Source organism: Myotis nattereri, assembly GCF_964212035.1.
Source record: "Myotis nattereri genome assembly, chromosome: 2".
In the NCBI taxonomy this organism is placed as follows: Eukaryota; Metazoa; Chordata; class Mammalia; order Chiroptera; family Vespertilionidae; genus Myotis; species Myotis nattereri.
Window position 1 is genome coordinate 124,876,082 of NC_138076.1, and position 119,105 is coordinate 124,995,186.

General features: G+C 47.0%; 1 protein-coding gene across 3 annotated transcripts; it reads left to right on the forward strand.

Moving 5' to 3' along the window:
- The first annotated feature begins 17,783 nt into the window (after nt 1–17,783).
- Nucleotides 17,784–109,570, forward strand: PRMT8 (protein arginine methyltransferase 8). Of its 3 annotated transcripts, none has more exons than XM_081082364.1 (10): nt 17,784–18,645; nt 49,342–49,527; nt 66,836–66,991; nt 69,135–69,198; nt 81,860–82,002; nt 82,848–82,935; nt 89,589–89,704; nt 96,192–96,279; nt 106,809–106,930; nt 107,667–109,570. In XM_081082364.1, exons 1-10 carry the CDS (start codon nt 18,571–18,573, stop codon nt 107,748–107,750), a joined length of 1,122 nt encoding a protein of 373 aa, XP_080938490.1. In that variant the 5' UTR covers nt 17,784–18,570; the 3' UTR covers nt 107,751–109,570. The 3 variants fall into 3 exon arrangements, with proteins under 3 accessions (XP_080938490.1, XP_080938489.1, XP_080938491.1); XM_081082363.1 differs by having other exon boundaries at nt 18,303–18,645; nt 96,129–96,279; XM_081082365.1 differs by having other exon boundaries at nt 18,303–18,645; nt 89,589–89,673; nt 96,129–96,279.
- Nucleotides 109,571–119,105: the final 9,535 nt, after the last annotated feature.

A 119,105-nucleotide genomic window follows, 5' to 3' on the forward strand; every position in this document is an offset into this window, starting at 1 on the left:
GACCAGCAGCTGGGCTCTGGACTGCTGATTCCCAGGGAGGGCAAGGCACTGGCTGCTACTGTGCTCACCTTCCTGGAGCCTGGCACCCCAGAACACTCTTGTTTGTTATGCTCACTCTCTTCTGCACATGTGGCAATATAGTGAGGGGCTGAAGTGTGACTAATTTGGGGCCCCAAGTTCTCTTTTTCAACATCATTTTCCATGTCAGAGCTTTTAAAGTTGAATTTCTGATAATTTGCTAAGAAATGGGGTTAGGCTGGATGCTCAGCAGAGCTTTAGGAGTCATGTACTTTGTCTACTAAGAAGCCAGGCATCTTTATAGAGGGAAGAGCTCATTTGTGTAACTGGTCCTAAGATTGACTTTAATAAAAATTCCTTTGTCCTACCTCCCAACACTGAATTTCCAGTGCAGAGGCCACAACATTTTCTGCCCTATTGGGAGCCAAGCAATTTGAAGAGGGTTTCAGCTGTAAGCGGGGGTGGTTTAGGTTAAACATACATCAGCACTTCTTGCTAGGAGTCAGGGTGTTTGGGAATAAGGGAGGTTGAAGCTTTTCCTGTCTTCAAAGATCTTCCTGTCATCTATGTAGAGTGACAGAAAGATGAGCCTGTTGGGTGATGGGGGACTAAGCTGGCTGGTCTCAGGTAGACCATTTCTTTCAAGAGTGTGCTATTGGCAAGTATATGAACAGTGAACCAGAGAAGTGCCTGAGAGGTGGTTTGCATTTATATGGAAAGTCCACAAGGCTTGATGAGTGTAAACAAGAGCCTCATCCCTGTCTCCTCAGTACCTGCGTCCTCACTTTTCCTCTCCCATCTATCTTGGGGCATGAGTTTTGTGAATGTTATGCAAGGAAGCCATGAGATGGGGCACACTGGTTGAGTTCCTGCACAAAAGCCTTCTCAGGCAGAGTTCTTCCTGGCTGGGCTAATTGGAATAGTCAAGGCAGGACACCTTCCCTGGAGCTCTCCCCTTTCTGTCTCTTAAGTGGTCTGCAGCTGTTTGCCCATTCTGAACACGAGCCTCTAAGCATGCAGCCAGGATTGTGAGCTAAATAGGCACTGGGCTTCAAGTCTGTCCATTTGGTGAGTGGTGAAGGGAGGAGGGCCCCTCAGGAATTGGGCCCACCAGGCTCTGATCTTCAAGAAATCAGGCAGCACTTTTAAGAGAATCAGCATCCTGTATCATCCAACCCCCTCCCCTCCCCACCACCACAGGAACTTACATTTGTAAGATTAGCCTGGAGTGTGGCTGACTATAGGTGAGAACTAATTTTCTTATGGTAGTGCTGGAAATGATGAGGAGGCTAAAGAATGGGTGTTAATGAGAACTATGGGGCCGCAGTGCCTATTTGCAAGGCTTCCTAGCTGTTAAAAAAATCTGCTTTCTAATCTTTCTCCAGAACACAGTAAACATACAAACAAAAGTTAGAGAAAGGCATCAGAAGTAAGATGTGTTCCTTCACTCATTTGTTTATTTATTCATTCAACTTGTATGTGCTCAGCACTGGGCTAACTTTAATGAGAAAAGCAAGACAAAATAAGAAGACCTCTATGAGCTTACAATTGAGAATTGAGATGTCTGGCCAGAACATAGCTAAGCACCTGTGCAACAAAAAAGAAGGAGGTGGCTTGAGTTTTTTTTTTTTTTTATTAATCTTGGTTTGGACATGGGGTGCCCCATGTGCCTAGATTTCCCTTCAGTGGATATTCTTATGGACTTTTAAGTTCTAAAATATTTTATGTGAATACTTTTGATGGAGATCTTTGAAAGGATATCCTCCTCTGCCTTAGGAAACAGAATTCACAGAGCACAGTCTTTTGAATGGTTTGGTCCTAACTTGACCTTTCCTTGAATATCCCCCAACCTTTTCTAGTGATTGCTGCTTCTTTCTTCTAAACCACTTCTCATCATGCCAAGTTCTAGCTGTTCTTGCTGCCACTGTAGCCTATTTGGCTATAACCATAACAAATTGAAGGGCAACTGGAGGGAAAAGAGAATTACTTTTAATGAGCAAGCTTAACTTTGTATTCAACTTAAGGGTAATAAACCAGCTTGGTGGTTGGAGTGTTGTATGGACAATTGATGACTATTCTCCTTTTCTGAGAGTGTTTTACTTCCCTTAAGCTGTATTTTGCATAATCACAGTTGTTGGATGTAACTTTTGTCTAAAGTAGAACAAAACTCTCTAAGGTGTGGTGTCAAAGTGAGTGACACCATCTATAATGTAAGAGTTTATGAAACAATATTCCCAATGGCTGTAAGGCCCCAGGAAAGGTTTTATGCAGATGAAAGCAAGACCTTGAGGACAGTACCAGGGCTTGGTGAGCTGAGGGGAAGTGGCCACATTATTGATAAATTCTCCAGTGGTATCAATCTCTTCAAGATCTATTTACATAACTCTTCATGAGGTTATGTGTGATGTCCCATTATCCACCCTGCCAGCCCAGGCAGGGATTTGTTCTATAGAATCTTGGCTGGGGTCCCTCTACATTGTGTAGGAAGCCATAATGTGTTTGATGGCTGCAATTTCTTCCCAGATTATGAGTGTGAATTGCAGGGCAGAAACTTGTACTCTGATGACATAAAATGATACAGTGTCACTAAACTTTTATGTGTACTTCAAAGACAGAGGAGGAAAACACTGGTTTCATAGCCTTCTGTGCTATCAGAGAACTATCCCCTTCTCTTGAATCCAAATTTTCTAATACTTCATAAGGGTTACAAAGTTGCATTATGAAATCAGGAGAAACCATCAGGCATTAGCTCATGTGGATATCTGTTATTAATGAAAAACATTAGGATCTTTTTCAATTTACCAATCCTTGGAAATTAGGGGAAGGGAAGAAAGGCCATACAACTGGGGCCGAAGATCTTACCATCTGATCCCAAGTTCTGCATTCACTTAAAATGGGAGGGGGTGGGACAAGTTGAGATCAGTTACTATGTCAATGAATTAACAATTATTTTTCAAATGTTAAACTTTTTAAAATAAAATGTACACCAACAGCAGGCACCTTCCCTCACTTACATTGGGTAGGCCAAAGTAAAACCTGCCCCATAGTACATTCACTCTTTCCCTCTGTTGGCCAGATTAACATGAACTTTATGGTACAAAAATAAATATGTACCCAGAATTCACCAAAAATGTTTGAAAAACCAATACTGTGAAAAAACGTACTGATTGCAGTAAACAAAAGTTCACACCCAAGGAAATTTTAATAGTGTAAAAAGAACAGGATTTTTCTGGAGCTTTTGGAATAAGTACAGGCTTGAGATTTGTAAAAAATCAGCCAGAAATTTTAGAAACTTAAAATGTTCTCTTCTTCCTCCTTCCCCCCCAAAAATATTAGAACCAACAAATGGGCTGGACCTACAGAGTGGACATAATTGAAGAATAAATTAGTGAACTAGAAGATGAAACTGAGGAAATCTTTTAAGTATATGATCTAAAAGGATCATGCGATGAAAATATGGAAAGAAAAGTTGAGACATGGAGAACATATTCAGATATTCCAGCAGCTGTCTACAAGAAGAAAGTTTCAGAAGGATAGAATGGATGAAATGAAGAGAAGAAAATGAAAAAGAAAAAAAAACAAAAAAAACCACCACCAGAAAATTTTCAAGAAGATGGACAAGAAACAGCATAAAACAAAAATCCCAAGATTAAATAAGATAACCAAGTGGAAATAGAATGAAAGAGAAAAGACCTACAACTAGATACATCACAATCCTATATAATAAAGAGATAATATGCAAATTGACCATCACACTCTCGCACAAAGATGGCCATCCCCATGTGGTCACAAGATGGCTGGCAGGGGAAGGTAGTTAGGGGCGACCAGGCCTGCAAGGAAGGACAGTTGGGAGGGACCAGGCATACCGGGGAGGGCAGTTGTGGGGGAGGGGGCAGGCCTGCAGGGGAGGGCAGTTGGTGGCAACCAGGCTGGCAGGGGAGGGCAATTGGGGGCAACAGCCCAGCCGTGGAGGGAAGTTGGGGTGAACAGGACTGCAGGGGAGGGGAGTTAGGGTGACCAGCCCAGCAGGGGAGGCAGTTAGGGGTGACCAGGCCGGCAGGGGAGGGCAGTTGGGGGCGACCAAGCTGGCAGGGGAGGGCAGTTAGAGGTGACTGGGCTGGCAGGGGAGGGCAGTTGGGGGCAAACAGGACTACAGGGGAGGCAGTTAGGAGTGATCAAGCTGGCGGTTACAGGCAACCGGGCCAGCAGGGGAGGGCAGTTGGGGTTGATCGGGTCAGCAGGGGAGCAGTTAGGCATTGATCAGGCTGGCAGGGGAGTGGTTGGGGGCAATCAGGCAGGCAGGCAGGTGAGCGGTTGGGAGCCAGCAGTTCCGGATTGTGGGAGGGATGTCCAACTGCCGGTTTAGGCCTGATTCAGGGATTGGGCCTAAACTAGCAGTTGGACATCCCCCGAGGGGTCCCAGATTGGAGAGGGTGCAGGCTGGGCTGAGGGACACCCCCCCCCCCATGCACAAATTTCGTGCACCAGACCTCTTCTAGTAATAAAACAAAACTGTTTAAGAGAAAATTAAAAAATGGAAAGAAAAAAATTCTAGAGAGAAGGGAAAAAGATAGTCTAAAAAAGAAGAGAGTGACAACATATCTTTCACAGCAATATTAGATACGAAAAGGCAGTGGAACTGTATTCACAAAACTGTGGGATTGGGGAAGATATTGAACTTGGAATTGTATGCCCAGTTAAACTGTCACTCAAGTGTGAAAGTGAAAAAGTCATTTTGGACATTTTGGATTCCAAGAGTTTACTATCCACTGCTTCACTTTAAAAAATTACTAGAGGTCATAAAAAAGCAAAATGAAAAAAATGGGAGTGAAGAACCTACTTTTTGCTAACTGAGCATACTTCTGTCAAAAGTGGGACAAGGCAGTCTCAATCAGTTTGCTCTTGGTTGAAAAAGAGTGAACTTATCAGTCATCTCCCCAAGATGATTGGCTGAGCTGAAGCAATTGCCCATATAGAAGATGTTTTCATCTTGTGCTGCCCTGTGGGTTCGCTGTATTAAAATGTGGAATGGGCATGGCGTGTTGACAATCTTCTCTCAACCCTCATCCAACACCTTTGTCTCTGGAGTCTGAAGAGTTTTGGTTATCTGGCTGGGGTTTCTACCACCTAGTAAATGTTTGCTATCTCTTAATTCTCAAATCCATCTCATGAGTACTCAGAGGGGATGAGGCTGGGAAAATTGTCTGACTCTTGAGACTGATGCTCTGGATTACAGTAATCATACCTCTTGGCTTCTTCAGATTGGAAGCAGTACAATGGCAGGCCTAGATGGACCAGAGCATCAGTAATATGCCCAGCTGAGCAGGAGGAGACAGGGCCTGGCCTTTGGGGCAGGGGAAAGACTGGTTAGGAAGAGGCCCTGACAGCTTGGGAAGGAAAGAAACAAAAATTGTCATAGGAGGCTATAGGTACCAAAAGTCTGGGGAATCCACAAAGTGCTGCTTTAGGAAACCTCCTGGTGTGGGTCAGAGTCCGAATGAGGTACAACAGGTTCTGGCTGGGAAGTGGTATGGATCATTTGTCAGGGTAGGATTTGGAAGCTCTTTAAAAATTCATATGTTATTAAAGTACTAGTAATCCCCCCCCCCCCCTCAATTTCTATTCTTTGCATAATCATGTTTGAGAAAACCATGAGGGGGCTAATATTCCCAGCCCAAGTTTGTGTTTCCCTGGTAGCTTTTCCTGTGGAGGTCAGGCCTAGCACTGTGTGGAGCAGAACCCTTCTTGATCTTCCCTTCACCTAGATGGACCTTCATCACATGGTTCTCCCCAGCTCTAGATCGGAGAGAGGCTGGAAACCAACCAAGCAGAATGGACTGTCTTCAGAAAACCCCCAGCAACTTGGCTAATATTTTTTAGTCCTTTTATTGTAATTTCATAGACTGTGCAATCTAGTAAGGGTCCCTTTTTAAAAGTATATATTTTTACTTCAGAAAGCAAAGGAGAGGGAGGGAGAGATAGAAACATCAGTGATAAGAGACAATCATTGATCTGCTGCCTCTTGCCCATCCCCTAGTGAGGATTGAGCCCACAACCGGGGCATGTGCCCTGACTGGGAATTAAACCATGACCTCCTGGTTCCTGGATCAATGCTCAACCACTGATCCACACTGACCAGGCAAGTAGAGGACCCTTGAAGCTATGTGTCCTGCCCCCTGATTCTATTTCCTCATATTAGTGTTCTCTCCACTTAAAAAAATTACCCACAAGAGGCAGTCACTGTAGCATCTCTTGGGAAGGCTTTCCTGAATTTTATTTGCTCTTGACCAAGGAAGGTGAAGTTGTTGCTCCCCTGCAGATCCTCTGACCTTGGGGACAGAATAGTCTGAGAATTCTCCCCACCCTCCAAAGCGCATTGAATGCACATAGCCTCATGCCCTTTTTACCCGGAATAAAAAAGGTCTCTTGGTTCTTGAACCTGCTGTACAGAGTTTTTATATTGTACACATTGGTGTCAGGTTCAACCTTAGATTTTCTAAGTCATACTTCAGGCACTTTATATCCATTTAAAAGCACCTGAGAAGAACTAGCGGAAACTACGGCAGAGAGAGGGTAGGAAGTATGAAGGGGAAAGTGGTAGAGGAACAACAGTTGTCTATGGCTGCCTTGCAAATCATTACTGGGAAGTACTAGTTCACAGATGCACCAGCACGTTCCTTCCATATGCAAGAATAATGGAAGAACGCTGGCCAGGATATTTCTCCATACGTACCCAGCTAGAGAGACTTCTTTGCAAGTCTGGCTTGAGTGCAATATTTTAAGACAGATTTCTACCAGCAGATCATGAACATGTGAGCTTCTCAAGAGGAGGAGGAGGTAGTATTTAAAGCTTTATTTTTTTTTTAGAGAAAAACAAATTTTGATGATAAGTAGGGTTGGGTATTCTTGAAGATAGGTAGGGTTGGGTACCTAAGCCGTCAGAGCACAAGCTTCCCCAATACATTTTGCTGCTCCTCCTAGTTTGTTCTGAGAGTTGGAGGTAATAGCTCTGGATACCAACCACAGAGTTCACAATAATAGAATGAAAGAGTTGAAAGTAATCCATGCATTCAGCTTTTTCAATCTCCTCACATTGCAGAGGAAATGAAATACAAAGGACTGTAGGACAAGGGCTGACCATAGTCACCCACCATTTCTCAGGGGTCTCTGTCTTGACACCGCCCCCCCCCCTTCCCCCGGTCTTTAGCAACTCATGGCAGAGCTGGAACTAGAATTTGCATCTCCTGATTCCACTTCAGTGTTTCCTGCCCTTAGAACTCCATGCTTTCTCTGCAGCCTGTAGGTCAGGGCACAACTTAGCAGTAAGCGGAATGAAATACCAGTGTAACATGATTTTAAAGAGTGCAGGGTGAACTTCCACCTCCAAATCTTGCTCCCACCAGCCTGGCACTGATGCTTGACCTTCCACCATTAGAGATTCATTCTTTTGTAATTTGGAGGTGAAGCAGGCTTCCAATGTGTCCTTTTGAGATGCAAGTACTTCTGGGAAGGCTAACAACAGCTGATAGCTGATAAACTGCAAGAACTATTTCTCCAAGAAAGTTGATAGCTGGTGGTGGTGGTGGGGGGGGGTATGCAGGGGAAGCCAAGGCAGAGAGATTTTGGAACTCGTTGAAAAAGGAAGTTAGAGTTGAGAATGGGTTCAACCTAATGTGGACAACCTGTAAATGCTACTACTACCTGCCTTGTTAAATAAGACAGAACATGACCCAGACATATTGGCAAAAAATTCCCTTTATAAGGCATGAGCAAATGTCTCAGACTCCAAAGGGAAAGACGGGTCTGCCCACACCCGCCACCAGAGGACATCCCCGCAATGCTTCCTATGTATGGACATTGAGACTTGGTGGAGTCAGGTCCCCTCAACTCCCCAAGGCTTCATTTGCATGAATTGACCTGCATGGGGCACTTTTGTCTATGGATGAAGAAGGGAGGAGCTTGTCATAGTTTCTGAGTGGAAGACAGGGGAGGAAACAACAGAGGGGGTGGCGAGTTATCGACATTCTACACTGACACTGGGCTTTGCGCCCTTACAGAGGACTGGAAGGATTAGGACCAGAAATGGAAAGGAGTGTTTCTCCAAGAGGCTTGATGAAACTCAGAGCACTAGGAGTGGGTTTATTTGTTCAATATCTGGCAGTTGCTGGGTGTGCCTGGAGACAGCAGCCCTGGCATAACCATCATCATCCTTATGAAGGACATTGTCAGCATGGGCAATGTAAGTTCCTGAAAGCAACCTCAAGGTTACTGGACATTGACTAAGGGGGGTCAAAGATGAAAAAGAAGACTCAATGTGAGTACATATGATGTGGTCCTACAAGGTCTCCTAGACATCCTTGGGAAGGCCTTTATAGGGGGAGAGGTGATAAAGGATTCTCTGTCACAAGAGGGGCTGAGAAGAGAAGCTTTGGGCAATTGTTATTTAGCATGACACAGGCTGGAGTGGCCTGAGTGGAGCCCTCGGCCCTGCTTAGAGAAAGTCCAGTAGCTCACAGATGCAGTCTACCTTCTTACCCACCCAAACTTCAGCTGTGGTTCTACAGGACTGGAACGTTTGCTCCAAACTCAGTCTGGGAAGGTCAGAAGCAAGAACAGTTTCAGGGATCCCATTTTCTAATCAGTAAAAAGAGGAGAGAAACCAAATCATCGTCTTAACTAACCTGAGATAAAGTGATGCACAAGGAAGAGGAAAAGATTTGTTCAGAGCCTCCCGGTTGGAAGCCATGCCTTGAACCTTCCAGTGCCTGGTTTACGGGTCAAGAGGAAAAGACACAGGTAAAGATCTGCTTGAAAAAGAAAAGCCAACTCTGCAGGCTGGGAAAGTCAGGGCATATATGCAAAGTTGTTCTGATATCATTGTCCCTTTCTTCCTCCACCACCTGCTGCCAAATTGCTGCATCTTTCCTTCCTTCCTGTGATTAATCCCACACTTGGATATATTAGATTCTGATGTTCTGTGGCAGCTTTGGCCACTGCATAAACTGAGTTTTCCGGAAGTTAAAAAAATATCAATGTCTTCCATACCTGCATATATAGTATGCAACCCAGAGTGACACTACTTAGAACAGTAACTAAAAGGATGGACAGAAAGAGCTTCAGCAATAATACAGGGTGACAGGTGCCATTTAGATGGTTAGCCTGTCTAGAGTCATTGCCAGGCTGACAGTTACTTTGGCCTCTGGAGGGGGTGCACTTCCTACACCTGTAGTTGTGCCTGACAGTCTAACAGCAGATGCGGTTTTGCTGAGCTAAGTGGGTCACATCCAGCCATATGCCGCATGCTATTGTGCCCATTTATTGAGGTCTATGATGAGCCTCGTTCTGGGGTAAGCACTTTACAGCAACCCTGAACAATAGTTTTACCAGACCGAACTCTTTCCACAGATAAGAAAATTTGAACTCAGAGAAATTAAGCCTTAAGTCACAGAGTTAAAATATCAGACTGTGGATTTTAAACCAGGTCAGTATATTCTGAGGTCTGTGCTACTTCCACTGGTGGAGTGGGGAGGCATGGGCTTTGGTAGGGCTCAATCTCTTACTAGGGTGTGACTTGAATGAGTTCTTTAATCTCCCTGAGCCACCCTTTCATCACCTGTACAGCAGGGAGAGCAATGCAGCTAACCCCTGGGATTGGTGTGTGAGGATTCAGTGGGGCAATGTGTATAGTGCAGTTAGCACATTGCCTGGCCTGGAATGGGCACATGGCCTGCAGTCGCCATTTGAGGTCACCATGCTCGCTCGCCCTCTGAGACTCTAGGAGAGAAGAACTACACCCACAGGAGACAGCTCTTCACTTTGCCAGCAGCATTTCCATCCCAGGAGAGGAAAGCCCTTTCTTCTGGAAGCCACAGCTGCATTTTAATTAAATGGATACCTGGATGGTCCAAGAAATCAAAGCCACTCTTCTCTTGCTGTGTGGTTTTAAAACATCACCTAACATTCAAGTAGTTTTTTTCTGTGGAATAACTTGAATAATCCTAGAGCGTGAGAGGTGTGCTGGGATGATAGTGGACTTCCACTTCCCCAAGGTGAATAAGCCACAGAGTGGACTGCCCTTGGTAAGAGGGGGCTCTGGCTGGCTACTCCAGCCACCCAGACCATCATCCATGGCTACCATAGTGTCTGCAGGACAGTACATTAATCTGAATATGCTTGAAACCAAGAATCATTAGACAGGTAGAAATTCTATGAGTATCTGAGAATGAGTACACATAATCTGAGTCAAAGAGAAGTGATTTTTGGATAACCTGCTGATCTGCACTATTCATGTGTTGACATGGATCCTTGAGAGCAGATGGGGTTATGTTGACTACAGCACGGTAATCTGTGTGATCCAGAAATTCAGTGGTTCCCCCATTGGAGCTCTGCCCCTGACAAGCAATGGGGGAATCAAATGATGACTCTTTCTAATGGCTGCTGCCTTATTGCCTTTGAGGCTGCAGAAGTCAAACAGCACTCTTAAAAAAAGTCCCCTGGAAAGTCTTAACCACAGCCCAGTGCAGAAGTGGATGTTATAATCAACATTATGTGCAGGCCTGCTTAGTGAATCTCTGACCTGGAACTTTCCATTCCATCACTCCTACAAGTGGGAGGGACATTCTACTCTCCTGCCTTTGTTTTGGCCATCATTGTTGAATTTTGGTGTGAGATGCATGTGACTGGGTGTTTGTTGTGATTGGGTGTGGTTAGAATCAGAATTCACACCATGCATAGAATGACAAAGCAGAGAGGGCGGGCATGTAGGGCTTGTCTTACCCAAACCCATTCTTTTAAAAAAAGAGGTAATGGGCCCAAAGATGTTGCGTAACTTTCTCAAGGCCACCCTGCTGTTTAATGGCAGAGCTGGGACAGGGGGTGGGGGGGTGGGGGTGGGGGACGGGGACAGGCCTGCTGACCCCTGCAGTGACACTCTTTTCCCACACCACACTACATGTCTATCTCATGCGCATAGACATGGTCTTCAATGAAGAGATGTTGGGAAGAAAACTCACTTTTTTTAAAAAAAAATATTTTTTATTGATTTTTTACAGAGAGGAAGGGAGAGGGATAGAGTTAGAAACATCAATGAGAGAGAACCATTGATCAGCTGCCTCCTGCACACCCCCCACTGGGGATGTGCCACAACCAAGGTACACGCCCTTGACCCGAATCAAACCTGGGACTCTTTAGTCTGCCGGCTGATGCTCTATCCACTGAGTCAAACCGCATAGGTCGAAAACTCCCTTTTATTAAAACACTGTTGCCCCCAAATTGTGCTAGATGTGTCATCTTCATTGGCTTGTTTGATTCTCACAGCCCCTCTGCAAAAGACAAAGGCTCATTAAGCCATTTTAAACAGCAAAGCAGTGAACTTACTGGTCTGTAGGCCACAAAGCCCCTGCTCCTTCTCCCAGGCTCTGCCCATGGCTGTTTCCTTTCGCCTCTTTCCCCCTTGGACCTCTCTCACACTTTGAAGCGCCCTCTGATAGACTCAAATGGGAGGTGTTAAATGGTAAGGTTTCCTTGCGTTAAGTGGGCAAGTCTGAATACAACAGATATTGTTTTAAAAGGGAGCCAAGCAAGACTGTTCTCGGAAGGGGAGAGAGTGTTTTTCCAGGTGGTGGTGTTTCTATGAGGCGCTATGTGCAAGCAGCAGTGGCATTCTGCCATCACTGAGGCACAGCCTTCTCAGAGATAAAGGACTGAGGGTGACCCCGCAGGTCTGAGTGTCCTTTGTGGTCATTACACCTGAGTGACAGGTGATTGATGTCAATTTTTATCCTTGTTTTTCAGACCGAACATCTTGGTAACACCAAATTCATGCCATGCTGCCCAGCACTTGGAAGCAATCTGCTGTCACTCCAGAGAACTATCTCATGCCTCAGCTTCTCTCATGAACCCTGTCCCAGCCATTGTAAAGCTCTTGGTGTAAAAAACAACTTTAAAACAAGGATTGTATCTCTTATCTCATGGACCTGCCTTCTCAAGTGCCTGATCCAGGGCTTAAATTTTTTTTTTCTAGTAGATATTTTTGCACTTGACATTACAAGAGAGGAAAAAGGTTGGATTTGTGCCAAGGGTTCAAACTACAGTCTGATAAATCAAATTTTGGTAAGGATATGGCAATATATATTAAAATGCCACTTTGGAAAAACTATCATGTGGAAATAAAAGCTCCTGTTCATAAGGGTATATGTGGAAGAACATTTATTACAATATTGCTTAGAATGAGAGGAAACTAGGCACAATATGAAAGTCCATCAGTAGGGACCAGGTTTTAAAAAGTCTGGTTTATCCACACAGTGAGACATTATACAGTTTCTAAAAAATAGTAACTTGGATTTGCATATAATGACCTGAAAAGAAATCTATTATACACCGTTTAATGAATAAAGCAAGTTGCTGGATAATGTGTACAATATGATTCCACTTTTACACAACATATGCCAAGAGCACATGCTCATAGGTATATGCACACATTTGCATGAGCAAAAAAAAAAAAATAAATAAAAAGGAGGATACACAGCAAAATGTTAGTGTTACCCTGGAGGGGTACAGTTTTAAATTGGAGAAAATCTAACAAAGCTTAAAATAACAAACCCTCTGGGAAGAGAAGAGATCAGGATGGTTAAATGGTCCAGAAAGGAAGCAGATGGAACCAAGCGCAGCTTTGTTTAGCCGTCTCGGCTCATTGTGCATTTTCAGGCTGGGCCACCCCTGAATCACCAGAAACCAGCCCTGCACTAGGGCAGATCATAATGTGTTATGCCCCATGTGACATCAGTACGTAATCGGGAGGCAAGGCCGCAAAACTATTTATGAAAGTTTTGGAAGTGCACAAGAACTTTAGTATCTTGATAAAGAATATGTCCCCAGCCTTACTTGATTGGAGGCTACTTTGCTTCTTGTCCAGGCACCACAGCCTCCAGGGTCTCCCTGTCCATACCAATAAGTTCTTTTCACAGAGCCTACCTGACTAGAGGCCATTGAGTATAGCTACATTTAACCTATAAGAATCAATCCATATATGTCTTTTCAGTTTTTACTCTAGAACACCCAGCACAATGCTTGTTTCATAGTAGTTGCTATGTAAGGGCTAATTGAAGAAAATGTATATTGAGTTATTGCACCAAACAGACGGAATTGATTTTTTAGCTGGCTTTGAGGGGTTCAGGTGAGATTTTCTAGAAAAAGTGATCCTTTAATGAAAGATTTGAAAAGGAGGAAATGAGTCAAGTATGCAGCCAAGAGGGAAAAACTAATTCCTGTTGTGACAGCATTTAACAAATATTTTAGTGTCTTTAGGGCTCTGTTACTGCATTCCTCTTCCCCCTTCTCCAAAGAAGTTTGGGGTTCCATCACAGGTCATTGAGAAAATGTCTTTTAGGTTCTTCTCAGAAGCTGTGAGAGAAAGGTAGGTAACAATAGTCTAATATTTAGCTTTTTAGGGGCATAAAACACCAAGGACAAAGCTGTTAATACAGAATCACTAAGAAAATGCCTCCCAAGTCATGTTAGAATAAATACTCAAACAATATCATATCCAGCACAACTCACCAGAGTGAGTTGATTCAACATTATCAGAGCAAGGAAGAAATAACATTCTGGTTTTAATGGCCAAAAAAACAAAACAAAACAAAAATTACTTTGCAGACACTGGTGGCTCTTGCAAGTTGTTCTTTAGAATGTAGTTTAAGAAATAACTGGGTCTTGGGTTAGAAAACATTAAGACTGTGGAGGCTTTTGTGCAGCTTCGGCTTGACTCCTATCTGACCCAGAAGACACTAAGAACACCACCAGGTTAGCTGCCAGGAGGTGTGATGGATAACAGTATCATTCTTGAGCTGTGGACCCACTGCAGTGTGTTTTAGCCACACATGAGCCCTGGCCTAGCAGGAGGAGGGAAAGGCCACATGGCATGTCTTACACACAACTTGTATTACAGCAACCACCTTTGAACAAGCCAGATCCTGGCTTCCCCAGACTGTGCCGTCTACAGGTTAGAGAAACTGCACCCTGATTCCCCAGTCACTGGATTTGGGGAGGCAGCAAAGGAAGTGTTGGTTGGCTTCTGAAGTTGAGCCTACAACACGTAGTCTTCACCTTCTGGAGGGCTCAGAGATGAAAAAGACAATTATGCAGTCAGAGCATGGGGCAGGTGCACGCCCAGGGGCTTTGCTAACCTTCTGGGGTTTGCAGCAATAGCTATGCCAAATAGTCTAACTGACCCTTCTAGTGACCAGAAACTCACTTTTTCTGTGGCATCTCATAAATCTGGGTAACTTTTCCAATTATAGCGCTCTCCAAGAGTCTCATTCCAACCTTTGCATGCTGGCTCAACCATCAGCACAACTTCACTCAAGGATTTTGTGGCTTTCAAAAACCTTTGTATTTGTGATGGACCTTTCTATAATGTGGGTATGCTTGTAGTTTTGGGCCCTTTCTATAACTTAGGGACCTTCTTCCTCTGTCGGTCTTTATATCTTCTCCAAATATCTTTATCTGATTATCATCAACCATAAATGCCCATAAGATCACTCAGGGACCTAAAAAAATCCTGGTGCCCAGGCCTCTTTAAATCATACTCCTTGGATATGGAACCAAAGCACTGGTGTTTTGAAAGCTCCCCAGATGAGCTGGCCATGTAGCCAAGGTTGAGAACCATTGTCTCGCTCCCAGAAACTGGTTAACCTCTTGAAAGTCATATTTTGGAATAAGGCATCTTAGATTCAAACCTGGACTCTACCACTTGGGCAATTCTCTGATTTCTGTGTCCTCATCTGTTACGCAGTGATAATAACAGTACCTACTGCAATGACTATTGAAAGACTGCATGAGAGCACATTAAGACTAGAAGAGTTCCTGCTGTGTAATAAAAGCTCTAGTTTAAGTCAGAACCTAGGACAGGGCCTAGCAAATGTTAACAAAGTATCTGTGCTATTACCAAAAGCCACACATTGTTTTAGCACTTCACAGGTACTATTCAATGTGTTTTGTTGTGTTGATCTAGTGTAAGAAAAGTGACATAGCAAAATATGCTTTGGGACCTGTTAGTAGAACCTATTGTCTCAGACTGCCCATTTAACTCATGTCCTGGCGAATTCCCTGTATACCTTGTCATCTCATATTTCTTCTTGCATCCCATCAAAATCCCTTCCAAAGTTCTTCTACAAAAGTCCTGTACATTTCAAGGCATTCAAGGTGACTAAATTAAGCCCTACTCAATGGTCAGTTCCATATCTTTTGTTGCCTCTTGCCAAGCTCAGTGCCTACTGATAAGCTAGGCATGTAAGTGATGCCTAGTAAATTCTTTGTAGAATGACTAAATTAATTAATCTAATATACTTATGCAAGAGAGACAAAGAAGACTGAATTCCTATGAATGGTGGGGATGGTAAGAAAATACAAAATACCTACTATGTGCTAGGCACATCTCATCCATCACACAATTTTCAAAGCCCTAGAAAGATGGGTTTTCAGGTAACCTTTTGTTGTGTAACACACCACCCCAAAACATAGTGTCATAAAGTAACAATTATTTTGCTTGTGAATTTGTAATTAAATGGGAGCATAGCAGAGACAACTCCTCTCTGCTCTAAAATGGCTCAACAGAGGACTGGAGGATCCTCTTCCAAGACAGTTCACTTGGCCTTGGATGGCATGGTTCAGTGGTAGAGCCTTGGTTCATGCACTAAAGGGTTTGATTCCTGGTCAGGGGCATGTACCTGGGTTGCAGGTTGGATCCCTGGCATGGTCCGGTTGGGGTGTGTGCAGGAGATAATCAATCGATGTGTTCTCTCACATTGGTGGGTGTTTCTCTCCCTCTGCTCTTCCCTTCCTCCCATATTTCCTCCCTCCCTCCCTCCCTCCCTCCCTCCCTCCCTCCCTCCCTCCCTCATTCCTTCTATTCTTTCTAAAAAAAAAATCAATGAAAAAGTAATGGAAATAATATCCTTGGGTGAGGATTAACAACAACAAAAAAGACAAATCACTTGTCCTCCAGCCATGATGGAACCACTCCATGGCCTAGGCTCCTCACTGACTGACCCTGGGTTGAATGGGTTGGAATAGAAAATTCATGCCATGAGGATACCGCTCTCCATCTCAGCCTCTCCATTCCCTATTCCAAGGGGAGAAGTGTCTGTGCTTGGGGAGAAGCCAAGCAAAGCAAAAGATTTCAACAGAGAACAGAGGAAACACACCCACAGGGGTTCTCATAGCAACATAATCATGCACAGGCAGCAGCCTATTTTGGTGGGAGCTTGTCTCAGCTCCCCTCCTTCCCAGTTAGTCACAGAATGGCAGGCAGAGGCAGTGTGGGGTGGGGTCAGAGGAGAGTGTTGGACTAAACGTCAGGAGGCCGGAGCGCTGCTCTGGGAAGTTCCCACAGCTGGTTGAAGGACCAGAGACAAACGACCTCATTTGTAAAATGAGAGGATTGGACTGAAGAGCTGTGAGGATACTTCCCTTTCTGGTTTCCTTTGATTGGACAAGTATTGAGACTCTTGGTAGGAGATCAGATGTCTTTGAGAAAGATACTTAGAGAAAATGGTGTTCATTTTTTAGATTGAAAGTCATTAGATTCACCTTATTTATCCCCCTACCACTTTCTGCAAGTTGGCAGGATGTGAAAGGGAAGGAGAATGAGCAAGTGTGGCCAAAAGACTCTGCTCACTCCCACTCCCAGCACTAATACAGGTCTGTGGTGTGAGAAAGAAAAAGGTTAAGGAGGTTAAGTTCTTTTCTTTTTTTTTTTTTTTGGTTCCTTAACACACACACACACACACACACACACACACACACACACACACATTAATTCCAGCCTCTTTTCCATTTTCTTTTCATCTTTCTTACTCACCCTCCCTTCCTCTCCTCTCCCTCCTTCACTTATTCCAATGTGTTCTCTCTTTTCCTTAGGACCAGGTGATGAAGGCATCCTTAGATTCCAGCCCATTTCAGTGGATTCTGGGGTTAGTTGAGGACAATCAGGCTCACATTCACTGGCTGTCAAAGGTGATGCTCAAAAACAAACAGGACATGCACGCAGCACTGATCTTCCCATGTAAGTACAGGATGAAGTGGGAAGAGTCAGGATGCTCAGAGAGCATCTTTGAGGTCCCTGTTCCTGACTTGTGGGCTGAAAGCTGGAAAGTGCAGCTGTCTTTGAAAGAGCCCACTTGAGTGGCCTGTTGTAATGGGAGAGACAGAGTGGGGTTCTCCGTCCCCTCCTCCCCCCTTATTCTGTCTCCCACCAGTCGACAGATGGCCAGCAAGATGGGAGGGGGAAAAAAGCTCTCAAAGCGAAGACAGGAATGCATTGTATAAAAATTCACACCCCCTGCTGCCGCCCAAACTCCCTTTAAAAAGGATCAAGAGAATCCTAATGGGTATGACACCTTCCTTCCCTCTCTCCATAAAAGGGACTTCAAAATCTGGTGACAATGGGGAAGGGGGGAGGAGGGAGAAGAGAAATGGGTTTGTGGGGGTGGGAGTCAGGGAAAATTAGGTTAGGGGGAACAGGACCTCAGGCTCTTCCATTTGACTTTCTCCCGCCCTCATTCCCCAGCCACCTCTGGCTGAACCTTCGCCCCACCCTCTCAGCCTGAGGGAGGCTTGGAACCCCAAGTGCCCTGGGTAGGGAGAGTGGGAGAAAAGGCGAGATCGTGATACCGTACTTAGTCTTAGAGTTGAAAGAGTTAAGGACCCTCCTTCATCCAGACACCTTCCCCATTCGCTTCCCAAGCCCTTCCACAAGGAAGGATCCAGGGATTGGCAGAGGAGAGGGAGAGTTGGGGTGGGGGCAAGGTAACTGTGGCCCAATTTTGCCCAGAGCTTGTCCTCGGTGGGAGGATGCACACGCGGGTCTAAGAACCTGCAAGAGTCCTGCTCCGGCGCCTGCTTTCTCCGAGCTTCCCGCGTGGCCCTGCAGCGTTCGCGCAGCCCTTGCCCCCCGTGCAAGCTGTCCGCAACGCCGGGGAGCGGAAGCGGTCAAGAGACCCTCGCAGCCGGTGGAGGGGGCGGCCGGGGGCTCTCAGTCTGCTCCCAGCCTGCTCCGCCGAACCTCCTACCCCGCCCCCACTCACCCAGCTCAGCCCCTAGGAGAGACGCGCAGGAAGCGTGTTGCTTCGCCCAGCGGATCCACAGAAGTTGAGAGGAGTTGGTGGCTGCCTCGGGCCGGCGGACTTTGCGAGCAGCCAGGGAGAGGGACGCCGCCGCCACCGCGGAGCCTTCGGGGCTGCCTCCCTCCTGCTCAGCCGCAGCGCGCGGGCGGAGAGGGGCGGGGAGGGGGTCGGGTGCGCACGAAGAACTTGAAACTGTGTGAAGGAATCCGAAGCAGATGAGAAGGGAGGAAATAAAACAAAGTGGAGACTGCAGGAAAGACTCCACCGTGCTTGATTGTATCGGCTGACGCTCCGGCAGAGGGGCTGGGTTGGGCTTTTTAAAAATTTTTTTTTATTCCACCCATTCTCTCGCTTTCTCTCTCTCGTTTAAAGCTATACCAGCTCTCTCTTTCTCTACTATCTGTGTGTCACCAAACCCTTGCTGGCTCTTATGGGCATGAAACACTCCTCCCGCTGCCTGCTCCTAAGGAGGAAAATGGCGGAGAACGCTGCCGAGAACGCCGAGGTAAGGAGGCGAGCGGCCGGGCGCCCCGCGACCCCGGCTGCCCACCCGACCGCCAAGCCGCCGCGGTCGCTGCTGCCGCGGCCGCGGCCGCTCAACACCTAGAGCCAAACTTTCCCCAGTTCCATCTGCCGGCTGTGTGTGTGTGTGTGTGTGTGTGTGTGCGTGTGTGGGGTGGGGGAGAGCCAGTGCATGTCTCAGGTCCCTCCTTTTGAAAATGCAAAAGAGTCGCTCTCACCCCATCTTTCTCTCCTACCACCCGCTGCTTGCTTCTCTTTTCCCCAATTCCCAATCCTGGGCAGCTGCGCTCCCCTGCCCTCTCCTCTGCTCCGTTAGGGCTTCCAAGTCCTGTCTTTGTGCAGAGCTGAGAGGGATAATCCTGGGGCCGGGTCTGCTCCCTGCAGTGCCTTGACCATCTCCAGCGCTGCTTCAGATTTACCCTTCAAGCTCGAGTCCCTGAGCTACCGGTCCCCGCAGCACCGCGGAGAGCTCCCAGCCGTAGGGGGCAAAGCTGGGCTGGCAGTGGGACTTGGGCACCGCCAGCAGACCGTCCGGCCCAGTTTGGGGACCTGGAGATGTCTGAAATCCTCTTATCTTAGAGCCATCTCTGGGGCGCTAAACCCGGGAGGGAGCGAGGGCGCGACCACCTTCAGGACCAGGGACAGCGCCCGCTCCTGCCGCAGCAGAGCCCGCGCCGCGGTGGTGGTGGTGGTTGCGCGCCCCCCGGGCTGCAGCGTCAAATGGGTCTGCAGTCACTCATCCCGCATCAGCTTTTGAATGTCGCTCTAGCTCCTCAAATTGCGCTTGTGGCCCCCCCACCCCCCGCCTTTGGCAGCCCAATAGCTGACCTTTCTCTACTCTCGAGTTGGCCCTGAGCCGCAAAGAGCCCTGCTGGGTTTTGCGCCCCAATAGCGGCCGCTGTGTTCTCTGCCCTCGCACTGACCCTGCTGTCCGTACAACTGGACTAGTCCGTAGGTTCTGGGCACCTGTAGTCACGAAGGGGATCAGCGTGGGCAGTCCCCTTACCTTCCTGGAGAGCGGTGAGCCGAGGTGGGGGCGGAGTGGGGTAAGTGTGTGATCATTCCTTACTCGGTGGCAGGAGAAAGGCAGGGAGCGAACTCTCCAGGCTCTATTAATAGCCGGCTGTCTGGTGGGGCTGCCGTACAGTTCACATATGGTTACCCATATGCAGCGTGGGGCAGGGATGGAGGTGTGGCGCGAGGATTGTCTCTCTGTCGTTCTGGGATGCAAAAAGGTGCAGAGACCCTTCCCCAGTCTTCTTCCGGAGAGGTCTGAACTGCAGCTAACCCCTGCCCCCACCGCGTAGGCAGCAAAGCTTTTAACAATTCCATTCTCTGAGAGACTAGAAGCAGCATGCATCTGGCAACTGTCGATTTGGAAACAAACACGCTCTGGGGCTTGAAAACAGTGGGGTATTCAGTAGCTAATGCCCTCTCCCTGAGTTAGGGCAAAGCCAATAGAGTTCGATCTCCGGACACTTGCTCTCCCTCTCCCGCACCCTTCCCCACCAGAGAGCAGACATTTAGAATGATGTGGAGTGCAAGGCTCTTAGCCTCACAGTGGAGAGTTAGCCTTACCAATACCCTCGCTGTCCTCTCTCGGATCGCCCACCCGCGGAAGAGCTTTCTAAAAATAGCTCGGAGTCAAGGCTGCACGCCTGTAAAGTGTTGGACTAGCAGCACGTAGCAGTCCGTGCTGCCAGGTGGCTGGAGCGCTGGAAGCTGGAAACAACCCCCCTCGCTCCCCCACCCCCCTACCCCCACCCCGTCCCTCTCAGTTCCTGAAAAAAAAAAAAAAGTTCTTTAGGGCCTGTAGCTCCCTCACCCGGCTGTTTGCTGGGGTCTGGGCGCAGACCCCTGCTGGGTTCCTCAGTGTGCAGCAGCCTCTGTTGAGCTCCCCACCTCGGCCAGGGTTAAAGGCGTCCATAGCAGGCATAGCAACACGCGCCAGGCTATTTTTACTGCTTCCTCCACGGTTCTGTGCTCCCCCTTCTCAGCAGTTGCACATGCCAGCTCTGCTCAAAGCATCAATGAAAATAGCAGTAGAGGCTCTGAGCTCCTGTTTGGGCAGGCGGGGGGGGGGGGGGGGATGGGGGGAAGGGGGGGAGGAAACAAACCAAAAAACAAAACCGTTGCACACAGTGGCAGTGGGAGGGACAGACCAAAGGGGGCTCCTTAAAGGGGAGTGAGTCTGGGGTTCAGTTCTTAGCAACTTTCCTGAGGAGGGGAGGAATTCAGACCTACTTAATGTTCAAACATGCCCAATGAAGCCATCCAGGCAACGTGACAATCACTTGGTTTTTTTCCAGGAAATGGCTGTTTGTGGAATAAGCCAGGACTAGAGCAATACTTCCAGAAGTGGGAAATTGTAGGTTTGCCTGCATGTATGGTGGGAGAGAGAGGCAAGGATGCCTCTGTGGTGTTTCTGTGTCTGTGCTGCTCTGATGGTGGTAGTGGTCTTTGTTCTTAACTGGACATGACTTTGTGAGCACTGACTGTATTAGGAGCAATTAGGCACCCCAGAACTAAAGATGGAGACCACCAGGCCCCTGCTCTCCAGGGAATCACAGTCTGGTGGATAGTGGTGCCAGATCATCAGATGATCCTGTATCACCTTTTCCTGCCCTTTGTTGGTGTTGTTGGCAAGCACCGTATCTCCCTTCATCCTCACAATAATCCTGTGAGATAAGCAAAGGTTAGTATTCATCCCCCCCCCCCCCCCATTCTGCAGTTGAGGAAACTGAGGCTGAGAGGTCCAGCAATTTCTGAAAGTCACCTGGCAGGCTAAGCCAGTCTTGGAATACAGTTTGATCCCACTTCTGATTCTTTGCCCTTTGCCCTACATTTGTGCTCCAAAAAAGATGCCACGTATGTATGAATGGGAGTGGGGAAGTGAGGATTACTTTGGAAGGCAGAGATGAAATATTGGAGGTAGACAAAGATGATGGGAGGTGTTCTTTTTTAAAACTTTTGTTGTGGTTAATCCTCACCTGAGGATATTTTTTCCCATTTATTTTTGGAGAGAGTAGAAAGGAGGGAGGGAGGGAGGGAGAGAGAGAGAGAGAGAGAGAGAGAGAGAGAGAGAGAGAGAGAAAGAGAGAGATGAGAAAAACATTGACTTGAGAGAGACACATCAATTGGTTGCCTCTTGAATGCACCTCCACCAGAGCTGGGGATCAAACCTACAACCCAGGTATGTGCCATTGACTGGGAATCAGTGCGCGGACAATGCTCCAACCACGGAGAAACACCAGCCAGGCCAGTAGGTATTCTTTCACAAGGTAAAGATAGGGAAAGATATTCTAATTATTAGGCAAGGAGAAAGTGAAGAATAAGACTACTTATATTGTGAGCTGATCCTCTCTTAACAAAGTCTGGAGCTGTGGCAGTGGGGACTTGAAAAGCACAGTTTTGGAGGGCATGGTTGGCACTGGGTGGCCCTGAGTACACTCTCGAATCACTTTGGCCTCTGTTTCTTTAACTTGAGCTGATTCCCCTTGTGGACATAAGGAAATGCGGGGCCCCTGGCACATGTTAGTTCCATTTCTGCTTCTTCTGGCTCCCTCCAATGTGCTTCTCCTCCTCAGCTGGGATCACACACCGTGCCCACTCTCATCAGCCTCTTCTCCTCCCCTGTTCCCCACACATCACCAGAAACCTTCTGATGTGGTCTTCTGAAATGTCTGCAAAGCCTCCCATCTGACTCTCCTTTCCAGTCCACTCTCAGTGCCCATGACAGGTCATCCTCACCTCTGCCCTGACTTAGGCAGTAGCCTCTCAACTATTGCTCCTTTTTCCTAATCCAGCCGCATTCTGATGCTCAATGGGCTTCCCGAAGCACAAATGTGCTCGTGATCAGACATCTCTTTTAAAGCTCACCATGTAGCAGCCCCATTGCATATAGGATACAGGATGGAGCCCAGTTTTCTTAGCATAGGCCCTTTAATACCTGCCCCATGCAATTCTCTATATAGGCCACTGACATCATGCCTGAATACTTTTGTGCATACTGGTCCTTCTGCCTGGGTTGCTCTCCACCACTTCTCTCTGGGGAAAAAAGTCTTCCTCAACCTGCGAGACCCAAGTCAAAGGTCACTTCCTCTGGGCAGCCTTCTCAGATCTGCCACTTACCCTCCACTCCCACGGAGAGCGAGTGCTCCTTCTCCTTGTTCTTTACACCTGCCTCTCACTTTTCCTATTAAAGACCACTGGCTTCTTATATGTCTGTTTCCCCAATTAGATAATGAACTTTTAAAAATTACCTTGTTCTTAACACTGTGCCTGACACACAGTAAATGATAAATGTTGATCAATGCCTTCTGAATTGATTCATGGGATTATGAATGAGTTCACGAGCCCCCTGGGTTTTTGGCACTCTGGGTTTCTGAAAACTGGGCTTCCTAGCTCCCACCCCTCTGCTGTACTTACATTCCTGTGGATCTTTAACACTCAAAGTGAGTAAATATCCTGGAGATCAAGGTGCTGCAGCAACGGAAAGCATGGGCACATTTTGGTTATTCATGTTTCTATTCAATACTGACGCTTACTGTGGTGTTCTTCTGAATGGCAGATAAATGGACTGGTCACAATGCCCAGTTATGAACCAGGGGGACAATGGAGCCTTGTGAGCAGCTGTCTTGGAGAAAGTCTGATGCATTGTTGATGGTGATGACTCCTTGATTGGGGTTTTAGCACCTAAAGGAGGGCCGTAAAGGGTGAAAGAACAGTTTTTAGCAGAGGAGTCATTTTGGGGATTGTTATTTGAATGTTCTATGCCTTACTGACCAGGGAGAGAGAATAGTTATGGGTGGGGAAAGTCCTACATTAGGACAGAGGGATTAAGGGTCCCAGTAAGTGCTGCTGTGTGAGTTATGGGGAGACCTGAGCTGACCTCTGACATGGCATATGCTGGTGGTTTTAGCTACTGTTTGGCTCTCCCCAGGGAGTTCCTTTCAGCTAAAGGGTCAGGGAGTGAGGAGGAAGAGGGCCGGAGGAGGCAGGACTCAGGGCTACTTCTCTGAGGATGGTCTGCATCCATGTCTCTTTCTTGAAAGGGGGTGGGGGGAGGGTGGCGGGAAGGGAGATAACTAACCGTGTGTCCTCCAGCACCAGCTGCTTGGTTTAATCCAGCTCTGGGCTTAGATGTTATGTGTTATGTTGAACATAATAACTTAACCTCTTGAGGCCTCATAAGGTTGTTGTGATGATTAAATGAGTTAATTCATGCAAAGTGTTTAGAATATGGTGAGTGCTCAGTAACTGCTTATGATTATTATCCTGCTAGCTTTTGGAAATTTTGCCAAAAGAGTGAAAACTAGATGAACTCTCCCACTTTCTTGTTTCTCCACTGAATGACCCACATCAATTTTTTTCCTCCCCCAGCAAACACATATTTCAGTCCATAAATGTGCTCAAGAGAATTAAGAAGATACCCTTATTTTTTTCCTTGGGAAATTTGGCTTTTCATAGAGTCCTAAATTGGTTTTCTGCTGAAACACAGTACTCCTGTCTCCAATTCAGGAGTGGGTTTCATTTCCTCCTCATTGCTAACTGCACTGTGAAGTGATTATCACACGCATACCAGTTGTGGAACATGCAAAAATATGTAAAAACAGTACTTGCACCTTGGAGTCTACTGTGCCAACAGGAAAAAAGTGGGCAACATGACGATATGTGAATTGCCGAGGTAACTGGAAGCGGAATGTTGCTGTGTAAAAATCAGACATTGTGTTGTGAATGGACTCAGTGGGAGAACAGAGAGAGCGCAGGCAAGAAGGGACCTCCAAAAGGGCACCGGCCATGCTTCCGTTGCACACTTACGTAATTAACCCAGATGCACAGTTGGGAACTTGATAAAAAGCTTCAGAAGAGGCGATTTCCCCAAACTCCTTGTCAGGAAGTTCAATAGTTAGGAAGTTCTTCCTTAGGTCTCAGATGTCTCTTCTATTGCAACCAGAGTCACCTCTGTTCATCTTATTCTAAAATGAGACAAAACCTGGCCAGTAACCTTTGCATTTTGGGCTGTGTTAAGACTGTGCCACCTTTTTTTACTAGTTTTTGTTCCAAGTGAGGCCAACCCCTTTCTCTGGGATTTTGGTAGTAGCCCTCTAATCGGAATAGCTGGGAGAGGAGTCTTTGATATTTGCCTCTGCAGTGTTATCCAGCCTATGGGGTATTTCACACATCAACTGGCTTTTCTACTTCACTTGTTATTAGAATTCCCTCAAGCATCACAGCTTTCCCAGACCTGTAATGGGTGACCCATGAGTAAAGATCTTTTTTTAAAATGTAATTTTATAAGAGGAAACAGCTTGATGTGCACATTTTCATAAAGTCATAGAATCTTAGAGCCAGATGAAAAGTCAAATCATTTTTAAACTAAGAGATGGAAAAACTTGCCCAATATCACAAAGCTCTTCAGTTTTGAGTAAACAAGTCAATACCATGCCTACCTCCTTTAAATGTAGCATCTGATTTATTTTTTCATTTTTTGTGTGCTAATTTTCTAACATATCCAGATATGTAATATCTAAAAACAGTGTTTCTCTGTATAAGGTCTAGAAATCGTGCATAATCAGAGCTCTCTCCTTTTCGTATGACACTTAAAATGCTTTGGCATATATCATAATGTTAATGCATGCCACCATAGTTGCACACAGACACATGTTACATAATGTACACCATGCATCGATACATAATACTATGAGTTACATAGTATCCCCATTGTACAGATGAAGAAACCCAAAACATAGAAAGTTAGTGTGACTTGCCTAAGATCCCATAGCTAGTAATGATGGAGCTGGAACTTAAACTCTGGTTTTCTAGCCACCAAGACTCATGTGTTTTTTTTTCCAGTCTACTAGGCTGTGTAGACATTAGAGGGGCCAGCGTAGAAACTTAAAATATGAAGAGAAAGAATGGAGAAATCACTGGAGAAATAAGGAATGGTGGATTTGGAAGAAACAAAGAATAGGCCTCCATCCCCACCTTTCCTTTCCCAACCTTCTTTTCCTGCCTCCACTACTACCTTGCCATACTCACTTTCACTGTCCTCAATGCTAGTCCCTGAGGGTGGCAAGGACCTGCTATAATTTGTGGCTGGGATCATCATTCCACACCATCTACTCATCTAAGCTGTGCCCATGGTTGGGTTCCTAGCTGGTGGGCCAGGGGAAACTCTTGTGTAACAAAGTGCACCTCTTAGGAAACTAGACCCAAGGGCATCCATATTAAGCCTGGACTTTCATCCAGCTTCTTTCTTTGGATGAAATGAATCGCAGAAGCTTCAGAATAGGAACTTTTAAAAAAATTATCTCTGTAGTTTTATCACCTATATTCTTTATCTAGGACTTCTATAACAAAGTACCATAAACTGGGTGGCTTAAAACAACAGAAATGTACTCTCTCACTGTTCTGGAAGCTAGAAGTCTGAAATAGAGGTGTCAGCAGGGTTGGTTCCTTTTGGAGATTCTTAGGAAGAATTTGTTGCTTGCCTCTTTCCTAGCTTCTAGTGGTTGTCAGCTACACTCAGCATTCTTTCGCCTGTACACACATCGCTCCAATCCCTGTCTGCCTTCATAGGACCTTCTCCCCTGTGTGTGTCTGTACCTCTTAACCAGTCGTACTAGAGTAGAGGCCACCCTATCCAGTGTGACCTCATCTTCACTTGATTACATCTGTAAAGACCTTATTTCTAAATGAGGTCATATCTATGGGTAACAGGGGTTAGGACTTCAGTACATCTTTATGGGGAAGTTGATTCAATCCCCAACATCATCCAGCACAGTGCCCACATGTAGTAGGTCTGAGTAGACAATGGCTGAAAGGCTGAATGAATACATAGCAGGCTTTGGAATAGTTGCAAAGCCAGTGAAGGTAGTCACTCTCTTTTAAGTTCCTTTCCTGCTGCTCCCTCAGCTGTCCACCGTGCCCACTGGCTTCCCTTTATGAGACCTTCTTTCCTTGAGCAGTAGCAGTGATTATATAAGAGCTGCCATTTTACTGTCCACATTATGTGTGGGGCACAGTGTGCAGTCACTTTCTAAGCACTGTCTGATTTAATTTACACCACAAGATTGCAAAGCAATTCTTTTTTTTTTTTAATATATTTTATTGATTTTTTACAGAGAGGAAGGGAGAGGGATAGAGAGTTAGAAACATCGATGAGAGAGAAACATCAATCAGCTGCCTCCTGCACATCCCCCACAAGGGATGTGCCCGCAACCAAGGTACATGCCCTTGACCGGAATTGAACTTGGGACCCCTCAGTCCGCAGGCCGACGCTCTATCCACCGAGCCAAACCGGTTTCGGCAGCAATTCTTAATATTCCCGTTTTGCAGTTGAAGAAATGGAAATTTGCAGTGGTTGATTAACTTGACCAATATTATAGCACTAATAAGTAGTGGGTTTGGGGTGCTCTCAGAGTTGGAATGTGTTCTGCTATTGATTTGGGCTTCTTTCCCACTTTTCCCACATCCCCAGCCTCAAGCTGGACCTCACCTTTGCCCCACACCAGCTCCCACTTGCTGGAAGATTTGGGAAGGAATCGATTAGCTTCCATGCATGGGAAGGGGCTCATGGCTGATTGGAGCTGTCAGTCTGTGACAGGCTCCGTGTGCTCCATCTCCTGAGCCTCCCAGGGGATTTGCTTTGTTGCTGCCAGAGGAATTATTTTAGTGGCAGAATTGTGAGCACATTACTAGCTTATTTGAAGGGCTATTTTGGAGGGCAGGAAGCGTAAGGACTTTCTTGGCACCTTCCAAACAATTAATCCACGTAGACTTCTCAGTCTGAGGTAGTTTTGTGTGGAGGTTAAGGGTGCAGCCTCTGGAATGAGTATGCCTGGATTCAGATCTCAGCCTGCTGCTTGCTAGCTTGCACAAGTTACTGCAGTCATCAGTGCCTTGGTTTCCTCATCTGGGATATGGTAACAGCACTTTATCCCCTTGAGTGACTGTCAGGATTACACGAGCTATTTCATGTAAAGCACACATCTGGCACACAGTAAATGCTCAAGAAAGATTAGCTATTATTTGTAATCTGGGCCTGACAAGTGGTGTTTCTATGTGGGAGCCGATGAATAAAGGGCCTTTACTGATGACATTATCAAGTTAGTGGCAGAGGCTGGAGCAGAACAGCCAAGGGAGACATCTTTGATGCAGGTCATTGAATCACTGAATCATTGGTTCAATCACTCTCAGGTCAGCCAACCAGAGCCACACAGACTGAAGATGGCTCTTTATCACCCCCTGCCCAGGGGCCACTAGTCCCTATGTGAAGTTGCCCCAGTTACAGGAAGAATCGGGTTCTCTGTGAGCTGGCCTATCTGCCTCCCAGCTCACATTCGGCTCTGAGATCTAGAACTTAACATCCAGAGAATGAAACTGAAACCTCATTGAGTCCCTACCAATGTGAGGGAAACGGGGGGTGGAGAGTAGCTGGATTGCAGACCTCCTGAGGGAAAGCCGGGGTCTCAGTCTCCTCTGTGCCGCTCACAAGCCTGGCCGCTGGAAAGGGCACAGTTCCCATTTGTTGGTTACTGGATGGATTGGTGACCATTTCCCATGTTCCCACTGAGGGAAAGGGAGAGAGAGGCTCACATGGCCAAATAGATATTTAATTACCCAGCTACACACCCTGTCCACTTGGCTTTAAATCCAGTAGAATATATTCACTGTGTATGAGGCCTGACCCGGGGAGGGGGCGGGGGGTTACAGCTAAGACCAAATTGGGCTAGTGTCACTATAAAGAGAATGGCTATTCACAAGTTCATCAATTAGGGTCCCACTTGTAGCCCTGTTGTGAAAGATACTCTCTTGTTAGCTAAAGTAAAGAGAAGTGGTGGGCTCTCGAGGCTGGGCCTGCCAGGAAATGAAAGACTGCCGTTCCCACAGACAGTTACACTCAAGGCCTTCGATACTTCCTGACGAGCAGTTATGGCAGCAGGTCTCTAAGGAGCCCCTCAGAGAATCCCACACAAGCGATCACAGCCCATCACAGGTGTAGATAGGATGCCAATTAAGGAATGTTCTCTGTGAATGTGCATTAGTTCAACTGCTGATGAATATTTATTGAATGAATAAAAGGAAGTAAGCCTGTACATCAGACATATACTATGCCAACCTCCTGTTAGAATCTCTTTCTAATCCCTAGACCTCTCTTCTGAGCCTGGACCCACATGTCTGACTGCCTTCGGGACATGGCCACTCAGATGTCTCACAAGCACCTCAAACTCCTCTGCAATGTCATTCTTTCTCCTAATCCGCCCTTCTCTTGCATCCCGCCTTGCTTAGTGCCAAGTCTCCAAACCACAAGCCCTTCCTCTCCTTTCTCCACAGTGAGACCTGATGATTCTACCTCTTTTTTGCCCCTTTGTTCTGAATGGATCTTTTCTTTGCAGTCTGACTTTTTTTCCAATCCTCAACCAAGGATATTTTTCCTATTGATTTCTAGAGAGAGTGGAAGGGAGGGAGGAGGTGGGGGAGAGAGAGGCACATCAATTGGTTGCCTCCCATATGCGCCTTTCCTGGGGCTGGAGAACCTGCAGCCGAGGTATGTGCTCTTGACTGGGAATCAAACCCCGCAACCCTTCGGTCTGCAGGCCGACGCTCTAACCACTGAGTAAGCCGGCCAGGGCTACCGTCCGACTTTTGTTGTCCTAGTTCACATCCTCCCATCTCTTGCTTGGATCTCTGCAGCACCCTCCAGGATGCTCTCCACAATCCTCCCTTGCCTTGCTTTGGCTGATTCCCATGGCAGCTTGAAGGTGCATCTGAGGTGGAAATCTGGTTATACTAAGCCTTTCCTTAAAACCCTTCAGTGGCTTTTCCATTATCACTAGGAGAAAGAGCCCCCTCCTTAGCATGGCGTAAAAGGCTCTGCCCAATCATACCCCCCGATCTGTTCCGCCCTCATTTCTTGTAAGTCCTTCCCATTTGCTCCAGCTATACTCAACTACTTACCTCCCCTCACCACCTGGTATTTTCCACCCTTCCTTCAGGTCTCAGCTTAGATGTCACCTCTTCCAGGAAGCTTTCCCTGATACCACCCCCTTATCCCAGTCTGGCTTAGTTCTTCTTCCTATGTGATCCTATAGTACCTGTGCATCCTCTGCCACAGCATGTATCGCGCTGCACTTTATTTGCTGATTTCCTTGTCTGTAAGTCTACCAGAAACTTTGTGAGAGCAGGGACTCTGTCTATGTGCTTCATGTTGACTCCCAGAACCGACCACAGGGCCAGGTACTTATTAGAGAATTAAAACCACTTGTTCAATGAGTGACACTGCATGTATCTTTCCTGTATGAAAATGCCCTGTAAATGCTAGTGTTTAAATGAATATCTATTTATTGCTTCCTTCCTAATCCACTGCTTCAGACTGTATCAGTCACATAGGATCCACTGTGAGAGGAAATCCCTGTGGTCATAATCATCATCCCCCTAACCCAGAGGTTGGCAAACCTTGGCTCGCGAGCCACATGCAGCTGTTTGGTCCCTTGAGTGTGGCTCTTCCACAAAATACCACGTGCGGGCGCGCACACACAGTGCGATTGAAACTTCGTGGCCCATGCGCAGAAGTCGATTTTCGGCCTGGGCAAGTCTATTTTGAAGAAGTGGCGTTAGAAGAAGTGGGGGTACGTTCGCTGAGGTTGACCCCTCAGATTGAGGACGTTTGTAGCAAAGGCCAGCTTAGGAGTACCCTAATTAAGTTAATAACAATGTACCTACCTATATAGTTTAAGTTTAAAAAATTTGGCTCTCAAAAGAAACTTCAATCGTTGTACTGTTGATATCTGGCTCTGTTGACTAATGAGTTTGTCGACCACTGCCCTAACCCAAAGCAAATAGTTAGGCTGTTCCAGTTAGAGGTTTGCTGCTAAGGGACAAAACCAAAACTGCAGAGAGAATGGTTATAGTCCGTGCACACTGGGTAAGAGCAGACTTTTGGATAAACAACAGTATAAGTTTAATGCCCTCTTGAGCAGGCACAGCATAAGTCTTAGAAAGGGCTGGGAGTCAGGGCTCTGCCTGGGGCAGCGGAGTTCCCTGCACTTGGCAGTAGCAGGAGGTGGCCATGAGACTGTAGAGTCTCCTGTGAAAACCCTCGCTTGAGGCAGGGGAGTTTTGGGGTTTGGATCAGCTGACATATTTTCTCCCACTGGGCCTGACGCCTCATCATGGACTGATCTGAGCAGGAGACATGGTGGGTGGTGCCCTCAGACAGGCAGCTGAGCAGCCCTGAGGCTCTGGCTCCGAACCACAGGCACTTCGGGCCCCAGGCTCCTGTTGTGGGCCAGGCGCTCTGCCCCCAGCTTCGCCCAGGCCTCCTTTATTCACAGTTGTCTTGGTTCAGCACTGCCATCCACTCTCCTGTTTATAAGGTTAAAAATAAAATGCTCCGTATTTCAGGACGTGAAGAAAACCAAATCAAGGGTTTGGGCTGCCAGTGCTGCAGGGCGCTAGGACTTTGTCTGCAGGCCAGGGCTGGTGGCTTTTCTTGGAGGTTTAACTGAAGCTCTGCCAAGCCTGCGCCCACCTCTCTTCCTTCTTCCAGTTCCGCTTCAGCGTTAGCAACCAGAGTCTCAGAGCTCCTTGGGTGCGTTCTCCCACCACTGCAGGGGGCCCCACACAATCTGGTGAGGACAGTTGGCCTCTATCCTGAGCCCCAAGGAGGAACTGCTTCAAGTTGCCGTGATTATTCACTCCAGTTCCTCAGTGTAGAAAGTGCACAGAACCGAGAGGCAGAACCCAAGGCCCTGACTCTGCTGCCAGCTGCGCTCTATGACTCTCAGTTACCGTATGAAACGGATGATGTGATCCTAATCTACCCCAGGTGATGGTGGTGCCCTGAAATAACTGGAGTCAACGGGCATGGGGACGATTGAAAAAGGGGGAGGTACGTGCACGTCTTACATTTTGCTGTCACTCCCTCGCTGTCTCAAGTGCCTCACAGAGCGACTCTGTGCCCGTTTCCTCTCAATGAGTTGTCAGTGGAGTTGGAAAGGAGCTCATCGCCATCCTCCACATGGCCTCCCATCCAGACACGCCCACATGTGCCGAATCTGTGCTGTTGAAGATGGGAGATGTTTCCCCCTTGGTGGTGAATGGCACAGAGAATGATGTTTGGGGTGAGCAGGAAGGTGGCACCAGTCTGGACTTCGGCTTCATGGGGAGCTGACCTTTTCTAGGGCCCGGACTTGAACAAAGGATGTAGGGTAGGCAGGTTACAGGCAAGTATTTATCTGGGAAAGACTCTTCCTCAGAAGCCACTGCCCCCGCCCCCCTTTGTTTTTCTCTCTCCCTGCTGGCTCAGGCTCTTCCTTTCATTCCCATTTTCCCAGGCATGGGCTTCTGTGCTCCTAAGAGTCGTGGTTCTTTCTTTCTCAGGCAGGAAAGACTGTGAAGAGCTTACTATTCAGCTGCCAGGGGAGGCAGCCCCAGATTCATGGCTCTGGGCTCTGTGGGCCTGGATGTTGCATGTTGGAGAGAATTCAATCCCTGGCAGCCACTCCTTCAATGCCTGCTTGACCAGGCGCTGATGCATAACCTCACTCAGGTGCTACGGGTCCAGCCTGTTCCAAACGTAGGCAGGGATAACGGAAAAAGAAAGGGAAGATTTGAGTTTCAGATCTCTTAAAGCCACACTTTTTTGTCTTCCCCAGTGAGCATGCTGGGCCATTCTTTCTCAAGTGCTGGGACCTGAGGAATCTCCCAGGATACAGAACCATGCCAGGATGCTGTATTCCATTGGGTGCTATGCCAGGTGCAGCAGCCTAGCTCCACACTGGTGCCGGGGTGGGGGAGGGGGGCTGGAGGAAGGGTGATTCTATGACTATCCCTGCAATGACCCTCTTCTGACATGCTCTGGCCATCAGCCTTGGAGACCCCTTATTCCCCATTGTGGTGGATTATCATCTCACCTGAGCAGCCGAAGGCATAGGGCACTGCTGGGCATTGCGTTTTTCTTGAAGCTCTCTCCTCTTTGGGATCCTAAGTCCTACTTTCTCCTGTTTCTCCCACATCTCTGATAACTGTTTCCTCTCAAGCTTTCATGTGGATCCTTCTTCCTGGACCACCTCTGAATGATGCTGCCTCCAGCTTACTCTTCCTGGATGATCTCATCCTCTTCACGACTTCTGACACCCAGGCTTGCACTTCTGGCTTGATTTCTCTTCCTCAGTGTTCTGCAGGCCCTTCAAATTCCACAGGACCCACACTTGCTCATCTGTCCCTCTCCTTGTATGCCTGCCTACAATAAGGACACTGCCATTCTCTCCTTCACTCTAGACAGAAATCAGAAATCATACTAGAAGCCTCCCTTACTCTCACCTCTCCTATTCCAATCCCAGATAATTTATATCAAAATTCTGTGAATTCTACTTTCATAGCATCATTTGCTTTCCTTGCCTTCTCCTTATCCCCACAGCCTTAGGTCAGACCCTCATCATCTCTTGTCTGGGCCATGGAAGCTGGCTTCCCAGCTGCTGCTTTTGTGCACTGTCAGTCCATTCTCTACTGCAGCATGATGCCTGGGTTCCAGGAGGATTCAGTAGATGCTGGTTGAATGAATGAATGAATGAATGAGTCATGGGTAGCAATTACTTGCTCAGAGGAGAAATGCAGGGAGATTGTCTGCAGCTGGTTGTCATTGTGAGTTAACATCGGGATCACTATTCTCCACCTCATCTAGCCTTAGTGGAGATGTTTCAGTAATAAATGCATTTAGAATACAGTTCATGGGATTTAGGAGACCTGTGTGATAGTCCAGGCTCTGCAACTTGCTTACTATGAGACAAGTCTTTTCTGAGGCTGTATTTGACCTTGAGAGCACTGCAAAAGCAAGAATGAAGGAGTTTGAGGTACTCAGTTGCTCTGCACTTACCAAGCTGCATTACCCTTCATGAGAAAAAGGACAAAGATTATGATAGAGAGTCAACCAGGAGAAGTGTCTGAATCCACAAGGAGATGTCCTGGTAGTTCCTTATGGGACATTATTCAATCCCCCAGCATCACCCAGTCCTCCCAGAAATTCTAATGTGGGCTTCCATGCCCTGTTTCTTTGTCTGTCTCTAATGACACAATGGGCTTGGTCTTGGGGGTTCTGGAAGCCTCTTTGCAGATCTCTGACTCCTAAACCAAATATGGTATGTGCTATTGAACAGCTAACTCTTGTTTAATTTCTTTTATATCTTAGCTTTAGCAGGGGTTTTATATTTAAGTTGAGTAGCTGGCTGGGGTCCCCCAGTAAGTCCCGTAGACCTTCTGGGCCTGGTTAATAGCAGCTTACCTGAAGCCAGGGGACAGGACCATGTGACTCATTGAGGTCCCTTTTGGGTTTTCAGGTGTTAATTATACTGTTCCCATTGCAGGATTTAGTGAATATGATTGTACTCTGTGATAGAGCACATGTTATCTTCTTTTTTAATGATAAACTTGCCTCTCCCATGTTACTTTCCCCATCAGTGTCAGGGAAATGCAGCATATTGGTCACTTTAAGGGCTCTGGAAACAAGAGCCACTATCTGAGTAAAGAGGGCATCAAAAGTTAGTAGTCTTGGGAAAATGTTTACTAGTAACAATTTTAGTTCCATTTGTTATCTCAGCAGATCCATTCCTTACAGTATATTATTTTGCAGTACTTCATTCTGTCTAATTTTAGATAATAAATAATCAATTAAGTCAGGTATTGCTACATTGATTTTCTTCAAGTAGCCCTGTGTGACCTAGCACATCTTGGAATCTGTTTCCAGGCCCTAAATCCTTAATGATAAGGAGGTGCTGGATGGAGGAAGGAGGCAGGAATGATCACAACTGCCTTTTGGAGAGGGGAGCTCGGTGGAGAGATACTTTGTCAACATCAAAGAGTTGGCTTCAGGACCAAAGCCAGGCTCTCAGCCCTTATGGTCCTCTGAGTCAGGTTGCTGTGTTTATTTTCCAGTCTCTGCTAAAGTCAGCCTGTTTTTTCTGCTCCCTGCAATATTGTCTTTGTCCCCTACAGAAACCCTACAGTTCACTTTCCTCCAAGCTTGGTGCCTGGTTGGCTCAATGTCAGAATTCTGGCCAGGTCTGAAATCCGTGACCAGATTGGTGTTGGGATTTGACTGGTACATCAGGCTGTAAGATGTGGTTGGGAGAGGAGTTGCTCACCCAGACTCTTGGAGCCTTTCCGAATCCATCAGCTCTTTTATTGGAGATCACCAGTATAAGTTAGATTAGGGAACTCGGACCTCTCATGGTGGGGTGTAGATCAAATGATGTCTGAAGGCCCTCTTCGTAGGGTGCTGGTATTCTACATATGATCTTCGAATCAGAGATAACAGCGTGAGACATTGGCCACTGCTTAGAGCAGGTGCCTGTTCTCCACCTGCCATAGTCCCCCTGCTGCCCATGGTGGCTGTCATCACCTATGGTCATTCACTCTACCAGTTCACTTCACCAGCTTGGTCCCTTTAGATATGACTGTTCAATCCATGGTATTGAATCCAGTCCATTCTCTTTCTGAGATGGGACTCAAAAGCCAAAGAAGGCCTAGGTGACTCAAGGATACACAGTGAGGTCGTAGCAAAGTTGGGACCAGAATAAGAGCTCTGGGATCCAAGTATGGGTCTTTCCTCATCACGTGGTCCCGGCTCTGAGGCCGAGGATCTGTATAGCCCTGAGCCTTTTCAAACTGCCCAATTAGAAACTTTCCTCTTCAAGGTCTTTTTTTTTTTTTTTTTTTTTTTTCAAGCCAAATAAAGGAAAGTTCTCGCCAGTTTGTTCTGGGTGATTCAGGAGAGAGACAAATATTTGTGCCTAATTGTGAAAATGGTGACGTACTTAAGAGATAGTCCAGAATGCTACACCTTGGGGACTTTGATTGGGAACCATTTAGGGGGTGGTGTCTATCATTATTGGCTACCTACACCTCAGGATCTTGACCTTGGAGCAACATGAATCTGTGTTAAAATATAGTAGGCAGCTTCCCGTAGGCTTGATTTCATGTTCTTCCAATTTTTAATGCTATGACCTTGGACCAGTTACTTACTTTTTTTCTGAGGCTCAATATATATATATATATATATATATATATATATATATATATATATATATATATATATATATAATATATATATATATATATATATATATATATATATATATAATGGGAATCATGTATTTTTTCTTCGAAAGATTGGTATGAAGAGCAAATGAAATAATAATGAAAATGCACTTACCGTAGGGCCTGGCCAACAAATGGTGCTGTTGTTTGGTTTGTGGTTGTGATGCTGACTAGGATTGCTAGATGCTCACCTGTCCTGGATGCATTCAGAAAAGTAGACCTTGTTTGCATATCAAAGTTAAGCCCTAAGGAAGCCGAGATGACACATGGACCCCCATCTTCTGGAAGATGCTTGGGGAATGGAAGGAAAACTGGATTCTGAAGAGACATCCCAAGTTCTCTGCAATCCTGCCAAGGCCAACTCTGGCAGCGTGGAAACCCCGAGTTCTGTCATTTGCTGACATCAGGGACCTGTGGGGAAGCCGCTTAAACTCTTTGAGCCTCAGTCTCCTCTGCAGAGCTGTTGTCCATGCACCCATCTGTGCATTCACCCAGCCGTTCCTTCAGGAAGCATGAGAATGTACGACGTGTCACCCCCATGCCACGTATTAGGATAAGCCCTGGGAATGTGTCTGAGTAAGAAACAGTCCTTACTTTTGAGGAACTTATGCTTTGTTAGGGAGTGGAGAGTACACCGGCAGTTACAGGGGCATTGTGAAGACAATAGGAGGGCGCCAGGGAAGCACCTACAGAAGGCAGTTGTTGGGGAAAAAGACAAGACTAATAATTTAAAATAAGATTTCAGCATTTACTAAGAACTGCAATGCAGGAAGACGAGAGGCAAAGGCCTTCTGAAGGTTGCATGCTTCAATTTCCTCCATTTCTTAGCACATACAGGCTTTATTTTATACTGAGATGAAATGTAAGCCCTCTTCTGAGAATTGCCTGGTGTGATGTATAGGAGGGGGAATCTCATGACACTTGGGTGGAAGGGACTGTGACACTCATCATGGAAAGGAAATCCCACGGCACCTACTAAGAGACTTGGGACCCTCTGATTAGCAACTTCAAAAGGCTGCCCTTAGAGAAGGACCTGGCAAATCACTGAGGTCCTGTCATTCTGGTGACATCTATCTTTCTGTAATGGACAGATGACATGTTCTATGACTGATTTCTTCACCAGGGCATTTAACTTGGTGCAGGAAGGTGATCAAAGTGGACTTGCTGTAGGGAATGACATCTGAGCCTCGCTGCAGACTTACTGGAGTTATCCTCGTGTAGGCTTAGGCAGGTAGGTGGCAGGAGAGAGGGAGGAGCTGGTGATTCTAGGCCAGCCTGTGGGCAAACTACAGCCCGCGGGCCGGATCTGGCCTGTTTGAAATGAATAAAACTAAAAAAAAAAAGACCGTACCCTTTTATGTAATGATGTTTACTTTGAATTTATATTAGTTCACACAAACACTCCATCCATGCTTTTGTTCCGGCCCTCCGGTCCAGTTTAAGAACCCATTGTGGCCCTCGGGTCAAAAAGTTTGCCCACCCCTGTTAGGCAGAAGAACAGCAGGTACCAGTCCTGGGAGGAACAGGCACAGTGCAATAAGGGGACCCAGAGAAGGGCAGCAGGACTGGAGCAGCCTTTGAGGAGGGAACCTGAGGAGGGAGCAGGAGTCAGATCATAGTGGGGAGCAGACCATAGTAAGCCTTGCAACTGACTTTGAACCTTATCTGTAAGGAATCTGGTAGCACCAGCTTACACTTTGGCCAAATGGACAAAGTTAGCCCAGCTTTCCTGGACTCTGGAGTGCTCAGCCTCCCCAGAGAGACAGCAGGGTGGGGCAGGCCACTTGTTGTGCGGGGGTGGGAGGGGGGAAGGGTGGGTAGGGGTGGGCGGGGTGGGCAGGGGCAGGGTGAGCATCTTAGAGCCAGCACAGAGGGGGACCATCAAGTGTGGATAGCTGGGGAAACGCCCTGGGACGGAGCTGTCTGGTGTGGGACTGAGAGTGGGCCTCCAGGACTGACTTCCTTTGCTTCTCAGTCCCATTCTTTGCATGGTTGCCCCAGGCACCATGTTAAGGAAGTCATTCATTTATTCATGTGCTCATTTATTCATGCCCTCCACAGATTTTTATTGAACTCCCACTCAGTGTCAGGTAGGTTCTAGAAGCTGGGATTATAGTAGAGCCTGATGCTGCCTACATTTATAGAGCTTTCATTTTAAGGGGAAGACAGATATGTAGAAATAAATGAATTAGTGTCAGGTACCGATAAGAGTTCTAAAGAAAATTAAAGCAGGTAAGGGAATAGAAGAGGTACAGGTGGTGGTATTTGCAGATAGAGTAATCTTGTGAGGCCACTCTGCAAAGGTGACATTTGAATAAAGAACTGAATGAGGTGAAAGAGTGAACCAGTCAAATACATGGGGAAACAGCTGTGCACAGTCCCTAGGTGGGAACAAATTTTGGGGGTGTACAAGGAACAGAATGAAGGCCAGAGACTGATTAGCAGGCGGGGGTTGGAGAGGTTGCAGCGCCTCGCAGGCATGTAGAAGATGCAGGAGTCAGGAACAACAGTTTAGAACCCCAGATCACTGAGGGGATGGCAGCTGGACTCTGGCCTTCCTACTTTTCTCTTTGGCACACGGCCTTCCTGGGCTTCCAGATATGACCTTTCTCAGGCTCCAGGACTCATAGGTATTCCCTGGGAATACAGCCTCTGGGTCTTGTCTTCTCCCTCTTTCCCATTATTATTGAAATTTAATTATTAAAATGAGAGGAGTACTTTCTTCCTCCTTTCTGGAGTGAAAGTGAGTGAAGGGCCCGGAGAATGAGTTCACACTAAGGGATTAATTTGACAAACAAATGCTTAGTGTGTTGTATTTACCAACCTTGCCCCAGTCTTTGATTTGGGAGTTCATTCGTGGCATAGATCCAGATTTCCATCTGGTGTCATTTTCTTCTGCCCCAAGGATGACCTTTAACATCCCTTATAGTGAGGGCCTGTGGATAAGGAAAACTCTCAGCTTTGTTATCTCAAAAGAATCTTTCCTTTGCCTTATTTCTTGAAGATATTTATGCTGTATATAGATTTCTAAGTTGACAGTTTCATTTTTTTCCTTTCAGTACTTTAAAGGTGTTGCTGCCCTGTCTTCTGACCTGTGTTGTTTCTTAAAAGGATTCAGAGAAGGGATAAATACAGGCTATTATATGCAGAGGAACTAATATAAGAATGACAGTATTTTTCAGTGACTACTTACATCAGAATCTCTGATTAAAAGAGTCAGTCACTTCTGCTAAGAATCTGGGGTGGAAATCTATTTATCGGACTAAATAGACTTGCTAGAACTGGAAGGAAAGTGTCTGGAGGAGTCCATGGGAACCAGATGAGAACCTAGATTAAGCTGGTGCGGCTCTGGTCTTAGCCGACAACTTGTGATGTTCTTTCTTACTTGTAACATGACATTATAGCATGTTTTTCTCCAGCCATTGGCTTAATGGACCGATGATAGGGTCAGAGACTAGGTCAGAGGGGTCAGCTCTTGGGTCCTGACCCGCTTTGCTGTATGGGTTAAGTCAGTATGGGTTATTCTCAGAGCCATGGAATCGTGAGCTGCAATTCTGGCCTTGCTTTATTTGGATGTGAAGAAATTGTTGGGAAAAATGTCTAACAAATATCTTGAATCTGTACTTAAAGCCACCAGAAGTCTATATGGATGGAATTACGGGTGCATAGTAAATATATTTGATATTTGCAAGATAGTTTCTGCTTGTAGACATTCCAGAAATTTTACTTCTCAGTAAAACCATTTGAAGTGCCATTGAACGCTTCATAGTGTTAAGTATTATTAGGATTCTGGTGGTGATTCTTCTCAGTTTTGTCTTTCTGATTGCCACCTCCCCACCCTCTCAGGGGATTGAAAGGTCTCTTGAGTGCATGGCCTTCACTTCACTTTCATAGTGTATTTATAATGGGCAACATTGATTCAGCTGAAGAGTAAGGAAACTAATCAACATGTCTTTACGAGCCCCAGCTCTGGGACAAGTGTTGAGGGGGAAACAATGACACCTAAGGTCTAGTTACTGGTCTGAAGAATTTATTACTTCATTGTAGAAGTAACACCTACAATTGTGAGTCAATTAGAATGAAAGCGTTTGCCAACAAAACAACACAAATTATAACCGATTGCAGAGGCCATAGGAGCAGGAAAGACCAGGTGTCAGAGAAAATGACTGACTTCCCATGACGGCCACATTCCTGAGATATTAATTGCATGACACTTAGAAGGCTCTGAGGAAGCGGGCGGCGGCGGGGGGGGGGGGGGGGGGGCGGGGGGAGGGAGGGGACAGGGCCTAGAGAGTGGATGATGTGGAGGGTGAGGACCAGAGTCAAACAGTGAACAGAATAGAATGCTAAGGGCAGCCAAGGTCACTGTGTCTAGTGCCAGTAAAGGGCCCAGAAAGCATCCAAAAATAGCATCAGGGCCTAGAGTCCCATTTCCAGAAATGAAAGTCTCATACTCCTGTACCACACTTCAAAGTTTCCTCCAAATAGTTACACACTCAGTGTCTTTCAGTCATCACAGGAGGCCCTTGAAAGAGGCGGGGCACACATTTGTCATTTGACAGAAGAGGAAACTGGGGGTAGGAAAGGTTGGTTGGCTTTTGCATAGTGACCTGAATAGGGAAAGAAGGAACCCAGATCAGAATCCACAGGTGCTCTATCTGCCTGGCACCCTCCACTCTACCAATGGCCCAGCCTTGGTGGAGAGTCTTGAGCACAGCTCAGGTCCTCAGATTTAACTCAAATCTGGGACTAAAGCTTGTCCGGCTCCAGGAGAAGTGCAGGTGGGTGGGGATTGGCCAGGTCTTTCTGCACACCTGCTGGAAAGGAAGGTAGAGAGGAAGTCAAGTGCTCTGTGACATCCTCCAAGTCAAAGGAGAGAAAGAGGCTCCTGTTGACTTGGGAGGGAAGTGGGAGGACAAGAGAGGAAGTCTGCTTTTAAGCCTATTAAGGAGGAAGAACCATGGGCCAAGTATCCAATTAACCTGACATCTCTTGAAGCCAAAATATCTGAGGATATAAGAGAATGTAATATGTAGAGTCTTGGGAGAAAAGTGACGAATAGCTGGGAAATAGCCCCAGTTTATTTAAAAAAATAGGTCAGGCCCAACAAATCCGGTAGATTCCTTCCTAGCAATTCCTGATCCAGGAGCCAGAGGGAGGGCTGGGAGGATGTAATGCCATTTTGATTTGAGGCAGGCACTGCTGTTGTACCACAAAGAGACAGTCGGGGCTGATGGGAAGCACGGGGCACAATGCCCTTTGTGTTGAGCTGCACGGTGCCCTGGCAGTGACAGCGTATTTGGGATTGGCCCAAGGTCACCCAGCCCGAAGGTGGCAGAGACTAAACCCAATCCCAGCTCATTGGTTGTGAGAACTAAGGTGCTTTCTGCAATGGGTGGCTGCCACTCTTCTAGGTGTCCTGGGCCCTGCCTCTCCCTCCAGGTGTCCTGGGCCCTGCCTCTCCCTCCTGGTGAGCTGGGCTCTGCCTCTTCCTCCTGGTGTTCTGGGCCCTGCCTCTCCCTCCAGGTGTCCTGGGCCCTGCCTCTCCCTCCTGGTGAGCTGGGCCCTGCCTCTCCCTCCAGGTGTCCTGGCCCTGCCACTCCCTCCAGGTGTCCTGGGCCCTGCCTCTCCCTCCAGGTGTCCTGGGCCCTGCCTCTCCCTCCAGGTGTCCTGGGCCCTGCCTCTCCCTCCAGGTGTCCTGGGCCCTGCCTCTCCCTCCAGGTGTCCTGGGCTCTGCCTCTCCCTCCAGGTGTCCTGGGCTCTGCCTCTCCCTCCAGGTGTCCTGGGCTCTGCCTCTCCCTCCTGGTGTCCTGGGCCCTGCCTCTCCCTCCTGGTGTCCTGGGCCCTGCCTCTCTCTCCTGGTGTCCTGGGCCCTGCCTCTCCCTCCTCGTGTCCTGGGCCCTGCCTCTCCCTCTTGGTGTCCTGGGCCCTGCCTCTCCCTCCAGGTGTCCTGGGCCCTGCCTCTCCCTCCAGGTGTCCTGGGCCCTGCTGGGACATTGTCTGGGATTCACAGTAGCACTGAGGCAGTGCCAGGCTTGCCTCTGAGGGCTGCAGCAGGGGTCAGAGAGGAACTGAGAAGGCATGTAGCTGTCCCCGGCTCTGTCTGGACCAGGGTTTCATAGGCAGCCCTAGGGGAGCTGGTTCAACATGCAGCCTGAGGGGTCTCACCCACACAGATTCTGATTTTGTTGGTCTGGTGTGGGGCCTGAGACCCACTTTAGGGAGATTGACACAGATTGTCATAGAGAAACACTGTCCTAAATTACTGTCCTAAATCCCCAGATGGTTCCCTCAGAACATTAATTTCTAGAGATGTTTATAGATCTCTCAGGAGAAAAGGGTGTCATAGCCATAAATTTGGTAAAACTATATACCCTAATTCCCTCTTGGAGATTCACAATTCATTTTAGCAAATTAAAGGCTTAAAATGATTACAATTAAGAAATCTCTTCTCTTTATATTTTGCAATATATACATATATCAAATTTTTACCTTGTACAACTTAAGCTTACACAATATTATATGTCAATTATATCTCAATAAAGCTAAAAAAAGAAAAGATATCTGTTTAGCCATTTGCCCAAACTCACTTCACCATAGAATCCACCACTGAGTACCCACAATGTAGAAAAATGCAGCTCTAGCTCGGAGTTTCTCAAACTTTGTGATGCATCAGAATCATATGGAGAGCTTGCTGGAATGCACTGCTGGGCCCCACCCAGAGATGGTGATGTGGGTGGTTTCTGTAAGGCCTGAAAATTTTCATTGTTTTTTTTTAAAAAAAATTTTTATTGATTTTTACAGAGCGAGGAAGAGAGAGGGAGAGAGAGAGAGAGAAACATCAATGAATGTGCCCTGACTCAGAATTGAACTGGTGACTTCTTGGTGTATGGGATAATGCTCAACCAACTGAGCTACAACAGCCAGGGAAAATTTGCATTTCTTACAAATTCCCAAGTGATGCTGATGCTGGTGGTCTGGGGTTTACACTTTGCGAACCATTGACCTAGACCCCTCTGTGAGCCCTGGCTCAGCCACGGTCCTGGCAGGTCTCCTGGCAGCGTTCCCCAGTGGGAGGATGGGGACTGAGAATGGTGAGTGACAGGACCCAAGGGAAGTTGGTCCCAGGAGCACAGCCTTGTTGGGGCTTGAGACTTATGGTAATAAAAATGCATATTGAGATGGGCTCTGCCAAGTAGCCAGTTACAGTCAGGGACACTGTAAAACAGGAAGGTCTCAGTGGGTGACAGTAGCTGACACTCTGTAACATGCATCGTGTCTGACCTTGCCCGAGGGGAATCTGGAGTGTCTGTGCCTTTAAAAAGCCAATGCTAGTGAAACATGTGAGGATATCTATTGACAAGTGAACAAGCCAGGGACCCTGGAGGGTATGTGTGTACAGACCACACCACCTTGCAGGACCAACAGCATCTAGACCCTTCTCCCCACATCCAAACTTGCAGACTTCCGACCCCTGATGAGCAGCAGGGAGTTAGGGCCATCTGCTCTAGCATAGCACTTCTTTCTGGGCAGGCTGACTTCAGTATTGCTTTGCTGGGTCCCATCTTTTAGTCCAGATGCTAGGACATGAAAGCAGGAGAGTAGATATGAGGATGGAACTAGAACTGTCTTTGGTCAAAGCAGACAGGAAAGCTATCTATACTAATAAAAAGGTAATATGCTAATTAGACCGGACATCTTCTGGACATCCTTCCAGACAAAGCCACAATGGTGGGGATCAAGGCGGAGGCGGTTAGGGGCATCAGGCTGGCAGGCAGCGGTGGTTAGGGGTGATCAGTCAGGTAGGCAGGCGAGCGGTTAGGAACCAGCGGTCCTGGATTGTGAGAGGGATGTCTGACTGCCAGTCAGACAGACATCCCCTGAGGGGTCCAGGATTGGAGAGGGTTCAGGCCAGGCTGAGGAGCCCCCTCCCATGCACGAATTTCGTGCATCGGGCCTCTAGTATATTTATAGGCAATAGGAGAGGTCCCAATGCCCAGCAGAGCCCTTGCTTGTCTCTCTGCTGCCTGACTTTCTGCCCTTGGAATGTCCCCCTTTCGGGTGAAGCTGAGGTCCATATCTAAAGGCAGACAGACAGTGCTTGAAGAGCTAACTCTATGTGATTATCAACTACATGGACCACAGTTTAGATCATATCTGGTAAGCACACGTGGGGAGGAAGAGAGCGATGCATATCTGGCTTCCTCCCCTGTGTGATTCCCAATATTTTGCTGATTTCTCAGCCAACATGTATGAGATTGGTTGATGTTTGAAGGTTGCCTTCACCCAGAGCCTCTGTTGCCCACTGAGGCTTATACAGGAGTCAGGACTTCAGACTTTACAGATGCGCCCACCATCATTCTTCAAGACCCAGCCCTTACATGAGTCTTGAGTCTTTCCAGGGCCATAGGAGGCCAGGCAGATGGGCCAAGACTGAGTTTTCAGAGCCCCTCCCAAGGGTCTTCCACTGTGGCTGAACCATCTTAAATGGCTTCCTGAGACATGTCTGGATTCCTATGGGTTCCTGTATGCCTACATGAGGACCTAGCGGGCCTGTACATCTGCTTCTCCCATAGGACCCACACGGCGCCTCACCACAACAGGTGCTCACTAGGTATTTGTGAGATGAAAAGCGCCACCCACGTAGCTGAATGCCCAGGCATCCTGGGCCACTGCTCTTTCCCACCCCACTCCCAGCCTCCTGGGACAGCACAGCTTTGAGCTCATGGGCAGAGCGCAAGACCCCTCTGCAGGAGGCTGACAGCCTGTGACATCAGGGCCAGGGCCACAGTTACCATTTTGTTCCCATGACCTGTAGTTATTGAGCTGAATCTCCCTCCATATCTATTCATTTCCCCCCTCATGAATATGCACATGGTCGACACTTTATAAATTGGCTGCTGGGGAAAGAGTGTCAGGGGGTCCCATGGAAAAGGGGACCTTGGAATCAGAGTTGAATGGCAGATAAGGGGTGACCTGGAACCACACCTGCTGCCTGGACCAGCTGGAACTTTTTCTCTTCTTAATATATTTAAATAGAGTCAAGATTGGGGTCAGCTTCGTGCACAGAACCTTTTTCAGGTTTAGCGATGATTGCACAGCTTCCGGAGCATAGCATCCATGCGGATGTGCAACGCTGGGTGGCAGTTGTCAATGTTTGGTGCCAGTGCCTGGTCACTGGAGTTCATTGTGCGGGTCGCATGTCACAGAACTGGAGCAGAACTGGGTCCCTTGATGCTGCCAAGGTCCTCAAAGGATAATGTTTCAGCTTCTCTCCCTGGACCTTCCTCATCCCCCTATGCCTTCTTTTTTGGGGTATCTCCCCCGACATGAACCCCTCATCCCTTCCCTCCCCCGCCATCTAGTGCAGATGGTTTCCAAATCCAGAGTGCCAGCCTCAGCTTCCCTCCAGAGCTCTGGGATCGCACTGCCTTTCCTTTTCCACTATTACCGTTTGCTATTTACAAAAGCAGTAGGTGTTAATGGCATAAATTTTAGGAAGTATAAACAAGCACAAGAAGGGAAAGACTGAGCTGTTGACAGTCCAACAAGAGGGAGACAGTCCCCGAATCCCTCTTCATCACACATAAGCATGAATAGGTTTTAATTTTCAAAATGCAATCGCTCTATCTGTTCTACTCCCACGTGCTCTTCTCAACCCACAGCTTATCATGGTAATATTCCTGTGTTGTTAAACACTCTTCCACAACATTTAAAAGGCTGTGTAGCCTGCACTCTGTCACTGTTCATGTAGTCACTTGTGCTTTGTGGAACCTCTAAGTCGACTCCTATTTTTTGCCATTGAATACTGCTTTCACAAAATTCTTATAGCTACACGCTTGTGATTATCCATGATTCTTTCCTTAGGATATACTTTAAAAAAAGGAATTATTGGGCTAACAGATTTCTGCTTTTTTTCACTTTTACTGAATTTTATCAAACTACCCTCCAAAAAGTTCTCACTAGAATTGTACGAAAGTACTTATTTTTTTTCTGCAGCCATTAAAAATAGAGTTTTTAGCAGTTTTGGAGGGAGCTGAGCTTATTTGGTATTTAAGAATTACAACTTTTTTGCTTTATTTTAAAGTTACCTGATTTCTAAACAGGTTAAATATTTTTGCCAGATGTCAACTTGCCATTTGTGCTTATTCTCACGTGAATTCGCTGTAAGCTCCTTGTCCAGTGTTAAATCGGGGATGTTCTTCTTTCTCTCATTGGTTTGTAAGAGCGCTCTCCATATTAAGGATATTAACCTTGCCTGTCGGGGATGGTAGAAATGTACTCTCAGTTTACCACTTGCCTTTTAATTTGGTTTGTAATATTTATTGACTGGGACTGCACTGCTGTCTGCTTGCTAGACATCTTCTCTTACATGATGCAATGGCATTGCACACTTCACATATTGAAATTGAAACTCATCATTTCCCTGGCCACCCTGTCCTTCCTGCCGGCTGGCTTGTTTCTGTTGATGCACCACCGTTTTCCTGGTCCCCCAGGCTGGAACTGTTGGAGGCACCTCTGGTTCCTGATATGCCATCAGTGGCCAGCTCCCAGAGCTTTTCTTTCTGTGGCTTCTCCGGCAGGCAGCCCTACTTACACAACAGTGCTTCAGATCCCCATGATTTTTTGACTGAACTTTGCAAATAGTCTCCTAAGTTCATGCCTTGCTTCCCCGATGCCAGGGCTGCCACTCCTCCTTTCTCCTCCTTGCCCCTGTGGGACGCTGCCTCACATTCATCTTCCTAAAGTAGAGCTCGAACATAGAACTCCCTGCTTAAAAGTGGCCAACAGCTCCCCACTGTCCTGTTTGTTTAATTACATCACAGCCTGGCCGTGATTTCCCTTCAGCCGAATCTCCCACTATCTCCACCAAGTTGCTCCCCAAACAAACTCACTGCTTTTCTTCCCCTTTACCTCTTTGCTCAAGCCATCCCCTCCTCCCAGAGTCCTCCCCACCACCTCCATCTACCAAAATTCATTCAGAAAGTTCCCCACCCACCTCACTGCTGCCATCCCAGGCTTTTCTGACTCTTTAAACGGAAACGAATCTCTCTTCTTTGAGCCCCCAGAACAATTTACTTGAGCTTCTCTTGTAAAACAAACCTTATTCCACCATCCAGTGGAGCCTCAAAGGTCTTAGACTCCTGCTAGAAAGCAGAGTGTTTGAGGGCACTGTCCTATACATCTGCTCCTCCCACAGGACCCGCATGGCGCCACGCCGCAACAGGTGCTCACTAGGTATTTGTGGGATGAAAAGCGCCACCCACGTAGCTGAATGCTTTGAGCTCATGGGCAGAGCACAGGACCCCTCTGCAGCAGGCTGACAGCCTGTAACACCAGTGACAGGGCCACAGTTACCATTTTGTTCCCATGACCTGTAGTTATTGAGCTGAATGACCCTCCATATTTACTCATTTCTTTCCCTCATGAATGTGATGGGCACACGTGGTTGATGCTTTGCAAATTGGCTGCTGGGGAGTCTCAGGGACCCCACGGAAAAGGAGACCTTGGCATGAGTTGAATGGCAATTAATGGGTGCAAGAGGCAGGCCCCTTTGACCTTGACCACACGTGCTGCTTGGACCAACTAGGACTTTTTCTCTTAATATATTTAAATAGAGTCAAGATTGGGGTCAGCTTCGTGCACAGAGCATTTTTCAGCTTTAGAGGTGACTCTGCAGCCAGCACGGGAGTGTGCAATTGACAGTCTATTTTTAGCCTCCCTGAGACCGTGACCAACATCCCAAGCTGAGGGTGGGCACACCTGCTGCATTCTAATGAGGCAGCCCGACTGCCTGTGCCAGCCCGGGATCTCGCCGACCTGAAATCCGATGTTGCTAAACTGGGAAGCCTGCTTATTTCCCAGAGGCTGTAGCCTAGATACACCATGAAAATGGGACCATCACATCCCCCTGCTGACTCCCCTCCAGCCCCTGGCGGTCTTGGGGTTGTGCCCACAGCATGATAAAGGGAAGAAGCCACTAGTTTTTTCTTTATCTTGCTCTGTCCTAGGAAAGGAGGTAGGAAGTCTGAGCTGACCCAGCTCACAGATGAGCAAAATGAGGCAGAGAATGGGGACATGTTTATGTAATCTGAATATTAATAATAATAATAATAACAATTAAACACTTATTATATGCTAGGCGGTGTTTTAATATCTTTACTTATATCAACTCATCCAAATTTCTGGACAGCTCCATCGGGTAGTTTTTATTTTGATCTCTGCCTACAGAGAAGGAAACTGAGGCACAGTGATGACAAAATGGCCCCCCAAGGTCATTTGTCAGCCAAGGAGCAGGGCAGGGCTTGAAAGCCAGGCAGTGTGGCCCCAGGGTTTGCATTCTTGCACTGTGCTGTCTGCCTCTCAATGCCTTCTTTCATTTTACTAGAGTCCGGGTAGGATCTAGGAGCCCTGATTCTCAGCCCCGGACAACCAACCACTGCACACGACTCGCTCTGTTTTTAAAGATGCTTCCGCTCTGAGGCCTGTGCTGTGCTGTGCACACCTGCATTTCCTCCCCTCCAGGGAGAGGAGGCTCTTCCCCTGGCAGACTGTGCCTCTGTAGTGAGGCTTAAACTTCTGGGCCCAGAATTTCTCCAAGCTTCTATCTCCTTCTCCCTCCTCCCCGTGGCCTGTGGGAGTGGCGGCGGTCAGTGTTGGGCAGCAGCAGTGGGTGTGCAGCTGGGCCAGGTGTCAGGACTGGGAACCCAGAAAGAGCGGTGCCGGTGGTGCCCGGGCAGGTCACCGAGGTGTGGTCTTCACAGCTCAGACCAATTGCTGAAGTCCAGAGCAACCACGAATCAGAAGCCAGAGTGGGAGGCAGCAGGTGTGAGGCCCAGAACCCAGAAGACCTGAATTTTGGGGGCCAAGTGCTGCCTGTCGAGTGGAGAATGGCCCGTGGGTGTGATCTTCCTGCGGGGGCAGGTGGGACTCATTTTAACTTAAACACTCAGTGCGCCGGCCTTTTCTAGGCACTTTACAGACACCAACGTGTCGAATCCTCAGGACAACTCTAGGTGATGAGACCATTTTATTCCTGCTTTAGATGTGGGGAAACTGAGGCACCAAGAGGCTAATCACTTTGCTCAAGGTAATACGGCTAGTACGTGGCAGAGCAGGATTCACGTTCGGGGAGACTGGCCCTGGAATCTCCTCTCCAGCCACCATGCTGGACATCTTTCCCTTTAATGAATGTTTACTATTTGCCTCTGAAGAAAGGTATTGTCCTCATTTAGTGGAGATGGGAACTGGGGCTTGGATGGGCTCAAGTCACCTGACTAGCAAGAGATGGAGCTGGGTTAAACCAGATCTGTTTGGCTCCTGAGTAGCATGGCACCTCAGCCATCAGCGTGACTGCCAGAAAGCTGGACGGCACCACATGCCTCAGGAGTGGCCGTGTGAATGACTGGCACCCACCCCTCAGGAGTGGCCATGTGGATCGCTGGCACCCACCTCTCAAGAGTGGCCATGTGGATCACTGGAGCGGGCCTCAGGGACCAGGAAGGGAGTAGGGGAGTAATCTCAGAGGGCAGGAACTCGCTGCCACTGTTCTCACCAGGCTCCCTTTTTTCGCCCTCAGGTGAGCAGTACCCCCTCTCAGCCCCCTCAGCCTGTGGTCCCATCCAAGCCTGTGCAATGTGTCCATCATGTGTCCACTCAACCCAGCTGTCCAGGACGGGGCAAGATGTCCAAGTTGCTGAACCCAGAGGAGATGACCTCAAGAGATTATTACTTCGACTCCTATGCCCACTTTGGGATCCACGAGGTAAACCATCCTGAGCTGGTGGCCGAATGGGGCAAGCTTGGCCCTGCTGTTCCATCACTGTTCTCTGAGGCAGCATGTGCTCAACTCTCCACTGTCATGAAGTGAGTTCTCCCAGTGGTCCGAGGCCCCTGATTCTCTCTCCATCCACGAGTCTCTCTGGGAGGGGGTCAGGGCCAGGCCTGGAGCAGGTGAGTAGGTGAAAGTGTGTGTCTGTGTTGCTTGGCTGGTGAGCAAGGAGAACTCAGGGCCTCCGTTTTACAGCCCGACACCTGTGTCTCTTCCCGGTCCTCAGTTCAGGTGGTCTAGGTGGACTGAACATCCTTGGTCCTCACTCCAGGAGCTCAGATGCTTTGCAGCTAGGGTCCTATAGCCAAAGGCCTTCTGGAGGTCATGGTGTTGGTCTTCAGGAAGGATGGACATGAATCCTTAGGTTTGTCCTGGTCCAATGGGTGCCTCCAGGGAAGAAATGCAGCAAGTGTCCATGGAAACCTGGCCCAGGTCTGGCACCCTGATTGATTCTCAGGAAATTCCTTTGTGTAAATGCTTGTCTTCATCCATAGCAGGGAAGACTTCTGTGAGCTGCAGCATAGAACAGAGCTTCCTGACAAGGGGCTTTCTGATACCTGTACCCCTGGCCCTGCCTTCATCGCCTTTTAACACTTTCAAGCCACTCCAAATAAACGACTATATTAACTGCGTGCTTACTCTCCTAAGCACAGTATATGTATCATTTCATTTATCCTTCCTCAGAACCTTAGGAAGAAAATATTTCTATTATCTCCTCATGGTCTGTATGTCTCAAAGCTCCACCTTCCAATTAGATGCTTCTGTAAACCCTTCCTGTATCGAAAAGGCTGCACTGCCATTGCCAGGCACGTATTTAGTAATAATAACCGGCATTTTTCTTGAGTGCTTACAACAACCTGGCTGTTGTTCTGGGCATTTTATATTATTAGCTCATTTATTCCTCAGGTCAGTCTTATAAGGTTGGTATTATTATCTGTCTCCATTTTATAGATGAGGATAAAAGACCTTAAGCATCAGATCGACCTTCGTTCATCCTTGCTGGTTCCTTCGCACACAAGGTTATAGGCTAATAAATGGCAGAGCTAGAAATTAAACCTTCACATTTTGGGCTCAGGGATTTCATTCCTAACTACGTAGCCATACAGCTTCTAAAACAGTTCACTCTTACCAGAAATGTTGACGTTGTTCCTGCTGGCTCCTTTGCAATTCCACGTGGTGGTAGAGAGTGGATGTGGAGTCCCTCAGTTACTATTAGACTTGCGCTCAGCCTGGGGAGGCACAAGGCTTGGCCCCCTGAGAACTCCTTTCCACATAAAAGCTCCTGCCTGGGGTGCGGGCCTGGCCCAGGGAGGCCTGGGCAGTCAAGCTTGCCTCTCTTGGTGGATCGAATGCCCTCTCAGGGCAGATGGGTGAGTTGTGCCTACTGTGATCCTCTTTCCGTGGGACCCAGAATTGGGATGGTGCATGTGTGGAGCCCTGTCCTGGGCCTGTGAGAGGCTCTGAGAGGCAGAAAGGACTCCTTCAAGAGCTCCGCTCCTCAAGGTCCCTTGGCGCTAATTAAAGGATGTGCCCTCCATGTGGTCAATTCTGACAGGCCCACGGCTCTGAGCACCTATATCAGGGCAGAAACTGCAGTCCCAGGGGCCCTGATGTGCTCCCCTTGGGGCTTTCCGAAATCCCTCCTGACGGAAACCAACCCTCCTCGATGGGCATTCAACTCCCCACCCATCTTTAGGCTGCGCTCCCCCACGGAGCCTCCTCTGATTGACTTCTCCGACACCTCCCTCTGAATTGCTAAGTTCTTGCTGGGCAACACTTAGGCACCCAGGATGTACTCTTCTGGGCTACTGTTAATCTCTGTAATTCTTCAGGTCTTGGTTCCTCAGCCTCTAACCAGTGTTTGGCACATCATCTGATTGGCAAAGGTTTATTGACGTGCCTGCTAGCTTCATCACTCAGGTGATGCCTGGCCAGCACCACGGCCAGGCATCCAGCAGGGTACGATTTCTATTGAGAGGGGACACCAAAGGTCATCAAATAAATATTATAGTATGTCTCCTCAATTTCATGTATTGATAGAAAAATCAAATTTGTAAATGAACATATATAAACAATGTAGGCTGAGCTAATTAAGTTGAAGTAAGGGATCTGCAGGTCGTAGATAACATGTCTTTCCTTAGTAACCTACCCTAGAATAGTTAGCAATTCTTCACATGAGAAAGTACTTCTGATCATCTAGCTTAAGTCCCTCATGCTGCTGCTGCTGTCCATCTCTAGATCCTGGCCTCAGGGAAACACAAAGGTCTATAATGCAGGGGTGACTAGTTGGCCTTTCTTCCTAGTTGAAGCTTTCCCTCCACCCTGTTTTTGGTCTCTGGTAGGAAATGAGTGGATGGACTCTTTACATTGTTCTTCGCGGAGAGAGGGCCTGCTCATTTTTTGTTATCAAACGCCAGGGATCTCAGTTCTGTGGCAGACGGCTCACAGCGATGCCTTTGCCGCCTCAGTCTGGGCAAGACCCATATCTCACCATCCGGAGCCGAGCTGGCCGTTTGGCAGTCTTCTCCCATCATTAACAAGATGCTCACAGGGCAGGCAGCAGCACCGCCAGCTTGCTGATTAATAGTGATCAGTGAGTGTTTAGGAAACATGGTGCTTGGGTTTGATGAGTTGGCAAATACAAAGGAGAAGCGCTGGGTTTGGGGAAGGACACTGTTGGGGTCTAGAGAGCACAGCAGGAGGTGGTCTGGACACTTCTGTTCTTCCATCTCATGACTCCATCCAGAAAGGACTCTGTACTCAACCTTCAGAGGGTGGGATGAGGGAGAGGGCCCTGTGGCCTTCCACTACAGGGCCTCTCTGAGAAGAATGGAATCTTGAACAGGAACAGAAGTGACAGATGTCTGCCTACTGAGGCCTCTGCTCAGAGTGGAGAGGGCCAGCTCTGTGACCTCCCGCAGCCCTGCTCTGAATTCTCAGCATCTTTGACAGGTGCTGGGCGTGGTGCCTCAGCTGCCTGCCAGTAGGGCTGTGCTGCCAGCCCCTGCACCCTGGGCGCCCGTCCCACTCCTGGCCAGCTCAGTTCTTTTGACAAGCTTGCTGCAGTTTCTTTTGAAACATTCTTCAAGACCTCATTTCTCAGCAATTAGTCAATGTGCTGTCACGTGTTTAACAGGCAAGAAAGCTGGGAGACAAAGTCATCCACAGCTGGAGCTGGGAATTGTTCTCACCAGAGTGGCATTCTCTGTCTGAAATGTTTGAGGCCTCTTTGGGTCATTCTCTCCCAGGGATGACTAAAGCAGGGGTGGAGGAGAAAAAGCCCTTACTTTGGGCAGGCCCAGTGGAGGAAGATTTGCTAAGTCACAACTTTCCTTTTCTAAGAACTTGTATCTTCGAACCTAACTCCTATAGTCTGGAGCCTAAAGAAGGGAAGAAGGGACCAAAGAAGTGACAAAAGGCAATGAATTAAAGGGGAGGAGGCACTTGGGAAGCTCTGCTTCAGCAAAAATAGGATCTGCAAAGGTATTGGGCCAATCTAATTCCATCAGGAAAGGCTGTGAGGATTTTTAATCATAACTGTGAGTGAGAGATTTCTGAAATATTTGTCTTTATTTTTGCTCCATTCTCTGCTCACCTCTAACAATTTCTTTGCATGGATGAAAGGGGTTATCACACAAGGCCAGAGCTAACACTTATATAATACTTGCTATATTTATTTAACTATCACAACAACCCTATGAAGTAGGCGCTCTTATCTAATCTAATAAAAAACAAACATGCAAATTGGCCATACCTTCACTACACCTTAAGCCACGCCCACCAGCCAATCAGAGCAACTATACGCAAATTAACCCAACCAAGATGGCAGCCGGCAGCCACGGAGCTGGAGCAAGCAGGAGGCTTGCATGCCCCAGTTATGGAGGAAGCCAAGCTTTACGCCTGCCGCAGCCTGCTCTGAGCTCCACTGAAGGCAACAAAGTTTCAATTATAGAATTAAATAAATCTAAGAATAAAAAAGAAAAAAGAAAAAAAGGAGAGGCTGGGAGCTTCCGTCGCCGGGGGCTTGGCCAGCCTGAAAATGGGCCTCAGCCCCTCACCCAGACCGGCCAGGCAACCCAGCAGGGACCTCCACCCTGATCCAGGACACCCTTCAGGGCAAACAAGCCAGCCCCCACCCATGCACCAGGCCTCTATCCTATCTAATAATAGACAAACATGGTAATTGACCATACCTTCGCTAGGCCTCCCATTGGCTAATCAGCACAATATGTAAATTAACCTCCAACAAAGATGGCGGCTAATTGCATACTGCAGGCAGGGTGGGACAGTGTGAGTGCGAGCTGCCGTCCAGGCCCCCATGTGCGACCCCAGAAGCCGCCTGCCTGCTGCCCGTGATGGATCTGATCCCGGGTTGCAGGCCGGCCCCAGAAGCCCCAGAAGCCACCTGATATGACAGTAACTCTATCAGTAAGTCAGTGGCATAAATGCACCAATTAAAAGACAGATTATGAGCATGAATCAAAAACAAAACCCACTTTAGATATAAAGATGCATATAGATTAAAAGTAAATGAATTAAGCTGCAGCTTGTTTTCTCAGTGGATAGAGCATTAGCCCATGGACTGAAGGGTCCCAGGTTCAGTTCCAGTCAAGGGCATGTACCTCAGTTGCTGGCTTGATCCCCTCCCCAGTCCCTATCAGAGCATGTGCAGGAGGCAACCAATCAATGTTCTCTCCCTTTCCCTTCACTCTTTCTAAAATTCAATGGAAAAATATCCTTGGGTGAAGATTAACAAAAACAAAGTAAATGGATTAGGTAACATTAAAGAGATTATAAGAAAAATATATTCCAAATTTTGTTAGTTGTATAACGGTTATGTTTAAATTATTAACACCTAAGAAATTGCGTGAAGGGTACATATAATATGCTGTAGTATTTTATAGGTTTTTTTTACATGTATGAGATTATTTCAAATTAAAAAATTAAAAATTAATAAAATATTAATTAAAATGTATCTGCATTACATGAAAAATCTCCTAATTGCTTCTAGCATAATTTATTAAATTGTGCTAAAATTTACAAGGGTTCAATTAAAAGATATCTTAATTCTAAATTGGGGTCCTCAAACTATGGCCCACGGGCCACATGCGGCCCACCGAAAACATTTATCCGGCCCCCCGGGTGTTTTTGCCGCTGCTGCCTGTCCTGTTTAGCAGCTGACTCGTCCCAGGCCCACAGTGCACATGTGTGGAATGTCTGAGGGACAGTGAACTGACCCCCTGTTTAAAAAGTTTGAGGACCTCTGTTCTAAATGATATAATAGAAAATATATAATAGTGCAATTATAAGCACTTATCTGAAAATAAAAATTTAAAGAAGTGAATTTAAAGAAGGAATTAGCCAAAGAAAATATATGCACAACCCATGGACACAGACAACAGTATGGTGATGGCCAGAGAGAAGTGGGGAACAAGAGCTGGGTAGAGGGGGCAAAAGGGTGGAAATAGGGACATCCTGTATAATAATAATAAAAAGCTAATATGCAAATTGACTGAACGGCAGAATGACCAGTTGCTATGATGCGCATTGGCCATCAAGGGGCAGACGCTCAATGCAGGAGCTGCCCCCGGGTGGTCAGTGCACTTCTATATGGGAAGTGCCACTCAGCCAGAAGCTGGCTCATGGCTGGCCAGCTCAGAGATGGTGGCAGGAGTCTCTTCCACCTCCGTGGCAGCACTAAGAATGTCCAACTAACGGTTTAGACCCGATCCTTTAGGGGCCTAAGCCTTTAGTTGGAAATCCCCTGAGGGCTCCCTGGCTGCCAGAAGGATGTCTGACTGCAAGCTTAGGCCTGATCCCCCGGGGAGTGGGCCTAAGTCAACAGGTGGACATCCCCCAAGGGGTTCTGGACTGCAAATGGGCACAGGCCAGGCTGAGGGACCACCCCCCACTCCCGAGTGCGCAAATTTTTGTGCACTGGGCCTCTAGTCCTATATAATAAAAGGATAATATGCAAACTGACCCTAACAGCAGAACGACTGGGAATGACTTGTCACTATGACACACACTGACCACCAAGGGGCAGACGCTCAATGCAGGAGCTGCTCCCTGGTGGTCAGTGTGCTCCCACAGGGGGAGCTCTGCTCAGCCACAAGCCAGGCTGATGGCTGCCAGTACAGCGGTGGTGGTGGGAGCCTCTCCTGCCTCCTCAGCAGCACTAAGGATGTTAGACTGCAGCTTAGGCCTGCTCCCCACTGGCAAGTGGACATCCCCCAAGGGCTCCCGGGCTGCCAGAGGGATGTCTGATTGCCAGCTTAGACCCAATCCCCCAGGGAGCGGGCCTAAGCCAGCAGGTGGTCATGCCCCAAGGGGTCCCAGACTGCGAGAGGGCACAGGTTGGGCTGAGGGATCCCCCATCCCTCCGAGTGCACAAATTTTTGTGCACCAGGCCTCTAGTTACCCCATATTCCAGATGGGGAAATTGAGATACAGAGGCTGAATGATGATCTGGATCAGAGAGCTCAAAAGCTTTAGAGCTATGATTTGATTGTAGGAATTCTGGCTCCATTATACTCTACTGTATTCCTATTTATAGAGCATGGGTTATGCACCATGCCCTGTGCCTGGTTCTGGGGAAACCATCTGCAGTCTGTAGTCTCATTGCGAGGTCTTGCAGTTTTGATATCTAGAAGTCTTGGAGTGTTTGGTCCCAGACATCTCTGGGAGGGAAGGGCTTGAGCTCACTTTCAAATAAGTTAAAGCCAAAAGTAAACTCAATCTAAGTAAACCCTTCCATCCTCAAATTCTAGTATGATCAAATATATGAGTTCTGAGGCAACACAGGAAGTAGTGGCTCTGCTGGAAAGCAAATAGTACAAGATCTTTTAGTCCCTGTGATTAAATTCCCTAACAGAAGGATTAAAGCCACAAACCCATCCCAAACTTGCTCAACTCCTGATTGGATTGAACTGAGTAGCCCATCACTCTAGCTGCCTAACAAAGGAAAAAACAGTACTTTTTGGAAAAGACAACAATAATAAAAACTAACAGCTGGTAGTGTTTCTTACACATTATCTACAGTATAAAATAATTATTATAAGATGTGCAGAAACAGGAGAATTTGGTTCATAGTCAAGAGGAAAATTAATCAATAGAAACAGACCTATAGACAGCCAAGGCCTTGGAATTATCAGAAAAACACTTTAAAATAACTATAATAGATATGATTTTAAAAAAATCTCCAAGAGAAGATGTATATAATAGATGAAATTCTACAATAAAAATACAAGATCTAAACCAGATATTTATTGGATAAGATTAATAGCAAATAGGATACATAGAAAGAAAAGATCTATGAACTTGAGGACAGATCAGTAGAAATCATCCATAAAGAGGAAAAAATATTGACAACAAGCTCAGTGATTTGTGGGACAGAAACAAGTGGTAAAACATGTGAGTTCCAGAAGAGAAGAAAAAGAATAGGAAAGAAAAATATTAGAAAAAGTATAGGCGGATAAATTTCAAAAAGTGATAAAAAACTTAGTTTGCTCAAGCAATGAAGCCACATCTGAAACAACTGGAATTACCACCTGATTATGTTTATGATAATCCCTGGTCATTCTCTAAGATCCATCTCTGTCTTCTGCATCGACCACATAGGCACACTGAATGGGGATGTGGGTCTCCGGGAATTCATCTCCTGGACTGATGGGCCTCATGGAACTAGTGTCAGTTCAGAGCCAGTGTCCAGTAATCCTCAAAAATCTGTCTTTTTTTTCTCCAATGTTATCACCCTAATAAATAGCTGCAAGCCTTCTTAGGGAAGACTGGAGAATGATTAACAGCATCAGTTCTTGGCAGTACAACAGGATTCCCCCCCCCCCCCCCCCGCAGGGGACATGGATTTTCCTTCATTCAAGGGGTTCTGTAAACTAACTCAAGTTTGGGAATCATGGAGGGACTCTGACTCTGGTGATTCAAACCAGACTTCTGCTCACCAGATCTACTAGTATAACTTTTCTGCTTAAACATATTAAGCAAGAATTTAGTATAATTCCCTTCTGAAATACTATAATCAAGCAGCGAACATCAGAGATCTTTGCAATTCAAACTATTCTGAAAATCTTTGGCTCCCATGTCCTTCATGGTAACCATGCCCACCCCATCTTTGGTGATTACGTGCTGCAATTTAACCCCCACTACCTCAGGATCTCAGTTTGATGTTATCCCCATAGTATTCAGGGATCTCAGTTCAGTGGTAGAATTCCTCCTGTAATTTCTGACTTATAGAGAAGAGCTACCACAGAGCTCTTCAAGGATGCTGGCCTCCTCTCACAAGTTTATTTCACACAGCTGTGGTGAAAGGTGTGCTCTCTGGTGTTGGTGAGTAGGTCTCACATGATAATTGCACACTAACCTTCTGATTTCCCTGAACCTCTGGGTACCCCCCTCTTTGGCATACTGAGAAAGTTCTGACAATTCAATTTCATTTAATGTAGGCTAATGTTGGGTCCATATTTCAGTCAACCAACCAAACCAATAGTTAGGAGCATTTCGAGCCCCTGAAGCTAAAATGGTGAACCCAGAATCTCTGGTTAGTGGTCCTATATCAATAAACTTGGCCCGTCCAGCTTTATTTTCCATTCATGTTTATCCCACACTCTTAATATACATTTCCAGCCCTGACCAGTTTGTTCAGTGGTTAGAGTCTTGGCCCATGCACCGAAGGGTCACAGGTTCAATTCCAGGTCAAGGGCACAAACCTGGGTTGCAGGTTTGATCCCTGATCCCGGTCAGGCACGTGCAGGAGGTCACCAATCAATTTTTTTCTTGCATCACTGTTTCTCTCTCTCTCCGTCTCCCTCCTGGGCTTCCACTCTCTCTAAAAATCAATGGAAAAAATATCCTTGGTTGAAGATTAACAAAAAATAAAATACATTTCCATATATATTCCCTAGTTTTCAGTCTATATAAATAAAAATTATCATGCATTTCTTTTTGTGTGTATCACATCTCCCAGTGAGTCACTCTTTATACCCTTTGGGGACTGCTTGGAGTTTAATCTAATTGTAGGGGTAGCAGCCAATAAGGTTGGTGGGGGTAGGTCCTGGAAATCAGCAGTACCTTGCTAGCAAGTTCCTCAAGGGAGGCCAATGTGATTCTTCAGAAAAACAAAAAACAAACAAACAAAAAAACCTCCCTCAGGCAGGGATAGAAGATGCTTCTACTGGCAAAGAAAACTCTGTCATTTAGGGACTTGAGGTTCAGCTTCATTAGAATTTGACCATATGTTCCAATTCCAATATTCAAGATCCCATTTCTTCCCAATAGAGGCCTCAACTTTAACAAAAGAGACCCTGCAGGGATGGGAATTCAATTTGTGTTGTAATTCAGGCACTTGCAGGATTAGACTTCAGATTTGCTTTGCAGAAATCTTAGCCCTGCACCTACAGGAAATGCCACCGCCTCCCACCCCTCACCCCAGCCCCCCCCCCCCCAGCCCCCTGCCCTGAGAACTTATAGAAGCTTTTAGGTGCTATATTCAGACCCTGAACTGGAAATTTTAAATCCTGTGCTCATGATTTGTTTTATCCAAGATTTCTAGCAAAGTTAGTAGTAATCATCCAACTAACCCACTCCATTATATTATTCCTCTTTTTGACCAAAATGTGCTAAGGTAGCAAATGCTTGGCCTCCCAGTCTTGTCTTCTATAGATACTTTATTACAGGTATCTCAAGCTAAACTTGAGTAACTTCTTTGCCATTTCATGCCAGTGACTACCAGTGCCCCCTTTACCAATGGCAATAGAGCTATTAGTGCCTTTAAAACTCAGAACTGATTCAGAGAACACAACTTCAGGTTCTTTTCCTTAGGAACTATTCTTGGTAGCAATCTCTGTATCAGTCAGGGTTCAACAATGGAAGCATATCCAGTAGGATTTTGTATATATATCCATGTCTGATGTTGGAGCTTTAAGTCTACAGAACAGGTAGCTAGGAAAGAAATTTGGATATAAAATAAGGGAAGATCAGGAGCAGCTAGAACCCATAAGCACAAGATTGAACCCTACAACAGGTTGAAACAAGTATTCATTCTATTGCCTTTGACCTTGGTGACAAGCATATCCTATAGAGCCTGGGGTGTTTCACCACGGAAATGCGCACCTGGCCCAGGAGTTAGAGAAGCTGATTTTGAAGGCAGAACAATTGTACATCTGCCAATGACATATGTGCATTATAAAATGGTTCCTGCCTCCTTTTTGCCTTCTAAATCACACAAGAGTATTTCTTGTAACCTCTCCTAACTAGAAATATAATGGAAAGAGAATTCTGTAAAATGTAGTTCAGGTGGCCAAGGTGACATGTTACAAAGCCACTGAACATGTGTGCACAGAGCTTAAAACATAAAGCAAAATCTACAGAACTAGATGGAGAAAAATACAAATCCTCAACCATAAGTAAAGATTTGTTTTAATGCTAGTTTATTGGTAATTGATAGAACAAATGTACCAAAAAAAAAAAATCAGTAAGGCTGGAGAAAATTTGAACAATCTTCTGACATTATCAAATAATCTGACCTAATTGGCATTTTTAGAACATTGCACCACCAATCTATAGAATACACATTTTTTTAAAGGGCAGATTGAAATATTCAGTAAGATAAATATGCTGGGCTACAAACAAATCTCAATGAATTTCAAAAGGTTGAAATTATGCACAGTATATATCTCTCTATATAAAACCCTAATATGCAAATAGACCGAACTGTGGAACAACTGAACAACTGGTTGCTATGATGTGCACTGACCACCAGGGGGCATGCATGGAACATGGCGGGATGGTGGAGCAGGTGAGCAGGGGTGCCAGATCAAGGTGGGGTGCTGGTCGCTGTCATCGGGGTGAGCCTCTAGTGGTTACTGAAATTTCTTTGCTCCAATGTGCCACGGTCCTGCCCAGTGTTCATACCTGCTGCCAGCGCCAGCCCCACTCCCACCTGCAGCTGGCGCTGGAGCCACTGCTTGCACCTGCTGCCGGTGGCTGGTGCTGACCCTGATGGCTCGGTGCCATCAGTGGGTGCGAGTGGTGGCTGCCAGCCCCAATTGCCCCTGAAGGCTTCTTCACCTTCCCCTGCTCCTGAGGGGTGATCGGGGCAGCAGCTGCCACTTGCACCTGCTGATGCCACCGGCTCTGCTCGCACCCACTGCTGGCGCCGGCCCCAATTTCTCTGCGCTGTCAGTGGGTGTGAGTGGGGCCAGTGGTATCAGCATATGGGAGTGGTGGCAGCAGGAACAGGGCTGCAGGCAGACAGGGGACCAGGGCCACAGTGGGAGGGGCCAGGCACAGACACAGAGGATGGGCTGAGACCTGCCCCTGTGCCTACTACAACCTCACGGCCCACAGTTCCTTTCAAGGTGCACGAATTTGTGCACTGGGCCCCTAGTTTTTTCATAATAGAATTAAATTAGAAACCAGAAGCAATAAATTTTCTAGAAAATCTCCAAATATTTGGAAATTAAGCAGCACTGAGAACAGGGTCAGGAAGAAATCACAGGAAGTTAGAAAATATTCCAAATGCAATGATAATGAAAACAATGCTGTGAAATGAATGTCCCCTCAGATTTCATATGTTAAAATCCTAACCCCCAGTATGATGATATTAGGAGGTGTGGCCTCTGGGAGGTAACTAGGGCATGAGAGCCAGCCCTCATGAATGGGATTAGTACCCTTCTTAGAAGACACATGAAGGTTTGCTGTCTTGCTCTTCTGTCTGCCATGTGAGGACACAAGGAGCAGGCAACCACCTGCAAACCAGGTACTGGATCTGCAGCACCTTAATCTTGGGATTTCCAAACATCCAGAATGTGAGAAGTAAATGTTTGTTTTTTTAAGCCTCCCAGTCTAGGACATTCTGTTATAGCAGCCTGATCTAAGACACACAACATATGAAAACTTGTAGGATGCAGTTAAAGAAATCTTTAGAGGAAAATGTATAGCTTAAATGCTTTTATTAGAAAGCAAAAGTATAAAATCCATAATCAAAGCTTCCACCTTATGAGGTAGAGAAAGAAGAGCAAATAAAATCCACATAAGTCAAAGGAAAGACATAATAAAGATGAGAACAGAAATCAATGAAGTAGAAATAAAACATTAAAGAAAATCAACAGAGCCAAAAGTTGGTTTTTGAAAATACTAATTAAATCAATAACACCTAACTAGACTGATCAAGAAAAAAATCTTAGAAAACACAGATTATAAATAAATGAAGGCAAGGACATTACTACAGATCATAAAGACACCCAACAGTCGTTAGAGACTATTATAACAATACTAGTGGCCTGGTGCACGGATTTTTACACATTGAAAGGAAAAGGAAAATAATTAGAAGAAATATTTTAATATTGCTATTTGCCCCTTCTCTGTAATGAAAGTGGTAGAGCTGCTGCTGGTTGCCACCTGTGGGTGATCGGCAGGGCAATCAGGCCCTGCTCCCACCCACCTTGGCCTGGTGCTGCCCACTCACCTGCTCCACCATCCCGCCAGGCTCTCGTCGGGGCCCATTGGGGCAAGCAGTGCCTCCACTGTTGCCCGATGCCAGCACCATGTCACCAACACCCGTCATGTTCCGTGCTGCCCTCTGGTGGTCAGCACACATCATAATGAACAGTCGAAGGGGACAATTTGCATATTAGGCTTTTATTACATAGGATTATACCCATAAATTTGACATCTTAGCAGAAATGGATAAATTCTTTGGAAAAAAAACACCCTGCCAAAACTGATGTAAGAATGCATAGAAAATGAAAATAGCCTTCTATCTATTAAATAAACTGAATTCATAATTTAAAATCTCTCCACAAAAAAGACTCCAGGCCCAGATGTTTGTACTGGTGAATTATACAGACATTTAAAAAAGGAAAACATTGATCTCACTCAAACCTTTTCAGAAAATGTATAAAGAGATAACATTTCCTGACTTGAATGATTAGCTCAGCATACTAATCAGAGAAGATAAGAGAAAGTTATAATTCTATATCTCTCATAAATACAGATACAAAAATCTGCAACCAAATATTAGTAAATAAAGCCCAGAAATATTTAAGAAGGTAATACATCATGACAAAGAGTTGATGCAACATTTGAAAGCAATCTTTGGAGTTCAATACATTAACACAATAAAGGAGAGAAGTGGTAATCATATCAAAAAATGTAGAAAAAGTATGTGACAAAATTCAACACCAATTTATGATAACAATTCTCAGAAAATTAGAAATAGAAGATAACTTGTCATTGCTTCTTGGTCTTTTGGCTAAGATCAAGTGTAGAAGATAATCTTTCAGTCTGGTAGAAGAGTCTGGGAGAAGACATTTATGGAGAGGCCACAGCTAAAATTATACTTAATGGTGACATTTGTATGTCACTAGAATAAAGGAGGGATGCCTAGCATATTACTGAATGGCCATCCTTGCCAGTGCAATATAGCAAGGGGAAAGAACAAGAAATAAAAGGCAAGATGGAACGGGGATGCAGGGACACACGCCAGGTCCAGGGCATAGCTGCTGTGGTCTCCGCTGTTCCTGCGGCTGCCAATGAGGGATGTGCATGTGGCAGGATTCCTTTTATTTGAAGTTCTTCAGTATCTATTAAAAGTGATTTACTTTGCTTTCTGGCCTCTCATCACACCCCCTTCTGTTCAAGGCCGGACCCCCACACGCGGGCATTTGAGACCTTGTGTGGTTGGAGGACAGAGACAGGCTCTCTGGTCAGGGTGTTTGAATGTCTTCAGGAAAAAAACTCGCATTGGGGGGTCTTGTTCATTTGGGAAATGGTATGATATTTATTGATTGTGTCTATTGCCAATGTTTATATCCAATTCTAAGGTTTCTGAAAACAATTCTTATCTTTGCTGCTCAGAAAATGTTTTCTGAAGACACCAATTCACTAAAAGCACTGAAATGTGCAACGTCTGTGCTGCGTGACAGTGCAGGGCCACTTTCCCTACTGAGGACTGCTAGGCCAGCTGGGAGCTGGAGTTGGCCTGGTTGAAGGTGGGCAAGGGGAGCAGATTCAGCATCGCTCACTAAGTTTGGGTAGGACTCTGATGATTTGTTCACTTTAATAAAGACAGATTTTGATTAAAAAAAAAAGGAAGGAAGAAATAAAAGGCATACTGATAGGATAAAAGAAGTGAAATTGTCTTTGTTCACAAGTGACAAGATTTTTTTTTTTTACATAAAAAAACTAATGAATCTACCAAAATATCCTATTGGAATTAATATGTAAAGGAGCAAAGCTGCAAAGTACAAGGCCAATATATAAACTAACAATTGGAAAGTAAAAATTATAATATGTTGTATACAGTGCCATAAAATAGTTAAGAATAAATTTATTAGTAGTTTAAAAATACAAGATCTTTATACTGAAATCTATAAAATATTGCCAAGAGAAATTAAACAAGACCTAAATAAATGGAGAGCTGTATTTGTGTTCTTGGATTTTAAGACTCAATATTCCTAAGATATCAATTCTCCCCAAATTGCTCTATAGGAGTCAGTGCAGTCCCAACCAACTCCAGCAAGCTATTCTGTATAAATTAACAAACTGCTTCTAAAATGTATATGAAAATGCTGAGTCTAGAAAAAACAAAATAATCATGTTAAACAATACCTAAGTTGGAGAACTGACATTACTTTATTTCAAAGTTAATATAAATCTATGGTGATCAAGTGAGTGTTGAACTGGTATATTAATGGAACAAATCAGAGAAGACACGCATATATAGTCAATTGACTTTTACAAAGGTGGCAACATAATTGAAACAAAGAAAGGATTGTTCCAAAGGATCTCCTCCATGAAACTCAGTGGGGAAAATGAAGCATGGTGCTCGAGCCATCTACTTGTATGAAGCAAATGAACTCACATCCCTAACTTACACTATGTGTAAAAATTAGTTTGACATGAATTGTAGCCTAAAAGTAAAAGCCATAACTATGAAACTTCTGGAAGAAAGCATAAGAGAATATCTTTGTGACCTTGGGGTAGACAAAGAATAGGCAGGGCACAGAAAATTCTAATCATAAAAGAAAAAACCAATGCTCTCCAGTTCCATACATGCTGAAGTAAAATACCACATGATCTCACTCATTTATGGGTAATAAAGACCTTTATAAACTGATGAACAAAAGTAGATACAGAGGCAGAGCAGCATGGAACAGGCTGTCAAACTACCGAGGGAAGGCCAGGGAGGGTTGGGGGTGGGGGGGTCGGGTAAGAGATCAACTGAAGGACTTGTATGCATGCATATAAGCATAACCAATGGACATAAGACACTGGGGGGTAGGGGAAGCCGGAGGAAGGTCAAGGGGATAAAAAAACAAAAGGAGACATATGTAATACTTTAAGCAATAAAACAAAATTAAAAAAGAAAAAAACTAAAAATATTGGTCTTTATCAAAATTAAATACTGCTTTTCAAATGACAACATTAAGATAATGAAAAGGCAAATCACAGATTTGGAGAAGACATTCACAATATGTACATCTGATAAAGGATTCATTTCCAGAATATATAAACTCCTATAATTCAATAAGGAAAAGCAAATAGCTCAAGAAAAAAAAATGAAGACACTTCACAAAAGAAGGTATATATGAAGAGTTCATAAACACATGAAAAAAATTATCTACATCAATAGCCATCATGGAAATGCAATTGAAACTACAATGAGATACTAGTTTATATCCACTATGACAGCAATTTTCAACTGGTGTGCTGCCACAAGAATTTTTAAACATGCAGTATCTGACCTCTATTCCCTTAGATTGTCAAATAAAAAAAATGACAAGAGCCAACACAACAATAGCTGTCCAGTGTGAATGAATCAAAATTACCTATTTTTTGTAAAATCAACAAAAAATATATTTTTGGGTGTCCCACGGAATTTTAGTAATTACTCTATTTGCACCATGAGATGAAAAAGGTTAAAAGTCACTGCACTATAATAACTAACATTAAAAAGACTGATAAGTCTAATTGGTCAGCATGTAAAGCAACTTGAGTTCTCATGTATTGCTGGTGGGATCATGAAATGGCACCACTATTTTGAAAAACTGTTAGGCAATTTTAAGTATAATTAAACACCTACCCTAAGACCCAAAACCCCACTTCTAGGTATTTACTCAAAGGAAATAGAAACATGCATCTTCAAAAATGCTTATGTGAAAATGTAACACCTTTATTCATAACAATCCAAATACCCATCAACAAGTGAATGGATATGGTCATACAATGGAATACTAGTCAACAACAAGAACAAGAATAAGAATGACAACAGTAGCAACAAGAAAAAAGGAACAAACCTTGGATACATGCAAGAAAATGAATGAATCTCAAAATCTTTGAGCAAAAGAAACATACAAAAATGTACATATTGTATGATTCAATTTATATGAAGTTCTAAATCTGGCAGAAGGAAGCTTTGGTGATCGAAATTAGATCATTGGTTGTCTGGAGTGGGAGTGAGGATTATTTGCAAACAGCCACAAAAGACTTTTTGGGGTGATGGATACGTTCTGTATCTTAATTATGGTGTGCATTTGTAAAAACTCTTGCACTTAGTTATACTTTTGAAATCTGGGCTTTTTATTGTACTCAGGTTATACTAAAAGCTATACTAAAATTATACCAAAAAATTACAGTTCTATTGGTGATGACTTAGAGTGTTTGCTGGTATCTTGAATAGATGAAGACCTCTACCTCATCACCATACACAAATTAACCATGTTCTCCTTGGGCTGGAGGCAGCTGTAATGGGTAATCTAGTTTCTTTCTTACCACAAAGCAGTTAAATAATGGTAGAAAAAGGAATATGTTTTCTTTTCCTAAAAGCAAACAAAAATAATATACACACCAAAAGCCTCCTTTAACAACTTGTTCAATGACACAATTCTCACCATGGCAGGAAGTTCTACTTCAGGCATAACTTGAGTCTCTTATGCTGCATCCTACTAGTACTTTCTTTTGTTTCTTGGTAAATTGGAGTTTTCCCAGGTCTGGACATGAGTTTCTCCTTTGATAGTACAAAGCTATCTTGAGCAGAGTTTTAGGGCTGGAGTTGTTTGTAACGATGCAGGTAGCCATTAGTCTAGCTGTGCCACAGTACTCTTCTGTGGCTTGCCTAGTGAAGATCCTTGAAGAATCTGGCGAGACAGTCCTGGGGCCCGTGACCCTGGCGTACTCCCAAGTACCTTGAAAACATTGACACTGACTTTCCTTTCCTTCCACACAGGAAATGCTGAAGGATGAGGTGCGGACGCTCACTTACCGGAACTCCATGTACCACAACAAGCACGTGTTCAAGGACAAAGTGGTGCTGGACGTCGGGAGTGGTACCGGGATCCTTTCCATGTTTGCTGCCAAAGCAGGGGCCAAGAAGGTGTTTGGGGTGAGTATGCCACCCCCAACCCCCTCACGGTGGCCTCGGCCCTTCCTAGTACTACAAACCCTACTCTACCTCTCTGCTGAGGTCACACACTCAAGGGAAAAATCAAGTGTGCCCCTCAGGAGGCAGGACAGTCTTCATGGCTCCCTGTCACCTGGCATCGCTCCTTGCCCTGGCGACTGCTGACATTTACAGAGGATTTTTGATTTTACAGAAACCATTTCAGTGTCATCAGTGCCTCACAATGCTTGAGAGGCAGTGCAGCATGATTACACGTGTGAGCTCTGGCCTGAATCTCTGCTCTTCTACTCATGAGATGTGTGACCGTGGGCAATTCACTTCTCTGTACCTCAGTTTCCCAAATGTATAAAATGGACATGAAAATAGTGTCTTGCCCATGGGGTCATTGTGAGGCGTGAAAAGTTTAATACATATGTGAGGAGCTTAGAACAGAACCGGCATAGGACAGCCGCTCAGTGTTTATCAGGATAGTCGGGACAGGGCCCTAGGAGATAACAACAAGAAAACCTCCTGCTTTGTCCTTTAAAGGGCAATTTGGTAGATCTAAATTCTGCTGCTCTGGCTGCTGCAGCCTCTCTGGCTAGAGATAGACGCCGACCCTCCGGGAATCTCCTAGCATTCCTCTGTGAAAAAAAGGGATCCATGCTGCTGGCTGACATTGAAAAAATGCAGTGGGTGTAGAAGTGGAAAATTGGAATTAATCTTAATCAAAATTCAAGTTATAATAAAAAACTCACAGCCTTTTCACAGGCGGCCCCTTTGCAGAGGATCCCAGGCAGCTGGGCAGGTTTCAGTGGGGCCTGATTCTCTGTGCATTTCGCTGGGTCATGAGAGCCTGTCTGGAGAACCCCAGGCTCCTGGGTTGAGTAGGACCCTCCAAATCCCCTTGGCCAACCCCCTTCAGCAGGAACAGAATTCCTCCTTCACGCTTGGCCTGGAACGCACTTGGTCCTTAGCTGTAGAGGGTCTTTTGGAAACCTGGACCAGAAAAGCTATAATGCACTCAGCTGAGGCATGTGGTTAGGGTACAGGGCCAATCTGATGCCCAAGGTCAAGTCCTGTCATCATCACAGGTACTGCCCTCCCCACCTTTCGGCTTCCCTTGACAAGGCCCTGCTCACCAGGGTGGAGGCCTCCTGTCCGTGGCAGACTCCACTGCCAAGGAGCTCACACCACCGCAGAGCGGTGAGACTGCATGCTGACCCCGGAGCGCCTTCCTCGCAGTGCTGAGTTAGGCCCTGATTCAGCCCCAGTCTCTGCTAGACACGGGGGGAGCGGAGGGCTGCACAGGGAGAGGCAGGGCCACCTGTCACCGCCTTCCAAGTCGGCTGGGGCTTCCAAGTTGGCAGGGGCTCCGGCCAAGGAGCTGTCAGGAAGGTCCCACCAGGCGCCTTCCAGCTGTGGTGACTGGTCCCAACCTGGCTGCCTCCCGCTCTTCTACTATAACAGCTCTTTTATAAACAGCTCCGCCGCAGTTAGCCAGGCTTCTTTCAGGCTGGCTCATTTCACAGTTCAGTTTCTCCTGTGCCAGGCTCCCCCTTCCACCCACAGCTCTTCTCCAGTAGGGAAGCTGGGATGGCAGGAGAGAGGGAAGAGAGAGAGGGAGAGAGAGAGGGAGGGAGAGAGGAAATTGACAGAGACAGCAGATGGAGACAGTGAAACTGGGAGACAGATGTGAGAGAAATGGAGAGAGAGAGACTGGCCCCAAGGCCCTGACTTGGCATTTTCCAGATATTCCCTATCCTGGAATGTTCCAAGTTTAACCAGTGAGGGCTGGGAGCTGGTGGTGGTGGGAAGATAACATCAAGGAGGCTCACAGCACCTCTGGTTGGTCCTACATGCTCTCCCAGGAGGACAGTGGCTGTGCCACCTCATCCAATGCCTTCCTGGTCAGGAGAGTGAGGTCTGCCAGCACCTCCCGAATCTCCCAACTTAGACACGGGCCTCCATTGTGAAGGCACCCCACAAGTTGGGAGGGCTGCATTGTAGTTTTTAATCTGCCACAGGTTAGCAGTGACAGCTGTGGGCACGTTACTGCACCCCTGTAGGTCTCAGCTTCTCCGTTCCTTAACTTGGTGCTGGTTGTATTTTTGATGCATTGCTCCTTTGTTCTGTGCCTTTCTAGATTGAATGCTCCAGTATTTCTGACTACTCAGAGAAGATCATTAAGGCCAACCACTTGGACAACAGTAAGACATACCTCCATGTGTTTTCCCATGGATAGAGGGGGCTTTTATTTCCTCACTTGGGTGGCATAAGAGAAGAGTACAGAGCACTTGGTTTTGGGGAGAAGGAGCCCAGCTGTGGTCTTGGGGTTCTGAGGTTCCCAATCTCTGCCATGTCAGCCAAGACACGTTTGTCCCAGCTCAACTTCTTTTGAGCCCAGCCTGTGGCTAAATTCTTGGTTGCCATGCTCTCTGCTTGGCCCCAGCTATAGGCAGTTTATTGAATTTTGAAAAATGGCAGCTATTCCTCCTTCTCCTCTTCTCTCTCTACAACACCCAGCCCCCATCTCTCTCCATCACCCATCCAGTAGAGTGGATGTGGTCTTCTACTGCCACAGACCCTGCTGCTCATGGGGCTGCCTTAGCAATTGGTTGTCCATGGAAGCAGGACCTTCTCCAAGCTGGAGTCTGATTATAGAAGTGTATTCCTTTCCTTCCTTTCCCTACTCCTTTCCCATGCATCACAGCATTCTCCAGTCCCTTCCCTCTGGAGCACATCTTCTACACACTCATGCCCCGAAATGCCCCTGATTAGAAGGTGTCCTGTATCCTTTATCAGTTATCTGTCAACAGACGGAGATCTAGTTGCCAGGCCCCATGTTGAGTGGGGCAGATCATGCAGGGTTCACAAACTAGGAAAACAAGTTTCTAAGGATGATGGAGGCCTTTTGAGAATTTTAAACAAAGGAAAAGCATTCTCTATAGAAAATGGATTGGGAGTCCTCAGCATACGGATTTTATTTAAAGCTACACAATGAGGTCACTTAGGGATAGAGGAGGAAAGAAATGGGCCAAAGATAAGGCTCTTGGGCATTTCAACATTTGGAGATCAAGCAGAGAAGAGAAGATACATTAGGTGAGGTTGGTGGACATTAAGGAGAGAGGAGTACCATGAAACCAAGGGAAAGAGGAAGTGGTCAACTGTCTCTTAGGGGATGCTAAGAGATCCAGTAAGATAAGAACAGAGAAGTGGTCACTGACTTAGGCTACATGGAGGTTACTAGTGCTCTTGCAAGAGCAGACTAAGTGTAGGGATAAGGACCGAAGTCCACTTAGAGCAGGTTAGGGAGAGACTGTGAAGTGAGGACTACAGATAAGTCTTCTTGCTGTCATGGGGAACAGACAAATGGAACAGGAGCTACAGGAAATGTGAGATCAAGGAAGTGAGCTGTTTTTTTTAAGGACAGGAGATATGAAAACATGTGTATGTTTCAATGGTCCAGTAGAAAGGGAGAACAAAATTGCAGACACAGGAAAAAGTAAATTCAGGAGCAAGGTCCTTGAGAAGGTAAGAGGGCCTGGGATGCAAAGCACAGATGGAGGGTTGACCTTTCTCTTGGAGTAGAGACAGTTTAACCACAGTAACAGAGGGAAAGGGGGGAGTGTGGGTCCAAATGGAAGTGGGCCAATGGTGGGAAACCTTTGCTTTGTTGCTTCTATTTTCTCAATGAAGAATGAGACAGTCATTGGTGGAAAAGAACAGAAGGGGAGAGGTGTTAAGTGTTTTGGGGAGATGAGAAGGAATAGAATGGTCTTTTGGAAGGAGGGAGGGAAAAGCAAACACCATGGGTAGTGGGGATGGCTGGGGGCCGGCAGCCTTGTTAGAGGTGTGTGGACATAGCTATGCAGTGAACTCAGTGTTCCTGCTGTGCTCAGCAGCCTGGGTGCAGTGGAGGGGACAGCTGCTTGAGTGGGGCCCTGCTGGGAGGACACAGCAGAGGGAGGGAGGAGCCAGAGTTACAACAATAATGAGCCTTGAAATCTGCGCTGGGTGAACAAGGAGGTGAGAAAGTGAATGGGGTACAGGTGGGTGACTGCTAGTGAAAAGGCTAGGGGTGGTGTGTGAGCAACACTTATGGGGCCATGAGCAGAGCCAACATCCAGAGGCCTCTTTCCAGCCTGAGTAGAGGAAGTGTTGCTCAGATAAACCAACCTAGGGCTTGCCATTCAATACCCCTGTCCTAGGGCTGGTCATTCAACCTGTCTTGGTTCAGTTAGGGGCCACATCTTTTCTGTACACGCCTCAGGGAAGTACTTGAGCTGGGTAGCAGGGACAGAGGTGACCTCCCTACTGGCCTACTAAAGATGGCAAAAGGAAATGGTGAATTTTCTCTGCAAAGGTGACGCAACCTGGCATCTGCGTGTTTTCACCTGACCTCCCTTTCCCCAGCTCTGTGAAGTAGGACAGGTGGTTTCCCATTTGACAGATGTGGAGACTGAGGACAGGAGACATGGGGCAGAGCCTTTGGTTTCAGCTCTCATTCTTGCACTCTTTCCTAAAGTTGATGTGGAAGCTCAGTGAGTGCCTGCCAATTCTGAAAATTAAAATTAAAATAGATGTAGAGGCGGATTTCCTGTCAGGGTTATTGAGTCTCAGCCCTGGGCTCTGAGGGGCCTTTAAAGAACATTTAACAATTTCCCTACTCTGCCCAGGTTTCACTTTCACAGGGATCCTGCCCTCTGAGGGTCTGCCCAGCCTCTTACTCTTCGCCTGTGTCTATTGCCACCACCTCTTGGAGTCTGAACTGCAGCCTCTGGGCTCACCTCCTTGCACTGGCTGGCAGAGGGCCACTGCCCTGCACCGTTGGTAGCAGAATGTGGGGTGGGAGCGACTAGCAGAAGCGGAGAGATCTCTCAACTTTGGGAGGAGAGCGGTCTGGCTCTGAAACTTGCCAGGAAAGGAACTGCTCATCTCCTAACCACCCCTTCTGATTCACACTTCATGGTCCCCACCTCCCTTCCCTGCCTCAGACTCCTATAACTTTTAAAATTCCCCTCCCCTTCCTTTTTCTCTTCTTTCTTGTAGCCTGCAAAACATTCCAATTGACAAAAGAGGTGCAAATACAACTGTGGGTTTTTTAGCCATTTGAGAGTAAGTTGTGACATGGTGCCCCATCACCCCTGAGCACATGAATGCACATGGCTACAAACAAGGACATTTTCTTATATAAACACAGGGCAACCACTGAAATCAGAAGGGTAACGTGAATACCTTGTCATTATCCAGTGTTCAGATCCCCATCACATCCTGCCGGTTGTTACCATCACACCCACAGCAAAAGGACTCAGTTCTGGGCACGCGCTGCATTTGTCAGCGAGTCTCTCTTTATTCCAGGCTGGGACAGACTACTCCATGTGGTGGCCTTTGACCACAGGCCATGTTCTGTGGATGCCCCTCGGTTGGGCTGTGTGTGTGACTCTTCCTCAGCGACGCACCTGCGGGAGCAGCAGCCCACGCTGGTTCTCCTTGTGCACTGGCAGGAGCATACGGTTTGGGTTTCCTGGTTCCTGACAGCATTGACTTTGACCATGTGGTTCAGGTGATGTCTGCCAGGCTTCTTCATGGTCAAGTTGCTCTTTTCCCCTTTGTAGTCAGTAAGATTTTCTGGGACAGGTACTTCGAAACCATGTAAATATTTCATTCCTCATCATTCATTTCCCATTTTATTCAATAGGCTGTATCTATTATTGTCAGTACTTACTTTGATTCTCAAATTGTCCCTGATTTGGTCACTGGAGCATCTTCAAGCTGGTTTCTAAATCCCTTTGACATGCCTCCTTCACTTCCTGTGAGCGTTCTCGTTTTCTGGCACCGATGTTTCAGGCTCACCTCGTACTTTCCTCGCCTCTGTTCCAGAACCAGCCTTCTCTCCAAGCCTTCATTCCACTTAGTGGACAGTGGCATTTAGAAATGAGGACTCGGGGCGAGGTGTGCTTCCTGACTTCAGGGTGCGGATGCTCCCAGGGCTGTCTCAGAAGAAAGAACGTGTGTGTGTGTGTGTGTGTGTGTGTGTGTGTGTACATACACACTTACCGAACATGCATTTCTACATCTATCTGCACATATTGTCAAGTATGAGTCCATCTATCACTTCCACTTCTAATCCAGCACCACAGTGTCCAGTATTTATTGCCCTTCCCGTTCCCATGCTTGTGCCTCATTTCTCTGAGGGTGAAAACTCTGGCTCCTGTTATTCTGCATGTGTTTATGTCCTGGATCAATCCCTTGTGTGTAAACAACCTCCCATTGTCAGCACCTCCTGCCCCTGCAGATGCTTCTGTCACCCAGTGCTGGACTCTGACACCCTGTGCCAGGCAGCCGCCCCCGGGGCACCCTCCCTTCCCTGCTCAGGCTCCAGTTGGGGCCCTGCAGCCCCCCTCCCACACCAGAGTGCCCTGCTCACCCCACTCTGGTTCTGATGTACTGTGCTGGCTGCCCTTTCTGCTCAAGCTTCAACACCTCACGCTGGACTGTTGTGGCATCTACACCCTACCCCTCCCGGGGCAGCATAGAGGTCTGGTTCGCTCAGCCCCACGTGATGGCTTTAGGATGGACTTGTTCCATGCTTCCTTTGTTGATGGCTCACACTTGATTCTGTCATTGCAGCAAAGCCTAAGAAGGACAAACCATTGTCCTCAAGTGACTAGCTAGCCCTGTGCCAGGTGCCCCGTCCGTGTTCCTGCCCCTCACACACAGGGTCCTGTCAGCTGCACAGCTCGTCCAGCCGTGGCATGTGAACTAGAGAGAGGACAGCTTAACTGCACAAATGCTTCCATGGAAATGCTTTTGAAATGCTGTGTCAGCCAGCATTTGTGTGTGTCTCTGGAGTGTAGGTGTAAAGACATAAATAACAACACAGGACATAAAATACCTGCCACCCAGCATCAATCAATCTCGCTCCCTCTCCACCTCCGCACAGCTCCTCAGGATGGATTCTAAGCATGCAGCCGCGCACCTCCACGAAGCTGTGCAGCGGCCATGCAGCCCTCACACGGCTGCTTCCACATGCGTGGCCCCCATACAAGCCCACAGCCTCCTCTCTGACTTGGGCTCTGACAACTATTATTTCCTCTCTTTCTCTGCCCAGGAAACCAGTGGGCTGCTGCGATGCTTAAAAAGGTAGAATCATTTGTGAATGTTGACTTGGGAGCTCAGGGATTGATACAATTTTTACAGTTCTAGAAACAAAATAAATAGACCCTTTTTATTTCTCAGAAAACTAAGGAAAGAAAGCGTATCTCTTCTTCCTCTTCTTCTACTGGTGCACGTCCTAAAACACACCTGTCATGGGTGGAAGGGGCCTGAGTGTAGCATGACCAGAATGGCAATGGACAGAGAGGCCCCTGCTACATAATGTCAGGGGGGCGTCGGCACATCGCTTCACCTTTCTCCGCTTGCTCCATGTAGAGGAGATATGTCCATGAACAGCTTGCAGGGGTGTTGAGGGATTAGAGATTTGGGGCTTTATGAGGAGTAGGTGCCTAACAAAAATGAACTATAGGTGCTTTCAGGCTTAATGTTCTACACTTTGGTCTTGGTTGACCACATAGCTCCACGGCTTTTGTAGATGCTGCCTGAATTCTCTGCTCTGCAGTGGGCTTCTGTGCTCTGCAGTCATCCAGTCGGGGATGATCCCTCGGACGGGGTCCTCACCCCGTCTTCTGAGAGCCGTGATTGTTAGAAAGCACTGCCTTCCACGGAGAGGCACTCTGCTCCCCGGGGGCTTCCCGGTGCTCCTTTGGAGCCAGATGGAGTGAGGAGGCTCCTTCACATGGTTGCCTTCCTCCCATATCTCTGGGTAACCCCCCGCCCCCAGTTCCTTTGCCCTTGGTGCTGGTTTGAGTCACCTTTTCTTCTGCCCATGCCTCCGTATCTCTCTCACACTTGGACCGTCAGGCTAAGAAGCACAGCCAGGCGCCTGGCCCAGATGCTGCACTTGGAACAATGTGGCTCCAGTTCCATTAGCAGTTACGGGAGAGGCCATGTCACACTGGTACAGTGTCGGAATCAACTACACTTGCCTACTGGCGTGCTGTAGCTCCCAACCTGTGTCTGCTCCGTGGATGTTTTGAATCCAGACTGAGTCCCACTCTTATTTCTATTAAACATCACGTTGTTAGATCTGGTCCTTCCTTACAGAGCATCACTCTCCTAAGGTCATTGTTCCCTGCTTGGTGTTACTTGTATATTGGATAGGTGCCCAGGGGTGATGTGGATGCTTCCTCAGGCTGGTTCTCATTCAGCTCTTAATCTGAACCTTGGAATTCAGTCAGGAAGCCAGTTATGAATGCACACAATAGTTTGTCACCTTTCCCATAAAGATATCATGGAGGTGGGATCTGGTCAAACTCACTCTCTGTGTCTCTGTTTCTTCATCTGTGAAATGGGAATTATAGTGGCACATACCTGATAGGGTCATTGTGAGGGGCACAAAGTTCCTGCATGTAAAACCATGGTGTACTGGAGTGGGCTCTACAGGCTCCTAAGGGCTGGTTGTTAAATTGTCAGTATTGTTAAATTTGTGGGATGAATGAAGTCACTTTGGTGTTTTGAAGTTGGCCACAGTGGGAGTATTTACACTAAGAAATCAGCAAATGCGAAAATCAGGGCTTCTTTCCTGGAGAGCCAGTTGTTAATTGTCTATGAGCATACCACTGTGTACAGTACAGCAGTATCTGGAGGGCAGTAAGCAGCCAATAAATGTGAAGTATTGTTATTATTACTTCATTTATTAACTTGACCGGTAACCCTGTCAACAGAAGATGAGATGAGTCAGCTGTGAAGGTTTTTAATGAACTTGTACTAGTGCTCTTGGCATTTGTGACTTCCTTTCCAAACTGCTCCAGAGGCCAGTTCACAGTCTTAGGACTGGGTTTCCTGCACCCATTCCTTCAGGCATTAGTGTGCAACTCTCCAGGTCCTGTGCCAGGCGAGGGGTGGGGGTAGGAGGGGTCAACACAAACAGGAGACACAAGATCTTTGCCCTCATGAAACTTAGCATCTCACAGAGAAGGCAAACATCAAAGCAAGGGAACAAATAATATCACAATAGAATTAAAATAGTGAAAGCACTTAGAAAGAAGCATGTTAGAGTTGTTGAGAAAAATGGGCATCCACTTTCATTGGATGGTGGCAGTGGCTTACTGGAACCGCTCACCCCACCTTGTGAGCGATTCTGTGCCTCTCTTCCCAACCTGCCGTGAGGGACATTGTGGTGAGAGCTGAAATCAGCCACGATGGAAGTATTTGCACCACAGACATCAGCAAACACTAAAAATCAGGGCTTTTCCCCTCTCACAGAGCCTGTTGTTAAACATGGAAAAGTACAGCACTGGAAAGAGGACCTTTTTCTGAGTAAGGAATTGAAGCTGAGGCCCAAGAGATTAAGAGAGGTCAGCATGCTAAGAGTAGAAGGAAGAGTATTTACACAGAAGGATTGATGGTACAAATTCCCTGGGGTGGGAGACACGTTCTACCCGTCCCATGTATAATTAGTGAATGAAAGCTGGCATGCTTTCCTGAATCCCTGAGCCTAGGGGAAGCTTTGCTGCCTTCTACATTCCCATTGATTTCAACCACTCTGTCTAGTTCCATTCCCTTCTTAATTTCCTCCACGTTGGCCCAGCCCACAAAATCATCTGCATGTGGCCAGTGTGTCAGGGATCTGCCCCGGCTGTATCATGCTAGGGGTTCTAAGTGGTCGATGATAACTTGGGGTAGGGATGAGTCCTGGCATGGGTTTGATTACCTGAGTGTTAGTACAGCCAGTGCCTAGGGAAGCAGATGTGCCAAGCAGGAGCTCTGGCCAGGGAAGGGCTCTGGCCAAAGCTGAGAACTCCAGCTAAGCCGACTGGGATTTCAGCCCTCAAGGGAGCCAGAGCAGGCTAGGACATGAAGCCAGACAGATTATGCCCGACAAGGCAGAAGCTCAAGCCCTATGTTCTTGTGTGAATAGAGGACTTGGGAAGAGAGAGGGGAACCATATTTAAGTTTCTACTATACTGAGTATAGCTAGCACCTAGGCCTCATTGATGCCACTCCATTACGGGGTCTGTTTCCTGCAGGATATATCCCAAGTGCCATCAGATATTGAGGGTAATGATGTTGGTATTCTATTTCTTCCATAGAAGAAATATGGGTGGCTTACGAATATGGGTGGGTTTGACCTTGTAATGGGTTTATCCATGTAGCTGGACCCTGGAGAAGGTGAGGGTGGGAAGCCAAGGCGAGCTGATGGGTTCTATCTCTATGATGATTCCCCCTCTCCTCACCCTAGGAACCAACCCCACCAGCCTTTTAGGGGGAAAATGGGTTGTCCTTGGTCTTCTCTGATTTCTTGTGGCATGCACAACAATCCCATGGTGAGTTAGATAGCCTGATCATTTGCAGATAAAGGAAGGGAATCTCAGGGAGGTTGGTGACTTGTACCTTTTGATTTCTGTAAACTCCAGTTCTCATTAGACAAATGGAACAATGAAATCAATCTCACAGGTTCCTGTGAGGATTATTGAGACAATGCATGTAAAATCACTGTGTAAGTTTCTATTCAAATACTGATAATTTTTTTGCTATCATAATTAGGACTAGTTTAAAGATCTTTTGTCTCTGAATTCAATACCCTTTTTTTCCCAAAGTTGCTTATTCATTCATTCATTTATTCATTCACTCACAAGCTTTGAATGTTTGTGAGAAGTCAAGTGCACTGCTAGATCCTGGAAATAGGAAGCTGAAATACTACTAAGATGAGACCATAGGCTAGAGGTGAGTCAGGCCCTCAGAAGGAGCGAGGTAGGCAGTATGGTTGTTGCCAACATAGGTGTGTAAGGAGCATGGCAAGGGCATGGAGGGCAGCGGGTGGCTGTGCTGAGATGGGAGTGGCATTAGGGAGGCTCCACTGCCTCATCACGTGCTCCCTGTCCTCCCACTCAAGACCCTCATGCTCACTCTTCTGTGGGACAAGATCTGTTTTGGGAAACAGTAAGGAGTCTACAGTGGGGAGACCACTCAGATGGACCTTGGGGGGTCCACTGACTCTCATGAACATATTGGAGGCCCAGATGAGATCAGACTGGCCTGGCTTATAAAACAACAACAACAAAAGCATCACAAAACAATAACAACAACAAAATAAACCTAAACGGTTAAACCAATGACCGTGAATTAGAATGACTACATTTATGTAATAACCATTAAAGACAAAAGGAAAAAATAATCTCACTAAAAACAACCAAAAAAAAAAATTTGGATGCCTAATTTGTAAACTCGGAGTTGCAGGGGGGAAATCTCCCTATTTGGAGTTTATTGCCTCCCGTTGTGCATCTAATTATGATTAATCATTCTAAACTTTACAAGCTAGGGTTCTGTCACAGCTAGTGGAACAAACTCTCCATCATCCTTACGGAATAAAGACACAGCTCGAGAGAGTGACCTCAAAGCAACCTTGAGTTGACACAGTGTTTGTGATGTGGGATCCAGATTAGGAGTGGGGCTCTGCAGCCCATTGCTGCTCAGAACCCTAATATCAGCGCCTAAGATCCCCTTTGAAAGGCTTGCCATGAAGCAGGACACCTGTAGCTGTGTGTACATGTACAGTTCTTTGAGTCAACCCCATACCATACACTGCCCAGTAACTCCTAATTAATTGCCATAGAGGGGTAGCATTTTGCAGATTGGGAAACTGAATCTCGTAGTTTAATTGTTGGGTGAGACTACCCCTGATGACACCAGTGGGCAATTGTATTTGGGTCCGTAGAAACAATGTGGCCTCTTTTTTAAAAAATCAGGCTTGAAATTGATGCAAATTGAAGTCAAACTGGACATTGCAGCCACTGGTTCTTTATTGATGTCAGTTATTCCCCAAACTCTCCGAATACCTTACACATACTCAACACATATTTGAAAAATCAAAGCATTTTGTAGCTGCAAAATATCTTAGGGATTTTTAGATTCAACCTTCCTCCTTCATTCATTAACTCCATTCCCTGGAGTCTAGTCCATGAAATAGTCCTGGGGAACCTTGCACTAGGCACCCAATGAGGAAATCAAGGCCCCCCCAAAGAGAAACTTTAATCAAGGTTGTCAGCTGGAACAAGAGCATAAATTGTCTGCCTCCAGGACTCAGTATAAGGTTGTGCAGGTTGGGCGCTGCACAAAAGCAACTGGGTGAGGGGATAACTGGGGTGTGAAATCTAGTCCACAGCTGGACTGAAGGGAGGTGTGTCTTTTTCCTTTCACAAAGGGACCATCTCTCACTGCACCAAGTGGAGGCCGCGTCTGCTCGGAGAAATGTTTGGATGCAGAAGGGCAATGTTTAATGAACAGAGGCCCAGATTGCTGAGTGTTTTATGGGTTAATTGATTCCTTCTGCCTTTTTGTAAGCAGAAACGGAGTGCTTTTTGCTGTTCTGTGATCTATTGTCTCTTCGTATTTCTGCATCTTTGTATCTATTGGAACAAATGGTTAAGAGGGCTAGTGCTGAGAACAGGGGCAGCATTCACTCACTCTGGGGGCACCCAAGGAATGTCCCATACATACCTACCTGTCAGAGTAAACCGTAAGTCCTTGTCTATTTCTGCTGCTTGCAGTCCTGCTGGAGTCTAGTCCATGGAATAGTCCTGGGGAACCTTGCACTAGGTGGAGGTCATGGGGCACCTCAGTCAGAAGTCTTCCTGGGCCACTGGGAGACTATGATCTAACGCATTCACTCATTCACTCACTCACTCATTCATTCATTCATTCACTCACAATCTTTGAATGTTTGTGCCCATGGAAATGTGCAGACATTAGTGAAGAGCCTTCAAGAAATGTGCACAGAGAAAAGAAAGGGAGGCCATTGAAACACCTTAAAAATGTTTTAAAAGCCGAAGCCGGTTTGGCTCAGTGGATAGAGTGTCGGCTTGCGGACTGAAGGGTCCCAGGTTCGATTCCGGTCAGGGGCATGTACTTGGGTTGCGGGCATATCCCCAGTGGGGGATGTGCAGGAGGCAGCTGATCGATGTTTCTCTCTCATCGATGTTTCTAACTCTCTATCTCTCTCTCCCTTCCTCTCTGTAAAAAATCAATAAAATATATTTTAAAAAAAATGTTTTAAAAAATAAGACCAGAGAGGCTTTGCACATAAATAACTAAGCAGGTGGATGAGGCATATTTGTTAGTTTTTTTTGTTTTTTAGAATAAGAAATAAATTAGGCACTCTATTTGCATTTTCAAAAGCCCTTTACTTTGTCTTCTGGTGATTTCTCTTGGTGCTTCCTGGGCCCTGCCCTGGGCTGAGCTCCTGCTCGTAGCTCCCAGAGCCCCCAGAGAAGCAGAATATTAATGCCTACTCCTTCCACCCCTTCTAACCTTTTGGAGAAGACCAGCCCTTCCTGTTCTTACTCCCTAGGGGTAGGGCTTCTGAGCAGCAACCAGGAGGGTCACATGAGCCTGAGCCTCATTTGAGAATGACCTGGGCCAGTGTACATCTGCCAGGTGTCTGATTCTTTACAGAGGAGGCCTTATCTGATTAGGCCTTAATTAAATACCAGATATTGGAAAGTAGAACATCATTAGAGGTTGCTAATGGGCACTCCATCACCCACCTGCATTATCCACTGTGAAGACAGGAAATAAAACCAGTGACCCGTGTGCCCTTTGCCAGCTAGAAGCCTCCAAGCCAAATTAATTTTTGTGAAACTCAGATTCAAAACAGATGTGAGTCTGGATTTTGTTTTTATAACTCCCGAACACAGGTCATTGTTCAATGTTCACAGCAAAGCTCAGGCAATGTGTAATTTTTCAGAAGATGGTGCAGAAAGAGGGTTTCAGAGCATGAATATGGGTAACCTTCCAGAGGAAATGTTTAGATGGAACCAGCCAACTGATACATCATCCTGTCAACTTCACAGCGGCATCTAAGAGAGCTTTTGCTTTGATCTTTATAACAATGAATACAAAGAGAGACCCCCAAACTAGATGTATGTGTATGTCAAATGATCAAAAACCCAACTAAGAAGTTCCTCCTGCCACAGGTCTTGGAAAGTCTTGGAAGTGACTCATTAGCAAAAGCCACTTAGAGCAGGGGCTTTATCGTGGCCCATCCCCTCCGCCTCTCTACGGGCTGGTCAGCAAGGGGGAAATGTCAGAAAATGTCTACCTTCTGCTGGGGCCTGGCTCTGAGCCTGGCCTTCACATGTGTTATTTCATTTCATCAGTACAACCACTAAGTAGATGTTCTTTGGGGCTGTTCTTTGGGGAATTGGAGTTTGGTTTGGTCAAGTAACTTGTGGAAAGTAAAACAGCTAATAATGAGAATATCCAGCACTTACCAGTAAACCCAGGTTTGTCTGACTGCAGAGCCCATGTTCTTGTCAAAACACTATGTTGCCTCCCTCATGGACCCACTGGTGAGGGGGTGAATCTGGTTGTGAACAGATGCAAGAGCAATAGAGGAGTCACCCCAGCCTTCTCTGGGTTTGAATCATCATGGAGTCTAACACAGGGTGGGGGTCATAAGAAGAGTGTTAGAGTCATGGCATATCAGACCTGGGCCCTATTTCCATGGCCACATGTAACCTCTCCAAGCCTCAATTCCCTCAGTTCTAAATAAGAATAAAGTGTTTACTTCATAGAGTTGTTGGGAGGATTACTAGCACATAATATGGTGCATGTCTTGGGCTTAGTCCACCGCATAGTAACTGCTCAATACATTTTAGGGAGAAAATGTGCAAGTAGCTTTCAATTCCCTTAGTATAAACTAGCACGGTGAAGGGTGAGTATGTCCCACCCTAAACGTAGAATCAGAACCAGGCTAAAACCCATAGATCGAGCCCTGCAAAGTGTGGCCTTGGGGTTCATATTTTCCAGTCATCACCATATTTAAAGGTAAAGTGGAAGAGGTGGAGCTGCCTGTGGAGAAGGTAGACATCATCATCAGCGAGTGGATGGGCTACTGTCTCTTCTATGAGTCAATGCTCAACACGGTCATCTTTGCCAGGGACAAGTGGCTGGTAAGTGTCCTGCATGCTCTCCGCTTATTGGTCTCTGGCTACCTTTCTGTTCTAGCCCTGGCCTACAGCCTAGAACAGGCATGGGCAAACTTTTTGACTCGAGGGCCACAATGGGTTCTTAAACTGGACCGGAGGGCCAGAACAAAAGCATGGATGGAGTGTTTGTGTGAACTAATATAAATTCAAAGTAAACATCATTACATAAAAGGGTACGGTCTTTTTTTTTTTTTTTTTTTTTAGTTTTATTCATTTCAAATGGGCCGGATCCGGCCCGCGGGCCATAGTTTGCCCCCGGCTGGCCTAGAAGAACATGAGGACTTGGCCTTGAAGATAACCTCTTCCAGTCACCCCTCTTTAAACCAGGTCTGCTTCAGGGGCAGAATTATGGTCCCTGGGCCCAATATGTCTAACTGTCACAATGTTCTTCTGTAGGTCTAACCTTGGCTTCTTTCACCACAATTGAAACCCATTCAAGGTTGTCAAGACAAAAGTCTATTCTAGTCAACAAATACTTAGGGTGGCATGGCTGCCAGAGAGCCCAGAGTGCTTCTGCCCTTGGCTTCTCCAGGCTGAAAGGTCATACCACCTTCCACTGTTTCCCAGTGGACTTACCTTCTCCCGCATTATTTGCTCTGTTGATTCCATCTGAGTCCCTCAGTTCTCCTTACTCCAAAATAAAAAGTGAGCATTGCCAGCTGAGCCCTAAATGGCCAAGGTGATGGTCTGCTGACTGAGAAGTGTTGGCAAGGGGCTGCCTGTCTGGTAACTCTATGTGCAGTTCAAAATGTGATGTCTTTGTCAGGTGAATAGATTACGAGACCCATTTCCCCACAATTCATCAACAGAAACCTGGAGGGCTTATGTTTCCAGACCGGGCAGCTTTGTACGTGGTAGCAATTGAAGACAGACAGTACAAGGACTTCAAAATCCACTGTAAGTCTCCTTTCATTCTTTGCTGGGCTTCCCCCCCACCCCACCCCTTTACGTTTAGGGTGGGAGGCACATCAGGGGGCCTGAGATGAGCAGCTAGTTTATAAGCATACTGCTATGTGTGTGGAGTTCACCTGAGTCTTTCTGGATTCTTCTCTCTGTAATGTTTTCCTGTAGTCCCAAAGGTGGCAGGTCTGCAGAGAGAAAATAAACTACATGGCTGGTGTAAGGTAAATGTCCTGGGGGAGAGAATAAATGCAATGTTAATGAAAAATAAGTTAAAGCCACAGAAGCTGAGCTTTGCAAAGAACAGAGGCCACGTGGCTGGAAGTCAGTAGGTTAGTTATCCCCAAAGTCACCACAGGGCTCAGAAATGCCGGATCTCTAGCCAGGCCAATCATCCTGACTCCTGCCGTCATGCTGCTCAAACTTTCCAAAATGATATCCACTCTCTTTCATTAAGTACAATATGTATTCTCCTCCGAGGTTCTTTTGGGGAAGCAGTGGGGGTGGGAAGAGATGGAGATTGTACGTGTGTGTGTGTGTGTGTGTGTGTGTGTGTGTGTGTGTGTGTGGTGGGAGAGTCTCATATCCAAATCTGTGTTCATAATACTTTATCAGCTGAAAACTTGTTTTCTTAGATTAAAAAAAAAAAAAGCCAAATAATACCTTCATTGTTTTATCTGGTCCAAAAAGGACTGTTTTGTTCTATTTAATTTAAAGGATAAAATTTCTCAGTGACAAAATCCTGGTCCTCAACGAGGTTATACCAAACCTCCTAACCTTTCATAAGGTTAGGAATGGCCACATCTCCCCAACCAGAACTAAACACGACAAAGCAGCAAACACCCCTCATACAAGTAACACGCACATAATTCAGCCCAAAGCAAGTGGCAGAAACTCCAGAAGTCCGACGAAGCCAGCAGTTCCTGCCCCTCCAGTGGTCCAGCCCTCTTTGGCAAGATGACTGTGGAGGGTCACAGACTGAGCAGATGAGTAAATGCTTCCTGCCGTGAGAGGCTGAGACTCAATCGCTCGGCTAATTGATTCACAAAATGCCTTTAATAGCTGTTAGTGCTAAGGCCACAGCTGGACTGTGCTATGGAATGTGTGTGTTCACACCCTTCTGGAAATATAACATCAAAGCGTGATGTTGAGGTTCAGAAGAAGACAGAAATGGACGGTTGTTTGAGGCTCCGTGCCCTCTCTCTTCAGCCAGTCTGGCATCATTTCTAACATTTGACAGGATTCAGAGGTAGGGTGGCCTAGGTTAGATGGTTATGCTTTGAGGTCAGCCAGCCTTGGGTTCAAATCCTCCCTGGGTCACTTTGAACCAATTACCTAACATCCTTGAGCCCAAGTTAGAGATAATATCACCAATCCCGTAGACCTGTCATGAGGATAAAGTGAGATGATACATATTGAAGGACAGAGCAGTTCTTGGTGCTCTGTGGCACCAGACTGGTCTAGTCTCTGAACTGTCGCTCACTAAGCCCCTTTCTGCTCCTGGCTCTGGCTGACTGCTAAGTTTTCTGGCCTCCAGTGGCTCAGAATCTGGGACAAATGTGCTCTCATGGTAGGTTGCAGAAGCAACTCAACAGTGAATACTGATCAAATGTATGTCTAAATAGGGCACATTTTGCCCTGGAGCTGCATTATGACGCTGCTCTTGGAGTTCTTGCTGTGTGACTGCACCGAACAGTGCTCTGAGGAGAACCTCCAGGGCAGTCTTCATTCTCACGTGCACTTAAGTATTTATTGAGCTCCGACCCTGGGCACAGCTCTTTAAGGAACTTCCACATGGTTTAAAAGCAAACATATCTTTTCCTCCTCCTTCGGTGGTGTTTGGGGACCTCTGGCATGTGCACCTTTTAATGAGCAAGTGAGGCCAGAAGAGGAACGGGCTGGCCCTGCGAGGTACTAGGGGCACTATGGCTACCCAGGTGCCAGCCCAGAACTGGCACTGTCTGTTGCAATTTTCATAGCTTCTGGGAAAGAAAAAAAAAGAAACGCAGCCCCATTTTCTCTTGTGGAATGCTTGCTCTGGAGTATGAAGAAAAAAAAAACACAATACACACACACACACACACACACACACACCAGAAACAAAGATTAAACACACATTTAAAATCTATTTAAAATACAGTTAAGTTTTCTATTTAAATGTGCTTTTAAATGATATGCTTTCGTTTTTAGTAAAGCAGGCAAACCCATTTAGAAATCAGTTTCAAATAAATGAAGATTTTGGTTACTCTGAGTTCTAAATAAAAAGTAAAGCACAAAGGTTGCTGGTTGCTAAGGGAACAATTGTAAGCAAATTTCATTTGGCTTAAGAACCAGCTAAAAAAGAAAGATCTGAAGTGGGGCAGGAAAGTGAAACATGCCCAGTCCTTTCAGAATATAAATTGTTAGGAAAACAGCTTCCTTTCCTCTCCCCTTCTCTCCCCACCTTGCCTTTCTCCCCCTCCCCTCCCTCCCATCCCCTCTCCTCCCCTCCCCTCCCCTCCCCTTCCTCTCCTCTCCTCTCCTCTCCTCTCCTCTCCTCTCCTCTCCTCTCCTCTCCTCACCTCTCCTCTCCTCTCCTCTCCTTTCTCAACCACATGCAACATGGGAACACAAGAATGAGTAAAATATAGAACCTGCTCTCAGTTTGCTTACCGACTACTAGAGAAGATAGAAAGTGAGACAAATGACTGGCTTACAGCTTATACTAGGCTCACAATACATATTTTGTTGAGTGAACGAATGAGTAAACAAATGAAGGCATAAAAGTAAACCACCGAGGAATATGGAAGGCATACTGTTTAAACTTGAGAAAGGAGTAATTATTTTTTAAAAATTCTACTATAATTTGGCAAAAGTAGAGTTATAGACTCTCAAATTTTGAAGGAACCGTGGTAAGTATTCTGTTTGAATTCTTACCCAGTACATGAATCCCAACCAATACATGAATCTACAAACTGCTGAGAGTCAGCGGGATGGATACTCGCTTCCTGGCTTATGAGAAAAGGATGAAAAGGAAGGCCTCCTGTTGAGCCAGGGCCTCCTGTTGTGGGGCCTGCAGCTGCAGGGGTGGAGGGCAGGACCTCTGGGAGGACTCGGTTGCTGTGCATGGTTTCTCCTCCACTTTTACCTCCAAAATCCAGAGCTCTAGCCTCTGGCTCTGGCCTAATTTAAACAAGGAGTTGACTTTGTTCCTAAGAGCCTAAAATATATAAAACTATTGTAAACACCTTTTCTTCTGTCTAGAGAAGAAAGCTGTCAGTGCCACCTGGTGACATTTGCTTTGTTCTCTGAGGCTGTCCCATTAGCCCCAGCAGAGAAACTCAAATTGCTGGGCCAGAGTTGGGAGGGAGGATGGAGCTACAGCTCTTGCCAATGAAATGTGAAATTTGTTCTCCAGCACTTCACATTTCTTCTCCTCCAGCTGCTTTTGAGATTTTCCCTTTATTTTGATATTCATCAATTTGACTCCGATGTGCCTAGGTATGCTTTTAGTTGTTTCTATTCTGGTTGGGGTTCCATGGAATTCTGGGACCTGTGGGCTGACGATTTCATTAGTTTAGGGAAAATTTCAGCTATTATCTCTACAAATATTTTTTTTTCCTGACTGATTCTTTTCTTCAGGGACTCCAATTACACATATGTTAGAAGTTGTTAGGTATTGTTTCATTGATCTTGGGTGATCTATTTGTTCATTTTCCAAAAGAATAGCAGAGATAGATGAATAATATGTATTCCCAGGAAAGAATAGACCTTTTTCTCCACTGAGTTACTAAAGTGGTGATTTGAGTCAACTTAGCATGTAGTTTTCAAGGCCTGGGCTTCACTGCTGCTTCAGTTATATTCATTGCACCCTGGTGCAGCTCTTTTAAAGAGTTTGTTTCAATCCTTAAACAAAAGTTCACAGATCCTTCTGATGTTATTTTTTAAATCACCAGAAAATTAATAGCAATATTTTCTGGTAGTAAATGGACCTTACTCCACATTCACTCATTTGGTAGATAAGACAGACTTGCAATAAAAATTAATCTGTTTGATTTACATTATCTCCCATCCCTGCTCCACTTTGTTCAAGGAGGTTTTGGGAAATGAATGATCAGCAGAAAGGAGAGGGAAAAATCTAATGTCCTGGCTGATCTGTCTCCTGGATAACTGAAGGTAGTATAGTCTAGCTGTGGACATAAGACATGAACTAACCCCTGGGCGAAAACAAAACAAAACACCTAAAACATAGGATATTGTGAAGCAGTATGGACACTAAATATTTGGGAATGAAGGAGCATTATATGTGGGTCTATACTGAGCCAGAAGCTACACGGTAAGTACTGAGGATACAGGAGGGTCCCATGGTGGGGGATGGCTGGAAAGGGTTTGTTAAAGGCCGTGAGACTTCAAGCTCACCTTTGAAGGACTGCGAGAAATTTTAAAGGTTATCTAACACAGAGTTTCCACACTGTGGTTGGAATTGCCTGTATAGATTTGGAAAGTTACAGCTTTTGAGTCTGGAGGTTCTGAGTCAGTAGGTCTGGTTTGGGCCCAGGTATCTGTATTTTTAAAAGTGTCCCAGATGATTCTGGAACACAGAACTAGTGAACCAAACTCTTCATATTACAAACAAGCTCAAGGAAAAGGTTGATCTGCCCATGGTCACACAACTCTAATGGTGGCAAAGCCAACGCCCCAACCATATAGTGACAACCACCATCTGTCAACCTCTCTCTACAGGCACTGCCTTACACTCTGTATGTTTATTATCATGTTTAATCCTCATAACAACTGAAGTCATCATCTCCATTTTAAAGAAGAAGAAAGCAGCTCTTTGAGAGGTTAAATTCTTGTGAAGGTTACACAGCAAATAAGTGGCAGAGCCCAGATTTGAACTCCAAAGCCCAGGCCTTTTAACTATTACATGCACAGACTCTCTCAGGCATTTGCCCAGCACTTGCGCTAAATTCGACTTACGCCACAGCCGCGAGGGAGTAAGAGCAGGAGCGTGGCGCAGGCTCTTAAGGAAGGATTCCAGACAAAGGCAGTGTGTCTTGGTGAGAAAGTTTCACCTGGGGAGAGGATGGGTAGGTATTTCCAGATTCTAGAGGGGAGTCTGGCGCATGTCCTGTTGCCGACCGAGCAGCTTCCTTCTCAAATGCAGGTTTCAATTGGGAATTTGGCACCAGCCTCGGGTGATTTAATGGGGTTTGACTGGCATCTTATCCTCAAGCCAGACTTTCACAAGTGCTCACCCTCTGGGAGACGGTGATGTTCTCTGCCTCTTCTCCCTGTGGAAGATCTTTATGTGCCTTAGAAAAGCATGAGTCAAAGGAACACAGCTCTCACTGGCTGTTCTTTGTTCCCTCCCCACACACCCCCTCCTCCAAACATATCTTAGGGACATAGTTCCCTAAGATACCATGTATTTAATGAACATTTTAAAAGATTTAATCCTGAAAGATATTAGGAAAAAGCATCTCTCCTTCAATGCCTTTCTAAGCCCGTCTGTAAACGGAGAGTTCAGCTGCCTAGTAACTGAGGCCTCTGCAGGCCACCCTCTGCACTGTGCGGAGGGGAAATTATATTCCCAGTGCTGTCACATTGGCTCAGTGCAGCTGAACGGTCAGGGGACAAGCTGGGATTGTCCCCTAGTGCCACTGTCTCCCTGATGAGTGACACTGGGCCTGATACTGCATGTGAGCCAGATGCCAACTTCTTCCAGCCCTAATTCCTCCTCTGACATATAGAAGTATCCATCCTCATGGGGTTTCCGGGGAGCTGAAGTGAAGAATCTGGCCTGGGCTTGGCGGTCATTCAATGATCACAATGATTATCATCATTTAAGGGTGGTCTTAGGCCATCAAACTTGCATTCATTTACTCACCAATCCTGAACCCTAAAACTTTCTTTCAAAGCACCTTATGAGCTGCCCAAGGGGCCACCGAGCACCACTGGGATGGTGTGTGCCCCACCTGGGGGGTATTTCTTATAGGAGAGCTCCTTAGTGAGAGCATCATGGCATGTGAGAGAGGTAGAGACTCTCATGGACACCCCCTCATTTTGAAGTTAAGAAAGCTGAGATTCAGGGACCTTAGGGAGTTTGCACAAGGCTTAACCAATAAGTGGTGGTGCTGAGATTCAAACTGTAGCCTCTTTCACTTTACACACCCATGTTTCTCTCTGCTGCATTGAAGGTTCAGTGAGTGGGGACTGGAGAAGGGAGAGAGATGGCCATCCTAGGTGTGTAGAGTGACTGGAGCAAAGGCACTGACATAGAAATGTGGGTGCCAGTAAGAGAGTTCAGAGGAGATTCTGCTAGCTCAGAGATGGGGACAGGAAAGTAGGTGTAGGAAGACAGGTAATTTGGATTCTATTCTTAGGCCTGTAGCATTCTAGCTGTATGACCCTAGAGAACTTTCCCAGCCTCTCTGAGCTTTAGTTTTCCTAACCATAAAGCAGGACCTGTAACGTAAGATAGTGTGAATGAGCATTTGGCACATTGCAAAGCTCTCCACCCAGAGGAGCCATTCTGCTGCTATTCTGATGCAGGGGAGCACGGGCTGGCCCTCACCCTCTTGGGCATGCCATGCTCTGGTACTCAGGAGGGTCTGGAAGACTTCTGGGGGTCCTGCTGCTGGCCCTCATGTGTTGCTCTGTTCCCTCAGGGTGGGAGAATGTCTATGGCTTTGACATGAGCTGCATCCGGGACGTTGCCATGAAGGAACCCCTGGTGGACATCGTGGACCCAAAGCAAGTGGTGACCAATGCCTGTTTAATAAAGGTCTGCAGACTCATCTTTCATGGGCCTGGATATGCTGGAAACCCAGCTGTCCCACCCTGTGGGCATGCCGGGAACCCAGCTGTGCCACCCTGGAGAGTGGTGGGCCTGGAGTAAGGCATTGCCAGCTCCTGCTCGGCCCCGGCCTGGTGTCAAGAACACCTTAGTCAGAGCCTTTGGCATCACAAGATGACCAGTCAAAAAATCATATGGAGAGAAACTGGAGTCCACAGTGGCACAGCTGATTGGAAGGAGACAGTACTTGTCCCTTAGTGGTGTTGGGGGCAGGGGGTAATAGAGGAGAGGACATCCTGCAGGCAGGAGGGTCTGTTCAGGGTTGAATAAACTACTCTATTCAGAGGTGAATGACCCTCTTACAAAAGAAATCCGGTACCAAAATCTGCTGTATAATTGTCATTACACTCCCACATCCTAGCACACGTGGGACGTCCAGACAGCCATGCCCACCTGAGTGTTCTTGTTCATACATGATCTAACATTCCCCCCCCCCCCAAAGCTTTCTTCAGTGCAGATGCAGTAGTCCCACCTCTGTAGTCCCACCTCTTCCTGAATGGGTCAGCATCCCATTATATCAATCCCTAGTGTGTCCTCATTATCATTGAATATCCAAACAAGCCAAATTTGATAGAGTAAACCACAAAGCTCCCCTTGCCCTCCCCGCCCTTTCAAGCGCATGCTCCTCCTAGAGGGACCTCCATTCACACACTGGATTGAGCTTTCCAGTCCTTTTGCTAAGTCTTTGCATGCATATATGTTAATATATTATGTTGAGTCATATAAACTATTGTTATGTGATTTTTTAAAAGCTAGGAAGACATTAATTGCATATGGTTCAAGCTGACTTTTTTATTTAAAAATCTGGATTCATTTATGTAAGTATTCATTAGCCCACTCATCCCTAATCTTGCTAAAACATACTTGCCTGCTCTGTCCTGTACATATCACCTCTTTTCTGGAAATATTGGTGTGGAGGACTGGGACATTTACAGCGCATGAAGGGGAAGGGGCCTAGGGCCTCTGGGGACGAGAGGAAATTTCTGAAGGACTAATGCTGATTTTGCAGATGAGAAATGTGCTTTGTCCCCAGACTCGGACTTCCTAATACCACAACCCTTGGTTCATAGCATCACTGTGGCATTTAGAACAACCTCTGAGAGCAAATAAAACGACATGAGCCTCACACAGGTCTCAACAGGCTCTGTCCCCCTCTCATAACATTCTATCTAAGAAGTCTGGCTTTGGGTCTAAGTCTCAGACTCTCCACTGACACAGTTCTCACTACTTTATGCGGCCAGCTCCAAGTCCAGCAGGATTGATGTGGTCAAACGTGTCCTTTAACTTCTTCCTACCAGCCCCTCTGGCCCTGAAACCTCTCCCTTCGGGTGTCCCAAACAAGAACCAGGAAAGTACACTGTGAAACATGCTCACCATAGTGCAAAACATTTCTGTAACTACTGTGGAATAGATAGAAATCACTGTACAGCTACATTCATCAAAATAACATGGGGCAGCTCTATTTGACCATTAGGCAGCTGTTTGGCATGCCTTGAGCTTGGTGATAAAATTCTTCAGTATGCTTGGGCCCCAGGTGGCTTTCTGTCCCTGACCTGCTGGTGTGACACTGTACATCTGCTGGTCACACTGTGGACTGGTCTGCTTCCATCTGCCCGGGCACCCAGGTTCCTTCCTCTGCCTCATTCCAATCAGGACCCAGCAAGGGACTTCCCTTTGGTAGCACCTGAGTGCAGCCAGGGGACAGCAGCCAGGCTCAGTGAAGGAGGCATTACAGACACCAGAAACACCAGAAAAGGTGCTATTGAACAGCCCCCTGAATTGAAGGAGGACTGTCCCCTCCTCGGTTCTTGTCGGTCTCATAGGAAAGAATTCAAATGAGCGACCCTGGACAGTTGTGTTGTAGTAAAGCGGATAAATTAAAGAAACAAAGCAAGCAACTTTATTAAAGATTCAAGGCAAGCAAATCTATCAAAATGCCACTGGCTTATGAAGCACAGGTGGCCCTCAGCTAATCTGAGGAGCCCCGCCTAGTAGAGGTTCGGCTTTTTGTGCTTTTCTGTCTACCGGTTTTTAAATTCCTCTGCTGGATATCTTGGTACAGACTAGTTTCAAGGGCTCCCTTTTTCTTTGTTTATGGCTTTCCTAGAATTTATAAGAAACATTTGACAGTTTTATCTTGACAAGCCCGAGACTGCCGGCTTTGCAGGGGTAGGGAACATCCTGCCTCAGGGCCATATAAGGCCCCCAAAATCATTGGGTCTGGCCCTGCCAAGGCATTAGGGCTGAATTAATTAAGTGTTTGACCAAATAGAGCAGGCTAATTTTTAAGTTGATAATTTTGAATGGCCCTTGAATGATGTTATAAATATCCAAATAACCCTTCACAGAAAAAAGGTTCCTTACCCCTGGTTTAAGGAGTGAGATAAAACTCCCCCTACGTTCCCCCTTCCCTGAGATGGCTGACTTCTTTGTTTTGTGGGTGAGATAAACTCTCCCTTCTTTCCTTCCCTTTTCCCCCTCCTGCCTTAGCACTTCCAGGTTGATTTAAGCTATGTATTCTCTGGTTAGAGAGGAGAGGCATTAGTCATTTGTTCTCAAGCTCCTTGACTGGGAAAGATAAGATCTTGCTACAAATTGTCTGTAAAGCTGTCCAAACTTATTTAATTTTCTTGTCTCAGTTTCCCTATTTCTCTGGCTCTGGGATTTTTCCTAGCTCCTTACCACCTTGTTACAGAGAGGCTGAGAGGAGGTGTCAGGACTGGAGCTCTGAGCTGCAGTCCTGTCCCTCCCCGCCCCACTCCCTGACCTCTGGGAAGGCTGGGACTGGCTGTGGTTGCTTCCTCCACCAGGAGCACCCCTCCAGCAGCTATCTTGCTAATGTGCTAAGCAATGTCTTGCTGAGCCTGTTGGGAAAACACTTGCCCTTATTCACACACTTAATTGCTATTTTCATGCTATTAACGTTGCAGAGTGTGACACTTTATTATAATTAAGACTCTGTTTTGACCAGACTTCTGCTCTGAGACAACCATTTGTAACATTATTTAGTGGTGGGGATAGCAGCAACCAGGGGCTCTTCTGAGTAATTGATGCCTGTGGAGCCCTCCACTTAATGGGGTCACCTGAGGCCAAGCCATGGGATTTCCCAGGGGTCTCAGAGATGCTGTTGCTGCTGTGAAATGAAAGCAACCTTCCAGCAAAGGGGTCTGAGTTTTGGGGGAGCCAGGATAACTGCGTTTGATTCTGTAGACTTGGGGTCTGAGAGAGTGGAGCTGAGCTCAGTGGGTGTCCGTGGCTCAGAAGCCCAGCCACAGCTGATCCCACTCTCACAGATGGCCCAACCCCCAGTCCTAGAGACCCACTGCCTCCACTGGCATCATTTTAATGTATAGCTCCATTATTTCTGTTTTGGAGGCTTTTATTCCTTCGTAGGTCCCCATTAAGATGCAAATGTCTGCAGGACCTAGTGAACACTGTCAGATAATACTGTTGATAGTTGACATTTGGTTGATGGACAGTTGAGAGCAAGACCCTATAGTGGTAGAATTCCTGATAGATGGGTGGTGTGTGTGTGAAGTGAGGGGAGTGACAAGGAAAAAGAGCCAAGTCTAGATGTGTCACAGAGCCCACTTTCCAGTTCTCCCCTCTTACGTTCAAGCCAATAGGTTTGGGTATTTTTAGCTAAGCCATGAGGACTCATGGGAGATTTTGGATGCAGGGAGCAGCACAGTCTGAATGGATCTGAGAGATTAGTCAGTTGGTATAAAGGAGAGATCTGGGAAAGGGAGGACAGTTGTCACATAGAAGGCCTGTCAGGTGCTATGTCACACAGCGAGGGTACACAGACCAGTAAGTACAGAGCTCCAGTCCAATGGCAGGGGCAAGACAAAGGTGGTGAGGCTGCTGGGATGAGCCAGAAGTAGGGTAAAAAGACCAGGCTAGGCTCATGGCAGAGGGGACAGAGAAAAAATGCCACGGACCTTGGAAAAAGCCTGGAGCCTGGCTAGCTGGCCCTGACTAAGAAGGAGATGGAAAAGTCAGTGAGTGCAGGCCTGGTGGGAGTGCACACCAGTGGGAACCTGGTGGACTGTGCTGATGCCATTAATACAAATACAGTCAGCACAGCTTGTTTTAAGAGTTGTTGAGCTGGTGGGAACCTGTGGACAACATGTGGCCAGGAAGGATAATGATCAACGTGAAGGCTGACAGGCACTGGGTCTAAACAGACTTCCTGAACGGGGGTGATGGCCCGAACTAACAGAATGACATGTAATGGAGGGCCCCTGCACCTGGGCCCCAGGAAGAAAGGACAAAGGATTGTGAGAGGGATGAAGTTGGGGGAGGGGATTGGCCGACTAAATGTAGGAGGAGCCAGCAGTGTGCTCTTTGAGGTCAGAGGCTGGTGAAGTTGTCAGAAAGCATGACTTTGGAGAAGCAAATGGAAAAACAGAGGCAGTTGGGGAAGAAAAGGTTTATGGTGTGAGCTGGAACAAGCATTCAGCTTATTCTGTGGGTGGAGATTACAGACTGGTACCGATTGGAGGTGTTAGGAAATGGAATCGGTTGCCTGGTAGGTAGTGAATGCATCATCCCTGAGGTGTTCAAGCAAGCACCAGGTGCCACTTCCTGGGAATGCTTCCGAGGGGCTCTTGCATTGGATTCAGGGGACTGGCTTTCTACTTCTGCATGCCCGACCCAGGGCTCATCATTCCCTTAGTTCTGAACCTTACTGGGGCTCCCACATTCCCTTAAACCTGTAGTCCCACCTCTTCCCAACTAATAAGTCAGAGCTCAGCTCTCCTGGGGATGTTAGAGCTGCTCACCACAGACACCACAAGGCTCTGATGGCTGGCTCCCTTGACCACACCTCCTCCTCCTTGTCCCCTGGAGGCAGGACTTCTCTTTAAAGGTCCCCAGGTGCATCATATCTGCTTTTCACTTATTTACCCTGAAAATATGGCATTTCTGCTACCATTACTTTGTCTATTGCCTGCACTTGTTTCCCACCCTCAGACCCCTGTCCTAATGATTCCCAACAGGTTTTGTCATTCCCAACACGTATTCCCAATGGTTCCTCTAGGAATCATCCCAGACACACATGTGTCTGGCTCTTGCAGTCCTCAGGACAGAGATCCTTGCTACACACTCCGATCATGGGAAGTCCTCCCTTAGACCTCACTGAAAGCTGCCTGGATACCTTTTGGGCTTTTGAAAAGTCTGCCCTGTCTCACTGGAGCCAGCAAACAACAGCCAACATTCTTCACATAGAAAAGAACGGCACAGTACAAACTTTTATTACACTTGCTCCCCACACAAGATTGATTTTCAGCCACTTCCCAGCTGAAATTGTTAGAATTATTAGTTCTTCATTCTCCAGCCAGCACTGAAAATCTCTCACTTCTTATTTACCCTTTTCCCTTTATCTCTCTCTTTCTCTTTTTCCTTCCTTCCTTCCTTCCTTCCTTCCTTCCTTCCTTCCTTCCTTCCTTCCTTCCTTCCTTCCCTCCCTATCCAGACTTGTTATAAATGCTCAGCAGAACTTCCTTTAGCTTAGTCAGTGACTGTGGGGAGGCTCCGGTCCTCATTCTTGGATAATACTTGATGCCTCCTACTGCCAGGCACTTAAATATCAAACATCTGGGAAATGAGAGTCTGGTTCCCCCAGATTACTTGGAGGACGTGATAAAGCACAGATTGCTGCTCCAGTTAAGTAGGACTAGGATGCCCTCCCCTCAAAATTTGTTCCCAGGTGATGCCCACACTTGTCATTCTGGGACCTCACTGTGAGAACCACTAGATCAGTGATGGCGAACCTTTTGAGCTCGGCGTGTCAGCATTTTGAAAAACCCTAACTTAACTCTGGTGCCGTGTCACATATAGAAATTTTTTGATATTTGCAACCATAGTAAAACAAAGACTTATATTTTTGATATTTATTTTATATATTTAAATGCCATTTAACAAAGAAAAATCAACCAAAAAAAATGAGTTTGCTTGTCACCTCTGACACGCGTGTCATAGGTTCGCCATCACTGCACTAGATGAACATATGATGCTGAGGTGGGCCACTCTGAGGACATTCGGGTTGGGTTTACGATTGCTCTGTCGAATGAAGCTTCTTTTCTCTCCCCTCCCTCCTCCACAGCCCACACCCCCAGCAGATTTACCCTTTTAATGTTGTTCCCCCTGGGTGCTGACTCATATCTGTTTGTATCATTGTTCCACCCTAGAAAGGATGGAGGGGGTCATAGGGAGGGTGGTAGGGTGGGCCTGGGGAATCACTCTTAAGTAATGACACCCTGGAGCGTGTACGGTAGGTAGTCCCCTGCAGAATGCAGCTGCCCTGGTGTAAGTGCTAAGTGTCTGGCCTTCTCTCTTCTCTGGGCTGCAGGAGGTGGACATTTACACGGTCAAGACAGAAGAGCTGTCCTTCACGTCTGCCTTCTGCCTGCAGATCCAGCGCAATGACTACATCCACGCCCTGGTCACCTATTTTAATATTGAATTTACCAAGTGCCACAAGAAAATGGGGTTTTCCACAGGTGAGCCTTTTGTTGGCATTCCAGATCCTCCCTTCCCCCATACTGAGGCATTGTGGGAAGTGACACAGGGCTGGCCCCAACTTGGGGGAAGGACCTGGGCATTAGCCAGGGGCCCTTAGTTGGCATCTTTGAGCCTTCTGCAGCTGCAGAGTAATCTAAGAAAAATGCATGTCACCAAAATTTTGGCTGCCCAAGGAGAAGGTAAATAAAATAGTGGCTGCCATGGCCAGAGCTATGAGAGAGCATTAAGTGAGGAGAGGCAGGGGTTTGGGCCCCTTTTCAAGCGCACACTTGCTCATTCAGCGTTTCTAGAGCGTATTTTATGAGGGGGTAAGGAAACAGAGTGGAATTAGGTTTCTTGCCCCCTGCCATGCCTCACTACAGATTCAGTAGACTACAAGTGGCGTCTATGTGTCCTGCTTTCTTTACTACGTCCACCCAGTCCATCCTCAATAATTCCCTGGCAGTGGTCCCCAAAGACCACCACGTTCTCCCTCCCAGCCCTCCTGCAGAGGTGCCTCACTGCCTGTAGCAGATAAGCCCAAATGTCTTAGCCCGGTAAGTGGGGGTTCGGGGACTTGGCCCTAGCCCACTCCTCCAACCTCATTTCTTACCCTTCCTTAGCTTTACCTGCTACCCCTATTCCATTCACACAAAGCACTTTGCAGTTCCCTGAACTCAGTGAGGCTTCTTAAGTCTCCGGGAATTGCCTCGCATACCCCAACTCGGTGTCCACCGCAGTGTGCCATGGGAGCAAGAGGGTCTTTACATTATGTCAGAAGCTCTTGCCATGTCCTTTCCTCCAGATAGCTGCCTTCTCCCTGTGTTCTCACGTGGCCTGTCCTTTGTGTGCACACATCCTTGGTGTCTGTGTATATTCTAATCTCCTTCTAAAAGGACATCAGCCAGGTTGGATTAGGGTCCACCATAAGGGCCTCATTTTAACTTAATTACCTCTTTACAGGCCCAGCTCCAAATACAGTCACATTATGAAGTATTGCGGTTAGGTATGTGAATTTGCGGGGGACACAATTTAGCCCATAACACCTCCCCTGTCCCCACCTTCTCACCTGGCCCACCCCATCAGAGGTCTCATCTCTCAGCTCGGTATTACTTGATCCCTTCCTTCCCTCTTGGGTCAAGCTTAGGTTTCCTCCTCAGGCTCCCTAACACCCTGGGCTTAGATCTGTCATGGCCATGTTTAAAGTGATGCTTATACACAATAGCAAAAAGGAACCAAAAGGTATAAAAAGTCCTTCCCCCATTCATCCCAATTTCACACCTTAGAGGCATATATTGTTAAGGATTTCTTTTGTATCCTTCCAAAAAATTTCAGTGGTGCACAATGTTAGAAATAAGGTGAGGCCCCCAAGTCAGGGGTCCTGGTAGAACACAAAACATACTCAGGAGCCAGGCAGCAAGGCAAAAATCTTTACTTCTACGAAAAGGGTGTGCACACATGGTCTGGAAGCACACACACCCTGAGCAGGCAGTCTGCTTGGCTTTATAATCCCTGACGCACATGACCCGTCCCTCACTCTTGATTGGAGCTCAGGCGCACAGTCTTTCACAATTGGCTAATTCAAAGGGAGGGGTTGGCCTTTGCTGTTTCAAGGTGGTGGCCCCCAGGGAGCTGCAAGGCATGCGGCCAACATGGTAGCTGCCAAGTCACGCAGTCCAAAATGGAGGCTGTCTACACTGTTCTTTGACAGAAAAGATGATTTGTTTATTCTCACAACAAGCACATCCACATCTATATATACACCTTTTTTTATTCTTTTTATTTGAAATAATTATAGACTCACAGGAAGTTGCAAACATAGCACATAGAGTTCTGTGAACCCTATGCCCAGCTCCCCACATTGGTGGCATCTTACATAACTAGAGTACAATATCAAACTACAGCATTTAAAAAAACACAGGTTGGCTCAGACCGTACACTGCCTTCTGCTACCTTTCCTTTATTTAACAGTATGTGTTGGAGGTTCTTTCATAGCCTCACAGAGATACCTACTTTCTTTTTTTAAACAATGACACAGAAATTCAATGTAAGGCGTGCCATCATTTACTCAACATTTCCACTCATTCTTTTCAATCTTTGGTCTCCCCATGAGTCGGGATCACATCTCATTAGTCTCTGCTCTCCTGGCTTCTATGGCAGTGCTTGGATCATCGCAGATCCTAAACAAATCTGTATGAAAAAACAAATATCTATGGGGATGTATTCAGAGTCACCACTCACGTGGGGTCACCCTGGGACCTGGGAGCACGCAGTTGGGGTTAGTGTGCATGTGGCAGGAATTGGTGGGTTCTACCAGAATTCAAGGATGTGATTTATTCACTTCAGAAGACCTGGTGACAATGCTCCTCTCTTACTTGTTGTCAGAGAGAGCAAGCGACTTATCTAATCCCTCACAGAAGGGCTTTTTCCAGAGCCAGTGTCTCCCAACTGCCAATGCCAGGGTTTTCTCATCTCCATCAGCCAGGCCAGTGCTGGCACTCCCGCTCTGCTGAAACCAGAGGTCCAGTCTGGGATACAGTGGTTACCCTTCTTCTAGGGGCAGCCTGCAAGCTTATCTTCTTGGTGGGTAGGGACAGCCAGGATGGAGCAGGGAGGTTTTACCTAGACCCTGGCAAAGTGAGAAAACTCAGCCTCATGTTGGTGAGGAGTGGGGGCAGTGAGAGGGTCAAGGAGCCTGTGTGGGGACCAGGGCTGTGACTGGAGGCCAGGAGTGGAGTCACAGAGGCTGGCTCTGCCTCCTCCACGACCAGGATGATGGCCTGCCCTGCTGCAGGTGCTGAGGAAGGGGCAGTCTGGGAAAATTCTGGCTTTTGAAAGCCTGGGCTCCAGCTGTGTAGGTCTTATCTGGGGTCCTTGAGGTCAAGCAGACAGCCTGGGGAAATGGCTCTCTGGCTCTGTGGTGTCGGGGACAACATTCCTGATGCCCCCCACAAGCAGGAGTCTTGGTTAAATTCAAGTTCAGAATCAAAGAAGTCAGCCCTGGGCTGCCTGGGAATTGGTGAGAATTTCAAGTGCTAAGTCTCCAACCACAGCTTCTTTCCTTCCTGTTCTTGGACACACCCACCATAGTCCCACCCAAGCCCCTAGGAGAAAGAGGATAACGAGTATGTTTTATAAGCTCAAAGACCTTGGGTCCAGTTCAAGGTCTGAGCAGGCCTCTTTGTCTTTCACAGTCCTGGCACTCTGTCCCCTCCCCTGTGCACAGAATCCCAGGAACTTAGGTTCTGAAAGGACATTCGGATTTCCTGTAGTCCTCCTTTCCTGTGTCTTGTAGTAGAAGCTCTCAAACTGTGGCCCATGGACCAGCAGCATCAGCATCACCTAGGAATGTTAGAAATGCAAATTCTCTCCTCCCCGCGCACCCCCCCCTAAAACCTACTGAGTCAGTAATTCTGGGGTGGGGCCCTGGAATCTGTGCCTTAAGTTCTGTGCGTGATTGTGATGCACGATCAAAGTTGAAAACCACTGCCCCTGTGCAAGCCTGCCTCACCAGTGCAAGCCTGCCTCACCAGTGCTGACGTCCTCTGGAAAGGCAGTTCCATCTCCTGACTGCGGTATGCCTTCTGACTGCATGCCTGCTGGCTGACAGATCCCTCCTGCTGCAGCCTTTCCACACACATAGTGATCAGGGGAAATTAAATTGTTTAGCTGCTTTCTCAGACACCCTGAGATGTCAGCATGGGGTTATGCTTCCCGCACATAGCAGATGTCCTTAGCAGTTAGCAAGGGCTTGGTAGTGGGCTTTACACAGACCCTCTGCACTTTGACACCAAGGGGGATTTCCTTTCTGTTTCTAAGGATCCCAGATGCACAGAACTGGATCAAAATTAATTCTTGGTTTATGACATACTGTCATAGTTGGGTCATGCACAGTTCACTTTTTGCTAATTTATTTATTAACTAGAGGCCCGGTGCACAAAATTCGTGCAAGGGGAAGTGTGTGTGTGTGGGGGGGGGGGGGGTCCCTCAGCCCTGCCTGCACCCTCTGCAATTTGGGACCCCTACACCTTTTTCTTATCAAGCTAACCTCTTCACATTTTAAAAAAATTAACTGAAATACCACCTACTCTAGGAAATCCTCTTTGAACAAATCTCTTTACAATCTGTATTAAGTATTTTCATAGTATATCATTCTTCTTCTTTAACAGCAACTTAGAGTGGATGCAATGTGCTTCTCATTCTTGCATCTGAATTTTTTCTTCTTGCTCTTGTAATAGCAAAGCTTATCCAATTTACATTTGCCTTTCAAGGGCTTATATTTGGTTCAGTTTCTAGTTGGCTCCCTGCTTTTTATTTTAAGCAATAAATTTGGGTTGTGATAGTAAGCCTCACTTGTAATCAAGCCTGTAGGTCTCCCTATCTGAATATTTCTATAATACCTATCATTTTAGCATACCAGAGATTGTGTTCATTTATAGAAAATAACAATAAATGTCACCTTATCATTTGATCTTCTAGTAATATTTTATAGCAAGATGTGTTATTCTAGTGATTTAACTATTACAAAGCTGAGGTGTGCAGAAATGAATCACACTGAACAATAGAGAATGACTCAAATACCAAAGCACAGTGCCCTTAGGGTCTCCCTTGTCCTGTGCCTCAGATATCACAGCACAGCACCCAGTTCACATGGAACTCAGCTTCCTTTAAAATAGGAAGGGATCCCACACTCATGAAGCAGCTGCTTCCACACATATTTTTTTTACTTAATTCACAGAACATCCTCTTTGTACTAATTGTTGGAAAATCATCCTAGCAATTGCCTCTGTTCCTCTCTGTATTGTTGCCTTAGATTCTGATGTCATTACTGTGCTTTTATCATCCACTCACTCCAATAAGATTGTGAATTATTTAAGGGCAGAGATCATGACTTGAGCTTGTGTGTTCCCTGTCATGGTGCCTAGATAAATACTCAAATGCCATCCAGTCCAAATGACTGTGATGAGAGAGGCCCACCATTGCTGGAGACCTCTGATTTTTATTTAAGGGGCCTCACTTGTTCTGCACCTTTACAGAGGGGTGAGCAGTGGCTGAGGGAATTTGAGGAAACCCAGACAGAATTCTCCTCCTAAAAGATTTTGCTAAGCAGGCACCCAGGACCACCGGGCATTTGTCCAATTAAAACCCGGACACACAGCAATAACAAAGGTGCTGGTCTCCTACTGCTAATGCCTAGGGATCAAACCCCAGCCTGCAGGAACTCACCCCCGCAGTCAGGACCGGGCAGCTGGGTGGACCTGGGCTGGTGCTCCTAACTCTGGGGAGAGGGAGACTTCCCGAGGCTGCAGGCTAGAGGCCCCGGACTCCGTGCCACCCACCGAACAGGTCCATAGCACAGGCTGGTCAGCAGAGCAGCTTCTTCGCCTGGGATCACAGGGAGGCCTGTCCTGTTTGCCCTACGATGGGCGCCAGGCTGGGGCGCGTGGACCCAGGTCTCTGCTTGGCGCGCGCGCACACGCAAGCTGCCTTGGGGCAGGAACATCCGCTTGATGCCTGCACCCGTAGGCCCAGAGTGGCCGGGGGCATTCTGGGACCCCAGCTGCTCAGGGCCTATGTGTGGACCTACAGGCTAGGAGTGGTCTGGGTCCCGAGGATGTTCCTGGGACCCAGGCTGCTTGGTGCCTGCATATGCAAATTAACCTGCCATCTTTGTCGGGTTGATTTGCTTACTCTCTGATTGGCTGGTGAGTGTAGCAGAGGGACAGTCAATTTACATGTTTCTCTTTTATTAAATAGGATATCATGAATACCTGTGAGTTCACCACCTAACTCAGGAATGAGAATAAAATAAATAGTAACTAGAAATAAGACTAATATTGTTATTAGAATGTAATACATCAGCTAAGAAATAAATTATTAGAATATAAAATATTAACCAGAAACCCATTATTAATAAATATGGTTATAATCATAAGTGTAAGTAAATTAACTTACAGTCACATAATAAATCCATGTGAGCTCACTACCTAACTCATTCACTTAAATGCTACCAGTACCTTTCCATCCACTTGGATGCTCTACTATCCCTGCCCCACCCATATCGCCTCTAGGTGAACACTATCCTAAATTTTGTGCTCCTTATTGCTTTTCTATTTTAGAAAAGTTTTATCACATGTGTGTGCAGGCCTCAACAACGTATTGTTTGGTCTCAGCTATTTTTGAACTTGTTGCAAAGTGCAGCCTGCTTATGCGGTCCCTCTTCACCAACCCCCAACTGTACTTCCATCAGCAGCAGCTGACACTGGGGAGCCCACTCCAGAACACATTGAGTCTTGTGCAGCTTGAAAACAATCCCTGTTAATGGCCTGCCACCTCCTCTCTGCAGCTCCAGGCAGGAGCACTAATGGACACAGGTGCCCAGGTTTCCAGGCTGTGCTAGCCAACAGGCCTAGCTGCCCCATTCACCGCTTTGGCACATCCTGGGCAGGTACAGGGAGGAAAATGGACCTGGGGCCCCAGGGCTGCTGTGTAGTAGATAGAAGAGCAGTAGGCTGAGTATGAGCAAGCCTGAATTTGAGTCCTGGTATTCCCAGGATTCAGCAAAGTAGGATGATCAGGCGCTGAAAGTGACCTTGGGCAAGTTGGTCTCTGGGTCTTGGGTTTGTTATGTGTGAAATCACACAATTGGACCTCAGTGGCCTGGCAACCCTTTTTAGTTTTGCTGTCCTTTGACACTGAGTCATTTTCTCAGGTCAAAGGAGCTTCTTGGTGCATAGTCTTTAATTCTTCAGAGAGCTTGTGAACCCCCTAGGGCAGTGGTTCTCAACCTGTGGGTCGTGACCCCTTTGGGGGCCTAATGACCCTTTCACAGGGGTTGCCTAAGACCATCAGATATATAATTACATATTGTTTTTGTGATTAATCACTATGCTTTAATTATGTTCAATTTGTAACAATGAAATTGGGGGTCCACAACATGAGGAACTGTATGTAAGGGTCACGGCATTAGGAAGGCTGAGAACCACTGCCCTAGAGCATATCATTACAAATTTACAGATGAAAAGAGCATTAGATTCCACTTAACCATTGGGAAGTGAAACAGAAAGCAGGATTCCACTCGTTTTCCAAAAGCACCAGGAATAATCTTGTGAACCCCCTGCTGTTTGTTCCCATGGCCCCTGTGGTCACAACTCATGCCAGACTTGTCTTCTCACTTAGGGGATAGGATATAAAGGGGGTAAGGCTGTAGTGGTTGCTGCTCCCCAAATTTAGGACCATAACTGGCACATCAGAGGCATCTTGAATAGATTTGTGTTGAATGAATCAATGGATGGATGGATGGATGCATGCATGCATGCATATACACTTGGAATCCTGCAGGCACTATTGGTCACAATCACTTCAAAATACAAAACACAAGCTGTCTGTAATCCAGAACCCAGAGAGACTGTGAGGGGAGAGGCCTCAGGGAGGGAGAAAAGGGGTCCAGATAGTGAGTATGAAGGCATCTTCATAACAGGGAAAGCTGAAGGCAGAGGAGGAGAAGAAAAGACTTGCTCACTGACGGGAACTCCAGGTGTCCTGCACAGCCCTGTGGTGAGTGCTCGCTCTCGTGCACCGCAACTTCCTGGATGCTTCCCCAGGACGCTCTAGAATCTAGAATCGAGAAGCCCACACTTGCAGCCCAGAGCCATAGTTTATGGATAAGTAAAATGGTATATCCCTTTCCATAATTATGAAATAGCCACCTAATGCTTAATAACACCCTAACATAGGCTGACTATGTTATAGGTTGGGTGATCATATAATTTATCTTTCAATTAAGGAAATCTTTGAAAGTGAGAGAGAGAGCTAGTAATAATTATACCAGGAAAACAGAAGTAAACTGTGCACAACAGGCTTGGTCATTCTTAGTGTATCTTTTCCCTGTTCTCATCCCATCTAATCCTCACAGAGCCCCATGGTCTGGAGGTGTAGAAAATGAGCCCCAGGGTCATGTGCAAATACGTGGCAAAGTGGAAGCTGGAAACTGGGTCTGTTGTGCCCACTTCACAGTCCTTCCCACTGACACCCATCCAAAAGGTGTTATCAGATGTGAACCATTAGGTTTGCTCAGCAATTTCAGCCATGGCTGTTCATCTGCATCACCTGGGGGAGATTTTTAAGTCTTGGCAAACCTGCTCCCTTCTCATCCCCAGAAATACTGAATTCAAATCCCTAGTAGAGTAAAAACAGTTGAATTTTAATAAGTTTCTTCTGGACATATTGTTGGAGGATCAGGACTGAGAAGACTGGTTTAATTAGTCTATAGCTAATGAACCCATCATGGAAATGAGACCTTGGGGAAGTTCTTAACCTTTTGATGTTGATGTCAGGGGGAGAGATCACTTTCCTCCAACCCAATGTGGGCATATTTTGGGGCTACCATCAGAGTCAGACTCCTAGGCTTGGTGACTGGCAAATTTGAGGCAGTGAAGTCTCTGGGATTCTCATGAAGCATCTGACGAGGTAAAAGAAAGAAGGTGCCTGAATCCTCTTGCCTGAAGGTCTATAAGAACTGGAGAGACACCTGTCTGAGCTGCTGTAGGTGGCAGTCGGGGGGCAAGAGTGCTGTCAGTCACACACTGCTCTTCGCCACACACACACTGAAGACTGTCTTTTGACAATTTATTTAGATGTAGTTGGCAGGGCAGATGCTGGGAGCAGGCACACTTCGTCTGTAGACAGCAGTACTAGTATAGTCCTGCCTTAGACCAGAGGACAGGAAGGCTGGATGTGTTTGGGGATCCAGGATCGGAGAGTCACAGATTGCATGCCCATGATCCTCCTTCAAGCCATTCCAAATATTCAGGCTGCTCTTCCCCCTCTAGGACCTTGAATTTGCATCGATTTCCCACATGCACACACTGAAAGCTACTCAAGTCTGAATCCAAACCACTGACATTTAATCAAGCCAGTTCATTGCAAAGGGCAAAGAAAGACAAAGTCTTCATCACCATTCAAATAGTGCTTGAAAGATGTTAGAGGCCACCTGGTCTGACTTGGTTCATGATAAATACCAAGTCAGTGGACCCCAGGTAGCTTGTAAGCTTGTGATACAGTTCTAATTCTTTATGGTGAATTGAAGTCTGCCTTCTAGTAATTTCCACCGACTAACCTTTGCTCTGCCTCCAAGGTCACACATGAGTTTTTCCATGTGACAGCTTTTTGTAGTGTTTACAAAGCACTTACGTTCTCCCCCAAGTCTTCTTATCTTTAACTTTGGTCCTAAGCAAAGAGGAAATCAGCATTAATGAGTCCTGTATCCTGGTGGGGAATATAAGTGCCTGAAGGGCCAAGAGAAACTGACTATAAGATGGGATCTTCTATTGTTCTTAGGTTCAAAGCCCTCAGTGTAACTGAGCATCTATGGGTACATTGAAACTTCATGGGATGTCTATCTAGTCTGGTTTTATATCAAATAAATCATTTGTTCAGTGCTTAAAGGCCTACTAAGTGAGGTGGTAAGCACTGAAGTATAACAGTGAGCAGGCCTGGCATGGTCCCTGCCCTCATGGATTGCAGTCTTGGGGAGGACACATACAAGTGGGCAGAAAAGATATTTGTGCTGCAGCATGACAGGCTCAGGGTGTCCTAGTCCAAGTGGGCGGCCAGGCAGGGCTTCACAGAGGAAGTGACCTTGCAGGATGAGGGAGGGAGAGCCTGGTGAGCAGGGAGCAGGGGAAGAGTGTTCCAGGGATGGCTGTTGCTGAGGAAGATGGCCCATTAGCTGTGCCTCTTGTGGAGCTATGGAATCTGTACTGTGCTGAGAGGGATGTGTGCAATTTAATGGCAAATGCAGAGGAGGTGCAAGCATCAGCGTGGCTTTGGATCATGCAGGAGGTGTAGGCTCTGGCCCAGTGTTGGGGCTGTGGAAAGAGAATCATCCCTCATTTCTATTTGAGCCAGTTGGTCAGCACAGCTGAGACCCCTGGTGAGCCCGGGCCAAGGGTACTAATTTTGGTTCTAGGGCAGAGAGGCAGGAAGGGAAAGCTATTTGTAGGACTGGGCTGGCAATGGAAGTGGGGAAACTGGGTTAGCCGTGGAGTTTGCATAAATGATGTCATTTAAGGGGAAACAGGATGTCCTACTCTATGAATCTCTCCCCTACACTGTTGGAAAGTCCTCACTCTGTTGAACTAATGAAAACAAATATACAAACAAACACACACACACACGCACACACACAGTGGCATTCTGAGATTCATTTGTGTTAGGAAGTTTAGTTGGTGAGAGGGTATTCATCCTCCACTGCTTAGTATGAAATTGTAATATCAGCTTGTTCTCTTATGATCCACAGCTAATACCCGCAGCCCTGAGGGGTGGGGATCTGATGGAAGGAGGGGTCCCTGAGGCTGAGGAGTTCTGGTGTGGGCTTGGAGCTGGCATGTGAACCAACAAGAGTGTTGTGTGGGCATCAGAGTCCCAGAGGAAAGCCAGTGACTTGTAGGCAGGGTCCCAGCCTCAGCCCTTCTAGAGACGCCTTCTCTGACTGTTCTGTCCTACCACCCCGTCCTTCGCCTCTCAGCCCCTGATGCCCCCTACACCCACTGGAAGCAGACCGTCTTCTACCTGGAAGATTGCCTCACCGTCCGGAGGGGGGAAGAGCTCTATGGGTCCATCTCCATGAAGCCAAATGCCAAAAATGTGGTGAGTGCTAAAATGGCCTCTGTGTGGGCAAGGGTCAGAGAGAAGGGACCACAGTGCTGGTCCTAGTGTCCACTCACCCAGGCAACTCAGTGCCTTGTGCACAACCAGGAAAGGTACCAGATGAGGCAGTCAGAAGCTGGGCTTGGATGTAACTAGGCATTGCTGAAGGACTCCAGGGTTGGCCCCTAAAAGCTCGGGAATTTGAGACTTTTTCTAGCCCCTCCTTCCCCACCTGGACTCTCAGCCTGGAGCACAGTGTCTAGCTCTTCATAGAGGGGTTTTGAGAACAGAGGCTGTTGCCATGGGTTTCACCTCAGTTAGGACGAGCTGAGCCAGGAAATAAGTTTCTGGTGGCCCAGAAGAAGTTTTTGCATTTCTTTAGTGGGCCAAGTGGGTTGGAGATGGCGTGATTCTCTCTGTTTGAGCCACCCTGGCTGCAGGCAATGCCTTGTGGGATATGCCACAGGAGACTCACCCATCCCACTCTCTATTCTCCCAGGATGAAATCAGAGGAAACAGTTTATATTATTACAGGAAGAATTTAGGTTAGGAATCAAAGAACTTCCTGTGAAGATAATGAGGCACCAGAATAGATTCCCGAGGCTGTTAGTGGGAACTCCTTAGCTAGCAAACCTTAGGAGCAGAGTAGCTACCCATCCATCTGCCTGTAGGGAGGGGCGTGGGGCCGGCACTTCCCTCCACACTGACGCTGCGACCCTTTGCTCCTTCTCTGCAGCGAGACCTCGATTTCACAGTAGACTTGGATTTCAAGGGACAGCTGTGTGAAACATCTGTATCTAATGACTACAAAATGCGTTAGCACACGTGGGAAGCTGCAGAGAGCGAGCGAGAAAAACCCTCACCTCGATCTGCGGCACTGTGATGAGAATACTGTTTGCAGGACTACACACTCGAAAACCAGAGTTTTAAATTCTGCCTTGAAGACTGGGGAACTCGCCAGGGCTCAGGTGGCCCTGACACTGGACAGAGGACCTCCAGCTGCTCAGCTCTGCTCTGTGAGCCCTTCACAATGTCTTTGCTGTCGCTGACCATGAGCGACCTCCAGTGCTGCGGCTGGGCCCGGGGACAGAAGTGCTCATGTACACCTATTGTCCTTTACTGTGACTCTCCGATCTCCAGGTTTTGCATGCTGCAGGCATCTAGGGCAGAGGCTTCACTAGAACCTGGAGGCTAGTGTCTTTGATAGAATAAGCCGGATTCTGTCTGTGCGGTGGTGTGTGCGTGCCTGCGCGCGGACAGCATATACAGTCGCTTATTTACCCACAACACTGTATATGCATGCATATACAACCACTGGGTGCACCCAAGTGTCCATCCAGGGCGTGTGTGCACGTGCGCGTGCGTAGAATATCTATTACTCCCAGAGGAGATTTTGTTGCTTTGGAATAGGACTTTGTTTTGTGATTAGCTCTCCCCTCCCCCACCCCTTACCAGATGTAAGCAGCTATGAAACATTCTCTGTACTAGCTTTGGTCTCCTTTTGACTAGACCGTGGCTCCGAACCCTGGAGCATAGTACCACACACTCTGTGGGAGCTCAATAAAGGCACATGAGAGTGAAGCAATGGGACGGCTGTGTTCCTGGTGCTCTAAGGGAGGAGGGTGTGAGGGGGGGAAGCACAAGGCAAAGGCCGCGTTGGAGCAGAAATGAAAGGGCAGCACCTGGCTTGCTTCCTGCTTCAGGGAGGGAGGCTGCTGGGTAGAAGCAGCTGTGAAGTCAGGACTGGCTGAAAGGCACCTCCCGCAGACTCTCGGGGTGGGAGGAGGTTCCTGGAGCTGGAGTGGGGGACATGAGCTGACTGAGAATGCTCTAGAATGGGAGGCCACATGTGTCCTGGAGTTAAGCCAAGGTCGGGAGCAGGAAGCTGGGATGTGCTTGCTGCCGGGAGGGCTGGGGGAAAGAAGGAGATGGTGACTGAGCTTGTGGTTCTGAGTCACTGGAGAGAGACAGGGCAAGGTTTGAGGGGAAGGCCAGTAGGCAGCAAGGGACACTCCCTGTCTAGGGTGCTGAGAGTCTGCTAGGGCGTGCTGGTGGGTCATCTCGTCCCTGCCCCTCACTCCTGGGCCAGTATCTGGCCTGGCCTGGCAGCCTCCGCATCAGCAGGAGCCCACCCATCTTGAACGGGGCCTTCCCACTGAGCTCAAGCAAGACACGTGGTCCTCGAAGTGGCACGCAGTTTCCCACAACAGCTCCCTCCCACAGTGTGGCGGATAAATTTCCAGTCCTCCCAGCTTCTTCATCCTGCCACCGCTGCGACTCCAGTCCCATCACAGAGAGGCAGAACCAGGTGAGAGACTCCTGGGGCTGTGACTGTTACTTGAAGAAAAGGTGGGAGCGTCACCTTTGGATAGGGACCAGGCCTAGCTGCCCTGAATATTCAATTGCCAGGGAGGGGAGGGCCCGCCTCTGGTTTAGGGGCCAGGCACCTGGGGCTGTAGCACCACTGAAAGAAGGGGGCTGGGCCAAGTGAGTGTTTTCCACACCATGTCTTAGGGGCTCTAGGGCTTGTGGGAGGTGCCAGGGGCAACCCCCCAACTTCAGAAAGAACCATTTTTCCTTTCTCTGTTTTTTATTTATTTAATTTTTTTTGGCGGGGGGGGGGGGGGGCAGAATTCTACTAAAAATAAAAATAAAACAAAGAAATGTAAAGAAACCAAGACCAAAACCAAACCCCTTTGAAAATGACTTATGTAGGTGACTCACAGTCCTAATACTCCAAAGTCAGGGCTATCTGGGACTCTCTCTTCCCTTCCCTTCCCTCCCACCCAGCAGACCTATACAGCCTCACCTAAAGCACTTCCTACAGCTCCAAAGAGCCTTTGGGTCTTAACTGGCACCTACTACCTGGCCTAGAACCACATTTTCCCTCACCTGCACCTTTGTTATCTCCTGCCCCATCCGCTCCACAATATCTTCTCCATCCTCACTCAGAAGGGGCACAGGCTCTGTCGGCAGAGAGGGGCGGGGGAGGGGGCTCTTGAGGAGCAGGTAGCTCTGAGGCTGCTCTGCTTGGCAGGCTGGTGGGTTTCACTTGCCCCTTGGCCGGGCTTCTATGCAGGGTCCCAGCAGGCCAGGCCCCTTGGAGCCTGTGTTTTCCATCAGACACCTCGTGGGGATGAAGTACCATGTCCTTTGCCAGAACTGGTGAAATGTTTTCATTTGGTTTGTCTGGGGTTATTCTCTAGCTTTGGGGCAGGGCAGTCTCATCTGTGTCAGCATTTCTCCTTGGGGAGACATTCCAGGTCTGGGAAGGCAAAGGGGCCATTTAGAGGAAGTGGTCCAGCTGACAGGGCCCAGGATGGGAGGGTGTGGAGGAGGCCTCGGCTTGCCTGAGGGTGGGTGTCCTGGGGTTGGTCGTGGCCTTAAACATGATAACGAACTTTAGCGGCAATGGCTCTCAGGCATCTGCTCGCTTTTTGGCTTCCCCAAAGCCGTGGGACTTAGGCATGAGTGCTCCCCACCCGTGCTGCAGCCGAGGCACTGAGACTGGGGAGGAGGAGCGGAGCTGGGCAGTGGGCCCGATCCTGCTCCTCGGGCCTCTGCTGACAGTGCTCGTCCTCTGAACCTCGGCCAGCAGGGCCTCTCTTTGTACCTAGAGACACATACAGTGAAAACCGCAAAATGCTTTTTGTCCACACATATTAAACAAGAAAAGTCTAGAAACTTCAAGGAGACAACAGTGACTGTGTTAGAAGAAGGAGGGGTTGAGAAAGGACATGGGCTGGGGCCCCCGAGGGGAACTCATCGGGGAATTTTCACTGTGGTGGGAGTCAGGAGCCCTGGATGCTGCCTAGCCTCAAACAGCAAGGCTCTCCTACTTTGTGGAAAATTCCACCCATGGTCAGTGGGCAAAATCCTACTATGCCAAGAGCAACCAGGATGACGATCTCCCAGGAGCTCAGGTGTTGGGACCTATAGGCATCCCTGACATTCCTGGGGGACAGGAGGTTGGTGAAGGCAAGGCCTGGCAGTCTTTTGGGCATCTTCTGCCTTCAGAGGAGAAGAGGGTCACCCCGCGGCCTTCCCTGGCCCTGGGTCTGTGGCCCCCACCACACCACCCCCTCTCTCTGCTCCTGGGGTGCAGAGTGAAGCCTGGGAGGCATGAAGAAGCATCCACAACCCCCCCCCCCCCCGCCTCCCGCCTTGTCCTGCCCCTGGGAAAGAAAGCTCCAGTGAGAATTGTCATTTCTCTCTGATTCTGTGGGAAATGAGCAATATCTGCTGGAGCATGTTCTACAGAGAAGTCAGTGTGTCAGATGAGGTTTCAGCATGATGATAGAGATGCTATAAAAATGACTTCACTTAGGGAACCTGTTTGTTCCCCCAATATGACTTTTTTTTTAGACTATACTAGACCCTGTCACTCTTCTCCCTCCCTGGGGAACATCTCCCTTTAGTTCCCTACTTCCCCCAGACCTGCAGCGGTGGTGTGTCTGCGGTGGTCTTAATTGGGCTTGTTGATACCTGTGCTTGCTCAGAGCTTCATTGCATGCATGGTCTCTTACCCACTAGACCATAGGTTCCAAGGGCAGGAACCTGCCTCCTTCTGCCTGTGTTTTTCCCTGAACAGAGTTGGGGGTGCAGGAGGGAGATCACAGGTGAGAGCTGACCAGCTTGATTCCTGGGGAACATGTCCCAGACCACCCGGCTCCTGTCCTTCCTGTCTGTGCCCTGGGGACATGCCAACATTTTCTTTTCTCGTAAAAGCCACTCCTTTGCCAGGTGCTGCCTACTTTCCCATCTCTGAAACCTTCTCTCTTGGCACCACACCTGACATACCATCTTCAGGCCCAGCTTGGCTCCAGACCTCAGTAACAGGATAAAGTTAAGCAAATGCCTCAGCTCATCCCAGTGCCTTGGGGTGGTCACCTGGCCAGGTGTCTGGCCAGTTCTGATTATTGGGTACCTGCCCTACCTTGATCTCTGATCTTTAAGTCCCAGGTCCTATGTGATGCAACCCCACCCCCACCCCCCACCCCCCGCCCAACTCCCTTACATGGAAGATCCCCAGCCTGGTTTTCTGGAGCCCTCTTCCTAATGACAGATTTTTCTGGATCCTTGCTACCTGCCTGGAGTCTTGAATGGCACCTCCCTGCACACCTGGTTTCTGTGATGCACCCTAACTTGCCTTAGACCCCCAGGCTGTCCCATGTTGTGTCTGAGCCCTGGGCTTGTGGTCTTATGACTGCCAGGAAAGGCCTGATTTCCTGAGGATGGGTCATCTCCTCACGCCTGTCTGACCACTTTTGATGCACTTGGCTCCACATCTGGGAGACTCCCAGGCTGCCTGTCTTGGTCCATTGGAAACAACTGGTCCATATTTAGCCAAGGCTCAGACACAACATGCTCAGTGATCAGAAGTTCAGCCAACATGCATTTATTGGATACTTAATGGGCTGCAGGTCCTGCGCAGGACATAGCAATACAGCAGCATCAGCAAGCACCGTCCCTGCCCTCACAGCACACACTGCCTGGGTGTCAGTTTCTGGGCAGGCCTGGCCTACTCTTGCTTAAATACTGAGAAGTTCGGACCCGCAGCCATCATCCCTAGCCACCCCCACTCTACCTGTCCCGCCCAGTGAGCCATCCATCTTCTTAGCCCAGCTCAGCGACATAGCTGTGTCAGGGTTGGAGGTGAGGTGTGCAGCTTCTTTGGCGTCTCTCAGTCATTAAGCCTACAAAACAGAAGCCCACTATCTACAAATTCCACAGGAGGGCCAAGCTGGCCATTTTCAAAGGAGGTCTGAGGCCCCTTTTTATTCTGGTCATTTCTCACAGCAGAAGTGAAAAGTGCCTTTTCCAACCACTAGGCTGTAGCTAACACCTCAGTCCCAAGGGCAGCCATAGCAAACTGGGCAGAGAAAACACCCAGGACACTGGCTCATTAGACCCAGCCCCTTGTTGTCCCTACCTCAGAAGGCAAGTGACAGTCACTGGACAACTCATGACATGAGGTTTGGAGCCAAAGGACCAAATCAAACCTCATCTCTGCTGCTTACTCTGTGACTTTGGGCAAGTTCTCCACATCCATGAAACTCAAAAGGAGGTAACTCAGATAAAATGAAAAAAAATATAAAACACATTTGGAATCTATAAAGTACAATGGATATCCCAGTTATAAAGCTATTTTAATAATATTTCCACCCTGTACTCTAGCTCCCATCATTGAGAAGCACGCCGGCCTGCACCTCTGACGGTCCTGGGGCGAAGCAGGAGTGGGCATCGCAGCCTCAGTCAGCAGCTGGCCAGCCCCCAGGGCCACAGACTTTGGCTCAGAGTTTGGGGACAGCCCTGGGCAAAGGTAGCCCATTTCATGGCTCTGGTTCACAAGTGGCTTGCAGAGCTCTTAAAGCCTATCTCCAGCCCTAACCGGTTTGGCTCAGTGGATAGAGCGTTAGCCTGCGGACTCAAGGGTCCCAAGTTCATTTCCGGTCAAGGGCATGTACCTTGGTTGTGGGCACATCCCCAGTGGGGAGTGTGCAGGAGGCAGCTGATCGATGTTTCTCTCTCATCGATGTTTCTAACTCTCTATCTCTCTCCCTTCCTTTCTGTAAAAAATCAATAAAATATATTTTTTTTAAAAAAAGCCATCTCCAAGCCCTCGGGCAGGCAACAGCTGGCTGGCATCCTGGCACATGACTTTTCATTGGAACTAAAAGAGCCTCAGTTATGGAGATGCCATACCCCACATGGGGCTCTCTGGGCAGGGTCTCCCCTTCTGGCTCTGTTGACCTGCATTGCCAATCACAAGGACTTCCTAGTGACTTTGAGACTGAGCCTAGTGTCTATGTCTAGTGCCTGTTTGCATCCTGTGGAGATGAGCAGTAGTAACCCAAAGTTCACTTTATTTTGAAATCCCAAACATGCCGTCTTTCCCAGGAGAATTTCCCCCTTGTCATATTTGGTTTTAATCAATAACATGTTGGGTTTGTATACTCTCAGCACCTAATCTCTTTGATGGCCAGAGTTAATGGCTTGGAAGCACATTCTGGGGATCAGCAAGAGGGATGAGTTAGGGACCAAGCTGAGAACCTCATCTTGACTGCAATGGCAGCCACATAGATGTTTGAGAGATGTCTGGCTACATTTAATAAGAAATAGCCAGCCAAATGTCCCCTATCATTAAAAATTGTCATCAGTGTGACAGAGGCACATGTCACTGTGGCATTGTGAGTCAGAAGGCATTAGAAGAACAGAACAGTAGGGATCCTTTTCTGTGTGCAGGGCAAGGACTGAGCTTCCCAAGAGAACATCTGTGCAGGAAAAAAGAAGCAAAACCTAGAGATGTGGAAATTCTGTGCTGCACCACAGCGCTGTGGTCTAGGAGAGCATGTGACCGTGAAACACGGAATATCTAGGATGAGGATATACTCACCACCTGTTATCTGGAGGCTGGGCATGGCTTTCAGATTAAGCATGGGGTGGGATTTCATCTTCAGCACAATGGCTCCAGTTCTGGTCTCAGTTGGAACCAGAGAGGTAAGTGAGTTGTCTCTCCCAACTTCCTCCAATCCATTCATATTTCTCAGGGTGCTTCTGTGTGGCAGACACTGTGGTAGGCACTGGGACAAAACAGACGCCAGTCTGCCCTTCTGGAATTACAGGGTGCTGGAGGAGCAGACCCTAAACAAGAGTGGTAAATATTATGAAAGAGGAGGTACAGAGGCTGAGGAAATAAGAGACTGGTAGGAGATGGAGACACTCTGTGAAGATATGAGGTTAAACATAAACTTGAGAAAGCAGAAGAGGGGGGCAGGTACCTCAGAGGGAGAGATGAGGCCCAGCCCGAAGGAGTCTGGAGAGTGTGGCCGATCTGAAAATTCGAGAAGAGCAGAGAACAGGAAAAGGTGAGGGCCTGGGGAGAGCAGCGAGGAGGGAGGCTTGAGATGTAGCCAGGGACCACGGTCAAGAGCCTTGTGAATTGCATCAAGGATACTTTTTCCTTGGGCAGTGAGAAGACTGCCGGCGTTTAGTGAGGGAAGTGACAGGACAGGAATAGCACGCCACACGTGCTCGCAATCTAATGAGCTCAAGTTGGCAGTCATTTCCCCAGGAAAATGACAGTAGACTTAACCCATTTCCTACTTCAGAAAATCAGCTACAGGAAAGATAAATGTAAAACCACAGAACCTTTAAGAGCCACTGCGGAGGATGGAGATGGAGGCTTCCTTGGGTGGCTGTTGTGGAAAATGGCTTGAATACAGACTGCTTCATTGTAGGATTGCCTCATTCACCACTTGGGAATCTGCAAATGGGCAATCTGTACAACTCAGAGATCGTTTGGATTACCCTTTCCGTGTCACCTCAACCTGTTCTTCCCACAGGCGGCTTCCTCTGGGCTCCGAGGATGTTATTGTCTGGGAGGCGGGAGGTGGTTGGGAGGGTCTGGGCGAGGCTGGGTCTGCATTTCAGGACTGTTCTGCTGTCTTCGGGCCCCAGGCAGCTGTTTTCAGAGCGCATAGTGCTTGGCATCATTTTCAGCTCACAGATGTCTTCTTGAAGAGTCTTTCCGAAGCTTCATGGAGCCTAATGGGTTTCTGATATTATGGCAATTGCTTTCTGGCCATGGTTGGTTAGCCCAATTGGATAGCACATCACGGTTGAAGCCAAAGACACAGACTGCACAGGCTCACTGCTCAGTTTCACGGTCACAGATGATGCCTTTAAACTCCAGCCAGCCTTGGGGATAAACAGACCTGGGATTGAAGCCTGGTGCTTCCTGCCAAAGGCTCTGAGACCTGCACGAAGTTCCTGGAGCTCCCTGTTCCTGTGTGACTTCTTCCCCGTCAACGGGGATGACAACACCTTTCTCCCAGGTTGCTCTGAGTGTTAGGTGAGAAGGCAGTGCACGGTCCCACCGCTGCATGTAAACGGAGCTTCCAGTTCTGAAAAGGAGGCCCCAACAAGACTGTTCAGGTGCCTCTGGGCTCAACCAGGGAGGGATAGAGAGGCAACTCTAGGAGTGTGTCTGCTCACAGTGGGTCGGAGAGCTTGCCTTGTGGAATCAAAGAGAAGAGACATGATCCTCTATTGCTTAGAAATGGTTCTGAAGATGGTCTTGGATACCTGCATTCGAGGCTGCGGGAGCTCAGAGCAGGGGCAACCTGAGGTCATTAAACATGACTCAGGGCCTGAAGCCACCCTCTGCGTGTGTGGTGCAGAGCTCAGGCGGCAGGAGGCTGCCCGTGATGTCGTGATGAGGACTCACAGTCACTCTGGAGCAGAGGAGCCGGGGCTTGGTGGAGTGTGCTCTCTGGAGCTGAAGGAGTGAGTTCAAAGCGCAATTCTCCCACGCTTGGCTGTGTAACCTTGAGCAAGTTGTTAGCCTCTCTCTGCCTCAGTTTCCTTTACCTGTAAATAGGGGGTAATCCTATATGATCTTCCTCAGAGGAAGGTGGTAAGGGTCAAATACCAGCCGTGCCTGGGACCAGGGCAGCCTTCTGTGTTAGCTGTTACTACTACGACAGGCCGAAGCTCTGACTCATACCAGGCTGCGAGCTCCTCTGGACCTGACCCACGTTAGCCCCTCTGAGCCTCATGGGTGTCTCCCTGTGCCCCTGAGCGGATATCTGTGCCCACACTTACCAAGCATGGTATCAGCATCTGTTTTTGTGTCTATCTTCCCCCCGACTGTGATGTCCAGGAGGGAAGGTTCTGTGTCTCACTTGGGTTTGTATTTCAGGTTCCAGCACAGTCCTGGTCCATTGTAGGTGTTCAGGGAACACTGGCCCGGTGAGCAGATGATGGCTTGCTGCCATGATGCTCCTGTCAGTTGTCGGTCTGCCTGCTACTCCTACTTGGGGACCTACTGTGTGGTCTTGAGGGGCCTGTTTCCTACTAGGCCTCAGCGCTCTCATTTACGAAATGACGGTGCTTAGCTTACGGTGGTCACAGGTCCTCGCCAGCATGAAGAATCTGTGATTTTCTAACTCTGTAGCTCCACAGCTCTTATTTGATGAACCTGAACTCAGAACTTTCCAAGAAGATGCTGACTTTTCAGTGGAGGAGAGTAGAATCGCTGCTGGGCTTTTGGAGGGGCAGGGATCAGGCTGAGAAATAAAGGCTTGAGGAGGAAATGAAGTTCCTGCCTGGACAACAGAGAATTCTGGAGACTTTGCCAATGAGGAGCCAGAGGAAAGAGGGCGCTTGACTGTACTTTGTCAGTCTGTAACTCTGCTAAAATGGGACTATCTCTTGGAAAATCATTTTAATAGCTGTCAGGAAATGGAATTAAGGGTCCTGGCTGCGGGCTGGCTGCGGGCTGGGTGACTTGTCCATGCAGGGAGTTAATTTGGCTCTGCTAATATTGCCTATTGATTATCTCTGATTAGATTTCCTTTCATGTGTCACTCCCAAATGTTTCTCATGAGTGGGTCTTGGAGATGTGGGCTTCTGAGGAAGGTGAGGGAAGAGCAAGGAGAATAGGGCTGAGTGGGTGTCCAGGCTCAGGGGCCCTGGGAGAGATGGAAGCTGTGGGCAAACTGTGTGATTGTGTCTAACCACAGTGGCTCCAGCCTCGGACTTAAGGGTCCTGGGCCAGAGAAGTCCTGGCTCCCCAGCCCTGCTCTAGAGGAGGTCCTCATGCTCGCGGAGCCTCAGTTTCCACACAGAGAAAATGATTCACAGAGGGTGTCGAGGAAAAGACCCTAAAACTCTAATGTGCCTACACTCGTGGGTTTTCTGTCACTCCCTCCCAGTGCACAAGCACAGCGAGCTATGCTTATTCATGGAGGAAACTATGGCCTGGAGAATTCAAAGTAGTGGATTATACAAAATGTAATTTTATTTGGTGTGAGATTTGCAATGCATAATCCCTAAGTCCCCACCTGATTCTTAGAAATCCCCTTTCCTAAGGCTCTGGATTTAATTGGAAAAAACACAGTGTTTGAGATGTAATGACTTAAAGTATGGGGTGGAGAGGCAGCGGGTAGTCTGGAAACTCACTGGACTGTGGGAAGGCAGAGAGGGAAGGCCAAGGGTACAATATGGCCTGGCTCATAGACAAACCTAGGACACACTGAGAGTTGAGATTGGTTGGTATGAGTTCTTCCTTCTTCTTTCTCTTCCCCACACCCTGGGCCACTCTCACTTGCTGCACTCCAGTCTTGCCTCCTACTTCCATTCCACTCTCGTTGGCACAATTGTAAAGCAGACCTGTCGCCCTGTTAACATCCCTCTAAAGCAGCGGTTCTCAACTTGTGGGTCGCGACTCCTTTTGGGGTCGAATGACCCTTTCACAGGGGGTCGGAAAACACATATATAATTACATATTGGTTTTGTGATTAATCACTATGCTTTAATTATGTTCAATTTGTAACAATGAAATTGGGGGTCACCACAACATGAGGAACTGTATTAAAGGGTCGCAGCATTAAGAAGGTTGAGAACCACTGCCTAAAGGCTCCTTGTCACCTACAGGGTGACATTAAAACTCTTCTGATGCAGGAGAGCAGCTCTCAAGTTTTGGGCTTCTCTGCTTCCATCCCCAATTTACTCTCGAAGCTCAGCTTCAGCCAACCCCAGACTCCTCACCCTGCACTCTGCTACAGCCATAAACCCAGCACCCTGTGGGTCCCCAAACCAGCTCACTCTCCTGGGGCCCTTCTCTCCCCTTGGTATTCCTGACTGTTGAGCTACTCCCTTTCTTTCCATCTTTGCCTGAGGGCTTCCCTTTGATTTCACTTCTCAGACCATCACTGAATCCTTTGTTAAGACATGGCTGCCTCTACCCATCCTCCCTGTCCTTCCCCCTCCAACTCCAGGGGCAACTTAATCCTGCTAAAGTCTCACTTCCCATACTACACTGCAGTCTCTCATATTCTATCCATCTGCTAGTACAGCTCCATCACTGACTTTGAGCTCCTTCATTTTTTTTAGTTCTTTTTTATGTTCCAAGGGCATCGTGTAATGGCATATATTGCAACTTTTGTGGAATGTATTTCAAGTCATAAATGGTAGGACAATTGGGGAGGGAGTCAAGGATAAAATTACAATGGGTAGAATGTATGGCTTCATCAGTGTGTGTGTGTGTATTGTGTGGCACCTGAGCCCCAACATTTCCTCCTGAGTACAGGGAATCAGGTGACTGCTATCTACGGCCTGGTAATTGAGAGGGTCCACAGTACCAGGGAGGCCTCAGAATCCTGTTGGCCAT

What these genes read in the sequence shown, in the direction of transcription:
- PRMT8 (XM_081082363.1), top strand. Translation starts at nt 18,571, where the DNA reads ATGGGCATGAAACACTCCTCCCGCTGCCTGCTCCTAAGGAGGAAAATG. An exon ending in GGGCCAAGAAGGTGTTTGGG is followed by an intron (nt 66,992 to 69,134) that starts GTGAGTATGCCA and finishes GTGCCTTTCTAG; the next exon opens with ATTGAATGCTCCAGTATTTC. An exon ending in CAAGGACTTCAAAATCCACT is followed by an intron (nt 82,936 to 89,588) that starts GTAAGTCTCCTT and finishes CTGTTCCCTCAG; the next exon opens with GGTGGGAGAATGTCTATGGC.